Source organism: Phalacrocorax aristotelis, chromosome Z (assembly GCF_949628215.1).
Source record: "Phalacrocorax aristotelis chromosome Z, bGulAri2.1, whole genome shotgun sequence".
Classification (NCBI taxonomy): domain Eukaryota; kingdom Metazoa; phylum Chordata; class Aves; order Suliformes; family Phalacrocoracidae; genus Phalacrocorax; species Phalacrocorax aristotelis.
In genome coordinates this window covers 34,065,304-34,209,482 of record NC_134311.1, presented here as the reverse complement: position 1 = coordinate 34,209,482, position 144,179 = coordinate 34,065,304, and the positions used below count along the sequence as shown (strand labels likewise).

Below are 144,179 nucleotides of genomic sequence, written 5' to 3'. Positions count from 1 at the left end.
CCGGACACATAAGTGTCATCTTCCAAACTGGAGTAATAGAATCATAGAATCATTGAATCACAAAGGTGGGAAAAGACCTCTAGGATCATCAAATCCAACCATCAACCCAACACTACCATGTCTCCTAAACCATGCCCTGAAGTGCCACATCTACATGTCTTTTAAATACCTCCAGAGATGGTGACTCCACCACCTCCTGGGCAGCCTGTTCCAATGCCTGACCACTCCTTCAGCAAAGAAATTGTTCCTAATATCCAATCTAAACCTCCCCTTGTGCAGCTTGAAGCCATTTCCTCTCATTCTATTGCTTGTAACTTGGGAGAGAGACCAACAACCACCTCAGTACAACCACCTTTAGGTAGTTGTAGAGAGTGATAAGGTCTCCCCTCAGCCTCCTCTTCTCCAAACTAAACAACCCCAATTCTCTCAACCTCTCCTCATAAGACTTGTTCTCTAGACCCTTCACCAGCTTTGTTGCCCTTCTTTGGACATGGTCCAGCCACTTGATGTCCTTCTTGTAGTGAGGGGCCCAAAACTGCACACAGTACTCAAGGTGCAGCCTCACCAGTGCTGAGTACAGGGGCACGATCACCTCCCTGCTCCTGCTGGTCACACTATTCCTGACACAAGGCAGGATGTTGTTGGCCTTCTTGGCCACCTGAGGACACTGCCATCTCATGTTCAGACAGCTGTCAACCAGCACCCCAGGTCCTTCTCCATTGGCAAGATTGCGAGTCACTTTTCCCCAAGCCTGTAGCGTTGCCTGGGGTTGTTGTGACCCAAGTGCAGGACCTGGCACTTGGCCTTGTTAAATCTCATGCAATTGGCCTCGGCCCATCGATCCAGCCTGTCCAGGTCCCTCTGCAGAGCTCTCCTACCCTTGAGCAGATCAACACTCCCACCCAATTTGGTGTCATCTGCAAACATAATAGAATCATAGAACCATTAAGGTTGGAAAAGACCTCTAGGATTAAAAGCTAGCATTAGTGCTATCTGCAAATCATGCCTGGGGTTTGTGTAGCTGCATCACCAGTATATGTATGTCCCAAGAAATCAATACTTGGAACTTTTCCTATGGTCATTTCTACTTGCTGATCATTTCTATTCCCTTCAGTGGGTGAAGATGTTTCTATAAAGCTAACAGTTTTGAAGTACAGTTGACAGAGAGGCATAAAGCTGCTTCTCATGCTGATCTCAGTTCCGGCTGCATTCCTGTGTTTTCAGATTATGTATAAAGAGCTGTGTGGAAATAGTCACTGTTGTAGTGCGGAACACATGAAGCGATTCAAAATTTAGTTCCTAAGGACCCACAGATTTACGGTCTCACATGGGTTAACCCTGTGCTTTATTTAATTTTAAGTTATTTAGAAATTCAGATGCCAAGCAGATGTGCTCGTAAAAAAAAAAAAAAAGAAAAAGAAAAAGAAAAGAGCCTCAGCAATTTCCTATGAGAGCTGAGAAACTCACACAACAAACATAATCTTTCTGAGGACTGACTGAAAGACCATTTTTGTACGATGTCCTACACTTCTCTCCCCATGACATGTACTGTGACCTATGTCATGAAAACAGAGGCAGACTGCTGTCAGATGTCCATGAGAACAACTGGAAGGAGATGAATGTGCTAAGACAAACCCAACCTCACTGAGAATTTTTGAGGTGAAGCTTACATTGATCTTTAGCTTAGTACACATAGCCTCTCTGTGGGAGCAAACTAGCTGTCCCCAGCCGCCTTCTTGCATTGTAAGTCTGTGAGACAGACCATCTGCCTAACCACCCCTCAGCTCCATGCACTCATCTGCCTCTGCAGTTCCCACCAGCTGCTGTGGGGAGCAGGGAAAGGAGCACCAATGCCAGCTCGTCCCGCCCCTCCACCCACAATGCCCTTGGGGAGAGATGAGGAAATAGCCACATGTTTTTGAAGTGAGGCTCTTCCCCAAAAGTGCTTGCCCACAGCCACCTCTGAGGAGATATTTGATCACCTCATGTCAATCTGGGTCTGCTCACCATGTAAAGTACCTGTTCAAGTGCACATCCCAAGCAAACACTGATAAATACATGGTGTGTACTTTGGGATTTGAGTAGCTTGGTCTCCAGTTCTGTAATAAAGACATTGATCTCCCATCTTCGCACCGAGTTCTTCACTCTCAAAGTACCTAAGTTTATCCACATGTAAACTGGCAAAGTGAACACCAGAACGAGGCAATAGAAAGCAATATACTGCACAATGTGGAAAATATTATATTTATGCCATGTAGAAATCCAGTCCTTGTCACTTAATCAGACTCCAAAATTATCATTCTAAGTGTTCCCAAGAGCACGAGATTGCAAGATTAAACCACTACTTTTGAAATATCATAGCCCTAAGCACAAGGAGGCCAAGCTGAGGAAAATGCTGCTGGCATCAGTTTACCTTAATCATAGTTTCACATTGTAATCTTCATAACATATGATTGGACTAAAAGTCAAAATCAGTTCTCAGACATACAAAGAAGATTTGTGGCTAACTAAGCATTTCGATACATCCACTTTTATATTAAATATCCTGGTTTAGTAGTTGGAAAACTACAGTATTTCCAAATTATTTGTTGTGTCATTATGAGCAATAAGCCTATGGAATCATGTCCATCAGATATACGAGTTGATCACATTTAGATGTGTGATACACTGGGAGAAGCTGATCTGGTTCATGCATTCCATCATCCCAGAACTTTTTTTGATCCAAGACTGATTTTTGACAGCACTTTTTGGCCCAGAGCAGCTGCAACCACATGTGGCTTGCATTGGATAACAGAATTATTAATAAATAAAATGCCACTGATTTCTCTGATTTGCATAACCATAGATGTGTTATCTGAAGAAGCCAACGTCTGTCTACAATAGAATGTGCCAGCACGGAGTGTGAGGGCGGCTGAAGAAGAGAGTGAAGTGCTCTTCTCTGAACACAGTGACCTTCAGATAACCTTCCCTTGACAAAAGAAGTTTTGCAGTTTGTGCTGCTGCGGCTGCTGACAATCAGTTAAGCCCCCAAATAGATCTTGTCTAAACTTCTACATACTTTGCCTGGTAAGATTATTTTCTATGGCCACTTTACACACCAAAGGACTCTCTGAAGTGGCACGGCATCGGTATTTTCAAGAAAGAGTAAGAGTGAACCCTAGACATGCTCAGAGCTTTAAAAATGGTTCTCCTTAACAGAGCAGAAAACAAGTTTCCAAAGATAGAAAAACCATTGCATTTCCTTGGATGATTACTCAGTGTAGTTATATTCCCAAACTAAACAAATTACATTTACAGCATGATAGAAAAAAACTGTGTCAAATATCACATAGTTCTGAATTCAGAGGGTTTCCCAGTGGGGGCTCTGAACCATGCTGAATTAATGCTGAATCGTTGCACTACTCCTCTGCCTCTATCTGACAGAGAGACCTCAGGCTTCCTGTCCTAACCCTCAGCTTCCTGCAGCCACCCTCTACTTCTCCAGTCCCTGTCTTCTCTCAGCACATTGTGAGACAGCCCAACAAATTCTTGTGATGTTTGTAGACCAGCATCCAAAAGGCACAGGTTACAGCAGGCTGTTGATGGCATTTGAGAGGAAGGTTTTCAGAAATCTGTGGGAAAAAACTGGAGGAGCAGCAAACTGCCTTCTTTTTTCAACAAACATATAAACACTTTGGAAAATCTTGGAGACTGGTGTTTGGTTCAGCTCGTTTCTACAGTGAGTTCATCTCATCTTGTTCTCCAAATCTACTCCAAAGACCAAATCCACAGAAGGCAATGACAAAACCCTCACTTATTTCAACAGTAACCAACTGTTCCACAAAAGTAAACAGAAATTTTTTATTAGAACAGCTTAAACATTTTAAATGGAAGACAGAAAAGTTACTGTCCCATGGAGTACACACAGAGTGGCTCTCAGGGCAGGGAGACAGGCCAGGAACTTTTGCCTTTTAAAAACTGTTGGAAAAGAAACCTGTCTGTTGCTTAACTCTTGCTTCCAGTCTTGAACAGTAACATTTCTACTGATGGTAGACTTCATGGAAAATGTTTCAGAGATCTACTGGCAAGGTCATACTGTAATACCACACAATGAAAACCACAAGCATTTACAACTTCACATGTGGAGGTGCAACTTTGTTTAACGATAAATTTCAGGAAGGCCGAAGAAAAAGGTTTTTTTTTTAACTGAAGATGGCTAAAGTAGACAGTGAAATGTATGACTGAGACAGTAAACCTTTTATTTGTGGTCCTAGCTGAATTTTCTCATTTACACGTACATTTGTGAACTAAAGAAGTAGCAGAATACTTTGTTGTTAAATACTTGCTGTCCATCTCATATGTCATACGAATGAGTTTCTTCTCTTTGCATTTGTTCTTCTAATACATTTTCTACATTCATTGGGTTTTTTTTCTCCCTCCTACTTTACCTTTTTCCTTAGTTTTTTCTCTCTAATCAGCCTTCCACCCCTCTCTTGCAGCTGTAGATTTCTGTCAACACTTTTCTCTGTATTTTGTAGCAATTGCTTCTTTAATTTACTTTTTTTCTCTTTTTTGTCCTTTTATTCTGGTGTTAACTGTTGTTTTCTGCCTCCATTATCCACAGTCTCCTTCATCTTCTTTTTCTTCTCTTACCATACCCCCATTTTATCCCATCCCAACTTTCCTGTATTCAGGAGGTGAAAAGTAAATATTACAGGCCCACGTTTAGGGCCAGAGGTCCTGGGACTTTACATCAAAATTCTGCTTCACATTCTTAAACTCCTGTCACTATCATTGCCAAAAGTCTTGAAAGTACTGCTGTAATTAGTGCAACAGTTTTAATGGATGCAACTAGTCTAATTGATGTAACAGCATTTGTCTGAACTTGTGGAAAGTCTGAAATACTAGTCCAGAAGATTTTCTTTTGCTCCACGTCTTGCAGCCCATTGCCCTGCAGGAAGGGAAGGAGAAATAATGGTGTTTTTTCTCATAGGTGTATGGAAAACTTTTGCTTTTTCATTAGTCTGGCTGGGTGAGAGGTGAGTGCCACTGTCTTTGTGTATGTGGGGCCTTACCTACTGTGTCTGATGCCAGCGTTGCCTTACTTCAGTCCCGCCCATCTTTGTACCCTGCAGATCACACACACACAGACTCTTCTGTACCTTGCTTTCTTTGAGTCCTCTGTCACAGACACACACATACACACAGAGGCCAGCTCTCAGAAGATGGCTGTACATTACACCAGAGACAAGACCCAGGAGGCAGGCAGAAAATTCAGACCAGAGGAGGGTAGTCAGAGATAGTTTTTGGTGTGAGTGCAAGAGAGGTGCTTGAATACACATGTGTTTAAGTAGGTATTTTGTAGACAGTAGATGGTGCTCCAGTATAACAGGCACTGTTACTGAGTTTTGTAGGGGCCGCTTTTCTAGACCACTATCTTTTCTTAGTTCTCACCAGATGTAGCAGTTCAGGCCCTGCATGAGTTTGTAAAAAATAAAAGACAAAATAAAAGGAGCAGCAAGACCATCTCCTTGGAGGCCACAAATTGTGAAAGGATGGAAGATTAGGCTTGGCTCGGTGACTGGCACATAGCCACAGCTGCCAGAGGCAGGATCATTGGAGACCTTTTTCAGTAGGTCACTGCCTTAGCACATGGGAGAGACAATGGCTGCCCTGTATCATTTTTCCCAGCAATAGGTTCTTGGGTCTGCTTAGTCCTAGCTGCCCCAGTTCATCAGCTGATTATAAGGCTGGAGCTCAGGCACATCTCTGTATTGTGACAGTGATCTGTGCGTCTGTAATTTACTTTATTCTGAAGTATTAGGGAGTTAGCAGACTGGTTTTTCCTATATATAGACTTGGCTAGTTGTGCTCTGTGTACTGAAAGCAGTGTGATGACATGTCAGCGAGAATGCTTCATCATGATGTAATTAGTGCACTTACCAGCTCTTCAGACCAGCAGCCAGCTGTGGCTCATTAGGATCTTGGCTGCAGGCTGCTTTTCATTTATAAGCAATGTTCTCCCCTTCATATCTGATCAGCACTTCCTCATGAAAATAAACCTCAGTGGCACGTTGAGGCATCACACATGGGGTTCTTGGACCAGCCAGCAACACCAGCCAAATGTCCTGGTATGGGTGCACAGATCCTGTCATGTCAATGGTGTGAGGCTCAGAGACACTCCCTGAAAAAAAAGTTTTCCACTGATGCTCCTGTCAGAGTCACTGGGCTGTACGTCTCACAGTTATTCTCTTGTGTGGGAACAGAGTATTGATCCTTTTGTCCTAATGCCTTTTCTAAACCAATGCCTGCCCCAGGACAGCTAGAAAAGCCTGTGCTCTGCTCTTTGCCTACACCTGCTAAGTGTGACCTCTGTGCAGGCAGCCACGGAGAGACGAAGCACAATTTGCAATGACCCCCTCAGCCACCACCTTACAGAAGACCCCAGCGAAAGGCAGGGAAAGGGAAAGCCTCTGGTTTCTGACTTTCTAACCCGCCTGCTTGCTCTGTGAGTGGTTGTATGGGAACTGGAGGCTACATTGTCTTAAACCCTGTCCTAAACTCTCTGGCAATCGCTCAGACACAGGCACAACTGCCGGTGAACACAACCCACATAGCTGGGATGATGGCTTCCATAGGCAAGAGTGCACAAAATGGCGCACCTTTCTGAAACTGCTCCAGCTGCAGGACTGCCAGGTGCTTTCTGTGGGATCTGTGTGCGAGGGGATTTCCTGCATGACTGTGGCTCTATAACTGCTCTGAAGGTTCAAACAGAATTTGATTTTTGCTGGAATTTATCCAGCTGAGCTCAGTAATTGAGATGTTCCTTTGGCTGCAGTGGAACACACTATAGAGAATCATTAGGTTTATTCTTGTGTTGGAAATATAGGAAATTGAGATGTTTAGGCAAACAGCCAGTGTAAACAAATATCAGCATATGCTGCAGATAAAGCCAGGCAATCAAGTTCCTTCCTTCTAGGGAAATAACAGAAATATGTATGCAGCTACCCCTATCCCTTTAATGGACTTTTAAAAATTATTCCCCCAAGCTACATATGGGTGACTTTAAATCCATTGTTAACATCTTTAGACTGTGTTTGGCTTCCTGGTACAGGAAGCAATAACAGTAAAGCAAACAAACGCCTTAATTAAACCACCACGTGAGAAGAGGCAAGGGTAACGACATAAAATTACTTTCAATGGCACCAGTAACATTAATGAAGCAATAGTCACTAATAAGTACTTTTAAGATGTGGCAACAACACTAATGTAATCAGTCAGGTTTTCTACTAGAAAAAAACCACATTAAAAGGTAACACTGCATAGCTCCCCAGAGCGTACAGGACACAGACTGCCAGATGTCTTAATTGAATAGCATCTTGGTAAAGAGACAAGGACATAAAAGAAATTTCAGCTCCATGTGAGAAAGTGTAAAAGAAAAGGCATGAGGGGTTTCCTGAGAAGTGAATTCCTGGCTACTGCACATAGGTGTGCTGTGCTACTCCCTGTCCATAGAGGCATGAACAAGGGACCAAAGGATCACATACTAATGTGGGTGTGTTATACTGTATATTATACCTTAATATATACTGTATGTATGCTGTCATACATATAGGTTCTCTGACCTTGGCCCAAGGTAAGTGAGACTCAGGAATTTATCAATCATAAGCCATCCTTCAGTTTATGACCACTAAGCTAAGAAAATGGCTGCAAAAAACCCAAGCAAAATGAGATAAAAATCAGACTTACGGAAGGAAGAGACTGCGGTGTCCTACATGACATTTGCTCGGGCTATGACCTTTGGCAGAGCACCCAGAGTCCTGTGCTGGGCTTGTTTCACAGGCTGGCTCTGCTGTTGCCACACATGTTCATTCCTACGCAAACAAATGCAATAACATAAAAACACATTTCTATTCATGATACTGTGTAGAAATGTGCCACTTACTGTGTTTTCTTCATAGCTGGTTGTCAGAAGGTTAGGAAAACAGTGATTTGTGGGAACATAACCTAAAAATGTAGCAGCAGCATCAAGAATGAGGTCTCGATGGGAGGTTGCATGGTGGCTGGCACTTCCGCTCCCTTCCTGCATGCATGGGAGGATGTGGAGCATAACCTCCGTAGGCAGGGGTAGCCACTGTTCCTTTACTGCCACCCTCCACCTTCCTCTGCAGGGTTACAAGGTTACAAGTGTACTTTAGGCTGAGAACATCACAGACAACGCACTAAGTTTTTACTGGCTGTGGTTCTTGCTTCACAATGAAGCAGAAGGGTTTCAGTGAATTAAAATACTTTCTCTGCTATGAAGGACAGTAGAAAGAAATGTAAAAAAAGTGAATCTTTCTAACGGTATGGTGAATCTCTGTATGGTTTTTGAATCAATAATAAACATGTTGGAGGAAAGCTAGAGCTCGCTCTATTTCCACATCTTTTGGATACTGTTCTCTATTGCAGTTAAGCTTATGTGTCAAGCTGAAAGAATATTTGTTCTTATTGGTTTTATCTCTAATGAAAACTACAGCACATTATATTTACACACATAGTGTGTATTTCTCCCATAGCAGTCTAAAAAGTTCAGCAAATCTTTTTCGGGTTTTTTTTTGGCCCAGCATGGTAGATGATCAAAAAGATCTGATAAAACACAGATGCAGGCAATTTTGTTTTAATCTAGACCACATGAGCCACTAGCAGACAGCACATAACTATTTGGAAAGGTATGATTTGTAAGCAGCTTTAGAGATGATGTATACCAGATTGCGCTGTATGGCTGGCCATTTTCCTCTCGCTAAATGATACAGTTCTGAACTCGTCCTCTCTACTTAAACAGGGAATTATAGTGTGTACTTGTACTGTCTCAGTGGCTGGTGCAGCATTGGAGGAAAAAGGCCAGATCACATGAGTTGCTAATTTCATTTGTTTCCTTCAATAGAAGTTTGCTCTGCCTTTTTATCTCTTGAAATACTTTAAAAGAGTTGTTTTTACATAAAGTATTCCTCTTTAGAAAAACAACGGACAATTACTAAAGACAAAAAAAAAACCTCAGATGAAGCAGGGAATCTTATTTCAAAATATGAAATAAAAGCCTCGGGGTTTTTTGATACATTCAGTTGAAGATGTTGTTAATGAAGAAGTAGTGTCAGCAAGAATATTACAATTCTGGGAAAAACCATGATGGTTACCACTTTCATTTTTTTTCCCCCTAGTACAAAACCAGTTTTGCTGCTGTTCTTTTTTTACCTTAAATGAAAGTTTAGGTCAAATTTTCAGAACCAGCCCTTGCACGTGGAGTTTTTCAACCCCAGATATAGGTCAGAAATACTGTAATAAGAATTAACTCCTTGCACATATGTGTCCTTGTGCATGTGGGAGCTGCATTATACTGCTACCCATTGGCTTCAGGGTTGCCATGTATGGCTCTAATTACTTCTGTGCTGAATAAAATGGCTAGTAGCAGTACTCGCAGCCTCTTTCAGGCTAAATAAGAGGAAGACACTCCTCCAAAGCAGTGCTAGATCATTTCAAGAAGAGCAAACACTACAATTTATCTTTTCTGTTCCTTCACACTGATGACACAGAAATGCAAGAAGAATAGTAACTGTTAGAATACAATTAAGAAAAGAAAAACTCAAAAAAAAACCCCGGTTGTTGTGTCCATATGAGCAAGTGCTAGGAGCTTTATTTTGGCCAATAGGCAAAGAGATTCCCAGAGCTGACACACAGGTATGAAAGAAAAGGAAATAGAAAGGGGAAAGTCCTGATCGCATTTACACCATTCATCTTCACTGGACTTGTTTTGATGTACATTGCTAGAAACAAAAGCTGTGTGTCTACCTGTGTAGATATGTCTTATATGACAAAATATGCCTGTTAGAGCCTTTGCTAGGCTGTAAGGTGTTTTAGTAAAGGAGTAAATCCATGCCCTTAGATGTGAAGGTCCCCTGGCAGTACAAAACAAGACACCCATAGCTGCAAAATACAGAATGTGTTTTTCAGTGGTTCCACACTCCCACCTCAAAATATACTGAAAGAGAGTTTAAAGTAATCATCAGAACAGAAGGAGCTGCCAAAATGAGCAAAGCTGGTCATGCTGTGATGTGATAAAGCAGGCACTTGTTTAGGTCACTGAAGATTGGGGTTGTTCACCGGTTTATTGCTCAGTGCATCTATCCCACACCATGCAGAAACTTTGAGCTCATGTGGTATGTCAGGATGACATGGTACAAGGTCTTGTAGAAATGCTCACTCACAATTACAGAAAACATGGAAGGGTGCTGGTTATCTGCTAGTACACTGCAACCGTTTGGATTGGCGTCACCACTGTGAGGAATCAGGTAAAAAGCTCTTGGGGAGAGCACAGCGAAACTGAGCTGGCTGGACTGACTGGTACATAGAGGATGGAGACCCCCTCTGCACCACTTCTGCCCTCCCACTGAGACTGTCAGTGTCATTCTCATGAATACCTCCACTACTAGCCATTCCTTATCTATGCACCTGATACCTGCCAAAACCATTGCACTTGAATCTCTGTACTGCTGAGGTCTGGCAGAGCCTTCTACACTGAGGGCAGGTGTGAAAGGGGTACTCAGGATACACCATCAGCCTGGCACATTTTCATTCTTTCACCAGAAGCTCTGCTTTAATTTTGACTGACAATGGGAGTAGTTAATTTCTTCCCACAGAACAAATGAGTGTTTCTTCAGAAAGCAAGCCCAGCAGTGCTGCGTGTGTTGGCTGGCGGGAAGTGTCAAGCAGCAAGGGCAAGTTCAGCTCTCTCGCAGGGCAGGAGTGCGTCATGCCCCATGACGCACACTTCCTCTGGAGCCCACTCCACCTCGGAGCATCCTTTCAGAAAGGCTGTGTGAACTCCACCAACACAGGCAGAGGGCTGCCAAAAAAAGCCATGAACTTCTCACTTTGGGACAGAAACAGCATCTGCTGAGCATTTTCTTGATTCTGAACACTGCAACGTCTGCAGTTTTTCAACATCTCTTTTATTAGAGGAGGGGAAAAGTCTTCAAATCTTTTGGGAAATGTCCGGACAACGATTTCCATTAATATTTTTTGAGGAAGGCTTGAATCCCTCATTGACTATGATAACATTCCCATAGTTTGTTCCAACTTCTGCAAAAGCCATTAACACAGACTTCTTTGAGCAACACAGCTCTGTTGGCTAGAATACAACATTTGCCATGCAGAGTATCTAATTGGCTCCATATAACTTGAATGTGTCACAGAAGAGTTGGAAGGGGACCAAAATCTTTTGCCATGCCCTGCTTTACCTTTACACGTGAGATCAATCTGAGATTTGTTTAAATATAAAAGGCTGCTTTCTTGTAAATTTCTGCAAGTACCTCAAATGTTTAGAGAAAGCAAAATTAAAACTCAAAAGAATATGTTGTGTGTCCTGTATTCCACAAGCAAACCAGCAAATGGACAATATACAACAGGAGCTTAGTGACACACTTTCGGCTACAAAGGGTGGTATGCAGGCAGTAGGTAAGCTTTCAAGTAGTACGGCCAGACTTTCCAGAATGAGCTGTAATTTAATGGTAAAGATTCTCAGGGTATCACAGATACCTAAGAAAAATCATCCAGACACTGAGGTATCCAAAATGAGGGGCTACTTTTGAAAAATCTGAATGTTCTTGGTCTATTTTTCAAGTTATAAGGGTATTAGAAGTGAAAAGGGAAAGGGATGATGACGTCTCTCTGATCACCTCCACACCCTCATATAATAGCAAGACAGGAAAGGCAGTAGAATAACACACAAGGGAGCTCTGGGAGATATGAGCAACTGCTATTCTCAATGGGCCCTGTCAGAGGGAAGTGAACAAAAATATACATGTTTCTATTTATAGACATACTATGAATGCTGCAATTGTTAAGAACTTTCCCTTACAACAACAAATCATTGCCTTTGAAAATATTTTGTGTTACCTTAGACATATCAGTTCATTCCGAAATTCAGATTTATTGGATTCCCAAGACCCTCCACAAGAAGTAAGCCTGATATAGACTTAATAAGGGATACTACAAAGAGCTTTGATCTGTAGCTCCTTCATAGCAGTGCCCCTCACCTGTGATTACCGTGACTGCAGTGAATCTAATACTGCAACACACAGTTTAACAGGAGCAGCTGACAAAAAGGCATTCACTGATCTCACTAGAACCTACTCATTGTATCTTTTAATATACCTTGGCTATTGAATGTATTACAGAGAGGAAGCACACCCTTCAGTTTCCAGATGATGGAATTTGCCTACTCTCTACATACGGAGGTATAGTATCGTAAAAGTAATTTTTGGTGCTCCTAACACTATTCTCATATTTGTTCTTGAACTCTGCACACTGGTGCTGAATATGCTGTGGAATACACACAGCCTGCCTATGTAACTTCACTAATTCCACTTGTATATACCTATAATCATGTATGTTTTTCTTAAACCAATTTGTTTGATGAAACTCATTAAAAAGAAATTAAACTGTTGTCTACTATCTTGCTTGCTTTTCTATTCCAAACACGTTAATAAGAAAGAGACAAAATCAGATCAGATACAGTTTTCAAAGAGGTTCCCAGGCCAGATTTAAGAGCAACAGAAAATAAAAATATAAAAAATAATGGCATAAATTGTATTCATTTTGCTTGTTTGTTAATGATAAGATCCAATTCAGTCTGAGTTTCACATATGTAAATCCAGAGAAGTTTTATTGAAATGAAAATACCAGAAGAATTTTATTGTTCTTTCATCAGTTATGCTTTAGAGTTGAACTTTTTCCTTTATGTACAAAACAGAATGCATGTTATCAGTAAGTGCTTGCACTGCACAAGCAATTAGGAGGTGCTCTTAAAAGCCACATTCGGCTCCTGGAGAAATTAATTTAGCTCATTAACATCAATGTGTTGAAATCTGTAAAAAAAATGTCCTGGATATCCTGTATTCTCTAGCAGTCTGCAAATAGATTGCATTTCTATAAAGGAATTATATGTGTGATTAAGCCTTCCACAAGTTATGCTTTCAGAAGCAGTAATTTCTCAATCTCAGAATAATGTAATATGTGATCAGCACTGCACTCACTTCACACAGCCCTGCTTCTTTCTGTTGCCCATCTCTGGTTAGTTTCTGGCCAGGACTGCTGACAGTGTATGACACGTGCACCATGGAGCTACTGTGGAGTTTAAGCTTGTGAAATCTCTTCTACTGACTTGGGGCAGAGAGGTGCAAGCAGTGAATCACAAAATCTTCCAGGTCTATTTCATGGAGCGTTCCTCTGAAAGGCTGTAATTCCAGAAAACTGCCAGTCTGTGTGAAAAACTGGGGTCTGTTCAAATATAACCTGATGAGTCAGTCCCAGTTTTAATTAAATCCTCCTGCCTCTTCTCTGAAATGTTTCTCTAATAGGAAGTCTTGGTTTTTTTGCTTTTCTAAACTTCTGTGAACTAGCTTGGTAGGATGAATGGACACAAGACCAGTGGACACAAGTGGACATGAGACCACCTGAGTATAAGAGCAACTTGTCAATAAAGGAACAGCCAGAAGGTGAAGCTGTGGCTCAGTTACCCCCAGGAATATAACCAAGGGCAGGAATTTGCCCTGTGAGCTGTCACTGATGAGCTCTAAGGGATTTTGGGAACTGGTCACACTGGTACTTTCCCTGCCCTTTCTCCACAGCCACTGGAAGGAGAGGCAGAGCACCGAACTTCAGTGCCTAAGTCCTCCTTGCCTTCTGGGATGACCTTTTTCCATGTATTAGGCTCTGAATTAAATGGAGGCATGGCCAAAAAAATGTAACATTTGTGTCACGTTATTACACAGAAGGAGGAAGCAAATTAGAAAGAAGAGATGACAAAACTGGGTATGACAGGGCTCTGGTTGGAACTTCCAGGTGTGCTGTCTAAAAGGCAAGATCAGTTATTTAAAAGTTTTTAAATATTTAAATTAATGTTTTTAATTAATTAATGTTTTCAATTATTAAAGTTTTTAATATTTAAGTATGGACAATAACAGTTTAGATAACAGTGATCAAGGAGATAAAATGGCCTACAGGCCAGCAAAATGAATATTATATTAACATCAACAGCCAGAATGAGTGGGAGGAAGCAAGGCATTAGAAAAACATCAGGAGTTTTATCCAATTCATGCTAAATACAATCTAATAGCTGGGTATTGAGGAAAACGTGTTAGACAGAGATACCAAAATGGAGGATGATGTCAAAGGCTATGGATGAGGGAAGGGAAGGGGAAGACTTGGGAGTCACTGATAGACACTCGCTAGTTATCATATAAGCAGATTAATGAGTTCAAAGAAGGAAGGGGAAAGTCATGGATATTAATGGGGAAAAATATTAAAGGATGGTCCAGAACACTGGTGAGTTGGAACTAAATGATCTTTAGGGTCCCTTCCAACCCAAACTATTCTATGATTCTATGAACATAGAAGTAGAGATACTTTATCATAGAATAGAATCATAGAATAATTAAGGTTGGAAAAGACCCTTAAGATCATCGAGTCCAACCACTAACCTATCACTGCCAAGTCCACCACTAAACCATATCCTCAAGCACCACATCTACCCTTCTTTTAAATACCTCCAGGGATGGAGACTCCACCACCTCCTGGGCAGCCTGTTCCAATGCCTGACAACACTTTCGGTGAAGAAGTTTTTCCTAACATCCAACCTAAACTTCCCCTGGCGCAGCTTGAGGCCATTTCCTCTTGTCCTATTGTTTGTTACTTGGGAGAAGAGACTGAACCCCACCTCACTACAACCACCTTTAGGTAGTTGTAGAGAGTGATAAGGTCTCCCCTCAGCCTCCTCTTCTCCAAACTAAACAACCCCAATTCTCTCAACCTCTCCTCATAAGACTTGTTCTCTAGACCCTTCACCAGCTTTGTTGCCCTTCTTTGGACACGGTCCAGCCACTTGATGTCCTTCTTGTAGTGAGGGGCCCAAAACTGCACACAGTACTCAAGGTGCGGCCTCACCAGTGCTGAGTACAGGGGCACGATCACCTCCCTGCTCCTGCTGGTCACACTATTCCTGACACAAGGCAGGATGCCATTGGCCTTCTTGGCCACCTGAGGACACTGCCAGCTCATGTTCAGACAGCTGTCAACCAGCACCCCAGGTCCTTTTCCTCCAGGCAGCTCTCCAGCCACTCCTCCCCAAGCCTGTAGCGTTGCCTGGGGTTGTTGTGACCCAAGTGCAGGACCTGGCACCTGGACTTGTTGAATCTCATACCGTTGGCTCCAGCCCAATGATCCAGCCTGTCCAGGTCCCTCTGTAGGGCCTTCCTGCCCTCCAGCAGATCGACACTTCCACCCAGCTTGGTGTCATCTGCAAACTTACTGAGGGGCACTCAATCCCCTCATCCAGATCATCAGTGAAGATATTGAACAGGACTGGCCCCAACACTGAGCCCTGGGGAACACCACTTGTGACTGACCGCCAACTGGATTTGACTCCATTCACCACCACTCTCTGGGCTCGGCCATCCAGCCAGTTTTTAACCCAGCACAGAGTGCTCTTGTCCAAGCTGTGAGCAGCCAGCTTCTCCAGGAGGATGCTGTGGGAGACAGTGTCAAAGGCCTTACTGAAGCCCAAGTAGACAACGTCCACAGCCTTCCCCTCATCCACTGAGCAAGTCACCTTATCACAGAAGGAGACCAGGTTAGTGAGGCAGGACCTCCCTTTCATAAGCCCATGCTGGCTGAGCCTGATCCCCAGGGTGTCCCGCATGTGCTGCTTAATGGTATTCAAGATGATCTGCTCCATGACCTTTCCTGGCACCAAGATCAGGCTGACAGGCCTGTCGTTCCCCAGATCCTCCTTCCGACCCTTCTTGTAGAGGGGCGTCACATTTGCTAGTTTCCAGTCTCCCAAGGGACTCTGTTAACCAGACTCCTTAACAATCCAAAGTCTGCTCTTCTGAAGTCCAGGGTAGTGGTTTTGCTGACCCTCTTCCTTACTTCTCCAAGAATAAAAAACTCTATCATGTCATGGTCACTGAGCCCAAGACAGGCTCTGAACACCACATCACCTGCCAGACCTTCTCTGTTCGTAAAGAGCAGGTCCAGCGGGGCACCTCCCCTGGTTGGCTCGCTTACCAGCTGCATCAGGAAGTTATCTCCCACACACTCCAGGAACCTCCGAGACTGCTTTCTCTCTGCTGTGTTGTATTTCCAGCAGATATCTGGTAAGTTGAAGTCTCCCACGAGAACTAGGGCTAGAGATTGTGAGACTTCAGCCAACTGCTTGTGGAGTACTTCACCTGACTCCTCATCCTGGTTGGGCAGTCTATAACAGACACCCAACAGGATGTCTCCCTTATTGGCCTTCCCCCTGATCCTTACCCATAAGCACTCAGCCTTATCATTACAGTCGTTGAGTTCTAGACCGTCAAAACACTCTCTAACATACAAGGCTACCCCTCCACCTCTCCTTCCTTGCCTGTCCCTTCTAAAGAGCTTGTAGCCATCCATTGCAGTGCTCCAGTTGTGTGAGTCATCCCACCATGTTTCTGTGATGGCGACCACATCATCGTTTCCCTGATGTGCGATGGCTTCCAGCTCCTCCTGTTTACTGCCCATGCTGCGCACATTGCTATAAATGCACTTTTCCAACACAGGTATGCCACCCCCAGGCTCATTCCTAGCAAGCCTGGTTTTATCCCCTTCCCCCTTCATATCTAGTTTAAAGCCCTCTCAATGAGACCTGCTAACTTCTAGGCCAGAATCCTTTTCCCCCTTTGCGACAGGTGAACACCACCTGCCTCCAGCAGGCCTGGGGCCATGTAAACTGCCCTATAATAAAAAAAAAAACAACAAAATTCCACCGCTGGCAGCAGCCTCTGAGCCACACGTTAATGAGATGGGACTTCCTGTTCCTTTCCTTATGTCTCCTGGCTACTGATGAGATGGAGGAAAACACTACCTGTACTCCTGATCCTTCAATAATTGCCCCAGTTGTCCAAAGTCCCTTTTGATTGTCTTTGCGCCTCTCTCAGCTATCTCATCACTACCGACCAGAACAACCACTAGTGGATAATAATCAGATCCTTTTACTAGCCTGGGGAGCTTCCTGGTAATGTCTCTTACCCTTGCCCCAAGGAGGCAGCAGACTTCTCTATGGGATGGGTCTGGCCGGCATATCGGGCCCTCTGTTCCCCTCAGAAGGGAGTCCCCTACAACAATTACCCTTCTTTTTCTTTTACCAGTGGCCATTGTAATGCGTGGGGCTGACTGGTTCCCTCTAGTCAACCCCTTGGGTGGATCACCGTCTGTATCTTCGTCCTCCTGGCCCTCGGGTTCCAGAGTCCCATACCTATTGTGTAGTTAGTGTACAGCAGAATTAAGAGCCAAGAGAAGATGTGTGCTCAGAATGAAAACTGTTTTAGAAGTTCCTAGTGCTCCCCATCACACCCACTGGGGCAGATCATATTCTAAAGTCCACAAAAAGCCCACACATCTTCTTTGTACTGTTTCCCCAAAACACTACATGTTTTGTTTTTTGGCAGACCTACAGTGTTTGGTAGAAGGGGATTTTTTTTCAACGTACTTGTTGGTGGCTGAAAATGCTTTTTTTTTTTTTTTTAATCAATGGCAAAACACTTATCAATGGAGTGGGGATAGTTCTGTCAACATGGAGGAGTGTTACAAGTCCCAGCTCATACATGTCTACCTCATTATCACAAAAACATAAAACTGAATTATATTACTGGATTTTTCAAGTTGATCTGGCATGAAGAATATAAAGTAACAAAACCCTAGTGTCCTATTTAGACTAGTAGAACCATAGAGATCTTGGTATGAGCTTTTCAGGGACAGATGATAAATTCTGGAGGGATTTATTATCCCTGCTTAGGAGGTGGGTCCTGTCCCCTCCTAATATAGACCCATGGTCTCTAAGAGAACAACTCAAAGCCTATGGAAATCAAGATGAGTCTTTCTGCTGGCTTCAACTCAGGCCTTGGTTTTACTGATATAAATGCAGCAGCTGGATAGCATATGGAAACTCCTGTAAATTTTCAAGATTTGCAAGCTAGCTCACAAGAAATCCAGGTGATTTATGTTGTACACTGAATACTCCGTGCTGATTTGTAAATATGAAACAGTCAAGGCTGCATATCTGTGATTGCTTACTAGGGAAATAATTAAAAATCAGCTGCAGCATTTGCTCAACTCTGTTACCAAAGAGCTTGTGCTTTCATCTCTCAGCATTCTTGCCTTTATGGGAAGAAATTATTCTAAAGAGGAAAGTATTCTTTCTCACTTAATTATGGTGACAGTGAAGTATGTTTGTTTAGTTTTGTTTACTTCTGAAAGCTCTAATATTAATGTTCTAAATATTGTCACTTCTTCTGGTCTTTCCTAAGGTGTAAGTAAAACATTCATTCTGAAGTCACAAATCGTGTGTATTAGCCAGTACTTAAGGTTTGACAAATTAGCTTCCAGCTCACACCATACAAGAAACTCTGTGTTCCAGTTCCCACCAATTAGAAATAATCTGTGCACTTATTAAATGACAAAAAGCCCTCTACTTCTTAGGAGATTCTTCTCTTCACCATAATGATGAACACTCAGATCTATTGCCTGCTGGGAAAATTGGTATTCCTCACAGAGTATATATCTTGCAGTGCTTACAGTGACACCTTGACTAAAAAATGAAATACTGTCTTATTGAATCTACAGTTTAAACATTGTACCTTTGTTATGTTGATCTCTGTTTCATTGTGATGATGCATTTCCCACAGAAAATTTCAGTATTGGCCTTTAATTGGCCTTAATGGCCCTTTATACAGACAGATTCTGGAAAGACATGGTGGTGAGAAGTAGGCAGCCTTCATAACCTCCATGCACAATGCCAACCAAAACCAGGTAGACTGGAATCATTTAGACTGCATGGTTTTGTGCTGAGATGTCCCTGGAATACTTGCAACATCTTACTGTCTTACAAGCACTTACCAGGCAGAGTCATTGTAACAGACTGATATTAAAGTATGGAGTCTTTATTGAGCTCAGCTGAAATTTGTCCAGAACACCCATGAACTGATTGGTCCTTTCCCAGCTCATCCTGCACTGACCTTCTCTGACAAACTCCCAGCTGCTTTCTCTAACTCTGCCTTAATCCACCATATCAGCTCCATCACTCATTCTTAGTGCTCATTCCTTTTCCTTAATGTTTATACTGCAAACCTTTCCACATAGCCCTTCTCTGCCAAGCCCCTTCCTTCCTTTCATTATCCGAAGGACTTCAAAACACCTTCAGACTGGTGCTGTAGGGATAATTTTGCAGAAAACAGAATAATTGTTTAACTTTCAGCTCATTGCTCCAGAAGATTTAATAATGAACAAAATTAAGTATAGATTAAATGTTGATTTTTGGTTAATAGAGTCACAGTGGTGAGATACTGAATGAACAGCACTGTAACAGTGAAAATGGATCTAAAATTGAAGGATATTAAACATTTCCAAAATATTTAGGCAAGATGCTTCCAGTCCATTTGAGAACTGACAACAGATGACTGAAAAATGTAGATTTTTATTAGATAATAAAACACACAGTGTTTTTTCCCCAAATGTCAAATAATATTTCAGGTGAAATTATATTTCACCTGAAATAGAACTATATCTTCTGACAAGTGTGCTTAAATTAAATAATCACCCTTTCATGAAACAGAAGATTGAAACTCAGGCCCATTTTGCCCTGTGACTTTCAGACTCTTGCACTTATGCTGATAATGTAGCACCTGGAATTTACCTGTTCAAAAGTTTTGGAGAAGATGCCTGGACAATACATACATTACAGAAAATCTGGTTCAACCGTCAGATTTCAAGGAGGATATATAGTATTCCCAATGAATAAGACAGTTAGCACTCGTTTAAACATTTAAAAATTTGTTTCCAATGATGGCACAAATCTTCCAGCAATAAGTCATATCATGGACTTCTGGGACCAGTATAAATTTATGCTTAAATTCATGATAGGTATAAATTTATATATATATGAACATATATAAATATATAAACATATATTAAGGCAGGGATTCTGGTAGATTATTTACAGCAGTTCTTTAATTTTATATTAGATTTACATGTTTGAATCTAACATACTTTAGTGATAACCAGCATTACAGAATCTACGTTCTTAATTACTGTTGAAAAAGCAACCTCCTTGTCATGGGGTGTTAAGCATTCCTTCTCCCAGGTTACAATGTCTTTTAAGTTCTGCTTAGTACCAGAGACATACTCATTAGCTTCAGCTGTAGATCTTGCAAAAATCTACAAAAGCTTCTGACTCAGTTCTCAATGAAATAAGCAAGCAACCCAGAAGAAAGAGAAGTGACAGCTGACCTTGGTTTAAAAGGCTGTTTAGCTAGAAGGGATGCCATCTTGCATCTAAGTCTTTGAGGCACAGAGATATGATTCATTTAGAAAAAAACTGAATCAGAAAAAATAGGCAGGTCAGTCCTATGATAGATTGCCATGTCCGTCTCCTTTATTGCCAAGTTCCAAAACCCTTCAGTAGCTCCACATTCAGCTGCCTCCATTGTTTGTGAAAATACAGAAGTTATATCAGCAAATTATTGCTTTTCCTTAGACTTCAGAAAAATGTGAAAGTCCACCCAGTCACTCCTACCAGCAGGTGATGTGCAGGACTTGTGATGTAAGTGTGCTTTTCCACAAACACCCAAGGTATGCCGTGAACATGAGGCAGAGGCAAATATTTAGAAGGATAAAAATCCTCTTCGCTTGCAAAAAGTGTGCTGAAAGACTGTGGAGTCACTTTTCTTGTTGATGAGCTATGGGGAACACTCCCTGACACTGCACCTCAATATCTGTTGACGGTGGCTTGCAAAGCAGAGACACGCTGGCTGCCTTGGCCACCTCTTTGTCCCCCTGGCTCTCTGAAGGGAGTTGTGAATGGCAGCTTTGGTGGTGCCGAGGCTGCTCCTCTTCTGTACCCATCCTTCAGGGCAAATAGCCTTAGTTAATACAGTCACCTTTGTAAAGCTGCTAACACCACTAGATAGGGAGATGTTGCACAGTACATCTTTCATTGTCAGTGAAGTTCAGAAGCTCCTACTGACTCCTTCTAGTCAACAGAGGAAGATAAGCTCTACTATAAGGAAAATGAGACTCTGTTGCTTGAGTGCTTTGAGCTGTATCTCTCTTCCCACAGGGGACTTAGCAGGCATGGTCTTGCAGTTCTTCTCACACACACCCCTCAAGTGTTTTTCTCATAAACCTACAGCAGTTGTACAAACCAGTTCTCAGTGCTTCAGATTTCGTTGTGCCAGTTCTTCAGCCCAGGACCCCTCTCCTTGGAGGCTGTGCTGTTTCTCTGCTTGTGCTTGGCTCTTTGACTTGCTGGAGATTTCTCTCCATAATCCTGGGAAACTACAGGAACTATTTTTATATCTACCAAATACCTCACAGACAGTGTCCAGGCACCCAAGCTTCTGTCTTGTTTTAGAAATTTGTAAATCTCTACTTTCTCAGGAAAAAATATAGGGTGATACTTGCTGCAAACAAAAGCTGTAACTTTTCCAAAGTCAGATTAAACACCATGTCTGAATTTCAATGACATCTTTTGTATAAAAAAAAAACTAGGACCCTAGCCAACTAGGCTCCTCAAAACAACATTTCATTTTGGATAATGCAATTGGATGTCTTCTTTTAAAGTTAGGTTGTGATTAGAAGTTATGTATGGGCAAGTAGAGTAAGGATCCTGGCTGCCCAGAGCAGCATGGACTACTCAGATTTTGGATCTACGTGCATGTAAGCAACCAGGTCTAATCATTGGCTGCTTCTTGCATAGGTGAATAGAGAGCAAAGATGGAACAAGAAGTGCCCTTTTCTAAAGGTTTAAAGTTGAAAAAGGCATATGAACTACAATCAGAAAGAGCTGCAAAATGTTTTTTTCAGACACTATTCCTGCAAACAAAGCATATCTTCAATGCACTTAGAAAGAGGCAATGGCAAGCAAACATATACCATAGCAAATGATGCTCTGACAAAAGGATATCAAAATACAGAGAGAACTGGGAGATTCCCTTCCCTTACCTACCTTTTCTGTAGCCTCTCTTCAAACAATCATATTTCTTTAGGAGGATGGTAAAGAAGGAGCTTACATCACCCCTTTTACAGAAGGAAGATTTCCAGGTCTTAAGAGAAATCAAAGACAAGATACAGGTGGAAACATGAAAAAGGACATGGAAGGACAGACTTTTAAAAAGGGTTATGGGGTTTAAAGTTGTGTCAGAATCAGTTCTGTTGCTTAATTCTTACAAAACTCATGGAAATCAGTTAGTATTTTCCTGAAGACTTCATGACGGTCATTGGCAAATTATATTTTTAAAGTTCAAATTGTTGCAGCAGATAATTAGACTGGCCACTATCAACAGCAACTGTTAGACTGGTTAAATCCTGTGCATATATGGGTATTTCTCAAGATGATACTGTGCATCTGTGCATCCCTATAAATTTTTGCCCAGAAATTATGCTTACATGGTGCACTTCACCATAGATGCCTAGACCTGAGATCTTCCAATTCATTTGGGAATGTTACAGATTCAAATTCAAGAGTGAATCTCTACAAAGTGGAAAAAAGTCCTGGGAAGTTGGGCTCTTTCATGTAGAATTTAGTAGCTCATCTTACCATTGCCCTATCACTCAGCATTTATTGATAGCCATTATGATGGTAACCATATGTCCCTTGGCTTTAAAGCAGCATTCAAGAAATCTTCAGGCATCTTTATTGAAGAAGCCCTCTCTCTAGGCAGATGAAATACATTTTTCTAAAGAATGTGATAAATCTGATAAAAACTTCACCATAAGAAGTTTTGGAGGTTTTAAATAGCAGATGGCCCAACATGATTTGTTATTGACTAAGTGCATCTATGTATTCTAGGATATGTATAAAAACACATGGCTCTTTGGTTAAAGTACAAATATAACTGATGAACTTATCTCACTGCCCAAGCAGCATGCAATGTCTACTAAACAACAGATGTTGAAAAATATGGAGACATAGCTAAAGGCAGTAAAAATATAAATAATCCTCAAGCTTTTCTGTTATCATTTAACTATTTTGGTTCCATCTGACATCCTGAAACTGTCTGCTTGGCCATCGTAGGGAAGCCTGCCTCCCAGGTAAATGTTAACTGTGGGAACAGATCACAGTACAAATTGTCAACACTGGGAAGAAGTAAAGCAAGGACTTATGAAGGAAAAAAGAGCAGGAATCAAGGGCTTGAGAAGAAAAGACATGTCTTGAGCCTTGAGAAGGATAAACAAGAAACAGGCTGAGCAGGGAAAGCGCTGTAACAAAAGATGATGAGAACAGAGGTTTAAAGACCAGGCAGTGCCCTCTGTAGCACGACATTTCTAGCAAGGAGAAATCCAGGGCAAAGAATCTTTTCTGTTTGCCTCTGCTTCCATCCCATCTTGTTTCTTTGCTCTGTTGCTGGGGAGGGGAAAAGGAAACAGGGTTTTGTTGCTGTAAGTATTTCTGTTTGATTTGGTTTGATCTTACTTTTTTTTTCTTTGGCTTGGGTTCTTTTCTGCACTCTTGTTTTCTAGCTGCCCTTTCTCTTTTCCCTGGTCAGCAGCAGAGTGCTTGTTTCTCAGGGATCAAATGTCTCCTTATTCACTTTTGCTGGCTGTGCTGTGTTTCTTACAAAGACAGAAAAGACGGTTTAGCCTACAGGCCTGCACATGTGAGTGACTATCTTGAAAGTGTTGTACCGAGATAGTTAGTCGTTGCCTTCAGGTTCCTCAAAATATTTGGCTGGTTTTGACTCCATGAAGGAAGACTAAGATGTGAGGTAGGATCATACCACTATCTCCATACATGTAATGACCTCTTTTTTGCATTGAATAGCGGGAGCTGAGACAAGCCCAGGAAGGTCTGGGCACCATCTGACAGCTTGTTTTGATGTTTCAGCCTTGCCTGCACAAGTTCTTGCTGGTTAATGTTTCTCATATCGCATGTGATGTGGTATGGGCCACAAACATAAACATTAAAAGAAGCTCACTTTTTTTTCTTCACACTGCATTTAGGTGCCATATGCTACATTTGTCCCCAGGCTGAGCTTATTCAGGGCAGTGGCAGTTAAAAAAGACTGGGTTTGGGCTGCTGAACAGCACCTATGAGAAAACACTAAAATCAAACCACAAAACCCCATCCATGATCATTTCAAAGGAATACAGCTTCAATTTGAAATAAAGCAAAGAACTTCTTGTGATCCAGGGTATTTTTACAGAAGTGAATAAAGGCTTTTGTCCCCTTTGTAGCCCTACACAGGAGGTAAGTAAGGTGAGCAAGTAATGCCCAGCACATGAGTCGCCCCTCCATCCATATGTCTAATGCTCTTTCAGAGTCTTGATCCCATTGAAATCACACCGTGGCTATGCAGAACAGAAGAGCAACGTAACCTTGACCCATGCCTGGATTTTTTGGAGGGATTTTATGGCTACTGTTTGTCCTCAGAATGAGTTTTTTTAGGAGGGATAATCCAGCAACATATATTTCTACTGAGTTCCATGGTTTTCTGCTCCAGTTGAGAAATATGAACGCCCACGTACATTTTCGTTCACCAAAATTGTGTGAAACTGCTTCCTGCTTCTCATTACCCTACAGCTCCCTGTGTCTTCATTTGTTACCACTACTATTACATCTGTGTGTATTCAATAACAACGAGCTAGAAAAATCAGAGATGCACAGGGGATAGGAGAGAAGTTTCTCACAGAGATCTAACGGTTGAAATGTAAATCTACCTCCTGCTGACATGTAAATTCAAACCCAAGTGCAGCCAATATCCTGGAAGGCATTTGGAGTTGAAGCTACTGCTGCTAATCTTATTTTGCCTTCTCTTTGTTGGACTGGCAGTGTCAGCACCACAACTGTGTAAGTGCCAAGCACAGGAAGGTATAATTGAGTTTTTCAGTTTGGCTTCATTTTTGAAGTCTTGCATTAATATAGATTCATAAGGAAAGACCAGAGATTTACATATCTCAAAATATATTTGAAGACTCGATATTTATAAAGACTTCATGTTTATAGTATGATAGTAAAGAAAGATAACTGAAGTGGAGGCTGAGGAGTGAACAACAAGAATTATTATTTAGCCTGAATTATTAAAACAGTATAAAAGGTATTAAACGTTGAAGGCAAGCTGGAGAAAGTCCGGAGAAAACAGTGGGAGTGATAAGAAGTTAAGACACATGCCCTGTTCTTAACAGGAAAGGTTGAGGGGAAAACAGTGTTTTGTCTAGAAGACGCAAGGACCTGATAAGAGTTGTACGATACTTGAAGGTTTGTTGTTAAAAGTCTGGTGACCTACTGTTCTCTTGTGACCATGAGGGAAGGCAAGAAGTAGATTTTAATTGTACAGTAAAGATTTATAATAGATATTACAATTTTTTTTTTTGTGGTGTCAGGTTGCTAGAACATGGGAATGAGCTAACTAGTTCAGCAGAGAAACATGGGCATACTGGGGACACAATTAATGTAATCTGGTTTTAGACAACTACTTTAGAGTAAGATGAATCATGCCCTGGAAATACCCTTTTCTCCCCATGGGGTCTGAAGAAAGTCTGGAGTGACTAACTCCATGTAGTCAACCTCATTCCGTCAGATGAATCCCCATCTCAGATGTCCAGCTTGGCTTGATAGTCCCAGAGCACAGGGGCCATCTTGGCACTCTGACAAAATATAAGGATGTTATTTTTTTCCTGAAGTTTTGTCAGGACACCAGATTTTCCCTGTCTCTTCCTGTCAAGCTGCAGCCCTGAGAACAAAATAATTCCCAGCACCATAGCAAGGGAGATGTCAGGACCTCTCACGTCCCTGTTCTTGACCCAGCCACACAGCCTACTGCAGGATGGGGGTGCTTCCACCTAGCTTACACCCCTTAAAAAAAACCACCATTGAGTATTTTTAAGAGGCGATCACAGAATTGTTACTTGTGGTCAGTCTAGGTATGATTCATCCTTCTTCTGTGCTGGGACTTCAACTAAGCTCATCAACCAAGATCCCATTTTTTCTGTAGTCATAGAGTTACTAAGAGGAATTTGATTGAAAAGACAACAGAACGCTGAGTTGCTAAAACACAAAAAGGTTACGAATAGCAAGATCTGTTAGGCTGGGGTAGAAAATTATCTTGGGTAGGGGAGGAACATCAATGGATTTCTTAAAAATGGATTGGGACCATGTTGGAATATAGACTATAAGTAAAGCTCCCAAGAGGACCTTGAGGGCCTGGATCAGAAGTAATCTAACAGGTCTTTTTGATCATTGGCATCTACATGCTTCAGACTACCCTGACACAAATTATATGTCTCTCACAGATCAGAAAAAGAAAAAAGGCTGCCTTTAAAACAATGGTATTCAGCTAAGTAAAATTCCTGGAGTTAGCTATCCATATCTGTTCACAGGAGGGTGTTACTACCTATTCAGTAATTAAAATGGCAAACTCTCACTGTCTGGGTTGCTGCCATATTACAGGTTGAATAATCTGAGGCACCTGCAGAAAAGGTCCTCCCATCTACAAGATTTCGTTTAAGGCAGTTTCTCTCTAAATATCAAAAGCTGTTTTCCAAACATAGTTTCAAGATACACCTCTATTTTTTCAGTTTTTCTGAGCTCCTGGTGGAAACTGAATGGCTTTTGTCATACAGTCTTCCAGGATACAGCCAAGCACTTGAAGACCTGCCATCTAAGTCAGTGCAAGTCAAGGCAGGGTCTGACCTGAGTGCAAGAAACCCAGGTTAAAATGTCCTCCTCTCCTTCTTCCCTCTCATTCACTGCCCGTTCTCCAGAGACTACTCCTTATGAGGCTAAGAGTAGGTGCAGTTCCTTCCCAAACTGATTTTGACAAATGATCCCTGTCAATATAGAGTGCTCTAAGAGGAAGATAGGGCAATGAGTGTTTACAGGGGCTACTGGAAGTGGTAGCCTTTTAATGGTGCTCAAAAGCAGAAAAACACAGCTAATCCAGTATAACCAAGTGCACTTTTATAGCCTGAGCATGGAGGAAATGGGACTGAACAGAAACATGGAAAGTTTTCCAGTGTCCTTTTTCTCCTTACAAGAATGCATGTGCTTCACCTGTATGCAGCCAGGATCTGCCTCCTGAACCTCCAAGTCACTCTGGGGGAAGCCGTCTCCAGATGTAGGGAAGTTTAGCTTGAACAAGGGTGTTGGGATGAGGTCTGCCAGAGATGGTGCTGCTAGTTGGCATGGCCTTTCCTCAGAGACAGCACCTAACAGAGCTGGCCCAAAGATCGATGGTGAGCCTTTCTGGAAGCTGTGGGTTTGTGTGTAGGGGGTATTTCTGACCATTCATACTGACACCAACAACTTTTACTCAGTAATGTACTTTTAATTCCTCTCAATTCCTAACTAGTGTGCTGGGCAGATCTAGAGCAGGTCACCAAACTCCTGCCAGCCTTGGGACATACTGAGATACATTCTTCAGTACCGAACAGTTGGAGCAACAAGATGTAATATTACTTTGATTGTTTTTTCCAGAAATGCTCCCATGTTCTCCTCATGAGAGTTCCTGGACTGGTGGCTCAAAAAAGCAATGCTCCCTTGTTATTCAGAGATCTCATTGGAGAGATTCACGTGTACCAAGATGAGTATGAGCTTAAGTAGTTTGGTGGATGAAAGCCAGTTTGCTCAGCAGCATCCCTGTTGGATAAGGCGCCCACAAAGTAGACTGAGGAGGTAGATGAAAAATCCATCAACCATACATAGCACATTTCACCTATCCAGGATCCTGCTCAAAAGCATTAAGGATATATTTTAATTTCTCAGATGCAAAGTCATTCTGCTTTTAGCCATTTCAAAATCACAAAGGGTCATATGCTTTCAGAGAAACTCTTAGTGAGCATAAGATGCTATCAGTGCACATAAAGGTATACAATCAGGCAGAGTTACAGAAATATTAAGCATATTAGGTCTGAATCAGAACTCAGAAAAGGGTTTCATAGAGTCATAAAGCTTTAGTCCTGACTCACACAAATGAATGCCAGATGAGAACTGCAATGTTTGCATTTGGAGTACAAACACTTCAGTAAAGTGGCAGCTAATGCAGTCATGACAACAACTAGAAAAGGTCACAAAGGAAAGAGTAGCAGCACTTTGTACTAAGATTCACTCCTACTCATCACTGAAGTCCTGAGTTAAACTTTGCATTTCCTTTCATGTTGACCTTGGATTTTTAACGACTTTCCTGTGGCCTTTCTCAGATGTCCTGATTGTTATATTCATATATGGTTTTGCAAAGCAGCACTCATTATTAGGATTTTCATAGCAATTCTGTGCAAAGGGAGAAGTGTAGGTCTTATTAAAAAATTATTCCATTAGAGTACTGTTTCCGTAGTCTCACTCTTATTTCAATTACCCTGAATAGTCACTGAGTGACTTAATTCAAAAGCTAAACTTTCAAAATGTGATGCTTCTACCACCTTTGACATCCAGAGTGTTTTGGAAATATTTCACAAATGTTCATGAATTCATGCGAGTTACAATTAGAAAAACATTACTGTAATGCTTTTGCAACAGGAGAAATGGAAGTAGAAATAGGTATAGCAACACAGAAACAGAGCAATTTGGGGGTAAATGGAACAATGCACTAGTATTTCACCAAGGTGAATTTCTTTCATTCCAAGCACAACTGAACTGAAAACCTGGGAAACTCCATCCTTTTCTTTACCAACTAAATGAAACTTTCCACATGATCTTTAAATGGGATATTTTAATAGAAGCTATGGAAGACTTTGCATGGAAATGGGAGATGCTAGTCCCTGAAAATTTGTCACAGTCAGACTGGAAGCACAGACCTGCAATCGCAGCAACAAATGTTGAAAACCCAGGAAACACCCACAGCAAGCAGATATTAATTAGATTTCTAATTGCAGCTGCAGTTGGGCAACAAGAAAGATAAAGTGGGCAGGAAGCTAGATGAAGCGTACCATTCCTTGTGCACATAATGGTGGAACCTGATAAAAAGGCAGAGCAGGGAGTGAAGTGACTTCCTGATGTATGTGGGTAACCTTGATGTTAATTTCGTAAGGCTAAAGCCAGGTGATATCCCCAGTTCAAAACCGACTTCTGTGGTGTGTCTTCCTGACCTACATGTCTAACAGGAGTAATAATTTGATGCAGCATTGGGTATCAGTGTGCAGCAATGGCAGTATGTTATTCCCTTACCCTATTTCCTATTCCTCATACATCACTTGAGCAGGAGGAGGTCCTGGGGTGGGTAGAGTGACTGAGAAAAAAAAGCATAAAATAGAGTGCTTCCACAGAGAGGTAGGAATCTTCAGGTTTTTTACTGCTTTTCAGGAGATGGATTTAACATTTTAGTCATATTTTCTTTTCCTTTATAAATGAAGCAATATATCGTCAATCCATGAAAACTGTGTCTCAGACTCTCCCAGCAGCTGTGTGTAACAAGCCAACTGCACTACCAGAGACCAGGCAAAAAAATCAGCCCTAGGATAAGGACTGCATAGCTGTAACAGTTTACAGCCTCCTTACACTCAGTGATCATCCCTGACGTCGTTTAAGGAATGGATTTTCTTCAAGCAATCTGAACTGTAGCAGTTCTAGATGCCTAGAAATCTTTTCTGAAATTTCTTAGGACTGCCAGATATGAACTATAAACTGGCATCAAATAAAAGCCCTCAAGCTAGTCCCACACCACGTGGGGTTGTTTGTCTAGCATGTCTATCAAATTTGAGGGGAAGGATGGGCTTAGGACATATGTGCATATAGAGAATTTTGCCCCAGATTTCCAAAGGAAAAAAATTGAAAACCATTCTCCTCACTGCTTTGGAAGCAATATGAAGAGTGCAGGGGCTGGTATAAATCAACCACCTACACTGATAACCATCAACCTTCACTACATGCATATTTTACAGCCACTAAGTAGGGCCTTATTAAGGAATTAATGCTGCTATACATCTCTTCTCCCTTTTCTGCCTTGCAGTGACGAAGTGACACATATGGGAAACTTAAACTGACAGAGATTACAAACAGCTAAGTGTCTGCACACTGAAATGCTAACTTTTATAGGCTGTAAAAACAGTTACTGTTCTTTTATGGAATGATAAGATATGAGACCTCCTGAGTCCAAGAAAGAATAGCCTCATAAAGATAAATACTGAAAACAGCACAAAGAAAGCATAAGTCTTCTCATTAACAGAGAGTTTTTATAAGCTATAAGAAGACAGAAGTCCTGGAAAAAGCAGCTGCCATCAATTACAGCCAGATAAACCACTCAGGACCTGGGGTGACTCTGGCCATCCAATGCCCACTGCAGGCAGGGAATACCCCTTCCAGCTGGACCTGCATCTGATGGGCTGCAAGCCTCAGTCCCATGGTTATTCTTTGCAAAGCAGGAAGCCACAAAGCAGTCTTTTGAACCAGCCACTTATTTTGCATCATGTTAAGGTTTTAAAGCATGCAGAGTGCTAGTATTCAGTGTTGGGCAGAAAACAAAGAGATGCTGGTGGTGCTGGGAGAAAGAAGGTATCAGACAGAAGCATGCCAGGTGATAAGAATGTGGGGTCAATTTTGTTTGGAAGGCAATGGTAGAACACAAGTATACAGAATTAATATCATCAACATCTAGCCAAAAAGGGGCCCCAAGAATACATTTGTGAATGAGACCAGCACAAAGTTAATCTTGCCAACAGCCAAAGTTGTGTTCTATTTATTGACTGAGACAAAGGCAGGGTATATTCAGCTACTGAGGATCTGAGTCAAGACATTGTGTGCAAAGCTTCAGCTGTCTCCAAAGGGACCGGATCAGAAGAAGCAAAGAACTGCATCCCCACTACTTATAATAAAAGGTGTAACACAGAGGAAGCAATGCAGATGTGGAATTAGCTATCTTTCTTCATGTTTTAAGCAAGAATGATAGAAATGCTTTTACCTGCTTAGAAAAGGTGCCAGTTACAAGTATGCCAGCCCCACAGAAGGAGTTAGGTGCCTTTGAGTAGATAACATCTTTGAAGAAAAGGTTAGTAGGGAAATAAGACAGAAAGGAAGCGGGGAATCTGCCAAACCTGTGTTCAGAGGAAAATCCTCTATTAAGCCTAAATTTCGTGAAATATTGATAAAGTCATCATCACTCATTAGCCACAAAGAGAGCTATGAATATTCAACTGACTATGCAGCACATTTAACACATTTCAAAATAATGTTCCCACTCCATGTTTTCTAGCCTGTGGATGTTTGCATCTCTAGTGCTAGCTAATTATTTGACAAAATACTGAAGAATGCCCTTCCACATTTAATCTTGATGAGTTTGTTTATGCTTACAAGTTGAGAAATTAATTTTGCACAGAATTTACTTATGGGTTTTATAGAAATTTTCCAAGGAGTAGCTGGTAAAAAAAATTGCAATCATTAGTTTAGACCAAGTACTTCTCAGTGATGTTTGCTTCTTTAAATGGGAAATTACAAGAAGGGCATGGACCTGTTGGAGCAGGTGGAGGGGAGGGCCACAAAAATGATCCGACAGCGGGAGCACCTCTCCTATGAGGACAGGCTGAGAGAGTTGGGGTTGTTCAGCCTGGAGAAGAGAAGGCTCCCAGGAGACCTTATTACAGCCTTTCAGTACTTAAAGGGGGACTATAGGAAGGATAGGGGCAACCTCTTTAGCAAGACGTGTTGTGACAGGACAGGGATAATGGTTTTAAACTAAAGGAGGGTAGATTTAGACTAATTTTTCAGGAAAAAAAATTTAGGAAAAATTTTTTACTATGAGAGTGGTGAAACCCTGGAGCAGGTTGCTCAGAGAGGTGGTAGGTGCCCCATGCCTAGAGACATTCAGAGTTAGGTTGGACAGGGCTCTGAGCAACCTGATCTAGTTGAAAATGTCCCAGTTCACTGCAGGGGGGGTTGGACTAGATGACCTCAAAAGGTCCCTTCCAACCTAAACCATTTTATGATCCTATGATTCTATGAAATTGAAAATTTATCATAGTGGACTAGCTGCAATTTCTTCCTTTAAATGTTTGATATTTCCAAAAGATTACATCACTACTTTTTGTGTCTGAACCTTCAAGTCTTTTGTAAAATTGACTTGTCCCATTTTGAAGTGTAAGTTTATTTCATATATCCTTGTCAGTGTTAAAAACATGGGCTTTTATTGCGTTCAGAGAGTAAACGTAAGTCAAAGCACAGCTTCTCCACTGAGCCCCTTTTCTGTTTCAGATCACTGTGTATACAAAGCAAAGGAAAAGAATGAAGCTCAGAGAACTTCCTTGTGAAGATTGTCTCTGCCTTTTTGACTGAGGAAAGATGTTTATTTATCCTTCAGGAGATTTCACAATCTGGTGATACTTTTGGATGCAAAAAATGCTCTAAGATATTCATGTAGCAACAAAGATCAGGATGAATGTTTTTTAATCTATGTCAGACTGGGAGACTGTGACCGTTTCACATGACCCATGTCTCAGTTTGAGATTGGATTACTGTTCTGCACCCTGAATTAACCTAGACATTAAATCAGATAGTTAACTGTAGTTTGTATACAATGGAAAGACTCTTTTTTTTCATGGAATGCATTGATCTATTACGGGTTGGCTCTCTGGACTCTTTCACCCTATAAGAGCAACAAAACACTTACAGATTTGGCCTGATGTTTATTTGAAGAGCAGCAAATCCATTCTGGACACTTTTGGAATCCCCAAATGGGTATCATAGTTTGGATCTGAAATTTGTTGCAGACTCAGTGCAATCAAGGTCCTTTAACTGTGATGTTAAAACATTGATTTACATTACTGACTGCAGTTACTTCAGAAACCATACTCCCCAGGACCAATTAGAGCGACTGACCAAGATATTAGCAATAAACCAGACCTTTATTATTTGGAAAACCCAGTTTTCTCTTATTTTTTTGTTCCTCTATCTGCTTTTAAAAAGCAGTCTTATATATAGCACCACAGTTCTCTGAGTTTTCCACAGAGCTGCTGGTAGGATGAAGTTTCCTGCAAGGAGACACTCTCAGTCCATGGTTTAAGAACAATCATTTTCCCAAACCCTGGAAAAATTTCTTGGGCCACCAGTAATCTGTCAGAGATGAGATATAGCTAGCTGAAGTTTTTGCTATAATTCCACCAAACACTCATCAAACAGCTGCAATGTGGCAGGAACACAGAGACAAAACCTGCAATGTGGCAGGTACAGCTCTTTGCCCTGGAGCACATCCAAAGCACCAGCCTTGGGGCAGTTCTGGGATAGCAACACTCTTCCTCATATAAGATTTATTAACAAGGTCTGAAAAAGAGGGAGAGAGAAAAAAAGCATTCTGTAGCTTAGTGTATAGGATGTTTTTCCTGAGTAAAGAGGCCCTGGCTGTTTGTGAATGATCATGATTACTGTACATAAAATAGTTTGGTTCTAAACACATTCAGGTCTTCTGCCTCTCATACATGACAGAAATGTTACTTGCTAGGGCCAACAATATTAAGGTGTTAAAGCAGCTCCTGGAAGCACAAGGTCCTGGCTTAGGGGAGAGAAATGCAAAGACAGGTGTCAGTGTGAAGGAAAAACCCAGGTTTCTAAGCCTCTTGGCCACCCCCCTTCCACCACTGTGATGCCACAGAGCTGTATGTCACACAGCTGACAGGCTTTGTGACTAAGGCTGGTTTAATCTTGTAACTACCTGATATGGTTGGTAGCAACTCTATTGCAAACAGTTATTATAAGAAAGTATGTGAGCCACTAGCAGCAATGTCCATGGGGGTGTGTAGACACATACACAACCATTGAAAGCAAACGGGGAAGGAAAAAAACCAATCCAAACAAAAAGTTTCTTTTTCACATTTTTCCTCTCTCTTTGCATGAGGAGTAGGCAACAGCATTTTCCACAACTGTTTAGCAGTGGCTTTCCACTCGATCAGTCACACACACAGTTGTTCTCAAATAGCAGGGAAGCTGCAATAGCAATAGTAGAGAGTCCTGTTTAATTGCACTGTTTCTGACACAGAGCATACTGCAACTGGTTCCCGCCTCCCTTCTACCCTGAGACAGAGCAGGCGTGCAGTTAGCACCTACCTGGTTGCATGATGACATGGCAAAGGCTGCCTTCTACCAGGGCAAGCCCAGTAAAGGCAGATTCTAAGTACCTAACAGAGGCATGAATTTATGCCTTGGAGTACGTTTTGTGAAGCTCCAACCTACTGAACTGGGTCTAAACTAGAAGTGGCATTTATTCACATGCCAGGAAACCAGCTTAGGACTTCTTTTGACATTAAGAGGTTTACTATTAATCCATCACTTTTATTTGCCAGGCTGGCTCCTGAGCAAGGGAATGAGCACCGCAAAAACTCTAAACCAGAACATCAGAGCAAAGCAGGCTCTCAATATATGGAAATCCAAGGCAGGGCTCTATTTTATGGAGTATCAATGTTGAAGTAAAACTCTTTGATCCCTTACTTCCACAGCACGTGAGCTGCCATGGGCTCAGCAGACAGCAGATGCACTTACTAATTACTACTAATTGCTGCTGTCTAGACACCATGTGAAGACTAAACTACCAGCCTTGTTTACAAACCATCAAATACCTGCTTACTCTTCTGGCATTATTCTGGATTACTGTGTGATAAATCACCAGTGCTGAGTTTGCATACAATAATGCCAGCAAGAATAACGGTTTGCATAACTTTTGCAGTAATCTGGACAACTGCATAAAGTGAACAGAAGTGGAGAGTCAAGCCCCCTGTTGCTGACAACATTAATTTTCCTTCAACAAATCTTTATCATGTTTCTATTAATTTGTACCACAGAAGCAAGTAGTTTTCTGCAATAAACTCTCAGTTAAATGTCTATGAATGAGAAATGCTGACAAAGAAGGCTTCCAGCATGTGAAAACCTCACAGAGATTTTATGGCACAGAGATTTTATGGCACAAAGCATTTTATTCAAACTTTTTGAAAAGTGGACCATTCAGTTTTGTTTGTTTGTTTTTTTTTCAAACTGATACCATTTTAAATAGAAAATATTAGTATCTGTCACCGTATTGTGAAAAATCTTGGAATTGCTTTCACAAAGAAGAAAATACAACACTGACTTTCACAAAGCTGAAATTTTTTTTGCCATGCCTTTCTGGAAATAGTTTGAAATTGTTTTGAAGTTGTGACATTGTAGCCATTCAGCCTCTACTCATCTTTCCTACAGAGACTAATATACAGATACATGCATTAAGAAGCAGCAATAGCAAACAGTTTAGACATGGCATATATATAGTGTCCACCATTTTACTTTCACTGTGAGTTAGTGCATCTACCATTGTTCTGCCTCGTGGTGCTTTCTCCCTTTTTAGTTGTCATGAAAACTAAATGCAATATTTCATGCATCAGATGGACAACATTTAAAAACATCTATTAATGGCACGTGCACAGGAATTTCCTACCTGCATCACATTGATCTTGCAAATGAAAACCTTCCAAATGAGGCTGCACAACAGAGAAGGGTTAAACTGAGTAATGGGAGTAGCAAATGAAAACAAAATAATGTGGTTGTACATGGAAATGAAAGAAGTAGAAAAGAGTTTTTGGAACAGTAAGAAAGTTTATCAGGAGGGGCCAAGGTAATGTGTTGTTCTTTACATGGAAGTAGAGATTTTTTACATAATTTTTCTTCCCCAAATGTAAGAAAAGCTGTCACCAAGAAATGGTACCAGAAGCCAAAATGGGCCTGAAATTAAACTGGAATTACTGAAACCAAGGTCTTTCTTACAGTGTTAGACTGCCAATGTTTCCACTTCCATAGACTGCACACAAGCCTTAGATAAGGGCTAACAAGGGGATACTAAGGCCTGGAGAATGGTACATAATATTATTGTTTGGACACAGTTGTGAACTGAATTGTCTGACCCAAGGCTGAAATGATCTGAGTCAGCACAGGTTGAGTTAAACCATATCCAGCCACCAGCCAGGCAAGCAAAGATAAACCCTGCTTTGGGAAATGGTGCCAGCTAATCTGTAAGGGTTCAGGTAGCTTCTTTTCAAATCCGCCAGGAGAACCAGGAGAAGTAGCAAACTGGTATAACCAGTGAGAGCCTCCTTTGTCAGTACCCCTCAGCCAAAATATCCTCATTGAATGGCGTGCCTGTGTTAGTCTTGCCTTTTCACAGCGTATTTGGCAGCCCTAGGCTTGGGCCATGTTGCGAGGCAAGACCTGTGCCCCAGACTGGGACACGGCATCTGCATGCAAACATACACCACATGGAGAGGGGGAGAGGAGGTATCCAAGGCATCAGTTCCCTACACATGCTTTCCCTCCCTACTATCATACATTCAGTACTCTTCCCCCTGCCCCTTAGCTGCAGTACAATTACTATGAAACATTAATGTTACTTCTTTTGACCCCCCTGACTAGCTCAGCATTTGGAGGTTTGGAACTTGAGTTAGAAAGAAAAATTGGTGAAAGGACATGGGATTTTTGGACACAAAACCCCCCCTCTATTTACAAGAATAAACAAATTCATGCTTTCCAGGGCACACAGGGGACCCAAAGTCCAGGAACTACTTTCCAGCTGATGGCTTCCTGCCTCCTTAAGAGAAATCTGACCCAATGTCCTTTGTCAAGCCTTTATTTAGCGCCAAACTGGTGTTTTTCCAGAAGTTTTGAAAAATTTTTCTCTGTCTTTGAAACTTTGTGCCCCTCTGACTTCTATCCTTCTCTCTTCTTCAGAATGCCTTGTCCAATCTCTTCTGCCCAGACCATCCAAATCTGTGAACAGCTTCCTATTCACCATTTGTTTTGGTTGCAATTACATGTTTTATTCTCTCTTACAGCTCTCTGAAGTGCAGGACATCAAAGGAAACCTATCACTTCCAAATAAATTCAGCCTACTCCATCATTCTGGAGACCCTTCTACTTCAGACCAAAGTGCTTTTTCTCCTGTATTTCCAAACGTTAGCCCGCATTCCCTTAAAAACTACAAAAAATGAAACAAACCAAAAAAAAAAAAGAAAAACAACCCTGGATTGATGTTCAAGTTCACACAGGCCTCTGTCCACAGCTGGCATCTCTCCAGCTCTCACAAGTCCCAAGACACATCTTACTTACTGTTGTTCTTAATGTTTCCACTGACGCCAGGTGGCTGTTCTCTTCTCCTACATGTCTCCTTGGGAGAACTGTGCTTTCCAATACACAGTTTTGTCCCTCCAAAGCATAAACATTCCTCAGCAGGAATCATAAGGAACAATAAATCAGAGAAAAAAACAGGTCACAAGCTGTACTCAGGGTCTGAAAAGGTGGAGAATGACTCTTTTCAAAGGACAGAAAAATGGCATCGGACCAACTGTGTTTGGTCAGTTATATAATACTTGGTAATTATCTTACAAATTAATGTTTTATTATGTTTCAGTAAAACTCAGTATTTCAGTATTTCATCAAGGACATTAATTGCTCTATAAATCCTGAAGCACCCTGATAGTCCTGGAGCTGGAGAACCCCTGAGTGTTTGGTAACACAAACACAGGAGGCAGATGAGGTTGCAAGGTATTTGAGAGCACAAAATAAAACATGCTGGAAGACTGGGAAGAAACTTCATAAAGTACACAAGACCAGTGGACAAGTTATATGGATTTTCTGCCTCTGTGTTAGCACTATGAAAAAACTTCCCTTGACTGCAGATATTGTCCCTTGCTTGCTGTAGAAAGGAGAGTGTATTGAGCTTTCAGAAGGGCTTTATATGGGAGACTTAATAGGAAAACCAAATTAGCTCTGTAGAAGAGAGAAAAGAGCAGTGCTGATGGGAAGTCCTAAAGACTGGCAAGTGAGCACTTGTCTTGAACTCAGAGACAACCACAAGAAGACTTGCTGAAGCTGAATTTCCAGCCAAGCTTGCAGAGATGTTTTCTTGTGACCTTCCTGGCTGTAACTGTCCCCAGTAACAACTCAGTGCTGTAGGATCCACAAACCTGAGGTTGCAGTAGCCACCATAACTCAAGGCAGCCACTGGCAGAGGACTGAGGGTGGTTGTGTCTGCCACAGCACCCCCTTGCTGCACCCCGCTATGCCCAAACAGCTGCCATAATTCACAAGTGTATCAGGGCAGAGATGATTTACATTACAAACATGTCATTTGAAATTCAGTTTTGTAAGCAGTTCAAGCAGCATGAGCAGTGACACTGAGGATAGTCAGCTCAGCTCAGATCCTTTCACTGAGAAATTCCCCAGCACCTTTCCTCAAATCCCATGGAAAGCAAGGTCCATTGTGCTAACCCTTTGATTTCTAATTTTCTGCAAAAGAGAATGCCAATAGCCTTGTAGGAGGTAGCTGAAACATATCTTGTTAGTGACTATGTTAGACTGATTCAGCCAATAACCTGCACAAAGAAGATACTGGGTGCTGAGGAAGTTGGGGCTCCGCCACCAACGTTTTTGTTGGACATACCCAGGGCCTGCTACTGTAGGTACCAGAAGACCCACTCTCTCCTCACATGGACTACATCCCAAGGGATACCAGATCTTCAGGTCTCTTCTTGGTCTCAACATACAGTAGAGGTCTGCAGAGGTATCTGCCTCTCTCCATTGCCTGTCTTGGGAAATTACATTCTCACTTTACAAATCCCTCGCAAGGACCTCCCAAGCGTATGACTATCTGTTAAGGTACTTGATCATCAACAGAAACTTTTTGGTCTAATTAATCAGTGAGAGCTGAACCTAGTCTCTCAACACTGTATTGACACTTCTACGTTAGAACTTGGTTCCTGCTGGAAAAACACGTTTTGCAGCCCTACGCCATTTTCTTCTACAGTCCAAAAAACTAACAGGCATTTTGCCCTGCTGCAGCTTCTAAACACGATTCTGGTGTCACCCAAAGGACACAAGGTCAACTAGCTGTCATGCTTATTACATTGATATAGAGCCCCAGGCCATGCCCGCAGCACGTGCTCACAGCCAGTACAAGCAGCAGCAAGGCAGGCTGCTGCATGAAGCGTGGGACACAGCATGAAGCTTTACTTTTGGCTCACTTCATCTTGGGTGATCAAACATCGGGCATTTCAATGCAGGACCCCATCCCCAGGGCAGTGGGAGTGCAGCGTGGCATGCCTCTTGCACCCAGGCACTGCAGGATGCTTGCCCCTCTCCTCTGGGGACTGCGGGCAGTATCTGCTCTAAGGACAGACCTGACTCCTGGGACCAGCAGTTGTTAGTATTTATGGAGGAATATTTTTTTTGGCAGAAAAAGCTTCCAAGGGATCTTAGCTAAAGTTTAAGTAGCGACTTTTTACGCAGGGAAAACTGAAGTACTTTACACTCTTAAATAAAAGAGCAGACTAGCACCACAACAGTGTGTAGGCAGAATGCAATTAGTGCCTGATTCCAGTCTCCAGCCACCCTCCTGGTACAGCTGTCCTGGGAGGAGGGATTGCGTTTTTACAGAATTGCCAGCTGCCCAGAGGTGGGCCAGGCTTGCCTGCCGCTCGAGCTGGTGTGGAGGAGAGAAGGGAGCCACCAAACAGACAGGCACATCTCTTGCCCCAGGGAAGCTGCTGGCCCTTGATCAACAGAGACGGGGGAGGAGTACTGTCAGGGTGAGGAAATTATGGTCTCCCTGCCACCATGGAGGTTTTGAACAAATGGATCCTGAGTTGCACAGGTACTACCAGGGATGCACAAATCTACTTTACCCCAGATGCTCACCGTGAGAGGGTGCATGAGTGGGAAATATCCTTCTTTCTTATTTTTATTTTGGCCCCTGTGAGCTGCTGTAGACACCCATGCAAAATGCAGAGCTTATACAGCCTAGTGAGCAGTGAGGAGCATAGCACATGCCCACAAAATTATATAGTCGTGGGTGCTGTTCTCACCATGATGTTAGCCAGCTGGCCTAGATGTAGCCTAGTGTAGGTACACAGATTCAGAGAAAGCAGTAAATCAGGCTGTGCTATAGCTCAGACATACAGAAATCATGAGTCATGCCCAGAATAACCCAGAGATTATCTTTAAAAATTTGTGGTTTTTTAAAAGAATAATGAATGTTGTGCTACTTTTTTTTCCCCTGCCATTCTTTAATATTTCACATGCACTTTGACTGGATACCAAGTAACCACATAGGTTAAAACTGTGATTGTTTAAAAGTTAGATCTGGAAAGACACTATAATAACCTGACTGACAGAGCTAAGACTTTCACCAAAATTCACCAAAATTCACCATTAATAGCAGGAGCTTCAGTACAATTGCAAAGGCTGGTAACACTGAAATGCCCCCAAGCTCGCCCTTAATGGAGACTGTGACAGGAACAGCCTCCCTGACAGTGTCAGGGTAAATATCAATGGAGAAGTCTCTACATTACAGTTATCTCTCTGCAGCACAGCAACGTCTAATATGTCAACAACTTGAAAACAAGCTTTCTCCTCCAGACAGCCTTTACCCCTTTATCTTAAAATAGGATTGGGTGTTCCTGTATTCCTGGCTTTTTAGGAAACACCAGCCTGGACTTTTTAACCTCCCTGTCCCAAGTTTCCTGATAGTTTAAGTGACATAAATAAACCACATGCTTTTAACTCATGGCTCCAACTGCTTGATTTTTGTCAGTACTACAGCTAACCCATGGCTGAGAAAGCTGAGACTTAAATAAATATCCATATATTTACTAATCTGATGCTCCACTGATGAAATCTGAATACAAGGAAAACTGGGACAACCTTTGAACTATTGTGGCACCACTACAGTGAAACAAGATAGAGCAGCTGATTTGCCTGGGGCAGCCATAAAATAACTGGCATCCCAGCCAATTGTGGTTCAGTGTAATGGGGCTTCGGGTTTAGCCACTCCAGCCAAACCAGTCCCTTTCTAAATTTCCCATGGTTTTGTATTTAAACAAAGTCCAACTCTCCCAGGCCCTATGAGAAGCAGCAAACCCGGTGGTCCACATTTTCTGTTTTCTTTTAAAAGCAGGGACATATTGTTACATTTCCCCCCTACCACCTATGCTTTCCCTGTACTTACTTTGCAGTCCCAGCTACCTCAGCTGTTGATCCCAGGGAAACTTCCTCTGCTAATACTCCCAGGAAGAGAAGACATTTGTAGCCAAACTGGTATCAATGCTCTGGTTGCATGCACGTTTCTAAAGTTTGTTTTGTATAGATTTAATCTGAGGCAAAGCGACCGGGTGGAATTTTCTGCTACTTCAGGCCATGCACAGATGCTTTGTCTGAGGTCTCCTTATCTTCACCTGTGAATCCTGGCTTATGTGACTCTCCATTCTGAACCAATGTGAAATTCACAAGCTGAATATTCAAAAGAGGAAATGTTTAATAATTTTTCAAACTCTTTAAACATTTCTGACTCTGTAAATCTTCAGGGGGAAAAAAAAAAAGCTTATGTGGGGCTAAAAGAGAAAAGAGCTCATTATCTCAGTCCATCCTCCTCTCCCCACCAGCTTGCCCCAGAGGAGATGACCTCTCTGTCCATATCTGGCAGAGATAGACATGGCTGAAAGTAACCACCAGCCAGATCCAAAGCTTGTTTATTTCACAGACACTGCTGAGCTGAATTTGGGAAGCGCTTCTAGCAAACAAAAAGCAGGGAGGTGCATCACAGCATGGTGGGAAGTTTACAGCAGCTACCTGGGCCACCAGCGAATGTGCAGGTGTGCCCCACATTAGTGGTTCCCCTCTCCAGGGAAGAGCTTCTTGCCTTCTGGTCAATAGTCTAAAAGAAAAAAAATGAAAAAAGGAAAATCCATTTAGGAGTCTTCAGCGGGCTGGAAAGGGAAAGATACTCAGTGCTACTGGGAGTTTTCTAGAAGACTGAAATAGATGGACATAAAAAGATGATGCTTAAGCACCTCAGCAGAGCAGCCGAGCAGGGAGACCGATGGCATGTGGGGCAATGCATGGGGCGGTGCATGGGGCAGAGTCTCGTGTACCGGCCACTGGCATTGTTGGGGTGCAGGAGTTGCTTCTCTGGACACAGCCAGGCCGATGCCTGAGCAAGAACTGGAGAAGAGAGCAGGACTAGGAACAGCTACAGCTGTACTTTGGTGAGGAATAATCCAGTGTTGCTGTAGTCACTCCTTTATCTTTCCACGGCTTTGGCCTCATAATTTTTATAGTTTTTAGTAAAATACTGTTTGGCAAGGGAATTTATTCTTTGTTGTAAATGGGGAAAATTAATTAACAAGTCAGCAAGTAGCTTAGTTTGATTTTCCTAAACATCTGAGAGAACTTGAACAAGTCTTTTACTAGTGATCCCTCAAATTTGATCCTGGCCCTTGGAAACCCAGCAGTCGAATCAGTACACAGGTTTATTATATCTATGAAATGTCCGTGAACTGCAAACAAACAGAGTTTCCAGCTGAGCACTGCTTGGTTAGCATGTTGTTCTCCACTTGTATACCTTGTGATATGTGGTTATGCAGCACTCTGGTACTTCAAGAAACTTTCCCCACAGCAGATAACACAGTAGCATTTTTTTTTTCCCCCTCATATCTTTTTCTTGCTGATTAAAGTAAAGCTTCCAGTTCTGTAAGTCTTCCCCTGCCAGCATATAATATCTATTTATGGGAGTTCTGCTGCTTTCCAATGTGCTGTGAGCAAAAGGAAGCTAGCAACTTCTCATTTCGGTCAGGGTCTGCTCAGAGGAAAATTTCCTCTCATTTTTGCTTTGATGCATTATAATGGTGCTTCCCATTGCTGCAGTTGCAAGGCTGTTTTAACCTCTCATGCAGCAGCCCTGCTTTTGTGTAAATGACCATCTGTATGTTCCCCTAAGAAATGAGAAAATTAGATGGCATGGCATGTCACTCATTAAAAAGAGAGTAAGGTCATGGTTAATTTCAGACATATAACCCATCCAACTTTTTTCATCTTTCTTATGTAATATTATCTGCATTTCCATAGATTTCTCCTTTTGCTCATGAACCACATCCTGCTCTTTTGCAAAAGCATAATTCCTTTGACCTCAGCCTTATTGTAAAATGGAGTCCAATTTCATGTTGCATAGTTTTCACTGGGGGGAAAAAAAAAACAATAACATGTGTTTAAATACCTCTCTCAGTTTATCTCTCCTCCTAGGTATGTGCTTATTACATACTCATTACAATATCTGGGCATTTATATGAGCTGTAGATCTATAGGAAATTCTAGCTATACATGTATTTAGGTCTTTCTGGACAGCTGAGGAGCAATGCATAATGTATTTCATTGTAACTGGCAGGCCTTCGCCTACAAGCCATCCAGTCTGCTTGCATTTATCAGCAACAATGAAGCTGAGCTCTCAAAGACCTATTTTTCTATAACATGGAAAAAGGCAAACAAAAATTGGCCCCATTTTTCCTAGCACAATGGCAACCTCAGTTTGCCTGAGTGTTTGGGCATTACTGCAATATAAACATTAAGCAATGATAAGAACACAACAGGAGAATAGAAGCCAACCACATAAAATAACTTCTTCCCTCCACAACAATGGCAGAAAATATCCGTGAAATGCTGTGAGAAAGATATTTTCCCACTGAAAGATTCCACAGGAAATAAGAAAAATCATCAACATTTTGACATGATTGTCTAATTGAACTGTGTCTCTTTGTATGGGAATTTAACAAGTATTAAAAGCATTTCAGTTTGTTAGTATGCAACAGATGAAACCAAAGACCTTGGTGACCAGCCCTCAGAGCAAATATTCACAAATGTTAAGGCAGCAAATGAGGTGTTACTTCAATGAAAGCACTCTAAAAAGTCTCCCCAAATATCCCAACTTTCCAAACCCACAGGCTGAGGATTAACTTGAAGTAATGATAAACTTCTCCCTTGTTTTGCTTTTCTTCCTTGTGATGGATTTCTGGGAAGACTAACGGGTCTCGCATCCATTCCCACTAACTCCAGACCCTGCTTGTCTCCGTGTACACTGGCGATCGGACACAATATTGCATATTTGTTCTCAGTCCATGAGAGCTCAGGAGAGTGGATGGGGAGAGCAAAGTCTAATTTGCAGAGCAGTAGGAGCCCTTGGACTTGGCCACTCTTCCCAGTGTCCTGCTGTAGGTCAGGGTACTCCTGGCTAATACTAGTCACCCAAAGACACTTGTAGCACACAGATCTCTGCATTGCCAACTCCTGTGCAGCTAAGTAGAGGAATGCTGTGTTTCCTTTTATGCTTAAAAACCATGTAGGACCACTGGGAATCAGGCAGATGGCCCCAGAGTCGAGATTTAAAACATGGGGATGGATCAATAATGGTATTTATTGCTTGGAAACCAGCATTAACACAAATCTCAGATGCGGTAAAAAAAAATTAAATTACTTACACAATCAAAATACAGACAACAGATACAAAAGCTTTAAAGGACAGTAAAAAAGAAAGACAAACATAATTATATCTATCTATATTTCAGATCAGCTCCAGGAGACTTCAACCCTCTGGTTCTCAAGGCATTTACCCAAACTTAGTGCTTTTTTAAATGCACACTTTTGTTCTCTGTGTCTGTAAAGAGACAAATCAGATACAGGGAGTATTTAACTATTATGCAAACTTCCCTGATATTGCATTCATCTCTAAATCCATCCTTCCTACCTCTGAATGGTCAATACAAACATAATTCAGTCAAGGTATTAATTTTAACCTTTTGCTTCTGGCTAGACACCCCTCACCTCTCTCTATCATGAGGTTTATTTAAATACCTCAGGCACAATTGGCCAAAGCCATCTCCTGCCCATATTATGACCTTCTGATTCATGGGGAAACTGATCCAAAGCACAATTCAGCTCTCAGGGTCCTGTCTCAGGAAAACGATTGCATTAAAAAGATTTTTTTTTTTTTTGCCAACTTCTTTTTTACCTAAATGATTTCCACAACAGAGTTAACCCCCCCAGGCCACCCAAATGCATGCACTGGCGTGGCTGCTGGGTCATGCTGTGGAGAGAGGGAGGAAGCAAGGACATGAAAAGAAAGGGCAGCAAGCAGGAGTTGCTTGATCCAGCCCCACAACCTAGAGAAAAGTCCATGGCCATGTGGCCTCTGAATGCAAACACTTAAAATGTCACTGCTCCCACAGGCCCCCATACGCCCTACAAGCGTAGCAAAAGGAGCAAGATCTGCAAATCATTGTTAGCTCTCGGCTGAAAGCCCACAGCAGTGCTCTGACACTCTAGGCTAGTTTCTGTGTCACCACTCTTCTGTGCTACAAGGGCACTTTTCCCCAGCAGAGACCCCAAAGCCATGGATGCTGTGCGTGAAGCTCAGTCCTGCAGTGAAAGTTGCGTGTGGCCTCTCCACTGATACAGTATGGTACGCTCACATTTATTCATAAAAAATATTAACAGTCATGGCAAGACATTGCTAGAAATAGTTTTGGTTAAAGGTAGGGGCTATCTTTAGCCAAGTCATTTATCAGTTTAGATTCCCAATGTTTCAGCAAAAGTTTTTATTAACAGAACAAACCTGCAGCCATTACTGAAGATAAAAACCAGCTCCCATCCAAGCACCAGAACCAAATATGCCAACAGGATTAGTCACAAGCTCCTGTGTATGTATCATAATGTGTACTGATGGCTATGTGCAAAATACCCATCAGAAAAACTGATAATGAAAGCAAAGAGACAGAGGCACGTAAGGATGGATGCAAGCCTGAGGACAGTAGAGTTAGGTGGGCTGTTCCCTGACCCTTCTCGTGCAGCAGGGTACTCACTCACACAGAAATGATATGAGGAGTATTGCATTGGCTTGGATGCACATGCATCTTCATGTCTGAATTACTTCACTGGCACCCAATTAAAACTTCAGTAAAGCAATGAACTGCATTTTGAAAATAAGCATAAGCAGTGTCGCAAACTAAAGCCTCAGAAAACATATCCAGAAAGGATGTGGTAAACATCTGTCAGACTGCATGCTTTTACAAATATACCCAGGGGAAGTACATTTTGTTACTGACTATGCATATTTACCGCAGGCTTAACCTTTTCATTGAATAATTGAGTGTCCTTCATATTCTAAACCAGATGAATGATTTCGGAGAGTTGTTAGGGAGATTAGACTGCTTGTAAATAATCCTGGCATCCATCCATTCTGTGCGCCTCTTTAGAAAGAAAAGTCCATCAGTGAAGGAAGATCACTCCACAGGGACTGGTTTCGGAGCAGTAGTTTATGTAGCCACAGTTGTTTGGGAGACGTTGAATCACTCAAGTTAAAAAACTAGTTGCTAATGTCTGAGAGGTATGCCATATATTTATTTTAGAAGATTTTGGAGCAACCTAGCAGTCTTTTCTCGCTTCCAATGTGACTCACACTGCATGTAAAAAAAAGAAAAGCCATTAAAATCAGTAAGTAAACATTACTGCATGACTGCTGTTAAGCATACCTACAAGAAAACATTAAGGTTGTTTGGATTTCTATTCATATTAGCTGAAAACTTCCTGTCTATACAGAGCATTATTGTTTGACAACTGCAACGTTCCTGTAATACACTTCACCTGAAATTATATGCATATGTACTTTCCAGCTTGACACCATTTCAACACCATTTGTCTTTGGAAACTGAATGAGGCTTACACCAAGAGGACAGAAGTACAGACCAATGGATGTTTGCAAATCTCAGGAGGGTAGTTGTGTCCCTCCAACCCTATTTGTTCTGCAAACAGCCTGGTTTTAAAAAACTTCTGCTCTACTACCAAATAAAGTGATCATTAGTGAGGGGCAGGAGAGAAAGCCATTGCCCAGCACTTAAATCATACTTTGCATTTTGTGTAATTTAGGCCAGGGTTTTCCATACCTTGGAGAAACACATTTTGCATTTTTTAGACCAAAGGAAAAAAGAAGTGGCATTATAACCTAGCTAATTTTTGGGCAGCTAACTGAAGTACCTAAGACACATGCATCATCCCCTGAGATTGTCCCACTATGGTTGGTAGAGATAGAAGCCCTGCAGGGAGGCTTGTTGACCAGCTTTTGGGGCATGTGTGTACATGCATGTGTATCTGTGTCTGTGTTCCTCTAACTAAATGGCTACCCCCACAAACCAATGTCGTAGTTTAGCTGGCAACTCAGCCCCACACAGTACCTCGCTTACTCCCCCATCAGTGGGATAGGGGAGAGAATCAGAAGGGTAATGGTTGAGATAAGGGGAAGGGTTGAGATAAGAACAGTTCAATAATTAAAATAAAAAACCGACAACAACAAAAATGCAATGGAAGGGAAAACAGTGAAAGGCACGAAACCCGGGGGGGAAGGGAAGGGGGAGGGGAATGAACCGCCGAAACAAACCACATGTGCCGCAGCCACCCACTGCCTGCTGACCCGACACCACCCCTCCCCCGGGCCGCAACTGCCTCCCTTCATATACTGGTCATGGGGTCACATGGTGTGGGATGAACCTGCCATTGGCCAGTCGGGGTCAGCCGCCCCCACCATGGCCCCGCCCCTCCCAGCCTCCCATCCACATGGCGGGAGAGCTGGAAAGAGAGCGCGGGAAGCTGGAAAGGTCCCCGACTCCCACAGTGACCACAGTGAAGAGACCGAACTCTATCCCAGCCAAAACCAGCACATTCTCCACCCCCTATTCCATACAATTTATGCCATGCCAGGTCCCATACCATCCCATACAACCTCACCAACCACCACCACCCCCCTTCCCATCCTTTAACATAATACACAGACATCATTCCCTTAGTTCATGGACCTTCCCTGTAAAATGTCCATAAAAATGTCCATTGAGGTCACCCAGCCCATGACTCTGGGCTCTATCTGTCGTATCAGTGTTTCAGGGTGGGAGAGATGGTGTGTGTGGCGTTGGGTTGCTGCTCACCGAGTCAGTCTTTGTTCCATCACTGCTGCACTTCGCTTGTTTCATCAAAGTTTATCCTCCATGGATTGGGAGGTTTGTACTATGGTATCATTGATACAACACAGAGATGACACACAATATTATATAGCACTTCGCATTGTGCCATTCAGTTCATTGGCTGTGTTTGCCCAAGATCAAATCCCTTTGAGGCACACATCAGTCTTCTCCATTCTCCCACATCACCCACCAAGTGCACCCAAGTCCTCGAGCAAAAGCAATCCCATGAATGGGTTTGCCTTTGCCTGAGGCAGGAGGAACCCAGACTGTTTTCCTCAGCATATTTTTACGTGCACTCCAGGGACTCTATCCCCTTCCACAGTATGTAGGATTTCTGACTGGGCAGGGCCAGCTCGATTGGCAGGTCCCCTCGTGTTGACTAACCAGGTGGCTTTTGCTAAATGTGTATCCCAGTGCTTGAATGCCCCACCCCCCATTGCTCTCAGTGTAGTTTTTAACAGTCCATTGTACCGTTGAATTTTCCCAGAGGCTGGTGCATGACAGGGGATGTGATACACCCACTCAATGCCGTGCTCTTTGGCCCAGGTGTCTATGAGGTTGTTTTGGAAATGAGTCCTGTTGTCTGACTCAGTTCTCTCTGGGGTGCCGTGTCGCCACAGGACTTGTTTTTCGAGACCCAGGATAGTGTTCCGGGCAGTGGCGTGGGGCACGGGATATGTTTCCATCCAGCCAGTTGTTGTTTCTACCATTGTAAGCACATGGCGCTTGCCTTGGCGGGTCTGTGGGAGTGTGATATAGTCAGTTTGCCAGGCCTCCCCATATTTATACTTCAGCCATCGTCCCCCATACCACAGAGGCTTTACCCGCTTCGCTTGCTTGATGGCAGCGCACGTTTCACATTCGTGGATAGCCTGTGCAATAACATCCATGGTCAAGTCCACCCCTCGATCATGAGCCCACCTGTATGTTGCATCTCTCCCTTGATGGCCTGAGGTGTCATGGGCCCACCGCACTAGAAATAGTTCACCCTTATGTTGCCAGTCCAGATCCACCTCAGCCACTTCAATCTTGGCAGCCTGATCCACCTGCTAGTTCCTTTGATGTTCTTCAGTGGCCCGACTCTTGGGGACGTGAGCATCCACATGCCGTACCTTTACAACCAGTTTCTCTACCCGGGCAGCAATATCTTGCCACAATGTGGCAGCCCAGATGGGTTTGCCTCTGCACTGCCAGTTGCTTTGCTTCCATTGCTGCAGCCAGCCCCACAAGGCATTTGCCACCATCCAGGAGTCAGTATAGAGATAGAGCACTGACCACTTTTCCCATTCAGCAATGCCTAAGGCCAGCTGGATGGCCGTTACCTCTGCAAACTGGCTCGATTCACCTTCTCCTTCAGCAGTTTCTGCTACTTGTCTTGTAGGACTCCATTCAGCAGCCTTCCATCTCCGGTGCTTTCCCACAAGGCGACAGGACCCATCAGTGAACAGGGCATATTGCTTCTCATCTTCTGGCAGTTTGTTATACAGTGGGGCTTCTTCAGCACGTGTCACCTCTTCCTCTGGTGATAATCCAAAATCTTTGCCTTCTGGCCAGTCCATAATCACTTCCAAGATTCCTGGGCGACTGGGGTTTCCTACTCGAGCCCACTGGGTGATCAGTGCAACCCATTTGCTCCATGTAACATCAGTTGCATGGTGTGTAGAGGGGACGTTTCCTTTGAACATCCAGCCCAGCACTGGCAGTCGGGGTGCCAGGAGCAGCTGTGCTTCCGTGCCAACCACTTCTGAAGCAGCTTGAACCCCTTCTTATGCTGCCAATTTCTCTTTCTCAGTTGGAGTATAGCAGGCTTCGGACCCTCTGTATCCATGACTCCAAAACTCTGGGGGTCGACGTCGGGTCTCCCCTGGTGCTTCCTGCCAGAGGCTCCAGGTAGGGCCATTCTCTCCGGCTGCGGTGTAGCACATTTTTTACACCTTGTCCTGCCCGGACTGGCCCAAGAGCTACTGCATGAACTATCTCCTGTTTAATCTGTTCAAAGGCTTGTCGTTGCTCAGGGCCCCATTTGAAACCATTCTTCTTCTGGGTTACTTGAGAGAAAGGGCTTACGAGCAGACTGTAATTTGGAATATGCATTCTCCAAAAACCCACAACACGCAAAAAAGCTGATCGGGTGGTCTCTATTTCATTTATGGCTTCTTCCTCCTCTCCCGATGACAGCCCTGCTTTTTCATCATCTCATTCTAAACGAGTTGACGTCCACTTCCAATATTTCATCTTGTGTATGGGGGCGACTGGTACTGGCATGGGTTGATTCTCTGAGTCAGCTCCTGTGCTTGTCCTGGGGGTTTGAGTGGCCACAGTGCCAGTCACTTTGCCTTTCAATCCAGAGACCTTCTCTTCCCCTTGGGAGCACTGAATACTGTTGAGCAGGGCTCGGTACGCATGGGCCAGGCCCCAGCACATTGCAGTGATCTGTGTCTCTCTGGAGTTCCCAGTGTAACAACATACTTTCTCGAAATATTCTACTAGTTTTTTAGGATTCTGCACTTGTTCGGGGGTGAAACTCCAAAACACTGGGGGTGCCCACTGCCCTAGGTATTTGCCCATGCTATCCCACATGCCCTGCCACTCGTAACTATCAAGCCTCGGGGCAGATTTCTGGGTGATATTCTTAAGCTGCTTAGCCAAAACCAAAACAATATGCCCAAAAACTAACAATAAGTGCACCTTAACCACCCAAGGATGTTCAAGATACAAAAAGGTTGTTGTAATAAAGGCACAGACATCATAGAAAAAAGTTGAAAAGATACCATTCTGTATTTCCTCCATATCAAATCTCTCCGAGGAGGAGGTATAATTGCTAATCGCCTCAACAAGGTGGCATCCAAAGTACACTAATGGTTTCAGCAAAAACCCCAAATACCAGATAAAGCTGAACATGAGTGTTTGTATAACAAATCTCGTACGCAAAACATTACTAATCACAGCAGACTCAACAAACCAACACCGATCTTTAACACCAACTGCAAAAAGGACAACATGGTGCTGTGACCAGCAGCTGTTATTATCTCCAACCCTCGAGCCCCACCTTGGGTGCCAAAAAAGACTGTCGTGGTTTAGCCGGCGACTCAGCCCCACACAGTCGCTCGCTCACTTCCCCACTGGTGGGATGGGGGAGAGAATCAGAAGGGTAACACTCGTGGGTTGAGTTAAGAACAGTTTAATAATTAAAATAAAAACAACAACAACAAAAATGCAATGGAAAGGAGAACAATGAGAGGCACGAAACGAGGGGAGAGGGGGAACGAACTGCCGAAACAAACCGCACGCGCCGCAGCCACCCGCCGACCCGACGCCGCCCCCGAGCCACAACGGCCCCCCCTCAATATACTGGTCATGGGGTCACATGGTGTGGGATGAACCTGCCATTGGCCAGTCGGGGTCAGCTGCCCCCACCATGGCCCCGCCCCCCCCGGCCTCCTGCCCACGCGGCAGAGCGCGGGAAGCTGGGAAGGTCCCTGACTCCCACAGTGACCACAGTGAAGAGAATTAACCCCTTCTCAGCCAAAACCAGCACAACTAACCACCTAAGCTAAGTGCCTACAGTGGTGGGGTACAAATTCAGCAGTGAGGTATCAGTGGCTTTCCTCCCGCAGTAAGGCTAAGAATTACATGTAGAGAAGTATTTGCTTTATTATTAATACTTGGTAACCACTAAGAATCTGTAGAAGGATGCAGGCATGGTTTGCAGCTCTGTATTTATTTCTCTACAATACAAAAATGCTAGGACCTCTTTTTATACCAAATGAACCTTCACAGCCCTGATGTATGTTCACAAATGGCATGTGGTCAATGTGCTGAAAGGAGAATTTTCCCAAATGACAGTAGGTGTATTATAAGTAACCAAAGCCCTTACTTAAATTTTGCTGTTAGCAGACTGGAACGTGATGAAAGGTGAGCCTTTTTTTCCCCAGTCAGGCAATGTGGCCCAACCTGTCAGCCATTTCTGTGCAATCATGAGCAGAAGTACAGGATTTGATTCTTTCTAAAATCAGCAGTCAAAATTTGATCATTAGGATCCATCTGTCTGTGTTATTCCCCATAACCATGTAAAGAAACTTACACAAGATTGCTCAAGGAGAAATGGAAGTGGCTGGATGCTGTGCCCAACCAATCAGCCAAAATACTGCAGGTAGAAGTAGTAGCTAGACTAGGTATGGTAGAAATCTTCTAAATCTTTTTGCTTTTGCCAGATACTGCTAGCATGAGCTAGATAACTCTGCTCCACGAAGGGATATATTACTTCTGTGTCAAGTGATAGTGGGCAGTTGTTATGCAGCAAGACAACTGCTATTTTATTACCTATTTGCTATAGTTAATAAGATACAACCCTCTTGTACTTTCTACAACATAAGTGGGAGGATAATAGATATCCTGTGTTACTCATTTCATTCTTGTAGGGTTGTTGTTTTTTTATTTATTTTTTTACAAGAGCAGTATGTCTTAAACCTTTCAAAATCTCAAAAGCAGCACCACCATGTAGGAGCAAGTGGTTTACTTATATTGTATAACGGAAATGCTTAAGCTCAGACAAACCTGAAACTGGAAGCAAAGTAACCATATCAGTGCTGCTGTTCAATGATCTTTAGCAAAACAGATTAGCTTAGCAAAACAGATGCAGTTCTTCAGAACAAGGTAGTATCCATCCAATGTAGATATTCTGACTTAGACTACTGTGAGAGCCAGTATTTGCATCATTCTTATATGTAAGTATGTCCTAAAGGCCAGAGTAATCACACCTTGCTTCAGGTACCTCAGACATATTTGTTAGGAGCATATTTGCCCTAGCATCACTGTATACTGGATGAAGAGAGACAGGCACTTTCCATCACCATTTGGATATTTGGTGAATTCTAAGACACAAGCTCCTGTTTTATTTAAGTGATTTGAAAATACTGTCCCTTCTTTCCAACTTCCCCAGTTTTGAACATAGACTCAAAATGAAAAGGTTATAATTTCTTCTGTCTGTTATATTGCTCTTCGTTTATTTATCAATTTATAATATATTATGTACATTAATACAAAATAGCATGTGAAAGCTTTGGAGCATCTATGTATGCCACATGGTTTGGCACAGGAATTCAAAGACTGTGTCTCAAAAACAGAAAGTGTATTACATACGCATTTACTCCGTGGGGCTGCCCAGGACCCAGCTTCTATTTGAAACATTTTGTTTGACCATTTTCATTTCAGGACCAACAAACAAGATGCCAACTGCAGACAGTTTCACATTTCTGAACCCCAAAGGCCGATGGAAAAAATAGTCATACACAGGAGAGAGGAACAGTGTGTTGGAATGGTTCGTACTGAATGTTTTATGCTAATTGATGTAACTCAGTTAGAAAGCAACTCCAGTGCCTGGCGTGTGCATGGTGTGTGAGGGACGATAGAAGAGGCAGTAGCAGGGTTAATTTCAGAGGGCATAGCTGCCGTGGGCTGCCTTGACTCTCACCCCAGCCCCAGCATCCTTGTGCTCACGAGCATCTCTTCAGGCTGCCACAAGTTCAGAAGTCTACACAGAACTCCAGCAAAACATAGATCTTCACCCTTAAAAGAGAAAATAAAGGAAAAAAGAAAATTTTGGGAGAAAAAAGCTGCCAATGGGGACTTCTGCACAGGATTGGTTAGTTGAAGCTCAGAGCCACGCTAACAGATTCGTGTGGCCCTTGGCCGGCATAGCACAAATATATGATGCAGGCATCCTGGCAGTGGGATCTGGACTCATTAGACAAGATAGGAGTGATTTGGGAACTGCATGGCCTCATGCTACTGCAAACATGTCCCAGAGCTAACAGTGCCCAGACACCACATCTCCACCACGCCCCCAGGGCTGGGAGGCTGAAGCCACATGCGTAGCTGCTTTAGATCACATTAATTGAAATTTTTCCCAGTGGAAGTCCCAAAAGAGAAGGAAGGAAGTCTCCTGGGGGCCTCACTTAAGTGTGAGCCAGGTCAGCTTACAAAAATACAAAAGGCAATTCTTCCTGCCAGGACACCATGGAAGGAGCCTTTGGAGTTTCCTGTTAAATATTTTCTTGCTAGCCATGAAGCACACTCCAGCCAGTATTTATGTAACGTCAGGGATTTGTATGCCTTTTCCCTACTTCTTCCGCAATCCTCTGTCACTTGAAGACATTTTGAGAGTGCTCCAACCTGCCTGTGTCCAGAGCTGGCTTTAGCACAAAGGCTCAGCCTGTAACATCTGTGGTTCACTCCAAAATCAAATTCCTTAAATATTTATTTCAGGCGCATTCCCAGGAAGCAAAAGACTCAGATGTAATTGCATTCTGCCTGAAATTTATTATTGGTTGGCACTTGACATTGCCTTTTTAATGCCTGAGACCAGAGCTCATTCAAATCATACTCTGCACGCTCATTGCAAGAGCAAAATTTATTTCTCAGAAAAGCAACAAAGGTACTTCACAACATGAAAACTTGTATATCGGAGAAACTTTAGCAAGCCTGTTGTGCCCACCCCTTGCAGCCCCATGGCTGCTGATTACCTCTTCTTATGCTTTAAGCTGTTTAAAAATGACAATCAAACTATTCCTGAAAACAAAAAAAATGAATATTTATTCTTCTTTAGGCAAGACTTCTTCCTGTGCCAAGGATCACAGCAATGAGCAAAGCAGTATCGTTGCATGCCCACACAGGCCTCCCTCCTGCTTTTGGTTGGTGCTAGCTGTAAGCAGAAGTAAAAGGAGATTACTACAAAGAAGAGACCTTGAAAGCAAGCCTTAACACAGATTTGCTTGCTTGATTGCTTTTTGCCTATCACACCCTTTATGTACGGTTATGTTGTCAGATTTGATACCTGTTGGACTGTGTCTGAAGATGCCTCTGGCTCTCCCTGCACAAGGAGGTGCAGAGGGCTGGGCTGGCAGCCCTTTCGAGCCAGCCCTGGGTATCTCCTCTGAGGGTGGCTAAGGAAGGTGCCGTGGTTATGCTGCCACTGCTATTCCACCCAAGAACCTCAGGGTTACCGTTTAGCGCTTCCCCTCCACAATCTCAGCAGGATGCAAGGGACCTGAGAAGTTAAAATCTTCCCTCTCACGCAGCAGCATGCAGTGCTCCCTGCACAGGCACTGCGCCAGGCCAGTGATTGTGCTACACTTAATTCCATCTATTTTTACAGCACTTCTTGTAATTGTCAAAGACGCATTAGATGTTTACTCTTGGTTGCGGTGGTTTGATTGTTTGTTCAAAAGCTGCACTATGAGACCTAAGGTAAAGAATTTTTTTTGCATCACATCGTAATGAAAACTTCTGTCATACCACCTCAGCCAACTTGCATGTTAATACCCTGGTCATTTTTAAAAATAAAACTGATAAGTGGAACTGCCTGTGCTTTTATTTTAGACACAATAGGGACCTAGCAGTCACATAGGAAATCACAAAGAGAAAATAAAATATTCCACCAATAGAAACACCTTGGCACCTTTCAGCTGTTCAACACAATTTACAAAATATTTTGAGTGAATAAGACGTCAGTTTGTAAAATATTCTCAGCTAATTTAGACCTCAGATTAACACTTAAACAGAAACCACCCCTGATTCACTGTAGACAAGCAGTAACTTAAACTTTAGAGTTAAGGCTTATTTACACTTTGTTGCCTGATCGGTGTGAGATGTGCTGCATAAAAATGTGTTGATACACAACCTTTTTTTTTTTTTTTCATTTCAAATCAGCTGGTGTTTTAAAGCGTGTTATTAAACCACTTCAGAACTGGATTTATGTGGAGGTAAAATGCTGTGGAAACCTGCCTGGTCCTACCACTAGGTTTTCTGCTTCATCCTTTTCCTGGCTTACTGGTTTATCCCACCTGCCTTCCTCTCACCGCCCCTCTCACCCTCCTCTCCAAACACCCACTCGCCGCTTGAGCTCCAGCAGGCACTAAGACTTGCTCTGTCCCTTGCATGCCAAAATGTCAGCAAGTTTGGGTACCCAAAGTGATGCCACTGTGGCAGCCCTGGTTTGTCCACCTTTTGCCTTTCTGAGCCTGGGGGGCCCAGGCACCAGGCACCTCTGAGGAGTTTTGCAAGGCTGTCACGCTGGCCCTCCTTCTCAAACTACTCTGAGACTGGGCCATAATAAAACTAATAGTTAAGAATAAGAACACTTCATTTTCTGTTTCTAGAAAGCGAGCTAGGAAATTAAGTGAAAATTGCACATTGATTTAAATGTGTAAAAGTGACAGGACTAATTTCTTAAACAAGTGAGTCCAAAGTCTGCAAATAAAAAGGAATGCTGTAAATTATTTTCCACCACAGCCACTATCATGCGTTATTCCTTTGTTTTCCAGAACAAGGGCAACCATGTCTGCAGGCAGCATGAGACAATGACCTATAAGAAAAGGAATGGACATAAACCAGCATTCACGGAGAAAGAGTGACTGGTATAGACACAGCTATATCTTTACACAAGGGTTAGCCACATGGCCCCCATCCCCTGCACCCAGCGTGAGAGCACATGTGCATGCACAGTTTCCAGAATAGTGGCAAGGTGCTTTAACTGAGAACAGAAATCGATTACTGATTTTACTGCTCTTTCTCTTTCTGTCTGGTACATGTAGTTTCTGACTTTGTAGCTTCACTACACAGATGTCCTGATTTGCTATTAGCAGCACAACATTTTTGGTATGTGCACAACCTCAGTGCCATCCTGCTGTGTTGACATCCACTCCTAGAGACACTGGTCTTTCACTGCTACCTTGTGCTGATCCAATTTTCACAGCTCTTGGGAGTACTATAACATCAAACCCCTCCACATTTTTGTGATGGAAGCTTATCTATTAGCTAATGAAAATAAATATGAAAATATAAAGATACACAGAAAAGTGATATAATAGTAAATTTTTTTCCAATTTTTATTTTTGTCAATGAAACAGAACAACGACAGATGCTTGTAAAAGTAGGTCTGGACTTCCCAAAAAATAAATACTATAAAAATCAAACAGGTCTCAGAATGAGATGAAAACAGCTCATTACATCTTTATCACATCATATAAAATTCTCCTACGTATAACCTGGTTGATTTTCTTTAGGAGACTTTTCTCTGGAGGAAATGCTAGCATCAGCAAGATTTACCAGCCTTTACATAACTCCAGGGAAAGTTGAAAGAGCATCAAAGACAATACAAAGAAATATGACAGATTTTAAACTGATCTCATGCAGAGCTATGGATTCTGCTTTCTGGACTTCCCTGATGGCTAGCTTCAACTCCTGAGGCTTTCATCCACTTGGGGCTGAGGTATAAATATGAGAGACACCCTCAGCAAGGGGTCCTCTGTCTTGGGGCTCATTCCCTTTCCTATGCTAGTGGGCTGGGCGGAGGGGGTGTCTAAAGTCAGCAGAGATCTGAAATTGCATGGAGGAGAAATTCATAGATGATCAGGTATATACTTGTATCTTTTACTAATGTATTACAGCAACATACATCATAATAGCAATTACAGCCCTGGTGCCAGCGAGGGTGTTTACTTCCCTTTTCACAACCCTCCCCAGTGCATGTACAGTTATCCAGTGAAGACTGGAAGGATGCCACTGGTAATGATTCTGTACCCACATGCTCTACATGACCATCAGCAGAGACACAAATGAAGGATTTGCTGTTCCAGAACCACAGAGCTCTGTATTTAAGCTAAATAAGGCTTTGATTATGCCTTTTATTCCTAGGATTGCCAACGGGTGGGGCATAAATAACACTATTCCAAAAGCATCCCAGAAAATAATGTGCCCTGGAGAAATACATTCCTATTTTCCTCAGGGGGTGGGAGCAATTATTATTATTATTAATCATTCTCCCCAGGTGATACGTATCCAACATCTCATACGTCAGCTGACCCATGAGCTACATCTAGTTCTGCATCCATATACCTTCAGTGCCACCAGAGACCCAGGAGACAAGGTTTGATAGGCAGCACCACAATTAGGTGTCCTGCTCCAGCAGACACCTGGGAGCTTATGAGATGTAGCACTAAAACTGGCAGATGTTAACTTTTAATAACACGTTTTATAAATTGCTGTCCTCATTATTCTTAGAAGACTTTTAAAAGAGTAGCAATGAACAGCTAAGAGAAACAAAAGGAGTAGGCAGAAGGTGTAGAGAGATTGAATATTGGCAAAAGAATATCCATGTCAGTGGTTTCAAGTCTAAGAGAAGGAAGTAGATTTATAGGAATATGTAGGAATATAGGAATAATTAATGTAGAAAATTGAATAGGAAAAGACAATTCAGTAGCTGGAGAACCTGAGTTTCTGAGAAAGGTAACCCATATCAAAAGTTGAAGTGTAAGACAGAAAAGAATTGAGAAACTGTGGATAAAAAGGAGCCTTAAGAAATAGGAATAATACAAGGGCCATTAATATCAATGGAGGTCTTTCTGTTGGCTAAAACAAAGACCAGTATTTCACTCTTAATTGATAGGTGATATATGAAGGAAAATCAGGTGGCCAGCAGACCTAACCACAGATTAATGACAAAGTTCTCTGCTAATAGATCCCAGCAGTGAATTTACTAAGGCCCTCCTAGTAAAAAGGATGGAAAATTCTTCCGGCATGTGGCGATTGTTAGTGTGGATCAGCTGGTACAGTAGACCCAGAAAATAGCTTCACACAAAGAAAACAAAAAATAACTTAAATGTATAGCATGCGGTAAGGATGTGACCCTGAGTTATGACCCTGAGAATGTGACACACAGGACAGAAAAGGTGGTAGGATGTCACTAAAAATACACATTGCTTAACAGAGCTAGTCACTTAGGACTGTCCCACGCCAGAGCAGCAATAAGGCGGCCAGTATCTGACTGAGCCAGTGTGGGTGCTGCCACATGGCACTGCCTCACACCACACAGACAAACCCAAAAGGCACAGTGAAAAATATATTCAAAACTTTAAAACAACTTACCACTGCTTTATGTGCAGGTATGGCATCACATGAATATGTATGTGTGAAAGCGTTGGGCAGCCTCACTCACCTTCAGGTCTTCTTCCACCAGCGATCCCACTCCATCTGGGACAAGTGACCTTCAGTCTGGCCTGCATGCCATATTGTAAGCTGGGCACTATTTACACAGACCCTTACTGTGACACTTCAACTGTCATGTTCTATGAAAAAGCAACAAACATGCCACCCACTAGCTCCTAAGAAGCTCTTAAAGTCTGATTCACAGAAGGAGCACATAATGTATCTGGGCAACTTCTTGTTTCAGTGAGTAATAACAGTTCTTAAGAATGCTATGTGGTATGGGAGGAATTTATCTCCTGTATAAAGGGAAACAGATGTTGAAGGGAGCAGGACATAAGATAATTAAGGGGTTGCTGTGAAGGGTCAAGGGTTCTTTTCTGAACGGCGCTTGGTTTATAATTTTCTAAATTATAATGGTGGGTCATTATTATAAAGTCAATACATATGCCTGCTTTTTAACATTTCTGAGCACTCTCAACTGCTATTAGCCCTGGTAAGAGACAGAATTTCTCAATGGCTTTGAAACCAAGGTCCGTTACCTCTTTTAAAATACGTTATTTCTTCTCCTCCCCTCTTCCACTTCTCTTTTCCTTCCTTATAATCATTCTCAGCATATAAATTACTCATAGAAGAGACAGCTAGCATTTCAGTGCCTAGACTGTCCTTACAGCCAGCCTGTTTAGATGTAAGCCTAGGTGCAGATTTCAGCCTAGCATGATACTAATACAAATAGTGGCCTCTGTGTGAAGTGCTTTCCCCCTGTGGCTGTGTCCCACGGCCACTGTAAAATAAGCAAACTGGCTTATGAGGGAATGAGTGTTTCCTAGGAAGTCCTGATCTTCCCAAGCAGGTCTTGGGGTGAGGTGTAGGTAGCCTGAATCCAGGCTGCCTGCTCTTGCAGGTATGATACAATGTTCTGCAGACATCGAGAACCTTAACAGCCTCTTTCTTTCCAACCCACTATTACCTGGAGAGCTTTGGTCTAGCCAAGGTGTCTATTTATTCCTGCTGTTAAGGGAAAAGGCACTAGGTTTCCACAGCTGAGTTCTAGATGTCCTGCTACGAATTTTCTTCTTAGCTCCTGCATGCATCATCAGCAGTGACTTGTCCCAGCTGGTGGTAGCTGAGGTGTAACTGGCCATACAGACCCTGAACATTGCTGGTGAGCCTCAAAACACAACTTGGATTGCATTTTCCATAACAAGCTTTGAGAGAATTTGGAGCCAGTTAGAGGGAACTGAATTAGTGGGAAGGCCACTTGTTAACTGAATAAACTCGACATGGGACACAACCATGTTGTTCAAAGCATGGCATACTACAGAGCTCTGACTCATGACCCCTCATGGGCTCAGCAGAAGTGATTCAAAGTCAGGGACCTGGGGGCACTAATCGTTGCAGAGGTTCATCTCCAGCCCATCTCCTGCTGTCCCCCAGCCATGCCCAGGGTGGCCGTGGCCCCATGACCAGCCCCTGCTCTGCGTCCTGCTCAGACCCATGCGTGAGGGCCTGGCCATGTGGGGTGGCCCCCGCAGGGCAGTCCCTCTCCAGGCTCCCAGACATTAAAGATGTTGTCATTGCAGCTTCACCATGCCTGCTTGGACAGTTCTTGCAGGCCTTTGCAAAGGAGACAGCAGGGTTGATGCTAAACCCACCCTAATGCAGGGCACCTCCCAGCCCAGGGTACACCATGCTCACTGATGGTTTAAAGCAACAGACCAAGCTGTGGGCTGCCTTTATGGAGGAGGTAACTACTTCCAGGAAAATGATTGGTAAGAAAATTGTGGGCAGTGGTAGCTTCAGCTTATTCAGCAGGTCTAGAAAGTCAGTGCGCCCAGTATTATGACAGTTAAATACCGCACATCAAGCATCACAGTGAAACAAAGTCCACTCTCCCAGCACTGCAAAAATATTATTAACATCGTATCAGTACGAACTCAGGGAAAAACTTTAGCTTCTTGCCTTGTGCTTCTTTGCTGTCCCAAAAGAGGTCCATTTTCAGTAAGACATCCCAAGAACCCAACCGTTGCCAGATTCATTTTTCTCTGGTTCTTTTTGTTTGCCCCAGACCTTCAAGACTCCTAATCTAAACAGTTGCATCCTTCCCTGATGCAAAGCAGCAATGCTTCAGTGAATAAAGCTTGCCACAGTACATGATGGCAGATGGCAGCCAGGGAACTAGTTCTGCATTTTGCTTCAGTGGAAGGAAACTTTCTTGAATTCTGCTTCATATGCACTGAATCACGGGGGGATCCAAATGTCTAAATTAAAACTGTCCCATTTACTCTGAAGACTTTTTACCACCAGTATCATGGTCTTGGCAGACACTTTGTTAGCATTTTCTGAAAAAATTCAATCTGAATTTCAGAGATTCTCGTTTGCTGCTTTGGCTCAGTTCTTGACCAGATCTCAGATGGAAAGAACTTCTTTTACACTGGCTAAAATTCTTGCAAAAATAATAAGCAAAACCCACCTCCTGCTGCTTCAAAATGGCCCTTTGCTACTCGCTGGTCTGAATACTGAAGTTACTAAAAAAGTTTGAATGTATTAATTCAGTATTCTGAATTAATTAATTCTTTATTCTGAAAATGGATATGCCAGTTTAATTTGCAAATGTGACTGCCACTTGAACCAAGCCCCTTGCCCAGCAATGAAGCTATCCATATATGCTTCTCCATCTTAACTGGATAACATCTGCTTAGTCCCTGCTTGCTTACATTTGCTATTAACTAAAATCTGGGGTTTTTTTACTGTGCAATCTATTAAAAAACCTCAAATGTATTTTAATTTTTAATCATACAGGAGTACTCGGCTAGCTTAGAATTTCAATCAGATCACCTACAGGCTTAGTTATTTTTCTCTTTAAACAAAATAATCCCTACTTTTTGCCACATTTGCTGAGAACTGAGTTTTTCCATTCTTTCAGACGTCTCTATTCATTTCCACAGAAAAAATATGCTCCTCTGTAATCATGCATACATACTAAAAGACAGACAAAATGGGGCAGTCTGCTTCTGTCACACAGTGCTGCATTAGGGAGGTGTAGCACTCTTCCAGGGATGGTGTGCATGGTGCTATGCCAACGGATTTGGTGGTGGGCACTGTGCCTCAGCCGTGCTCTGCCCTCATTTGTGGGGGGGAGGCTGAGGTGCTCGTGGCCAGGCCAGGGTCCCATGGAGGCAGCCTGTGGAGCAGGAGCTGTGGGTGATGGGTGACGCTGCAGTAGTGACATTTATGTGAGCTGCCTGGGCCACCCCAGGGGTCTCCCCCCGGTGCCGAGGCTCAGTGCACAGGAGGGGACCACAGCTACTGGGGAATGGTTGGAGCAATGTGCACAAAAGAAGGAGGGACGAGCCTTCAGACAGTGATGTAGGCATATGGTCTTCATGTCCGGAGTGCTGAGCCACAGAATGCAGATGGGGAAACCCAAGGAGCTGTTTCACTGAACTCATTTCCCCTTCTCCTTTCTCTGCATATTTCTTTTTACATCATGTCTGGCTGGAAGTGCTGTGATAAAACTAGCTTCCTTTTAACATGTGCAGTCTGCACAGTGCTGTATATTGAGCTGAGTCTGTCTTAATGTAACGTTAACAATAAATATCTGGCCATGCTCTGAGCATCTGCCCCATTATCCCTAGAGGAAGGTGTCACTTGCCAAAGCAGACAGAGTTCAGCTTAGCTAAACGCATGATCCCAGTAGTTAATATACAACATGCAGCTGAAATATGTCCCATGGGCACATATTGTATTTATGTGTGATTCATACAAAACTGTAACTCTCAAAAACACCATTACAGTTATAGAAAAGAAGATGAAGAACATCCAAGGCTACAGCCTTCATATGAGCTTGTATTCAGCTTGTAAAAAAGTCAAATCCTTTCCATTTTCATCATCCCAAATAATGATCTACGGGAGCAGAAAGTAGATGTGAATGTAAGAGGTGTATGTGTTTGGTTACTGGAGTTGTTGATAATTCCTAAAACAAAGACCAAAGTGGTATATTAAAACAGTGTCAATATTTTAAGGTGCTTTGAATCTAAATATTTTCAAAATACACCAAATTTAAATATATTAATTCAAATACATTATGAGATGCTGCGATGCAAACAACACTGACAAAATGTTAGAAAAGTTGAGGTAACAGGATCTGTAAGATTTGGGCCTCAGTCATTCCTGTGGTGGATTTATAGAGTTCATATGTCAGCTCTACTGCCCCTGAAGAAAGGAGAACACGTATCTTTAAAATAGAGGAAGTCAAAAGAATTCAGCAAATACATAGCTATGACATACAAGTGCATGAAGATGTGCAAAAAAGTAATAATTTCTGAAGTTTCAAAAATCCTCTCTGCTTATACTTAACAGTGATTGACAGATGACTTCTTTGATGTAGTAACCAATTTTTTCTTGATCACTGCAGATTATGGTTCAACAGCATGCCAAAGAAATGTTTCTTTTTCTGTTGCTTTTATTTTCATTTACTCTGAATCAAAATATTAATTAAATATTTTTCTCTTTAAATAATGTCTAAATTAAACAGTATTGCCTTCAGTCTTGGCTTAAAACCAGTTTGGAGGCACAAAAATAAGCACAGAAATGGTGTTACAAACAAAAACATTTTGCAGCACTTCGTCACCTAGACATAATGCACAGGACACCTCATTAATATAAAAAAGATAGCTCAGCAGCAGTAGAAAAATAGAGTGCTAAAATATGTTACAATATAATCAGATAAATGTCATACTGTTTTGAATTGTAATTTTAAAATTGCCCTGCTTCTGTTTCGTTTACATACCAAGACAGTCAAAAAATAAATTACCTATTTTCCAAATGATGGAGCATTCCTTCAGGAACTCCAGGAAAGTAAATCAGTGACAGACCTGTAAAGCACTGGATGAATGTCAAAATGAGGAAATTGTAACTAAGGCATTAATAAAACATTTAATGAATGATTTTTTAATCTTGATAGACAGAAATTACCAAAATTTTATCATGCCCATTAACAGAAGAAGGAGATTCTTCAAGGACATAATTGTAATTACTACATGAGAAGGGTAATATTAATCTTGAAATATGATCTGTTTTGTCTGTACAGAAACCATAATATCTTTCATCTGAGGATAACTTCAGCTTTTATTGCCTATTTATATATTTCATCTATCTGTAAACAGAAGTAACTTTAACCACTTTTTAAACTGCTAAGCAGGTGCTGAAAACCCATGTATATCAATGGTATCCATCTTTCACTGCATTCATTGGATCAAATGCCACACATAGAAATGAAAAAAAAAATCTTTCTGATCAGTTATTCTTCATGTAATACACATGACATAAAATCAAAGTCATGGGCTATCGCAGTGTGCTGTGATGCCCAGGACCATTTGGATAACTCCACTAGGTCGTTTTCTGAGTCTGTGGCTTTAGCTGAGCTACCTCTCTCCAAGTCACTCTGCTGACTCTTCCTCTGCCATACCCAGCGTAAATCCCCTACAGAAAACTCCCCTTTTTTCAATACCTGCATAAGTCAACAATAATCATGCTGTTACCTGTGCCACGGCTTGTCCTCTTAGCCAAGACTATGCCTTCTTGCAGCACAGGAGGACGGGATTCGGCCCGTGCTAACTTTGGAGCTGGAAGCATGCAGGGCACCTCTTGCCCCCGCTTGCGTCCCCCAGCCTTCAAGATGTGCCCTGCCCCCTTGCTGTGTTCAACAGCCATTGATGGGCCTTTACTCTGTGTGGTTACTTTAACCACTTCTCCCTTTCTCTCCTGCAGCAACATGTTCCACAATTCAATTGTACACTGACAGAAATTTGTTTCCTTTTGTTTTAAACTATTCTGTCTTGGTTTGTTGTGGTTTTCGTCTTTCCTCAGACCATTGATTAGACCTAGCCAACTTGCATTTTCCCTGCAGGGACAACTTTTATAACCATTCTGCCGCCTTTTGTGCCCTTTTGTGTTTTACTGCACTCATGAGGAGGTGAAGCAACCAGCAGCACCCATGGTACTCAAGGTGCAGTGCTGAAGAGCTTAACCATGTTTTCCATTCTTAATCATTCCTAGCATTCGGTTTCTCTTTGACAGTTAATGAATGTGGGATATTTTTGAAGAACTACCCACAAAGACCTCTATTCTGAGTGTTAACACTCCACATATATTTGTGCATGCATCATTAGCATTGTTTTTCCTGTGTTTCACTTAGCAGCATGGAAATGAATGCACCATTATCAGCAGGTCACTGAGGACCTTCAGGTCTCAGCAACTCCTTATCCTCAGTTTTAGTTTCACTGTCAAGTACCCCCTATACATCAGCAAATGCTGCTCTCCCGTTGTTCATACTGTTTGCCCACTCACTCATGAATTTCCAGGGCAGAACACACTCCTCATCCCCAAGAAATTAATCTTTTAACTTCCTGTTGCTATGAAAATTGATCATTGTTCCTGTCATTTACATTCTATCTTGGTTATTAATCTTTGTACCCTACAAAAATATAATTTATTTTAAGAGTACTACAACAAGGTCGAGAGCTTCGTGGAACACAGAGTAGGGTATGTGTGTCTCACAGGCTGTTGCAAAATGTTCAGCAATGTGTTTTATCAGCTATTGCCGAACAGGCTGAGCTCCCCGAAGTTTATTACCAATGGCTGCTTTGGCCTGAGATGCCACCCCAAGCAAATCCTTGGCAGCCTCTGTGCAGGAACTCTCTACCGCACTTTGCTCCTGGGTGCCTCCTCCAGCTTGCACTGCTTTGTCCTGCCGCCTGCCTCCACCAGTGGCATCAGCAGCCACTGCAACCACAGGGGCTGAGGCAGCTGCGAGAAACCAGACAGACACCTCTCTGGCACAGACACCCCTCTGGCACAGACACCCCTCTGGCACAGTCATAGCTGAGGTCTGTTTGCCATGATGGTGAGGAGAGCTGGGGCATGGGATCCCACGCTCACTGGTGGGACTGCATTGCTCAAGGTGCTTTGCAGCAGAAGAAGGGCTTTCAGACACCACCGCTGTATCAGACACCACCATCAAAGGTCTCAGTCAAAAATAACATCTGGCCTGCACCATCATTTCCCATGCATAGTCCTCTGCAGAGGAGGGCAATTTCTTTGCACTATAGTGGGGCCTTGCTGCAGGCTGCTTCTATGGTGTGGTGGCAAGCCCAGCTGAGGAAGGTAAATCAAATGCAGCACAGGCAGCAGGGCACAGTTTGCCGCCTCCTGGCACCATTGTCAAAAAAATCTTTCTGATGGCCCTGTCTTTCCGCTCATCTACTATAATCTGATCAGAATGACTATTTCTTCTTGCTTCCCTCTCCAAGTAGTTAAAAGGTAGTAAAGAAAAAAGAAGGATATAGGGAAAAGGACAAGGAATAACAGCAGACCACAGAGCAAGGCCAGAAGCTGCTTACTAAAAAGAAGTCTGCTCTGCAAGAACCTTGCCAACAAGTGGCAAGCAGCTGCCAGGAGGGCTACAGAGCTTCCTGGGGTGGTTTGCTGTGGAACTGTTGTACAAGGCTTTCCCGTGTCATGGGAGAGCACCAACTTACAGACCCAGGCTCCCCTTTGCTAAAAAGCAGTATGAGCTTTTACGTGGCGTGGAAGTTTTCCACTCCTGTTCCCTTCCACAGAAGAGAGCAGCTTTCACACAGCACACGTGATGGCAGGACAAGGAGACAAGGCCAGGACCACCACATGTTGCAGTAGAGCCCTAACCATAGCTAAGTGGGCCCGTAACCCTTCAGTCCATCAGCTTCACAGGGATTTTACCAGCATTTTGCCCTGTGTAGTCCTAATTTCCTATCAAGGTCTTAAACCAGAAGACTTCTATTACTCATCTTCAGCAGATAAAAAGCAATCACAGAAACACACTGTTTGTTCTGCTACATCAGCTTGAACTTCTGGCTATAAGCCTAGTTCTGCTTTCTTTCAGGACTTTTCTTCCCTACCAAGTGGCAGCACAGGCAACCCAACAGCCGAGCCCATGGCATGAGTCCCAGTGTGACGATGCTCAGCTCCAGACAGGAGGCTCCCAAGAAAAACACTGGTTGCAGTGAGACAACTAGGCAACCCTACATGCCTGCCTGAGCTTAGCAAGGCTGTTGGAGTGTTCCTGTTTGCCAGCTCATTATACCCCTTTCTGACAGAAAGCATTGCTGCACCCACAGGCATCTTACAAGTAAGTTTCAATCAGATGGTTGTAGGATCCAGGCTTCAACTTCTTTTCCAAAGGGCTGCTCCTGTCACTGAGGCAATCTGCGTGCCTATCGCTATCCTTGAGTTGCTATTATCCGGTCAATAACTCTGACAAGAGGTATCTTACTGAGAACATGCTGTAATTGGCAGCTCAGGTCAAACCAGCCGTATTTTGCTCAGAGTTTCTGAACGCTTCACCCTGTGTCACCTCTCTCAAGCTCTCTGAAGATCGCATTGATAGACGCAGTAAAACAGAGGGGCTGATGCCGGAGAGGTGAACCTCGCTCAAGTGTCCTAATAGCCCGAGCTGAGTAAGGACTACCCAGAATTTCCTCCCCCTCCTCCTACCCTCCTCCCCACCCCCACCCCCACCCCCACCCCCACCCCCCGCATTTTTATGGACGTTACAAATACTCGGCGGCGGGCTCTGCCGTCTCACATTTCACCCCCGGCTGCCCGTAACTCCTGGCGCTTCCCCCCGCGGCCGTGCCCCGACGGCAGCAGCCAGACCCGCAGGGGTACCCACCCCCGGGGCACGGAGCACGAGTGGGTGGTGAGGGGCGAAGGGGCGGGGGGTGAAGCGGGGCGGGCCGGGGACATTGAAGGACCGGCGGAGCGGGGAGGCGAAGCCGGACCGGGGAGGACGACGGCGGCGTGGGAGCGTCGTGCCGGAGGCAGGAGCCGGGGCGGGGGGACGGACGCGGGGCGGAGGTGGGGGCAGAGAAAGGGCTGGAGGGGAGGTCAGGCGGTGGGGCGGGGGTGCCCGGTGGGGGGCGGCTGCAGGCAGCGGCGGCGGCGGCGGCGGGGCAGGTCCGGGGCCATCCCAGCCCCGCCCGGCCCGGCCCAGCGCAGCCCCGGGGGCCGAGCGGCGCCGCGCAGCCGGCGAGGTCGGATGCGGCGGGCGCAGAGCATCGTGGGGAGGCGGCGGGGTCGCAGCAGGTACAGTTCGCCTCTCCTCCCTCCGGCACAGCGCTGCCACCCCCCCGCAGCCCGCCCGTCCGGGCCGCCGGTTCGGCCGGCGGAGGGCGAGGTGCGCCGGCCCGCCGTGCCGGGAGGGGACGGCGCCGCTCCGCCTTCCGTCGTCGGGGCGAGGAAGCCACCGTGCAGGCGGTTCCTTCAGGATGTCACGTAGAGGCGTAGCGACAGGCAGGGAGCGGCGGCGGGTCGAGTAGAGCCCGGTCCTGTGAGTACAGTAATGGTTTCCCGTCTGGGACGGTCACACCGCGGACACGTCGGGGATGTTCTTGGGTGGCTCAGGCATAGGTGTTTGTTCACCCGAAAAAAACTTAGGATCGCTGCAGTAGTGCAAATTTGCGAACGGAATACTGGGGTTTGGAGCGGGGGGAATCGTCGGGAGCGCTGGGAGCCGGCGAGGGGAAGAAGTCAGTGTGCCTGCCTTTACGTGCAAGAATTAAAGCAGCCGGGAGCTCCTGTGTGAGATATGCATGTGTGCTACTCGGAATTACAAAACACGAACGGATGCCTAAAATCCAGAAGCCAAGAAAAATAACCGTTTATTAAAGTTTTTTTCTGAGGCTGTAAGCTACCAGCACATTCACTTCAAAAAAACCAAAATCTCTTAAAAGTTTATTTGAGTTACCCAAGACATTGTTCTGCAGCAGATGTTTGTCGTCTAAACTTCTTTCGCAGCTAGCACAGCTTAAATTTCAGAGTGGAAATGTGTATTGAAATATGCTGCTGTTCTCAAAAGCCTTTTCTTAAGTTTAACACTGCCAGGGTGTGCCTGCTAAATTCCACGTGTTCACTTTTCATCTGGAAAGGCTTTAAAAATAAATAAAATGTAGAAAAATTTGGCTTCAGAGATGCATTCTTGACTTTCCCTTTAGCTTTCTTATAATTGGGAATGGTGGCCAAAGCATATGGCTGTGTGTGGAAGAGAGAGGAGAACCGAAAAGTGTGTGGTGGTGGTGAATGGGGTTCCGGTCTTTGTGGGCAAATCTGTTCATGGATGTTTGGAAGGCAGGGAAATACGATTCCAGCTGAATTACAGTGAGTGTACTGAATGCATAGCATCATATGTTCTTGTGTAGGCAAAAGTCAGTGGTAGAATGTTAACTCCTATTCTCACTTGTTGCTTTCACGATATCATGAAAATTGAGAGCTGTTTGGCTCATGGTTTTGAAAAGAGAAATTTCTTATTCTTCCAGCTGTAAAGTACCCAGTGACTCATGAGATGGTAAAAGCCCTCAGGTCCCTGTGGGACTCCTACCACAGTGCCTGCTGGGAGCCGAGAGTGGAGATGTACTGGGGATGGTTGCTGAAGGGCTTTGGCATCCCATTACCACCACCTCCCTGTTGCCTTCTGGCACTGGGAATTGTACGTTCCCAGAGGAAAATTGCAAGTTAACTCCAACTGCTTACCCAGGGCATTATCTTTGGAGAGCTGGTTGGAGGTACAGCTCTGAGTCTCTGTCTGTACCACTGCGCGGTGGGGCTGAGGAGGGCACTGGAGCTGTGCCTTGCCAGATGGCAGATTGAGGGGTCATGGCCTGCCACAATTGCCCTTTTCATGGCACAGGGACCGTATAGACGCTGGTGGACCGTAGAGACGTGAGCCACAGTGGAGAGCCCCTGCACCAATCTGGAAGGGTGCTCGACCCTGCTAGGATCCTTGACCTCTGCAGGAGAGCACACTAACAGCTGTGGAGACCCCAAAGCATGGTGGTAGGCAGGGAGATTTCCCAGGAGGGGCAAGTGGTGGTGTTGCTGCTGACCCCCAACTGCTCCCTCTGTCCTTAGAGCAGAGGGGACAAAGGTCAGCCAAATAGCTGAAGGAAGCGACTGAATTGTCCTCCACGTGACTGTGGTTCTTGACATTGTACCACTGCCTATATCTGAGTAATTTAGCAAACGCTGTGCTGGCCACCACATCTGTGAGAAAGTATATCCAGATTGCCCCTGCACTGTCGATAGGTTTATCTTTCTAGTGGTACATGGTGGTGCAGCCATAGGGATCTTCCAGTTTGCTGTAGAGGAAATAAAACTGATTTCCATCCAGAGCTTGGGGTATTGAGGTACCTAACCAAGGCAATACTCAACATACAACATGCCACAGACAGGCTCTTCAGGTCCTTTTTTTTTAATATTTCTAGCTGAGTTCTGTACTTTGCAGCTAGTGGCTAGTCCTCTGTATGCCACTGGGAAAAAGATGTTTTGAGGAGTGAGTTGCAGAGCTGTCAGGACGCAGTGACACGGATATCCTGGGTCCGGCTGCTGCTGCCTTGGTGTTATAATATACCACCAACTTTGATTCTTCTAACTGTTAAAAAATGATTGTGCTTTCTGAGTTACTGGCTACAAAGCAGGAGGAAAACAAAAAAGTAGTGTGGCAGAAAGATTCTACCAGGAGATGTTGCTGCCAGAAGAGAATAAATTTTTATTTATTACATTATATTAGCTTTCAAGTGGCTTGTGAGTGATATTCGTTATGTGAGAGTCCTGGCAAGTAACAGTGTTACAGCCTCCGTTGCCTTGCCACTAGCCTGTCAAAGGCAAAGATTTACTTTTTTTGATACTAAGTGTGCTGTAATAACTTTAAGAGAAGCAATTACGAACAATGGAAAAGACCCTGTATGATTTCTGCTGATTCAGTGTATTGTCCATGCCTTCAGCCAGGGGAACTGGTATAGCACCATTGCCTTCAGCAGAGTCATGACAGTTTACAGCTGCTGAGTTGTGGCTGATAAAGTCCTGAGTCTGGCATATAATTTTCTTCACAGAGAGAGATATATTTGTCATTTGATAGACCAGTATGGTAACTCTGTTTGGAAAAGACTTACAGAAACATTTATTTTGTTGTACATGGTGCTCTTAAATGTTATGAATATTATTCTCTCAGGCAGCCATCAGCCAGTCTGGTGAGTATTGCTAGTTGAGCTACCATTAACAAATACTTTTTTAGTCAAATGTAATTGTTTATTTTATAGTGGAGAGCACTTACAATTCAGATGGACACAGTGGCATTTTGTTATAAGCCAATACAATGAAAGACTGTGGTAGTTTCTGTGATAACATTGTGCCGATTGTAACTGAATTACAATTAGATTGAACCTTAGCTGAGGTGAAGTTGTTCTGTTGAAGAGCTTCACTGTTATTATGCTTCAGAAAAGAGGTCAACAGCTCAAGGGCCTGGTTCTGCTCCTGGGAAATGAATGAGATGGTTGCCATCATCTTCAGGTTAAAAAAGACTGAGGACACCAAGCAACAACTGTGTTTCTTGGATAATATGTCTCTCCCAGCGGGTATCTTCACCAAAGTACTTTGGACCTAAGAACTAGAATGGGGAAATAATAATAATAATGGGGTAAATAGTAAATTATTTTCTTAGAAAATAACTTTAAATTTTAAAACTTCCTGAATGCACTGAAGAATTCAAGTCAATTCACTGTAGGCTTTTGTCAGATTACTTTTCTGAAGGAGGGAACCCAGGAACAGGGAGGGTGGGTCATCCTTTAAATTCCTTTACATTCATCTGGGATGTGGTTTGCTCCTCCCCTCTTCCAGAAGTCATTTGAAAATGCATCTCCCATTTTTCAAGTGCCTAAAAAAGAGTGCTGGAACAGCAGTGGCTGACATGTTTTTGTGATCTTAAGAAACCCATATATAGAATCATAGAATCATAGCATGTTTTGGGTTGGAAGAGACCTTAAAGATCATCTAGTTCCAACCCCCCTGCCATGGGCAGGGACATATTCCACTAGACCAGGTTGCTCAAAGCCTCATCCAGCCCAGCCTTGAACACTTCCAGGGAGGGGGTACCCAAAGCTTCCCTGGGCAACCTATTCCAATGTCTCACTACCCTCACAGTAAAGTAATTCTTCGTAACATCTAATCTAAATCTACTCTCCTTCAGATTAAAACCATTACCCCTCATTCCCATCACTACACTCCCTTTAAGTACTGGAAGGCTGCTATTTTCCAACAGGAGTACAGACACTTCTATATTATACCTAGGCCTGTTGACGGTAAGCCTACTCTATTACTCAGAGTAAATCAGATATTCCTTTGGATGTACAGGCTGCAGGTTGAAAACTGTTGGTGTGCTGGTCTCTAGCAGAGGTTCAGATCTCAGTGTCCTCCCTTGATACCCACCCTTTGAAAATGCCTTTCATGTATTTGGGAAAATGCTCGTGACCCTTGAGTAAATAAATGGTAAGGTCAGGCATTCTAGCTCTTAACGAGTTCCCTAAACTAAGCTATTTCATTTTGGGCCAATGGAAAGTGTCCTCCCATCCAGCACAACTTTTTATTTTATTACCTTTCCCAGAAAAAAATAAAAAATTTAATTCAGATGGAACCAGTTCTCTCCTCATCCCCACCCTGGTTTGGTTACCAAGCTGAAATACTGGCTATCTGTTCATCCTCAATATATGTATTTGGGGCATGAGCACTGATTCTCATTGGAGTATGCAGCAACTAAACTATAACATTTCTGGTAAAACAGTAAGTGCTTCTGACGTCTTCTGATATTTTTACAAAGCTGTACAGATCGCTTCCAATATTTATGTATGGCAATTGAAAAAAGACAGCCAGGAGGATCTGCTGCAAAAAAGCAACCTATCGAAGTCCATGGGAAGACGTTGCAGTTAATCTAAGTCATAACTTAAACAAAAACAGAAGTAAATTGAGAATTAAAGTTGGTATAACTGTTTTTTATTAAAAAAAAAACAACAAAACCAACATTAAATGTATGTCTTGTATGTACATGCCAAGGAAAATAAAGTGAACCATAAAGAAAAGTGATACTTACAAAGGCGTGCCTTGCTATGTTTATTTTTAAAAGGGTAGCGGAAATACAACTAATTTGAATGGGAACTATGATTGGTTTTATGATGACTGGTTTCAGAGCATCTCCTTAATTGTAAATAGCATAATTTTGTACCATTAAGGGTGGGAAGTTATGCTAGGCAACATGCACGCTGACATCAAGACTTGATACCAACTTGCTCACCCCAGTCACCAACTTTGCTACCTTAGGTCTGCATGGGGAACAGAGGCAAGTTTAGAAAGGGGTGAGTTTGCCCTGCTGCTGCTCAGGCAACGGTAGTTGGGTAGTGTTTTGGTAGTGCCATGTACACTTAGGTCTTTTTGAGAAGGAGTAAGCTGGTTACTGTGCACACTGGGGCTTGTGGCACCATTTGCTAATCCTCTCACCACTCCTCTGCATTCTTTTCAGCATGAAAATTTTGTAGGGGGAAACGCCTATGAGCAGTTCTCCACATTGCCCTCATATTTCTGGAGCAGAGCTGTGCAGAGCATGACTGACGGCTTATCCACAGCTACCTTGATAAGCGTGCAGCAATACTAGACCTTGGTCCCCCATCATAGTCAGCATCCCTCTGGGCTCTTGGGTGTATGTTGCAGCTTGAGCACCCACATGGGCCGTGGGTGATGTGGGAAGACAGTGAGATTTATGTTGCATTTGTTGTTTTTATTTTCAGAGATTGGTTTGTGAGCCACTCTCCCGAATTGGTATGCAAGGCTTGCTGGAGCTGGGGATACCCACCGCCTGCCCAGAGGAGTGCTTGGAGGAACGTGGCTTGATCTCCCTCTTGTGGAAAATTGTCAGAACTAAATTCTCGTGATACTAAAGAAGAAAAGTCCAGCATCAGCAAACAAATGATGGCAGCAGTTACTGAGCCACCTGATGCTCTTGCCAGTGCTCAAGGAAATGAAGAGATGGACTCTCTGATCGTCTTGCATTATAATTACACAGGAAAGCTTCTTTTAAGGGAAAAGGCAACTGATAGCATAGACTGGCCCACTATTTCATTTCTGATCCTGTGTAGTTTCATAGTCCTGGAAAACTTGATGGTATTGATTGCCATATGGAAAAACAACAAATTTCACAACCGCATGTACTTTTTTATTGGCAATCTAGCTCTGTGTGATCTTTTAGCTGGGATTGTTTACAAAGTAAACATTCTTATGTCTGGGAAGAAAACTCTGAGCTTGTCTTCCACAATCTGGTTCATTAGGGAAGGCAGTATGTTTGTTGCCCTGGGAGCCTCCACTTTCAGCTTACTAGCAATAGCTATTGAGCGGCATTTGACCATGATTAAAATGAGACCCTATGATGCAAATAAAAAATACAGAGTGTTCCTTCTCATTGGTACATGCTGGCTTATTTCGATTTCCTTGGGTGCCTTACCCATCCTTGGCTGGAACTGTAGAAACAACTTACCAGATTGCTCAACTATTTTGCCTCTGTACTCCAAGAAGTATGTTGTGTTCTGCATTAGTATCTTCATCGCCATTTTGGTTGCCATTGTCATCCTTTATGCCCGTATCTACATACTTGTGAAGTCCAGCAGTCGTAATGTCACTAACCACAATAACTCGGAGCGGTCCATGGCGCTCCTTAGGACTGTCGTGATCGTTGTTAGTGTCTTCATTGCCTGTTGGTCTCCGCTGTTCATCCTGTTCCTCATCGACGTGGCCTGCAGAGTCAAGGAGTGCTCTATCTTGTACAAAGCCAACTGGTTTATTGCTCTGGCGGTCATCAATTCTGCAGTGAACCCCATCATCTACACTCTTGCCAGTAAGGAAATGCGTCGGGCTTTCTTTCGCCTTGTTTGTGGCTGCCTGGTGAAATCCAGGGTGGCCAGATCTTTGCCTATTCAGCCCACGCCAGATCACAGTCGAAGTAAATCCAGCAGCAGCAATACCCAGAAGCCAAAGGAAGATTTCCCACCGATGAATGTTCCCTCATGTATTGTTGAGAAAAACGAATCTTCGTTTCACAATGGAAACTTCTGTAAGTAAAGGACTCCTCGAGACAAGTACCCTTCTGTGGCTTCTACATTTAAACTGCAAGTGTAGTTTGAGCATTCGTGCACTTAAGTCACAGGGAAAACACTAACCACTTATTTAACTTTGAGGAATTATTTATCAACAATCATTTCTTTGGGTGTTTGTTCAGTAACACACCTGATTCAGAAAAAAAACCTTTCATGCTATCCAACAGCCAGGACAGAGTCCATGCACATCTAATAACATTGTGCACCCTGATGGCACTGCATGATGAGGCTGCATTTGGCACTGCCTGATCTTGCAAGACATCAAGAGAACCTGTTAGAAAATTCAGCATTCACTAAACACTGCTGACAATCAGAAAATGAGCCCAATCGTCGCTGCCTGGCAGAAAAGCTCATTACGTATGCTGGTGATTATAGTTCTCTATACGTATCTTGCTATTATGTTAATGGCCTTATATGTATGTGGTATAAATAGCTGTATATTTGTACAATTCCTTATTAAAAAGTCATTGTTTGGTAAAAGTTTACAATATGGTAAACATTGTATTGCAGTATACAGTGTAAGGTGACAAATTATACAAATAGATAGGTGTGTTTCAATGGGGATATTTGAAAATATATGAAGTAGTAGCTTTTAACTGACAGGAACTTTAAAATGTCATAGCAATGAAGTGTTTTTGGTTTTTCCACTGTTATTGAAACTTTTCATGTTTAGACAAAGACAACATAACAGTTGTCACTGTGACATTTCACAACTTATTTTAAACAAGCAGTAGTAAATAACCATGGAGAGAGGCTATATACGTTTCCTATTTAAAGTAGTTAAAATGTGACCCAACAATACACGTGTATCAAGTGTATATACTGTTTCAATGCCTATATTTTTACTTACTATTTCCAGTGTATTTAAAAATGTATGTCAAACTATGTAAACCTGTGTATATTGTGAATGCACTACCTAAGCTGAGATTCTTCAGTTCTGAAACAGAGACGTATCATTTCAGAAAGCAATGAACCACAAACGGGTCCCTGTGGAGCTTCTTCTTTTCTCTCCAGGCACTACCACAGCATGGGATTATGTTAGACATTCTCTCTGGGAAGAAGTCTAGCCAGTGGAACAAGATCCCATTTTCTGGCAATGGGACCCTACACTCCTACTGTCTTCGGGCACTTTTGCAGATACAAGAGGGAAGATGCGGTACAACAGGATCATGCTGAAGGGCATATCTCTATTTATACCTGACCCTGTCTTGGATCTGGAATGAAAGCCTGTTTATTTTGGAAGACCTTCCAACTTTCCTGGAGCCCCAGACTTAATCTTTTGAGAGGCTGTTCCAGAGAAACCTGTATGAAAGCAACTTTATGGTTCATTACTGCCTTGTCAGCCTCAGTACCGGATGGCGTTCAGCATCAGGGGGATTCCCTGAGACCTAGAGCAGTTAAGACTTCATAATCATCTGTTTTCAAGTCCTCATGGAAGTGGCCTGTGGTACTTCCGTCAGTAGTACTTCATGGCTCAAGGCTTCAGTGGAGGTTGATGGGAAATTCTGAGATTAGTTCCCATTGTCCTTTAGTAAGAATGTAAGCATCTAACTTTATTGGCTCTCTCAGAGTTTTGTGTTTAATGTGTCAAACCACACCTTGCCGTATGCACAATCAGATATAATCGAGGCTTTTTTAATACACAGCCTGAAAGAGCTGATCCTTAGTTTTACTCCGGTCTTAATCATTTAAAGCAGCAGCATTAGACTCTTCCCAAGTTATGTACAAGTGCGTAAGTTGTGTAATGTGTGTAGCAAGAGCCTTTAAAATGTAGAGGTTTGCATTGTGATTATCTTTTACAAGTTAACAGTCTGCTTGTAAATGTTTTATGCTGTTAGAGTAGTATAAGAACAAAGAAAACCTGTATTTGAACGAAAAAACTGTGAAAGAGAGTAGTAAACACAAAATAATTTCTACCAAAAATGTTAAGAAGCAGTGCACTTAGAGAAGAAGAAAAAGCTAAGCTAAACTAAGCATGATATAACTACATGAACTGTAAATACAGGCTGGGTCAGCAGCTCTGTGGCTTTGTGAGAAGTAGAACTGGTGACATTGCATTGCCATGGCTTGCTTAGGTTTTTACATCTTACAGTGCTATTTGGCTGTATTTTCATTGTGGAAGTTCTCCCTTGAAGTTGTGTCTTTGGAAACTGACAGCTAAACTATTTGTATACTTCTAAATGTTAGTTCATGAGGTGGTGGCACGTGGCAGCATTCCTTGCTATTGTAGAGCAGAAAGGCCTTAGTAACACAACGGTTTGAGAAAACATTGTGGCTGACCAACTCTCATGTCAAGAATGTTACGTGATTATCATTGTTTAGGTGAAAAAAAAATTAGTATTTTTAATAGCCAAAGTCCGAGAACATGCACATAAAAGTTAGTTTTAATACCTGGATTCTAGCCTTAGCTATTGGCAGAGTTGATGGGAGGTACAAATAATGCAAGCAACTCCTCTGTTGGAGACCATGTGATTGTGTGTCAGTACAAAAACCTTTCACTCTATTTTGATTTTCTTCTCTTATTTTGGAGCTGTGGGGATATTTTGTCAGTTCACTACCCTGCTGTGCTTGAAGCAGGCTCCTAAGATTCATTGGTTCACATGTAACACTGATAATATAATTTACAAAGTACTTATAATTGAAGAGAAAAAAACTGTTGTGGATACAGTTACCAGTGGGTACATCCCACTGGTAAAGCACAGATTCTGGAAGATTCCAGAGCAAAATTTTAAAGTAGAAGAGGTTAAGGGGTTAACAGCAGTGGACTGTAAACAACCAGGAAGATGTCCTATCCCTGAAGCTGGAAAAGATGGAGAATAGCTTTTTTCACCCTAAAATATTAGAAAATTCCTTAAAATGCATCACAGAATCCAAACTTTTTGTCATCTAGGCTGATTAGAGCATACAAGAAACTGAATCAAGTCTCCCTTTCCCAACTGGTTTTATATGGAGCAAAAGTTACAAAGGAGAGTAACATTTCCTTCATATTATTTCAGGAATTGTAATATTTATTTTGGTTCTGGACTACAAAAGAAATGCAAATCAAACTACCTAAGGAGAAGAAAATCTTTCACAAGATGCTTTCCAAGAATCTTTTATTGCCAACAGTTTTACAGAGTATTTTCAACTCATTAGGTACCACAAACATTTTTAAAACTTTTAATTAAATCTCAAACCTTTGAACCAAAGTTTGTTGTGTAGCAGTCATTTTTCAAAGAGTTGTAGAAAAGGTTTTGGCTTTCTACGGAAGACAAGCATTTAAGTTCTGGGTGCTGTGCCTGAAAGCAGTACCTGTGGGAACTCTGTGCAGCCAAAGGCGGTCGGCTCTGCCTTTGCCGCCCCCGGAGTCAGAGGAAGGCTTTGCCCCTGCTTTCCTGGGAGCAGATTCAGTCCCTTGGCTCCCCTGCTCAGAAGACAGTCTGCTCCAGCAGCATTAGAGCCTTGGAAAGGCACAATTTGCAATGAGCAATTGTAGTTAAGGTGTTGAGCTGCCTACAAGGTTTGTCATTTCCAACTGGTCTACTGAGGAAATGGAAAACACACCTGTGCATAGAGTGGCAGGTGCCAAAAAGCTGGGATAGTGAGAGCAGCCAGTCCACCCCTGCTGAGCAGAGCTGTGCTGGCATCTGCCCTGGGTACTGCTATTTAGCCCATCAACACAACCAAGGGCACAGCTCAGCCCTTCAGCTTTGCTGGGAGCTGTGGACCCCACAGCTGCTCCAGGCCTGGGGACGCCCCCTTCTCATGGCAAAACTTATAGGGGCAGGCACAACAGCATTGATCAGGGGTTTCTGCTTGGCCACCATTGAGGGCTCCTGGCACCTGAAGTGGTCTGGAGGCACTGTGCAGAGGCACGCAAAGGCATGCTGGTGCCCATGCTGCCTTCAGTGGGCTGGAGGCACAGTGCAGACGCATGCAGAGGCATGCCGGTGCCCAAGCTGCCTTCAGAGCTGCATTTCTTCTCCCCAAGAGCAATGTAACTTCCCAGGGTATCTCTGGGCTCAGCTTTTGTCCAAGTGGATAAGAGGGAAGGGCCTTTGCAAGGAGGCATTCAGGCAGTGGAAGAAAAGGATTTGGGGAACATCAGCCCAGTTAAGCATCTCTCTGACATGGAGCCTTTCTCCTCTCCGTGGTACGCTAAAGAGCTGCTTTTGCATGGACCTTGTCCTTGCAGTCACACTCCACAGAAAGGCCATGGATTTAGCTACCCTTGGCTACCCTCACCTATTCAGTGTGCCAAGCAGGAAAGCTTCCTTTGCAGAAGAAGACATCATCTGGCCCAGAAAGAGGGCCTGTATGAGCAATTACTTGCATCGTGAAAAAGGTATCTGTCAAAAATGAACCCGTGGAAATCAGTGTTGCCTCTGTCAAAAGAAGTGGAGCCCCTCTGGTGTAAAGTCAGTGTGACTGAGGTTGAACTCCTCATGTGCAGTTTAGTCCTCGGACATTTTTCGTCTCTCTTTCTACTGAGATGAGTAGTTCATTGACTTATTAATATTCAATTTATTATGCTACAAAACAGGTATCGCTTCAGATAAATAAATAAAAAAAAACCCGAAACCCAAACTAGGCCATTAGGGAACCTGGGCATAGAAGAACAGACTCAAGCCCACTTCACATGCATTTCAATTTGATAGTAGTGCTCATTATTTTATTACTTTGGTTAATCATATACAAACTGAATAATCAGAAAACAGTTGCATGACACTTATATTCCAAATTCCATTGCTCAAGGACTTCCTCAGAGACATAATTTGCCTCTGTAACCAGAATACCACAATCAGCAGACAGGCAAAAACTTGAGATTCACAAAAGTCATTGGGAATATAAATGATCACAATATTTCCACATACATCATTTTTCCTGCAATTCTCAGTTAAAAATGTTTCCAAAAGTAATAAATATTAATAACAAATGTACAGTCAAACTCCCTTTTACAGCAAAATAGTAACTTTTTTGTTTCATTGTTGCTGCCCACACAATGCAAAGAAAAACATCTACCTAAAAAGAAGAAACTTGGCTTCTTTTGCGGTTTAATTCTGCAGGACTTTACTGAGAAGCAGTTATCACACCAATCCAGCCACAAAGGACACAAATATATACCAATTATAATCTTTACATTCTTCATTTAATAAAAAATTTCCCTTATTTTGAGTGAATATTTGCCTGGGTGTGTTTGGTGGTTTTTGCCTCATAGAAGAAAAAGGAGGACTGCTGGAAAAAGCTGTTATTTGACCTGTATGTTGTTTGACCTTCATGATAGCTACATAACATGTATATCTGCATCTTAATCTCTAAATCTGAGGCTACCTTCCTTTTCTGAGTCATCAGTGCTGCCTCCCACAAAGTGGGGTAGCAGAACGAGTCACACAGCTTTAGCTTCTTTCTTCCTTTCATTTCTACAGCCCGTTCTGTTGTCAAACACCTTTTCTTTAGTTTTTCCCCTATATGGTGCTTTCCCTAGAAATGTGTAGCTGTGAAACCTTATCCCCCTTTACTGAGACAAAAAAACACAAAAACCCTGCTTTTTCTCAATGGAAGCCATACAAGATGCTTATGTTGGAGGATGCAGAGGAACAGATCAGGGCTTACGAACATAAATGTCTCAAAAAGAGATGAGACGTAGGCATTGCCTGAATATTTTGCAGTTTCCCTCCCCAGAGGTTCTGCTTTAACCCTACTGACCAATTAGCATGATTATAGTTTGGCAACAGCTCTCATTAGTGGCTTGTATGCCTATTGGCTTGTGTTTCCAGGCTTCACACGTCTTATCCCTGGAGTTTTCTCTCCCGAGTCAGCTTTCCACTCCCTATCCAAGCCTTTGTTTAATGCAGGCAAATTTTATGTCCACAGGCCTACCCTCCTTCCATCTGCATCCAATGCAGATGTGAGCAAGGCCCATGGACACTTGGGCGTGCGAGTGAGTAGAGTAAGTACATCTGGGCACACAACTTTTACTAGGAATTTGACCATATCCTGACAGCTTTGAGCAAGTATTGGTTTCTGGAGAGTGCAACCCTAGTTTTGGCCAAAAAGGCCACGCAAATCAACGTATTTTTGATAGTACACTAAGGTAAATCTGGATTTGGATTTTATGCAGGCATATTTTGAAAATGTCTGGAGGATAAAAAGGGAAGTGTGTCTGTTACTTCAGCTTAGACTCTGTTTGTCCAAATATGGTTTACTTAATATAAATTCTTGGTTCTACCACTTACTTCAGCTAGACTTTGGATGCTAAGAACAAAGGCTTGAAAGCAGGATTTTTAATCTGTTGTCAGAACATTCTTGAGTTCCAAATTTCTCCTTTGGAGCTATAAATTTCCCGGAGGCTGCAAAACTCTGCTACTTTTCAAATGGAGGATTTTCTACTTACAAATATCTAAATATGCATCAGTTCTATTGTAGCTGGCATCTGGCACTTGATGTGCCGACAGCAGTCACACTGTGGTATAAATGTTATAAATTCTCCTCATCTTACTGCACAGCATGATGCCTGGGGATCATGATGATATGAAATGTGAGCATATTTTTCCACAGAGGAGAAAAAGAATGAACCCAGATATAGAAAATTTAGTGCTGGCAGGTGACATTTACCAGACTGTTAGTAAATGTTCTCCTCCCATGACAGTGCACATCTTGCACCCAAATCCTGGTCCCAGAACTATGTCCTTTGTTCAAGCTTGTGTTGAACATGTGTGGCAGAGAGGATTCTGGCAGAACTGGTGTTCTCTCCCATTACGAACCCTGTAAGATGAGAATTGGAGGGAAGCTACTGTATAACCTTCTCTCCTCACCATGTGTGCAAAGCCCTGGGTAGGGAGGCAGGCAGTAAGCCATGGAAATTGCATCTCCTCCTATGGTCTCCATCCTGGCATGGCCAATTTGAACATCCTCTTCCTGAATAAGGGAAGGGAACCTAGGAGTCCTCACAGTGAGCAAACTCCCACTGAAGTCAGAAGGCAATTCAGTTTTCAAATCACATTTTCTATCTTTGAGGTTCCATTGCTTCCGAAGCATCTGAAATAACTAAAAGTTTGGGAATATGACGGTACCTCGATGTCCAATCTATCACTGCCAGCCTCACTGGAAAATTTTATTATCCCAATAATTACTCTAGATATACAATAAAATTAATTAGAAGCCTTTGGTTCACTTTTTAAAGGTCTTTTTTTAAAGGAATCATATGCATTTTCATTGCCCGTAGTCCACACAGTTGCAACACAACCAGAATCAAAACTGGTAATGAGGTAGGACCCAAAATCAACATAGACAGTCTTGCAGGACATTTAGAGTTTCAGTTCTGACTTCTCAGCTACCCCCTTGGAAAATATCAAAGGATACCATAATATTGTCTTATCTCAGTGATTTCGATTGAGTCTAGTAAATTTGTTCTTTCAGTAAAATCCAAGTTCTTGAAGTCATGGTACTGACTTATCACCATAAAGTGTCGAGCACTTGAGATAGCATAAATGAGAATAAAACTAAAGGTGAGTGGACTCAAAATCAAAAGCAACCATTAAAAGGCTCAGATTATTATGCTGTCAGCTGTCTGGTTTTCAGCCAATCACACAGCATTTGAGCCTATCTCATAATTTCTACATGTCTTAAATTGATGGCAGCGGTGGCTCCTCACAGAAACAAGCCCTGCCTCGCTAGCAGGTTCAATTCACTCTTGTTGGGCTCAGTGTGAAATGGTCTTTGACTCTAACAACAGGTTTGGAACTGCTGTTCAAATGGCTATATAGTTTTTATACCATTTTCATACAGGGGAAAGCCAAATCTACCAGAGTGACGGTGACAAAAGGCAGTGGCAGAATCCACAAAAGGAGCATTGATTGCCCCCCCTTGCCCTTCCTTCTGGACACCTTTGAGATCATTTTGTTCCCAATGACTTAGAAAATCCTCTGGATCTCCTGGCCCATTGTGGCAGTAGGGCATGTTGCAGCCCAAAGGTGCTAACACTGCCTAGGACCAAAGAGCATCTGTTATCAAGCTAGGTGTAACCTTTGCATCATCAATGGGCATGTTGAGCTGGGCAAATTGGCGGTGCTGACAAGGCAGCTTAAAATAGCCACATTTTCCTGGATGCAGAGTTTGTGACGTGCAGTCTGGGGAATTTAATATTTCTGTCAAGTTGTTTCATTTTGTGTCTCCTTGCCACCCTTCAATTTGCAAAACATGCAGCTAAGTGGCTGCTAAGTTTTTAAAGCTACAGCTAGGACAATGGTGAAAAAATTTTAGATTCTTATTTTAGTGTATGTTTAGTGACTTCATTCATACTCCCATATCTTGTCACATTTTTCCAGGCATACACTGACAGGATATTTAGGAATCCAAAACAGACATAAGCAGCAGGTGGGATTTTTGAAGGCACCTAAGGGAGTTAGGCACCTGGCTCTTACTGAAGTGATATACAACATTTGAAGTACAAAAGAAGCCTTCTTTTAGTGATATCACACTAAAAACTTTTCAGGACATGGCTGTAGGAAGGTGGGAGCATGGAACGGCAAGTGTTATATATGACAAAAAGGTGGCAGCTGAGGCCCACCAAACTGGAATATGGTGAGACATGGATGCTCTTATATACAATAATTTTGATGGATACTGCTTTGAGATATAAGATTCTCCTCACCTTCCCCTGCAATTTCCAACCTGGTAAAAGGACGACCCCTTAAGAACTCCACCAACCTCAATAACATATTAATTTGGGCTGCAATGCAGCATTTAATTCCTTTTCTTTGCTCTCACGTCCCACCCAGACCTAGAAATATCAACTAATAACTATCTGAAATAAAATTAATCAGAAGCATTTGATTCACTAATGTCTTAGTTTGGCTTCTGAATGTCTTGATTACAGAATCAAGTGTATTTTTATTGCATGAATCACATGATTAGTCTTAGGTGCCTCAATCACTTTCATTCTTGAGACCAACCAATACCAAACTTCCCAAGCTGCAACTTAAACATATTTCCAAGCAGAAGGTATAAGAAAGTTATTTCAGAATCTTAATATAATAATCCAATCTGAATGGATTCTAAGTGAATCCTTCAGTCAGTTTGGTTGTAATTTGACAAATTTCTAAACTCAGTAAATTCTTAGAACCAAATCTAATTTTAAGTAGATTTAAGTATTGACTACTTCAGAGTAGGCAGGTGCTTAACTTAGACTTATCCTGCTGAGTCTTGGCCGTTATGAATCAAGTCTGAAGATTTGATTTGAAAGATTGGTGCTACAGAAGACCTTGGAATGCTGAAGGCTAAATCCTGACTCTGGCACAAACCTTGCCTTTACAGGAACTGTGTCTATTGAATTTGGCTCTTGATAAGCCTTATAAAAGAGGAAGCTAACTTCATGTAGTGCATGCATTTGAATAGTACAAATTTTCCTTAGAACATTTCTCAGTATGAAAAGCCAAGGACATTTCTGCTAGAACTGCATCTTTAGTCTATTTTTCAACTTGATATTGAGAGAAAAGCAGTATATTTGCAATACCTGTCACATGTTGAAGGCCAGAGTCAAGTTATGCTTTGGTAGGTAAATGCAAATTATGTCATTTGCAAAACTGACCACAGAGTTATGATAGTTTTCACTGTTTATAAGAAGAAAAGATTTTTCAAATGTGTCTTTGACCAACCATGTACATCTTGCATGAAACATAATAAAAACAAGTTATTTGAACTTGCCTAATAGGTATGTAACATCTCATTGGAGACTGGTAGTCAAGGACACCTAGAGCTTCACCATAAGCAGAGAACTACTGATAAATAACCTTAGCACTCAAATTAATAAATTAAAGTTACAGAATATCATTGTGTTATTGTTAGAAAAATCAAATGTGCACACCTCATACACGGAAAGATCACACCAAATCATTGTTAAAGCAAGATACAAATGTTTTGAGTAGCATCATATAAGAATTCAAACTTGACATCAGAAAGATAAAATGCTTTTGATATCAGTGACATCAAATAAAGCTTTTAAAAATCACTGTACGCTAAATTTCCGAGTTGGAATACTAGTTGCTGAATTCTGACTCCTTCCATGGTTAACCAGCATAATCCACCTGTAATCCCCATAGTTGTGCTTCTTAGGTAAAATCAGAAATAAGATTCCCAATATTCATTTTCTCAAGGAATTGAGACTGCTGAATTCTGTTTTCATCTGAACAATCACAATTGGCATTTTTCTTCTGGTAAAAACACATGGCACAGAAGATGATTCTATACTGTCAACAGACTGAGTTGAAAAATATAAATATATACTGTATTTATATATATAATGTGTATATATACACTATCAATATTCACATTAGAGAATCTGAACAATCTTATTGAAATTACTTTTTAAGAAAGCCTTCTGCTGTGTCTTCATTCTACATAAAGCGTTGAGAATTTTCAAGTGTACTGTGTGAAATGGGGCTTCTTAAACCTAAAGAAAACATACTAGTGAAATTTATGTGAATATGCTTTTTTTTTTTTTATGTACACATTTTCTCAGATCTGCAATTTCCACCAGTTATAGCTTGCAAATTACAAAAACTAAACCAGTTATCTGGAGTCAGTGTTTCCTCTCAGCAGGCTGCTGCAGGCAGAGTTCACTCCCAGAAGAAACTATTGGCAAATTATTCTCGAGATGATGATTGATGAGATGACTTATGCTGTCAAAGACACGATCTTTTGTACGAACCTTCAAAAAAAGGATGCAAGAAGATAGATTAAAGAGCAAAATACTTTTTTCCTTAGCTTTGCACTAATATTCTATAAGAATAAAATGAAATAATTAAGTTTTAGAGACTGATCCCTCTCCCGTCAAAATCAGTGGAAATCTGGTATTTCTGGAGTTTTGCTTCTGTTTTGTCTCTTACTCCATCTATTTTCTCCAAACAGATATTTTGCATGCTAACTATGGGCCAGTCTACTACCATTATTCCTTCTGAATAGGTCAGCTTGAAATCTTCATGTACGTTTTGTTTCACTGTAAATCAGATTTTTAGATCAAAGTTTCTTCTTCAAGAAACCAGCTGCTTTTTTTTTTTTAAGTGCTTTCACCTTTTCTGTTAGGAAGGGCTGTCACTCCAGAGATGCCAGAAACCAACTCTTCTCCATGTGCCTCAGCATCTTTGTGCTTCCCTTAACAATGAACTACTTCTTCAGTTGCTTCAAAATTCCCTTTCCCGAAAGGAATGCAGCCACCATGTGCACTTGACTCAGTTTTGTCTCATGCTGCATGGTACACACCTGTGCCTTTGAAATGGAAACACTTCTGGGCAGGGAATGTGATTTTTCTAGCCCATTTACCAGCCCTCTGCACCAGCATCCTGCTAAGGCTGGTTGTGAAGCTAAACCATCATAAGAGGAAACTGATATTGCAAGGTAAAAAAGTAAAAAATCAAGACAGGCCAAAACCTAATCTATATTACAAAACAATTTTAAATTATTTAACCACAGCTTCACAAAAAAATTTCCTTCTGATGTTTAAAATGAGTTAAGCATACAGCTTCCATAGGCAGAGCAGAGGTCTGCTCATGCGAATGTCATGCTGCAGTAAAAATTTGTATTGGGATGGCTCTGCACTGCCTCCTGGAAAAGCCAGTGAACACTGCTCCAAAGTGAGGCATGTCATCTATTTTCTGTGAACTTTCCTTCACAGAAAGAGGGAACAACTTTTTTTAAAACTTTCCAAAGCCAACTTATGCTGTGGTGGGCACACAGTTCTGGCAAAACTGCTAGAAACTTAGCAGAGGATGTCACAGTGTGAAAAAAGAAACAAACAACTTTGATGGCAAATGATGCTGTCTGTTTCATCCGCCTGTAGCTGTGCCACTGAAGAAAACCAACAGGTTCTCCCAATTTCTGAAACATATTGCTTTGAAACATCACTTTCTGTATTTATTCAAAGCTATATTTTCAAAATTAAATTATATCTTTAAAACAGGAGTAACTTCCTTATCTATATTCAGATTAACACATTTTTCAGTCCATTCAACTCAGCTGGGAGTTCTTCTCACCATAAGTGGTGTGCTCTGCCATCATCAGAGTTCAAGCCCTAATTCTACATCCAGCAAAAATTCTTGCAGTCCTCCATTTTAAGCATACTTTACCTCAACTAGAGATTTTTTTTTTTTGTCAGCTGGATGAGAGAAGAATCAGAGAATCTCAGGTTGGAAGGGACCTCAGGGATCATCTAGTCCAACCTTTCTAGAAGGAGCACAGTCTAGGTAAGATGGCCCAGCACCCTGTCCAGCCGAATCTTGAAGGCTGAGTCAACCACTTCCCCGGGGAGATTATTCCAATGGTTGACCATCCTCACTGTGAAAAATTTCCCTCTGGTGTCCAATCAGAATCTCCCCAAGAGCAACTTGTGTCCATTCCCCCTCGTCCTCTCCATGTGACTCCTTGTAAAAAGGGAGTCTCCCTCTTCTTTGTAGCTACCCCTTAAGTACTGGTACAAGGTGATGAGATCCCCTCTGAGCCTTCTTTTCTCAAGGCTGAACAAACCCAGTTCTCCCAGCCTATCCCCGTATGGCAGGCTTCCAGTCCATTGATCTTCTTGGTGGCCCTTCTCTGGACCCCTTCCAGCCTGTCCACATCTTTTTTGTATAGTGGGGACCAGAACAGTTAACTCTGCTCTGAAAACACACCCTTAAGAGCTGTAATGTGTCACTGGGTAATTTTTGTGTGAAATTAATTTTCAGGCAGCCTTTGTGTGAATCGGTTTTTACAAATAATCATGCCAAGGTCACGCGGAAGAAAGGCAAGCCACCAGCGTGCTGCTGTGGCCGGCCACACACTGGCATTTTATTGACAATTCTCTGCTCTGACGAGTCGCAAATAGGGCTGCTCAGCAACTGTGTCAGGATCCCACAAATCATATAGACAGCACAGCTAATGTAAATACAGCCACAGAAAAGCTGTTGTTATCAAGTGGTGCCTCGTGAGCGAGGAGCTTCAGAGTCATTTGGGCCGTGACAGCACACCACAGGTAGGCTGAGGGAGGGGAGAGGTGCAGAGAATAAGCAGAGTTCCTTTTGCACAGAGGTCAGCAAATTACGGCTACTCTTAGAGGAAGTGCAGAAATCAAGGGCCTCTGTCCCTTGTCTACAGAAGGAAAATGACCTGGGAGTCATCACAGAGCCTGAGTACTCCATGCCATTCATCGGAGCGGCAGAGCTCCAGGTAGGACAGAGCATGCCTGCACTTGCCACACCACGCAACAGTATTTTCCTTGCAGTAGCCCGTAGCAGCTATTTGTAGGTTTATGTTGAAGGGAGAATTAGGAGGCCCCCGCTGCAGGGTCTACAAAACTGCTGGCAAAAGTATAGCGAAGGAAGCCGCCCGCCAAGAGGCGTAGGGCCAGCTCCCCAGGCTGGTGTCCTGGTCAAGCCCAGGACTAGGGAGTTGGCGCCTGGAGAGTGCAAAACCATTCTTTGAGTGCCCTCATGTGGCCAATGTCATTACAACAAGTACCACGGCCATTCCTCATCGCAGCGTAACGGACCCTGCAGGACCGGCACGCTTCGGCTGGTCCGCTGCAGGTTTCTCAGCTGAAACAGATGCCCAACAGGCCAACCAACTCCTTGGTAGGGGTTTCTCATTTACTTTGGGGGTTGTCAGCTACAGTTTCCCTTTACAGAGGAAGGGCAGTTGCCCGCTCTCAGCTACCGGGAGCCAAGAAAAAAGTGCGTGGCAAAGTTTTCATTCTCTCAGACGAGACTAAGCATCCCCAGGTGCAGGACAAGACAGCTGCAGAAAACTGGAGCTCCCTTGCCCTCTCCATCCGGCTGCTGGGAGGGTCCCTTTGTCGGCTAAGAGAGACCCTGTGCAGCAAAGAGGTGGAGTAGGTTTAGCCCAGTTTTCTCTTGGGTTTACATGCAGGAAAACACAGAGGGCCTGGTCCGTACCCTGGCTGGCAGAGATGTCACATAGAAATTGCTAGCACACAGGCTGACCGAACTTGCACAGCCACCAGCAGCTTCTCAGCAGGAAGGCTAAAGAAGTGGCTTAGCTGCGCTTGTGACTAAGACTGTACTGCAGTGGCCAAAGCGTGACTTTGCAGGGGAATTGGGTCCCTACGGCTCCCTGCAATGTGCAGAAATCATGCAGATATGATGCATATTAGAGACATGAGGCTATAGTGATGATCAGGTGTGAATAAGCTGTAAACAAGATTAAACACGTTTAGAGTAAATGTGTGGAGTCAGAAACCTCCTGTATTACTGAGGAGTCAGCACTTACTGTTCCTTCTGGGTCCACCAAAAGAAGATGCTTGGCTTGTCCATTGTGCATGCCTGTCAGCACGTAGGACCCAGGATTCGTGGTACTCTTCCTCACGAGGAAGTCTCCACATTTTTTTAACAGCTGTTCTGCTTCTTTCCTGCTCATCTCTCCTTGATACCACGGCTCTGTACTCAGCTCTTCGGATACAGTCCAGTCAGCTGCTCTGGATGAAAGAGGACTGCTGCATCCAGTGGAGGTGGATTTGTTTAATGCAGCTGCAGATGTTTGGTTCTTGAGGGCGTCTTCAAATGGTTCTGGTTATGGAAACAGAAACAAGGGCAAGATCATTCAGAGGTAAATCATGTTACAAAATGGTGATATTCTAGTAATTTTTAACTGGATTTATTTTGTGTTACAGCCACTTCCCTTTATCTTTATGAAAAACTGAGGAAAGATATACTGCTGGGCCTACTGATTTATGGATTATATTAAGACCAGGGAGTATAATATGTTAAAAATATATGTTATACACATTAAAATGCTGATAAAAACCAGAGCAAACCTTGGGAGGAGCTTTTGTAAGGTAGTGATTTTATTTCAGTAATGGCAATTGTCAACAGTTACATTTTTATGCCCTGGTACAGGGCAGATCTCTCCTTTTCTCTTGCCAGGTGCACCAGACAGTTTCATCTCAAATAAATTGCACAATATGGGTACCCAATGTCATTATGCTCATATCTGGTCCCTCTTCAAGCAACATATTCATTTAAAAATTACCCATTACTGAGTCTCCAGCCCAAGGGTATGTCTAGAAGGGATCAGTCACCCTTACCACTCAGACTACCACTAGTCTCCAGCCAGCAAGAGGATTTTGCAACATAGACACAGGCTAACACCTTTACTATGATTTACCTAGCTGAAATGAGCCTCGGGGAAGCATCTTTTAAACCACCGCTAAATCCTCACCTCAGTGTTACTTTCTGTAGAGTAGAATGGAAAGATGTGTCATTACAGATCCCAACAGTCTTACAGAAATAGTAAATAGGCCAGTGAATGCTTCATTATATGCTGTACTGACCTATCAGAAGCTACTTTCCCTTGCAAGGCATTCATCTGGCCAACTAGTACATATTAAAAAAAGATATTGTTCTATAACCACGAGAAGTACTAAAGGACATTGGCAGAACAGTACCATGAAGAAATACACCAGTTCTAAATAGACTGCTCAGATGCAAAGAGTACATAGCCATGTTTGCATGGGGCCACAGAGAGGTTAACTGAGCGCAGAAAAACAGAGTAAATACTGTGCCGTCGCAGCTTGTTGATACCTCAGCTAATTCTTATAACCAGCTTATATATGCCTTCACTACATTGCAGTCTGCACAAAGCCCAGCATGTTTAGCTGGACAAACCACTAACTTAGGGCTAGTTGACACATTTTCTTATACTACTTTTCCCCAGTGATCCAATGGTTAAGATTAATGAAGGATGGAAGATGAGAAATTAGTTTTCCCTATTTTTAGGAAAAGAATGTGCAGAGAATAGAGGTAAGCATGTGCATGTTTTAAGGGTACAACATGTTAGAAATCAAGGTTAACATCCCTGATTTCAGATAGCAGAATTTTCTCATTGCAAATCTATATTCACAGGTAGCTACTCCCTCAACTTTCTTCCCTCACCCTTTCTTTCAATCTAAAATTTCCCCAAGCTGTGGAAATAGAGCCATATCTCAGCAAAAAACATGCCAGAAAGACAGTTTTAGGTATACTGAGATAACAAAAATGTAGATATGTTATTTTACAAATAACATACAGGCACCAACTTCTTTGTCTCACTGCCTCTTAATTATATAGACTGAATTAAATAAATCACATGTCACCAATTGACTGGAGGTAGGAAGAGTAGAAAAACAAAGAAAATTTTCTGTGCATCAAACTGCTTTCCCCATATATCGTGTTAAGTATCTCTTCAAGTCTGAAAACAATGTATACCGGTAGCACCACCATGAAGTTATGACCTAAGCTTAAACCATTGTTTTATGGCTATGGCTACGATTCTGATTTTGGAAACGCTGTCTTCAAAGTGGGAGAAGATAACTAGACAGGAGGGTAGGCTTATCCAGAGCAAGGGGTAACTCAGCCTTTTAATTTCCGTCCCAGCTTCCTTGTTGCACAAGGTTTTTGTAGTATACGTTGCCTTCCTAGGAGCATATTCACAGGACAGGCTGAAGTTAATTCTCCAGCCATTCACTCCTTCACTTTCCTGCATGGCAAGCCTCCTGATTTATTTTCCTCCTGACGCAGTTGCCTGTGATGCTGAGGATAACAGAGAGTGCAACTCAGCTTAACTGAGATAAAATACAAGCTAGCTTCGAACCTTCGGCCTCCCTTACTTTAATTCAGTCAGATATGAAACCACCATGAATTCTAAAATTCACTTTAACTCCACCAGGAACACTAAAATTGGAGAATTTTGGAGTTATTTTTATACAGAACTAATGCATAAACATACTGGGCCGCTTGTTAGAAAGGGAGTGAATAGGAAGGGAACTCACTCATGTCGAACAGATCCTTTCCTGGGCTGCTCTCTTTGGTATCATCTGCTGTTCCACTGAAGGTACTTTCAGCATTTGCCTGAAGTGCTGATAGAGCTTCTATATTTATGTGCTGGGTGTTTACGTACGTTGGCATCTCTGCTGTTGGGGTGACTTGTGATTTCCCTTCCAGCATACTACAAATATCCAGAGATCCTAGAAAATTCAAGACTTGTTTTCTTCTTTTTGTAATTGACAGAACAGTGTTCTTATAATGACCGAATAACATCACACCCCATCACCTCAGGTCTAAAATTCCCTGGAATGGGAGATGTAAAGTAAATTACTGCAGGATCTAGTACAATAAAAAGTTGATGAATGGATTAGGAAATGTGTTTCAGTGAGGGTTTTGGGGGGACTATTATTCAGGAGGAAAGGAAAATTTTGGAAATAAAGACTGTCAGTTTCAAACTTGACATTCAGTTCGGGAGTCTGAATAAAATGGAATAAAATCCTCAAATCTGCGATTAATAACAGAGAGCATATTCTGGCATTTGAAAAGAAAGTGTCCCCAGAAACACAGTAAAGCTGTCACATAAAGGTGGAAGGGGTGAAATTTCACATACATGTTTTGATGTGATTTGTTTAAAATTCATGGTCAACAACAATAAGAACAATATGCATTAATTGTTATTTGTAGAGCAGAGATCATGTGCAAACACATGCATTGCTGCACATTTTAAAAAAGCTTCTGACTTTAGGCTCTTCTTTTGGAAACTCTGTCTTGCATAGTCTAATGGGTCAGATTTTCAAAACAGACCATGCAGCCTGTCTTTAAATACCGTGAGGTTTTAAGACATCGCAAGCTAGATGGCTGAAGGTTTGGGGCAACTCCATTTATGAACCGCTCTGCAGAAGATAAGATTTTATGAAGGTGTGCATTCAATAATTTGTCCAGAGGTAATTACCAAATGCTTTTCATTGATATCAACACTAAAATTTGGACAAAGGGCATCTATCAACAAAGTGCAGTTCATTACCGTAAGACTTTGAGGCATCAGACTTTCACATGCTTTTCCCACCCAAGACCTCCTGCAGTATTACAGCTAAAACTCACCTTGCTTAACAGGCCCGTGATGCCAGTCTTCATTGAATTTGTCTCCTAAGTGACGACTCTGGTAATAGGTTTGCTCTCCTCCCACTCCTGCTGCAGCCTAGAATGGACACATGTGCAAAGAAATTTTCAATTACCTTTAAAATGCTCAGATATATTATGAGTGGCTCTGACAATTTCCTTGGCTGTATTCTGTGTACTCCCACTCTTCATTTCCAATTCATCATGGTGTCAGAATATATATCTCACAAATGCATTTGTGTAGGAGTAAGATATTACCAGTGACCTTCATGTAAACTTCCCTGCTTCCTGCTTTTATTAACCCCCGCAATCCCAAATGATGCATCATCTCCTCCAGCACATTTGTCTTCACAGCAAGCCCTGACAAACTGTGCCTGGGAAAAGCATTCCACAGAAACACACCCGGGACCAGAAGACACTCCCAGCACCCTGCAAACCGTGAGCTGAAAGACGCACATTGGTATGGTACCAGGGGACACACTCAGGCACTGAAGGGAGGATGTTGTCTACAGATAAAGGCCCTCTGGATTTAAGTAGAGTTGTGCTAGATCTGAAAACTCCTCTTAGGTGGCTACGTTGATCCTGCAGCCGAAATTCCAACAGCATGCTGGTAGAAATATCCAAGCGGACCTCAGTTCAGACACGAGGTGGAAAACCTACCTAGGAACCTGGCTGAATACTGACTGATCGCAGCTTGAGTTATTAACATAATGAACTGTTAGTAATGACTGGACTAGATTGTCATAACAGCTCTGCATCAAAACCTTCCCAGTTAGCGTGCACTGGTACTCTCTGAAGCGGACATGTTTTCTACAAATGTAGTATCCCTCAGTGGATTTCTCCTCCTTGAACCTGTGTAATCTTTTAACACCATGAGCTCACCTTCTTTTGTTTGTTCTGACCCTGCCTAATTTGTTGCCCCCCTGGATCTTCAATGCCCATTCAAAAGGCAACTGGCCACACATGAAGGGCCATGAGCTATAAATGATCCCAATGTATCTATCTTAAAATAGACATTTTTAAAATATTTTGGATCCATCAGCAGGAGGACAGAGGTGCAATTGCACTGACCTGAGCTATATCTGCAGCAGTGGGAAGTCTTGCTTTGAGCCTGGCATCAATGAAGCCACCGGGGGGGGGCATTTTGTTCGGGATGTTGTTGTAATACGGATGTTCTGTTGCCTCGGTGTCTTCCTCCATCCAAGGCTCATCGAAACTCTGCATCCTGTAAGAAAGTGAGTGCTTTATTTTGCCCCTCGTTTGCAAAGCAGTTACAGACACTTGCAGCATGTTAAGACTGCCTGTTAGGGGATCACTACTGCATATTATTTTGACAATTCAGCTACCAGGAAGCATGCAGCAGACCCCCTCTGTTTGGACAAAGTTGATCTAAACATCCTTTGCAATGGATGAATTTTTTTATGCTGAGTAAAGGATGCTTTTACTTAGCTTTAAAAAAGCACTATAAACAGCATTAACAAACAATTTTATTTAACCTTACAATAGCGTTTGTGATATTATTTCTTGATTGATTGACTAAGCCCTAAAACTTTGTCTTAAATTATGGCTGCTCTACCAAACCTGGAAGAACTTCATGAAGTTAAGAGATCAGATCTGTGGTTTCAGTCTACATTTAGCAGTCATTTACACAAGTCTAAAATGAGTATAGCATGCTTCCAGATTAGGATAGCAGTGTTTTATTTTCACCATACACTCCTTTTACTCTGATATAGGAGATTATACAGGGTACCAGGTCACTGGGATTTACACTAATGTTAGCAAGAATATAGAATCCATGCCAAAAACACAGCACTCCAGAGAAAACAGAATGCTACATCCCAGCCATTTAAACATACACAAGCAGGCAGATTTTGTATCTTCCAGAGAACAATGCTATCAAAACCTCTGTACAATACATCACACTCCTAAAAATGTCACCCTGGCTAATATCAGAAAAAGTGAAACTCCAATAGTATTTAAATCCTGTTTGTCTCCAGCAACTTTGTCCACAGCACATTTTATTAAGTAAATACAAAACTAAAAAATATCCTTTAGCAGTCTTCTGCAATCGTACTCACCTATCATGGAAGGTAGGTATCTTACTGGGGCATCGCAAGTATTGCTTGAATCGAAGCTCAAACGCTTGCCCTATGGTGCTGATGACATCCTGGGCCAGGCCATCACAGCATTCCAGTATATGACAAGCTAAATGAAAAAGATTTGCCACATGCATATGCAAATCATTGTTTATGTTATGGTGGGAGGCACAACCTAAGACAAAACACCTACATGTCAGGCATAGTTGCCCTATTCATAGTGTGCACATTTCAATAAAACCCAATTCTGGCACAGGGAATTTCAGGAAATGGGGTCTCTTTAAAGGTTAAATAAAATTGCTCTGGTGTGTAACTGCAATAGGCAAGACCATAAATCAGTTTAACAATTTTAACAAGTCCATAAAGACAGGAAATCTCATAAAATTTCATTTGTTATTACCTGAATGCAAGAGATTATATGAGAATTCTGAGCTTTAAGTTGAGAATATAAAAATATTAGTAGATGGTAACAACAAAAAAAGCTTTCTTTGCTTTCCTCAATTTTGTCCCCACTTCAGTTTTATGCCTAGTCACCCAAAGTTTGCAAGCTGTTCAATTCCTTTGAGTTTCCAGAATTTCGCAAATTACAGGCTGGGAGGAGCAGTAATGAGGATACTTCCTAGATCTCAGGCCCTGATCTGATTCCAGTAATACAGAGGGCTGGTACCTTTTCCTGCCTGTCTGTATGGAGACACTCTCAGCAAACCGCAGGATCACTGGGGAGCACAGAGCCAGGATGCTGGTTAACTCCAGCACTCCCCCATGTGCCACCTCTCTGAACCCACTGTAGCAGAGGCAGTAAGGAGGGAGGCTGGCAACACAAGCTCTGTTCCTATGGGACACTGAGAAACCTTTACCAGCTGTCCAAGCAGGAAAATCCATTCTGGTTTTAGATCAGCGTGGCTTGGAGGTATCATCTTATGTGACAACATAAACAGGTGAACTTGTGAAGATTTCACCTGACGCTGCAGGAAGGTAGATGGGTGTTAAGAGCTGTAAGCTAAAAAACTGAATGAACAACACCTTGGTGATATTCACAAAAGCCCAGGCAAGTTCATTTTCTATATTCAGTGTTGGACAAACACATGGTCTACTGGCTAGCGCCTGGACTGGACTTGAAACTCTGGTTCTTTTCCAAGCCCTGCCGCAGTACAGTGGGACCTTGTTCAAAGTTACTAATTCCAATCGCCCTGGATTGCTTTAATAACCCAAATATAAATTCTTCGGGTGAAAAAACCTGCATTTTAGTATATGCTTAGTGTCCAGTTCAGTGGAATAAAGTGCTTCGGATGGCAATGTCCTACAAATAAGGGCTGCTCATGACATTTGTGTGACATCATTTTAGTTAAAGCAATATAGGGAGACTAAGGAGGTTTAGTAGTGACTTCTCAGAGGCTAATCTGCTGGACGGACTTCTGAAGAGGCCAGAATAAAGGGTGAAGAAACCTGCAGTTTTGCACGTATGGAATGACCAGCGCACCAAGCTGTCTCTCCTTCAGCAGTAGCAGCACCTCACGCAGCATAAGACGGTACCAGCCACAGTGCTGCCCTGCTAAATATACCCAGTGATGTTCTCCTCTCATCTTACAGCATCTGCTGTGTCGACCAGCATGCTGAGGCAATACCTGATTTAGGGAAAATGTCCTTAGCTGCATGTTGATAGTAGATTCGGCAGCCAAAAACAGGACCGCCATGTGTTCAAAGACAGAGGTAGTCATCCCTGGCTAGAAGCAGGATATTTGCTGTTTACCCCTCTGCACTGCTGCTGGCAGCAACAAACAATCAGCCTGCAGAGAAGGTACAGACTTATCTCCATGAACGTGGACTGAAAGTAGTTAGGCCAAACAAAGCTATAATTTTTGCAATCTATAACTGGAGTGGGGATGTAAAGAGGCTACACTGCTCACTGCTAAACCTGTCTGGAGCTGAAATGAAGCATGAGTCATTAAGTAGTTTCAGTAGGTGACATAATGAGTAACCTGTTTCCTTGGATACGTGAATGGACTTTCAGCAGGTAGGAGATGTTCTTCTTGTAAAAGGATGAGAAGGTTTGGCTCACACAGAGATGATTTCTTTTGAATGTTACAGCAGAAGATGGACAGCCTTTAGCTTGCTGGATCCAGAATTTAAAGCATGAAGATAGGTTTTCCCTCCTTGGGAAGAAATGAGTCTAATATACAAGTGAAAGCTATACTACAGCATCAATGCTACTGTCAGTAACAGCAGCAGTAACATTTTCACCAGATACAGAAGTAAATTTGAACTCACTTCTAAAGTAATTTGCAGATAACACAAAGACTGACAGAATAGCCAGAGATGGTGAAGCAGCTCAATCCAGATCCCTTGACAAACTAGACTTTAAAAAAACATGTTTTAATACCGGTCACATACAAAGTAACTGGTCTGCAGACCACTGAAGTACACACACAACTGGGGAAAGCTCCCATGGAAAGCTGTAACACAGAGGCTTAAAGATCACAGCGTGAAATAATTGCAGCAAAAAGGGCTTATGACAAACAGGCTAATGACAAGGACAAAAGCAAGTAAGAATAAGAAGGTGCAGCCTCTGTTATAGATTGCTGGCACTAATACTAGATTACACCGAACAAAAACAGGCATCATCTACCTTTTAAAAACAACACAGAAAAATATAAGGAGGAACAGAAATTATCTGAAGGATGGAGGATGTGTACTGCAGCTGGAGACCTATGGAGTTCCCTCTGTCAAACTTTTCTTAAAGAAAACTGAGAAATTACTTGAACTAAATACACCACAGGAAGACAATGCCAGGTGCTTAGATGACTCCTTGATCTAGGATAGACTAGCTCAGCAAGGAACAGTGACAGGAAGCTAAGGCTAAACATGTTCAACTTAGGTATAAGGAACATAGTGCATGAAACAGTTTTTTATGTAAAATACACAGGAACAGAAAACAGAGCACAGGACTCCTCCAAGCCCTACAGTACAAACATCTGGTCTGTGATGTTGGTCCACTACATTGCCACCGAGATCTCTCAGTACGGCTAAATCAGCCTCCGGTTTAGCAGAAGGGTACTGTGAAAGCAGGTGGGGTGGAGAGCAGCTTTGCACCATACACCCTACAGTCTGATGCCGGAGCCTTTCTAATGAGGGAGACATCACACTGGAACATAACCAGCATGGCAAAGAACTGGACTATCTCCCTACCTCTCAATCCCCATAAGTTTTCTAGGTGTTTCACTAATATTCAGTGTATTAGTATGTTTAGTGCAGATCTTATTTATGAGGTAACACTTGCAAGTCTGGACATCTCTGCATATGGACACAACAGATGATTGCGGTATCTAAGACCACTAAAGGTGACAAAATACAGAAGCTATTCAATTAGTTGTGTCCATGGTAAGGTGGCAGCTCAGGGTTTGCAGGGTTGGCATCTTGGAGTTAAAGTGTCTGAATTCTGCAGAAATCCTTTTGGAAGTGCTTGAGTCTTTTTTTGGAGCTAGACTTTTTTTTTTTCTCTATGAATCTATGAATAATAAACACATTCTCAGGTACATTATACAATACTTTGTATCTAGCATTAAGACCTAGTGATGCTTTCTGCATTACAAGCAGGAATGCTTTCTGTACCTATTATTTCAGACTGCAATTTACACTTTTTATAATTTACTTTTATTTTTGAGATTCTGAACTGGTTCTTAACCTTTAAAGACAATCAACAAGAGGTTCCCTATTCCTGACTGATCGCTCATAAAGCAATACAACCTTGAATAAAACTTCACTGAGAAAGAGGATTACAGCCGCCATCAAGCTGGCTCGAAAGCTCACTATTTGGTAAAGAATCTGATTCTGCCAGGAAGAATTAGGCATGCACTGAGAAGACCTAACAGATTAAGCCACCTCATCGGAGGACTTAATCAGAGGACTGCTTAGTTCTTGCACAGTGATTGGTGTAGGTAAGAGTTAGCTATTGCATAGAAGCTCACGCAGCCAAGTGATTTAAGAGATGAAGAGATTTAAGAGATGAAGAGATTTAAGAGATGAAGAGAATCCAAGTGATATCTGGAGATGAACTACAGGCAAGACCCGTTCCAAGTTTGAGAACCAACTTACACAGAGCTGTTTCTTATTGCTACACAATCTTTCCATTACTCTGTCAAAGGCAATCTTTTTATTAGGCTGCATTTATTTTTTTTCTGAGGGAAAGAAAGGTCAACTGATTTAAACCATGAATAATTCATGTTTCTCAAAGGAAAAAGGTGCCAAATAGATATTTCTAACTTACCTCTCCGATTAACAGGATCCTTAGCTACATATGCAACATAGTCAGTTGTATCCTGTCAAAAAATTAAGATATCTACAATGAATGCAAAAATCTTTGCACTGATCATAGCAAAAGATCACAGTCCAGAGTGTGCCTATTCCTATGGGTAGCGCCTCAAATGACATGTTCTGCTCTACAGTTATACACTACTTAAACCCCATAAAAACGTTTATGGGTTTTGGTACTGATCCCACCACTTTGCTTTCTCCAGAGTGTGATCTATGCAAGCAGAACCTAAAAATGTCTTCCAAGGCCTTTGAAAATCAATTAAACAAATTTAGTAGGATTTGGATCAGGACTCATTTAGAAAGGAGTGGAATTACAAGTACTCATCTTCAAGCTACCCAGAGATTTTTTTGTTCAGAACATGAATAATCAACTGGTTCTGTGGCAGAAAGAGTGGGAGTGACAGCCCTGCTCCCCAGAAATACTGAGCGGTGGCGTTTATTCATGTGTGACAAGCAGGTGTGTTTACTTTGCTGACTACAATGCCATATGGCACAGAGGTGCTCAGCCACTGCTTGGCTGTGACAAGCAGTCTCCCAGGATGCTCTCCCCCAGCCCTCGGGCTGCTTCCAGCCATCCCCATTGCCACAAGCCAGGTGCATTTTCTGGCAAGAGCAGGCTGACATCTTTGGGGATTTTTTGCCTGCTGTCCTGCCACCCTCCCACTCCTATGCACAAGCGGTGCAGACTTTTATCATTGTGCAGATGAAACAGAAAGGTCAGTGCTTCTGGGAAACACGAGGCCTGCTGGCACATCTAGAAAATGCCATATATCCTTGCTGTGATCAGGAAGTCCTGGTTAGATCTGCTATTTCCTGACAAGCTGGCTAGTCAGGTATAGCTAAACCTAACTGAGGTATATACAGGATACAGTAGAACTGGCTGCATAAATCTACCCAAAGCCTTTTTAGGGGACTGATCAAGACCATCGACAATTATGTCGAGATCTAATGTCATAACAAACATCAACCTTCAGTGAAAAGGTAGACTACTTTAGCTTATCTTTATCTAGTGCAAGCACACACCACCACCTCCCACCAAAACAACTCACTGTGCTGCACATATACACATTTTCCTTCCTAAGGAGAGGGCAAGGGAAATGATGAAGCACATTCATGGCTCTGGTGACAGATGTGTAGCCATATCACTTAATGCACTATTGGAAGGCACTCAGAAACAGCAGTAATGAGGTCGTTTTGTAAAAAAAGCAGAGCAGAGAAGAATAGCCCTAGCATTTTGTCCAGTAATTTCTTAAGCACCCAGTGACATAGTGTCTGGGCAATGACTTGAGTGGAAGTAATGATGCATATCAACAAGTAAGCAGACAAGAAAACTGCTGATGTCTATAGTAGCAAATAAAACCAGAGACAAGATAAAGGCCTGAGAATTGTCCCACAGTTGTCCATACTGTTGAATTGCTGCTGATCTCCCTTGCCTGGCTCTGCAGGTTTGCCATGCCATGCCCTAAAGCTCTCCGAGGTCTGGCACGTTAATCCCAAGAGATCACTGTGAGGCAAGACAGTGAATGTGTGGACGCAAATTGCACTGTCTTGTTTAATTTTGGGGATAGAAAACAGGCCACAGATCATTTTATTTACTAGTGCAGACATACCTAATGGATACATTTACGCCTGGGTAAATCGTAGACCTATCTCATAGCTAGTGTGGATGTGAGAGACTGGAACCACCTACTCTTTATTTCATCTAAAGCTCTCAGATTCAGGCTGTCTATGACAAACAATTAAGGACTTAAGGTGGGCACATTTCACAATGGCTAAACTGGAAGACTCCCATCAAAAGGCTACATAGGGCTGGGCTGATGCAGCGAAGTGGTCCCTGACATTCAAGGACTGAAGACAAGTGTGAATGACCTATAATTTTCGCCTCAAAGAAACAGCATTGCGGTGTTAAAATTTGGTAGCAGGGCTGAAACTGAAAAACTACTGCCTTCAGGGACCTCTGAGAGACCTGCCTTAATAGACGTTATGAGATCCACCTCTCTGAAATTTCAGCAGGCATCTCCAAAAATAGATGTCTTGGCCTGGAAACAGCCACCTGAAATGACCAGGGAAGAAAAAATGTTTAGTGTATCATAAGGAGGGGCTGAAGAGAGCTAAAGCAGATCCAGAACACAGTCTTGGAAGTGAACAAAGAATTATTCGGAAATGGTGTGTAAAAGGATTTGGTGGAGACATTTTTAAACTCCCATGTACTGACACAGCCAGAAACTGTCTGACTCATTGCAAAGGGGAATATTGCAAGAATATATATGGTACTGAAACTGTTCTCCAAGACTGTGGAACACTTCTCCAGTGGATATATTTTGAATGATGAAGGTAATTAATGCTTAGGGAGAGGGAGGAAAGTTGCAAAGCTAATTGCTGGCACAAATGTGTGGCAGATATCCAGAGCAGAAAAGTGGATGGGGTGAGAAGTGGAGGCAGTCTTGCTTCTGAATAAACCAAACTTCAAAATTCAGAGTAAGGGAAGTATTTCTTGAAGAAACATGGGCACAGATCTGGGTTCCTATATCAGTATGGCTTTTCTCCATCTATTTTAAATCTCATATGAAGAGATGAGCTTATGGACTGGAGCCCAACTGCATTTGGGGGATACAGTTTGGTGGTGGCAGTCCTCCAAGTGGAAATCATTAAGGGCTGATGAAAGTTATGTCTGGATGACCCTCAGATGGCTTAATAAAGCTGTGACTTAAATCACGTCCTTGCATCTTGTGTTCTTCCATGCGCATGCAGGACAAAGGAATCACCGGCTTTATGAACAAGCTTTTGATTTAAAGTTGTGCCAGATACTAGTCCACAGAGACAAGCCTGTAGAGCGTCAGTAGATACTCATACATACCCTCTCCACCCCCAGAATGAGATCACCATGCAGTGGTCTTATTGGGAACACAACTTTACAATTTCACTGACTCTTGCAAGCTCCCTTACACCATGCAATTTGATTTCTCTGGTAGCTCACTGACTCAGTAGCATGATTTTTCTCTCTCTAAAACATTTGGAAAAGCTTGTTTACTCCAAATCCAATCTCTACTGCTGCTCCTCTTCTCTTTCCTGGTAAATCCCTCTATCAGTGGGCAGTGTGCAATGGTGTTTCCAGGACTTAGCATCTGGGATGGCAGATGGGGAGCAAAGAATCTTCTTACGGAGGCAGGAAACTGTGCTAATCACTCCTCTGCCCACTTCAGGAATTGTTCATTTACAGCATCCATTGCAATCTGTTGTATTTCAAAGCTTCTGCTGATCCATTTTTTGTTCCCCAAATTATTATGACATGGTGTCCTTTTCCCTTCTGGAACTGAACTGAGCTCAGCAGAGCTATACAAAGACTGGAGCTGCCCTTATGTTTTCTGAGGATTGGGAAATGAACAGAGAAAGTGCCAAGGATCTTCAACTTAACAAGAGTTGAAATGAGAGACTTAACTCACAAAGCAGGCTAGAAATTGCCTTACCTGTAGTACATGACTGATAAATGACAGATAATGATGGAGGAAAAGGCAGACTCATTCAACTAATCTAGGTTTAAAAGCTTTCAAACCTCTAAGGTAAGAGGTTAGCAATGTCCCTGTTTTATAATTCTCCCATTGCTTCCTGGGTGACAAATACTTTTAAAGCACATTTCATACATCTTCGGATGGACTGTTTATAAAAACAGAGAAAAGTGCAACAAGAAGGAGTCTGCCCTTTGATCTAACTGAACCAAATATGCATGTGTATCTGAAAGCTTTGCAAAACTGGAAAGAAGTATCCGGCTTTTCCTGAAAGGCTGTCTTCAAGCTGCATGAGTGTAGTGAACATACCTGAAGGCAGTATTTAGCACAGTCTTGTCAATGTACACTTAAAGATGAGGAAAAAAAAAACTAAATGCATGCCTTGCTATAAATATAACTGCAACATAGTCTATTACTGTAAAAAGTATAACATGAAACTCAGGACAAAAATTCACGATACCCGTATGACTATACTACATTACTCTGAAAAGCAGAGCCCTGCTTATCAGTTATTATATGAATGCCCACAGTCCTTCGATAATTTTTGTTTCAGTCATTCAAATAGAAGGATTTATGACTGCTTGTCAGTCATTTCCCTCAAAAAGAGTTTGATGGCAACAATCAAGAATGATTTATGAAACAAGAAACAGGAGCTATTGTGGTTATATTTTTCTTTCAGTAAGCTATGCAATAAATTTTGTCACACAGTCCTCATAAAGCAATATCTATGTGGGGGAAAGCTTTAAAGAAATGCTTACCGGATCACCTCCAGATGCAAAGGAAATAGATTGCATATGGTGATTTGCTATGATCTGTACGGGTCAGAAAGAACAAGCGTGAGTCAGTAGGTTTTCTTACAGTTTACCCTTTTGATTTCTGTTTTGGTTTGCACGGGGGTGAAAATCCAAAACCAAGATCAAAACGACCTCTGCATTTCACCTACAAGGAGTGCAAAGAGTAGCATGATAACATAAACAAACTTAAGGATGAACGTATCTATTCTGGTGTTCTTTAAAACCTAGGAGGACATGGCAAAATTGCTATATGTGCTCAGAACTCCAGTAAATCATATAGATCTGTCAAACAGTATCTTTGGAGAAATTTTAATCTGCTAAAGCTCACTTTCTTTATTACAGATAGTGATGAATGGCGCAAAGGGTCCTATTCATCACAATACTTTTCTGCTGATGCCACTCTGGTGAAATCAATGAAATCATGCCTATCCACACACCAGCTAAGGGTCCTAACATTGCTTCCAATGCCTACTGTGTCATTTTATGTTTCAAACACCACCATGTTTGCAACATGCAAACAGAATTTTGAATCTAGCTGCAATGTAGCATTGCGGACAAAATCTCAGGCATACCCCAGGCCATTTGAAATTCATTTTGCTTATGTACAATTTGAACTAATACGATATTTCTCTCATGAGAGACAACTTGTCACGGACCTCTAATACAAGAAGAACAACTATGCTCCATTGCTATTCTGAGATTTAACTTATAAAGTCTTTTAATAATGAAATAATGTAACAACCAAGAAAGAAAAGGTCATTTGAAACAAAATTTCACTTGATGATTTGAGTCCGTGCCAAGGAATTTGTCTGGTATAGGACAGGCACCTTATTTTGTGCCTCAGAGCATGTGATAATAGTCATTTGGATCTTAACTGGTTACTTTTGAGAGGGTACAACATACTTTAGAAAAACATTTTGGAAAAAAGTTATGCTAAAAAGATATTCTGTGGGCTTTCTTGCCATCCTGCAGCTTAAAGACCCGAACTGGCAACTATCTTCCCTGGGAGGAAAAAAGCCTGACATGAGTTTCTCTGGATCTTGCTGCTTCACCACATCAGAGAGAGTTGACAACTATCTGTAGTGCTTCTTGCAAGTAAAGAGTGCTTCATTTTCAATACTCCTGTTTGTCCCACAGCAGCTTCTGAAGATGTGGTTAATTTTTAAATGTTCAGTGGTGAACCACCGTTCCCCTACTCAGCAGTGAGGGTATCCTTCTCTTGTGATCCTAACAATAAACTAGTGAAGATTTGTTACACATGTAATATTGTCACTATCTTGAATTGTGCAAATAACCTGATATTTTAGTTCAGCATTATAAAAACCAAAAATTATTTCAGATTGCCTCACAACCTATTTTTCCAAGTTTTATGAATACTGAAAAGTGCTTGAAACCATCAGTTCAAGTCAGACTTTTTTTTTTTTTTAATTCCACAGCTAAACAGTTTAGTTTAGTTTGAGGCAGGGGTATTTCCACCCCAACCCCCACCTCCCAGATATGAAAATACTGAAACAAGGCATAGCGAGTTACCAGTGCCTTGTGTTGCTTAAAATAAAATGACTCACTAATATCAGTACACAGTTTAGAAACATTACAGTCTTCCCAGATCTGCATTTTAAACAAATAAACAAAACAAACCAACTTCCACTCATCCCTGCCTAACATGTTCACAAAACTGTTGTGCAGGGATACGTGCAATTGCTTTCCTGCTACCCCAAGGGCCAAAACCACTGTCTTGTCTTTTCTTTGCTTCCAGCTCCTCTAGGAAAAAGAGGCTATTACAGCCATCATCCTGGGTGGGGCCCCAAAAGCAAAGCTGCTGGGCCATGCTTATTTTGAAATCAAACACTTGGCACAAAAAAGAAACAAGGGAGACCACAGCCAGACTGAGGATCTCTGAGAAACCGGACATTTCCCAGGCCTGCAGCACCCAGACCAAGTCCATCTCAAAAAGAATGATGTGAGAGAAAGATAAAGTTTGGTCAACCCAGAAAAAAGGCAAAATATCTGGGGGAGGATTCTTCCCTGGGATAAATCAGTTTAACTCCATTTCTACCCTGACGTCAGCTGAACACAAAGCAACTTTCAGGGTTTGGCACTTTTTTAGTAGATCTAAATAACAACAAGTTCCTATGCTTCTGACTGGGCGCAACTGTCGTTATGAAAAGCACTGCTGTGTATATTCCATAATAAGGCTCCAAACTACTGCAACCAGCCATAACTCAGCTCCCACAGTCTCAGTGCTCACTGCAGAAGATGATGATGTTTTCTACATAAGGATAAGAATGAAGATAAATCAATGAAAACATAATAATAAACAGAAAGCTTTTTAATAGACAATGTATGTATTCTTTCTTATTCTTTAATCCTTAGGCTCCTAAGGACAGCAGGATTTTTTTTTCTCTCTAGCTGTATCTGGGCAGAAAGTTGCATGCCCTAACGCAGTATGTGGCTCACAGCAAATAGCACAGCAGTGACTACGCATGCCTGTCTCCATTCTCTTTATATATACCCTGAGAAAGGATTTTTTCTCATCTCATACATCATTCACAATCCACTGCAGTGATTCCCCAAAGTCTGTCTGTACCTTCAGCACAATGAAGAAGAAATGGGCTGTTTGAAAAAGGCTGCCTTGTCTCTCTAAAATACTGACATTTCACTGCACTGCAAAATCCCTGAGGCTGTATTTTTAGCAGCGCCTCAGGAATAGATTGCCCTTTAAGGCTCTAAATGGGAAGAATGACAACAAAATTGGGGATGCGCATTCAGTTCTTTAGTCACTTACTCCAAATGCATCCCTTTTAACACTCTGAAAGTTTGTAATTGTACCCAACAAAAACTCCCACAATCAGAAAATACCGTTTCATGTTGCAGGTCTTTTAAGAGCGAAACGGAGCTACCTGAAACATGGCAAGAAGAAAATAATTCATCAAAGCTGTGTTGAATACTGGAATAAACTACGACTCCTACTGTGCTTTGTATTGTTTTCATTCATTTTATTGACATTATTGAGGAATAATAATTTTTAGCAACTGAGTATTTTGGCAGACAGCAAATAATTGTGCAAGTAGGCTGTTCATCAAAAGCCTCCCAAATAAATATGGCAGTTACACTCACCTGTTTTGTATCAGGAGTCATTAAGTTTAAGCTGGTGGTGGAGATATTCAGCATTATGCTCATTCCTGCAAACTGAAGGTTGCTCTTTCCCAAGATGCTAGAAAGAACTTTGCTTGGTGGCTGTGAGGGGGGCGGGAAAAAAAAGGACATTTTTGTTCTCTGTTTATGTGGGATGACCTTCATTGTATGCAGGGTTAGCTGTAATCTTAAAGGTTTCTAAAACGTTGCTGACTTTTCCAAAATAATTTCATTGCAACAGCTGTTTTCCACTGGAGATAATTTCTCATTTCTACTACTACTACTACTACTACTACAACAACAACAAAAATCATCATCATCATCATCATCATCCACTCTTGACCTAACAAAATAAGGGGATTGTGAGATTGCAAAGTGTCATCTTCACCAAGGGACCGAGTGAGCAGGCTAAGATTAATGCCTTAAATCAGTATCTTAAAATGGTGTATTCTTATTCTGTAAAAACAATTCAGCTCCTGAAAAGAAATCTGGTTTTTGCTCTGCATCTACTGACTGCTCTACCTGTTTCCCACGTGGAAAATGGGACTACAGTGACACTGAAGGGATGCTCACAAAAAGGGATACATAGCATCATTATGCCTGTAGACTTCTTAGCAGTAGGTAAAAGCCCAGACATAGGCTAAAACTAAAACCTCTGTATGCTGGGGTACAGCACGCAGCTAAAGATTACTTATAACTCAGAGAATAAGTACAAAGTGTGGGAATGTAATAAAAGGGATGTAATAATATTGATAACTTTTGCAGGCCTTTCACTGTATCTTAGGAGGTTTTGTAGCAATACAAGTTATGCTGCCAAAGCAAAATTTACAAACTTCTCACCTTTGACAGCTACAGGGAACCACACAGCTGCATGAGAACAGCAGCCTCATTCAGGTAACCACAGCCTGTACAAAATAAGGCTCCCCAGCAACAGCAGACCAAGTTCTTTCACTTGCTGTACTTGCACTGGTGAATATTTATGCTGGTCATTAAGATGTAAAAGCAAAGCTATGACTGGAGGCAGTGTTCTTCTGCCACTGTATTTGCATTTGTCCTAAGCTGCCTGCAAGCTTGGAAAGTTTTGTCCCTAGCAGGATGCTTCTTTACTCCTGAAAGCTTACATATATTCATTTTTAGCTTCTTTTCCTTCTGTTTCATTGATTAAAGATACATTATCTACATACTGTTCGTATGTAACATTTGCACTGCGCTACTTCAACTTTGTCATGATACAGACCTAGTATTTCATTAACTTCTCTTTAAAACAAGCCCTTGTGAGTATTCATGTTTCTCTTCTTTCCTTAAACCCTCATGATTCCTAGCTCATGCCTAAGGATCACATGGCCACAGTGTGGGTAAAGTGTGAAAACTTGGTCTCAAGAAGCACATGTCACCTTAACCAAATTGATAAGCCACCTGTGGCAAAAACATGATGAAAGTACAGACTGGCAGAAGAAATTTGTCTTTAACAAATATCTGAAATTCTATTGCTGAGCAAATTTTCTTCTCAGCCGTTAGACTTACTTAAAAAACATTATTTCTTTTCAATAACTGATAAACAACATTGCTTGTAAAACCTGTAATACAGCAAGGTGTCTCACAAGGCACTTGGGACTTTGTTTAACATCCTTTTCCAATTATATTTTGTGTTATTTTGCTTTTCAAGGAAAAAGATATTTTCCTCTTTACTTTCAGGTTTGAAAACAAAAGACAGCTAACCAATCTCAATGCCAATGAGATAAGTCTGGGGGGGAGGTGAGGAACAACAACCTTAATTTCTGAGACAATTTCCAATTACACTGTGACATGTTTTGTCACATATGCCTATTTTACCAGGGGAAGATTCTCCAGTGCAAACAAGTGGCATTTCATCCCATTCCTTTCTGCTGAGATTCTGCCTAGATGGTGGAGAAGCTAAGGAAGCAGGCAGACCTTTTCTTTTACCTGCCCTTTCTCTTCCTGTGCCCAGCAACACACATAAGGGCTATAATTTATTGCTTTCTGTGCTCCTTCCCTTAGAATTAGGATTAAATCCCAGCTTTGCTAGCAGTCCCCAAGAAGAGCCAGGAGTGCAGGAGCCAAGCTGAGGATTCCTCCATGCCTTGCCTGCAGATCCTAACTCCTACCACACAAATAAGAATAAAAGCATGGTAATAACCATGTCAGGCCAATGCCCACTGGACCTGCTGCCAGTGCTGGCCATTAAGCACCAGCTACAGGTGTTTATGTAAAGAGCACAGGGACCAGAGGATCACCTGGTATGCCCTCTCCATTTCCAGAAATCAGTGATTTCCAAATTCATTGTCACCAGTAGAGCTATGCTCCAAGAACAGATCTAAGCCCCTTCAAAACTATGTATATTTTTGGCCTCTGCAATAGCTTCCAGCACCTATTTCCACAATTTACTCATGCATTTTATGAAAAGGCATCCCTTTTTGTTTGTTTAAGCCTTCCACTTGCAATCTACAAAAGAAAGAAAAGAAAGAACATAAAGAACATACGGAACATAAAGGCAAGGTACAATCTTTTTCCTAGATGTACTCATACTTCTAGATGTCTATAAAAGCTGATCCTGACCAAAAGGGCAAGACGCAACATACAGTGGGTGAAAGCAGCCAATACTTTAAATGATTAATGATCTGCAATTCTCAAAGCTGCTTTAAAGTCACCTACCTGCTGTGCCTCATCTCCTCTGTGTTGAACTAAGAAAATACAGTCAACTGCACTACAAGAAAAGAAAAATACCTTTCGTTTCTTGAAGGCTCCTTTGGCACCAGGCACAGCTTCACAAACACGACTGATTGCTTCCCTGAAGAGACAGAAAAAAGCCTTATGGCAAATGAATGTGTGGGTTTCTTCATTATACTTGAAAAAGCACTGGGAGAGCAATGCTTCAGACTGTATTTCTGTTCACAAGTGAGGATAGTTAGTTGGTCAGTTAGCCCTCTTCTCAAGGCTAAAACAGGTGCCATTCAAATTTAGACGACTTCAGTGTGAAAGAGAAGACAGTAAATAGTCAACGTTAGTGTAAAGAAGAGCATCTTCAGAATAACAAAGATTAAAAATGTTTTATTGCACTATTAAGAAGACCTTTTCTCACCTTAAATTAGAATATTTGTCTTAATACCTTCCTCCAGGTCTTATTTTTGTACCTCATTAAGCCAAGAGGAATCTGATCGTAAGATGTGTCTTTAATCAACATTGCTTTACACCTTTTTTTAAACCTTTCTTGTAATGTGAGGGGTAGTAACTATCATTTTTCTCACTACTATACTATGCACTTTTCCAGTCAGAACAAATCCACCTGGCTTCCGATAATATCAGTACCTTAAAATATTCCTGGTAACATGCATGTTGTATACAATACAGGTGATGAATGAAATTTTAATTTGTATTTGTTGAATATGACCTGAATAATTTATCTGTGGCCTGTACTTACATTGCAAGCAAAATCATTGCCATTAACATTTTGCTACGATTTCCTAATATTACTTTATTCTTCCCATCGCACTCAGGTTGAATGAAAGGAACCATGTTGAAAATGGATTTGAATTCATACTCTCTCATAGGAGAGTAACTACAAAAACTCTTGAAGTCATACTGCTACAAAAAAATCTTACAGATCCTCTCAGTATTTAACAACTTATTATCTGAATAGTCAATCTGGTTAGTATGTAGAATTTTCTCCCATGCACACAGGGACCTTCCTGTGACCATTAGTTACAATGCTGTGATAGACCTGTCCCGTTGATACTGTAAGACAGGACAGTTGCACAGGGATGAGTAAAGCTGACTCCAAGCCTTGTTTAATGGTTTTAAATATGGATTGAGGCTAACAGCACATTATATTGAGACCTAAAAGCATGTGCATAACACATATTTTATGCAAAAGAAGAAATACAGAATGGGAGACAATGAACTAAATGAGCTAAAGAACAGTCAAAATAATCAAAACCTTGAAACATCACCTTGATAAAAACATAAATTATTTAATTTTATGCTATGTGCAGGATGATATTTCAACCATGCATTAGGCGAATGCACAGGATCAACAACTGAGTCAGGAAAGAATGTCATATACATATCAGTATTCAATATATAATGGCTCAGCAAGTGTCACAGAAATATCTGGTTGCAATCAGTAATCACTACATAGCTGTGCCTTGGGTGCTTTCACCTAGGACCCCATCCAAAGTACAAATCACCTGAAAGAGTCGCGTGAATTTATTAGTTTTTGAGGGTGGGTGGTTCTAGGGGTGGAATAGGCCTTGCAGCAGGTTTAAACTCCTGTCATTCTGAAGAAATGTGAGGTTTATAGAAAGAAATAGTAAAACAGCTTTCAGGCACACAATCCTTTCTTTAGGTCTAGAGGAGATCTTGTTTGTTCCACAGCTTGTCTTTTGCTTTTTCTGACTATATGTACTAATCTAATAAAATTGCCCCTCACTACAAACCCTGCCTTGCATATGCCTTCAGACCATCACAGCTACAAACACACTCCATTTCATAGCTCAGCACTTGTATTTTGTTCCCACATTTACCACAGTGCTTCTTTGACTCCAAACAAGTGTTTTAGAGTAGCTACTAACTTTTCTTAGAGAGCAAGTAAAAATCTCTTGGCTTAAAAGAGCAGCCCTGATGCATTTTAGAAATGTAGCACAGCAAGCACTACACACACCGATCATCATGATACTCAGACATAGGTTACTCCTGAAAATGTAATCAGGAAAAAGAAATTTTCTTCTCCACCAAAAATGCTTTTCTTTGAATCAGGTAAAGCAAACAGACATTATGTTATACAGAGGCATTCCCTCAGCCTTGCTACTGAGTTAAAACTTGTGGTTTCCCATCTTTTTCTTGCTCTGAATCAAATCCTTTGGAAGCAATGGATGTGAAGTCTAAGTCCTGTGGTTGACCCCAACCCACTGCTGTCTTTCAGAGCCATGCCTCTTGCTTCCCAGGCATTTTGGCTGCAAGTCGCTGACACAGAGGCATCATCCTTTTTGTTTCCTCCAGTGGTCTGGTTAGCACATTGAGATCCCTCATACATTTTGCCTCTCACAAAAAGCATTTTTCTTTCAGAGATATGAACTGTGCTTCAAGGATAAATTTGCCTGTAACTTCCTTTCTCTTCCTAATTGTCTCCACCGTCTCTCTCTAGCAGCAACATGGAGCAGGTAGGAAGAAATGGGAATTTTCAGGCCACCGCACCTGACAGAAAATGTTTACAAGCTTGTTATTTTTCTGGTGCATGGCTGGGATTTGTAGTGGTTTTTGCTACTACCTCCTCTGCCTGCCAGCTCCTGATAATCAGACATAAAGCATGTTACTCAATAGACCGATCTAACTCAAGGACCTCGTTGATCAAAACTGCCACTTGAGTGTAGGAGAGGAAATACACCCGCTGAAGAGGCTGAAGCCCAGGGCTGAGGTTGACAAGGCAGCCTTGGCTACTGTTGGTACTCCCTGCCTCAGCAGAGCAGGGAAAGCACTAAGCAGCTAAAAAGTGAGGATATACATCCCCTCACTCAGTAACAAAGCACTATACATTTTCCAACCACCTGTCTTCCTTTCGGTAAAATATCTTGGTTTTACCAAACTCGGCGTTCCCAAAGTCTGCAGGAAGACTGGAAGCAGGAGAAAGGACCTGAGAAAAATGACATCTTGTTGAAATACACATCAGATGAGGCAGGATGTCTGAAGTTGAATTTGACAATTCTTTTAACCTCAGTTTTTGAAATGCTGTGAATACTAAAGGTACTCAGGCAACCGCAGCATTTAAGTTAACAATGCTTTTGGTGAAAATGCTGGGAACTTCAGAAAAGTTGTCCACAGAGGAAATCTGCTGAGGCAAGGTCGAGCAGCCTCGCAGCAACTCTGTGTACGTGTACCAAAAGACAGTACTTTTCCCACCTGGGACTTAAGGAGTCTTTAAAGAAGTATCTTATGACAACAGGAAGAAAAAGGCTGGCTGAATATCTGCCCCTGCACTGATACGCACTTTTTCCAGGGGAAGGTTCCTGGATCTCTCTGTTAGGAATGTTCTAGATCCTTTTTGGGGGGTCTTTATACAGATAGCCTGGTGATGTGGAAAAGACATCCTGAAGACGTCTTTCTACCTTGCATTGCCAGGCAGCACAGGGCAGACAGAAGCTCTTTTTTTTTTTTTTTTTTCAGCAAACCAAATTTGTAAATGACTCTACAGCACAAACACCTGAGCCACAAATGAAGCCCAGAAACAGATATTGCTGCTAGGCTGAGAGTGCTGTTACCTGACTTGTGCATGCAAACGCTTATCTAAGGAAGGCAAAAGCAGAAGTTCTGGACTATCTCCATGGCTAAACAGTTGCAGAGAGTTTGGAAAAGTTGGATGTGACTACATTTGCTTTCTTTCCAATAAGGAAGTTATTCAACACAGACACACATTACACCTTTCTAAGCCACATGCTGTTTCATTAGCTAGGCTTAGATAAATACCAGTGTAGAGTTATCTTGATCTCTTGTAAAATTAGCTACTGCGCTGTCTGCAGTAGGGACCACATGCTGAGTTCCAAATCTGTCCAAGAGTATTTTTTGCTTTGCAGATGGTCATACTGTGGAGTCATTTTCTTGGCACAAAACTTGTTGTGTATTTTGAACATAATTTCAGCACGCAAATGTATCCAGTGAAAAATTACCAAATGCATTTTCCAAGGCTGACCTATTCTGCTTTAAAGTGACTTGACATCTCTCTGAGACAGAAAAAAGGACATTTTACATTGCCATTTTGTTCCATTAAAAAGGCTAATGCCCTGATATTTTTCATAGCTTTAGTCATATTTTACTCTGTTATATAAAGTAGCCCACTCAGGAAGCTCAAATCTGTTCCTCTACGAAACACCATCACATGAAAAAAACCTCCCTTCTTGTGGTTTCAATGATTGTTTTTTGGCTGTGATGCTAGGTTTTGTTGTTGCTGTTTTTAATTAATACAGTTTAATTGATTAAAAAACAATTCTGGAACTCATATTTCAGGGAAATGACAAGCACATACAAACTGCAAAGATTTTCTCAACATATCTGGAAAAAATATAGCCATCTCAAATATTGAGACAAGAAACTGTACCTAGTTTTTAGTTTGAAGTGTTTTGTACGACAAGACATAAAACCTACCAATATCCTCATGTTAATATCTTCTAGTATCCTATAGTTCCCAAGTTTATCTTTGTCACCTCCAAAGCATAGGGCTTCATCAGTTGAAAAAACAGACGTCAGAAGATGGACTATTTAAAAGAAAGCATGACATGTCTAGGAGAATTGTACAGAGGGCTCTCAGTTATTTCTTAATAGCATTGTATTCCTGACAATTATTTTAATAATTTAAAAATAGTTACCAAGTGTTGTACCAGTATTTGCTGAGGAGAAACAGAGTCTATACCAAATACAAAAATAACTTGCTTCTGAAAAAGAAAAAAATGGAGACCAAAAATACATTTTAGAAAATCATTTAATAATTGAAATATTATTTGTTCATTTGCAAAACAGGCAGGATGAGAGCGTGCTGTCTGAAGTAGCACAGGGGACAGTCACAAGCTCTGAAGACTAAAGCAGTATATTTCTGTTTACAGAACTTTAAATGCCAACCGGCAAATTGACCATGTCTGGAAGATGTAAGGCTGGAGAAGCAGCTAAGAAAAACAGAACAGAGAGTATGGAGAGAAAGGGGAGGCTAACTGTGTGGCGTGGATGCGCCTACTGCCACGAATTCAGAGTACCGCACAGGGAGTACCCCTGTGGGGGAGCCCCCCTGAAAGCGGCGCAGAGACCAAGTGATGCCATTTGTCACATCAGCCTGACCAAAGCGAAGCCTATCCTGACCGCACAAGTGATGGAAAGCCTGGAAGAAAAGGTTTGTGGAATAAGGCGACATCGGCAGACGTGGCACTCAAGCTGTTGTCACTCGTAGAGCAAGGAGATGACGCCGCCTCCTTTTCTTCCCCTCAGCTCCTCGGTTTGTTTCTTGAAACAGATTTTTTTCACATGTAGAAAATCTACAAGCAGAAAATGAAAGGAAGCTGGCCGACTTCATTTTTGGTTTATTGAATAAACTTTATACAGTAACAGGGTAGGCTTTGGCAACTGTAAGACATAGAGTACCACATGCTATTAGGTATGCAGCACGCAATCTATCCAATGGCTGTTATTCTTAAGCTCCTGCATCTTCAGTGTGAGACATCAATCTGCTAACAGAAGTCAATGCACTTGAGAGGACTCTTTTGCTTTTACTGCTGAAGAAACCTTTTATCTATTGGTATGCTCAATGACAGCTCTGTTCTCAGTATTTATAGACGATCTAACTTTAAGGAATATTTGAGGCAATTTCAGTACAATCTGTACCTTCTTTTATAACATGCCAGTAAGTTTCAGAAACTCTGTTTCGTTCATCAGTAACAAAGAAATCTACCTGATCTTGGTTACTTCTTCTAATACAGTAGTTCAGAACAATGGCCTTATTTTTAGAAATATAGAGTGAAACTGTTTATCCAGTGGCATACCTTATTGAGATATATCTCTTCACTCTGCATGCACACACGGTCAGCTTTGTGCTTAGCAAAACTGGAGCAAACACATCCACTTCTTCCTTATAGCTACAGCAAATGTATGCCACAAACAGGCAATGCCAGAGAGGCATAAAACTGCTCGTCCACTGCTGAGAGCACAGTCATATATATCTGCAATTAACTTATTTAGACTCTGACAATCTTGGTCCAAAATCTGGGGTACTTTTCAAAGAGGAAGCCTCTTAAAATATTGGTTGCAACTTTTATGAACATGAACTGCAGGTATACAACACCTTGATGTTGAAAGCATGGCTACGAAAGCCTTCCTTCTGCACAACCGTCCCTCTGCCGAGAACAAGGTCAATGATAGCAAAAGGCTGAAGAAAAATGTACTTGGACATTTAGATCTGTTACGTAGCTCCAATCCTTTAATTTCTTTTGTGACTTTCAGGCTTTTTTCTACTCAGCCTGGTCTCTAGCTCTTTATTCTAGTAGTGGTCAGGGTGATGGAGAAAGTGAAACTAAAATGGTCTTCTGTTGCTAGATCAGGATCATAGTAACCTCCAAACTGGACCCAGCCTCAGGTCACTTACTATAGTATCTTCTCTCTCAAAAAGTAGCCCATAGCAAGTATTTCAAAGAAAGCCACAGGAAACCTTACAAAAGTAAAATGAAAAAATTTAGTCTAATGAATATTTCTCTCTAACCCCTAATTGACTTCATGTCCAAAGCAGGACTTTGGAGATAGATATATTCCAAAACCTCAGTTTTATTAGAGGGTTAAAGTTCTAACACTGCCCTCTTGAATAACCACATAAGATATACGACATTTTATAAATATACAAGCTGTATTTGCCAAAAAGGACCTTCCAGTGGTGATGAACTGTCTGGTGCAACTGGACATGTCATATGAAAGACACCCAAAATTCCTTATGCCTTTGTTTCTCTGTGTAATCAAGCTGCTAGCTGCTATTAGCAGAACTTGAGAGTGCCTCTGTTTCCAAGGTGCTAGGCATTTGTTAACTTTGCATTGCAATTTGCATTTAAAACTTGTTAAGACCACTCTGCCTCAGTCCTTCTGCTTCTGCAGAATGAGGTAGAGTCATCAGCCGTCTGAAAACTGAGGGTACAGCTATACCCATAACTGCTTCCCTGACCATTTAGCATTCAATTCTCCACCTTTGCCATCCCCTGAGAGGCTCTTTGCTTTCTCACAAAGGCAAGTGGAATGGGTGAGGCGCAATTAATTACTCTCACTCAGGCTTTGCATTACCATACATTAGAAAAATTAATCCGAATACTAGCTAACATTTTCCCCACTAATACTACATCAAAACCAAAAGATTTCAATGTTAAGCATACAAAACCTTATTTATTCTAACTAATTTCTGTGCTAATGACAGCTAAACTAGCAAAATATAAATTATTCTCTGACACTACCAGGCACTCTCGCTGTCATTGCCCCACTTAGAGGTGTGCTGTATGAATTATAAGGATGTCCCCATCCACTTTTGGGAATCCTGCTTCCTGGTGAGGCAGGTGAGCAGTAGTCAGCACCCTGTGCTTCCCAGAGCTTTCCCCTGAAGTAACCGTGCACAAGCAAAGAGGATTCTCCTTCACAATCCTTCCTGCATACAGCTGTGTATCCAGACTGCAGTGAGGGTATGCCTGTTCTGCCGTTCCCTAAGCACCATCCCCTAAGGACTACCCCACATCCAGAGTCCCTGTAGCAGAAAGCAGGGGTGAACCACACTCACCTTCCGAGAAAGAGAGCATGTTAAGGAGGAGATTGAATACAGAATTCACTGCAGACAACACGTTACCTATCCACCTTCAAAAATCACAGGGTAAACATTCTTCCTTTTCAATGTCTTCCATCCTTTTTTCAGTGATGTTTGCTACCAGTGAATTTCTGCAAAGAATACAAATATGGTTGAAAGAAACACTACATCAAGAGAACATTGTTCATATTGTTTAGCATTGGACTCAAACCCAGCTCTAAAATCTGGATTTCCGTCATCTCCCCTCCAGAAGCTTGGGATATCGGCATAAATAGGTTTGGTTTTCATGATTAATAAAGTTCAGGCCCCAAATCTGGAGTGGAATCGCTTTCAAATTGTTTAGCCCAACAGATTAATGGAGAGGACTGGGATCAGAGTTTGGATTCGGGTCCACTGCTGATACAAAGTATTTCCGTCCTCTGATCTACTTGCTATTAACACAACATGCAGTGTAACGTTTTACTGAGCATGGGGAGGTGTGACTTTCTGAAGCCGCATGCAGTAGACTGATTGCATTCAATTTGATACCAATGAACATGCAGCCTTGTAGTCCAGACACTGCTGTATGACAGTGCATGCATCATTACTTTAACTTAATCCAGTGCATAACCACACTCATGCATACAACACAGTAGTGAGGACTCATTACACTATAACAGTTTTAACAATAAGCATACAAACATATTATATGAACTGCAAACACTGCACATGTTGCAAAAGAATTTTACCTGATTTTTTTTTTTTTTTATAAACAGCCTGAGGGCACAAAGGGCCTGGCCACACAAGCTTAAGAGTGGCCCCTTTTTGTGACGATGATGGTAGGTTTCAGATGAACTTAGGACCACTCGCCACCTGCAGTTAGCTCAGTAGTAGCTCTTGCCTGCTAGTCCTCCTGTTCCTCTGCTATGTTGAAAATTATATGCTTCTGTTCATCTTGCTGCCCAAGAAAGTCATCTTGACTTTACATGTGTTACAAGAATTATCACTGAATAATTAATGATGCTGGCTTTTATTTATCATTATGCTGACCCTTGGCTTGCGCATCCATTTATTTGCTCAAGAATTCACATGACATTACATTCATTACACAAAAGAATAAATACAATACAACTGATTAAACCTACTCTAGTTCTCCTATTTCTCCCGTAGTGAAAGAATCTTGAGACTTCATATGCGTAATGATAATGGGAAAAATCTGTTATAAGTTGTACATAGCTGTTCATTTTTCCTCAAATCAGATCCAAAATTAGGATAACAATACCTTTTGTCAGGCACCAGCAAGGTTGTTAAGAGCTGATAGAGTATGACAAGTGAAAGTGCTTGCTCACTGCTTTAACATAAAGATAAATGTATTACTGCAAGTTTTAACATTTTATGAAAAAGCAAAACAAAAACAAGTCACAGGCCAGGTACAACAGCGTTAGATGGCACAGGTTGATTTTTCACATGACTGTGGCAAGGAAGGAAAGACCACTGGCCAAACTCTTTACAGTCAGATTTCAATCCAGTTCGTAGAGTTGAAGTCACAGTTCATTTGTCAGACTGGTGCATGCATATACACTGATGTATATGCTTTCCTAATTATTAATTGTAACAGCTGGGATTTTCAAAGCCATTCAGAACAACCTTCTCCCATTAACTTCTTATTCAAAACAGGTGTCTAATTCACTTGATAACTGGAAATCTTAGCCCACTTTTTAAGTAATTTCTAAATGTTCACCCAACAATTTCAGTGCCCTTCACAAGCACTAATTCATTTAATCACACAACTGTATATGACTGGGGCTAAAGTTTCTCCAAAATAACACCCAATATTTGCAGCAGAGCCAGAGACTACACTTCTCACCCTCCCATGACTGAGCCACAGAAGAATTTTTTCTTCTAGGGTTTGGTGCTGCTCGTCTTACTTTGGGGTCTTGTTCCTCCTCAAGGCTAGCAGAGACATAAAGTGATATACGCAATAACCAGAAGACAGAAAAAAGGCAAATGTAGCATCCTAATCACTGACTTCCTATGTTTGATCTCTGCAACATAGAGGAAAAGCAAGGGTAAGAGAACAGGCAGGGACAGGGATGTGAGGCAGTGCTAGAAAGGGAGTAAATGCTTTGTATGTGTCAAGCATGATGTGTGCTCGTTAGGAAGAGATGCATCCAGACTTCCACACTGAATCAGGTAACTTGGCTCATCTTTTCTAACTGTTTTTTTAATTGTATTTAGTAAATACTGCATATTATCGGAAGTCATAGTGGCCCACAGTGGAACACCTTCTTCCCTGTCTGGTTTTGCATGGTCTTGGAAAAAAATAACAGGTTAAACAGGTGTGACGTATGCAGTAGGATAAATTTATGAAGTTATGGGTCAGAAAGGGATCAGAGCTGCCTTGACATCTCTTTCTCCAGTTATCGGAAACAGCACAGAGAAGTTTACACAGTCCCACACACAGAAGAGCTTTTACTGCAGGTATGGATCTAGGTTCCTCAGCTGGAGGAATCACAGCTAACATTAGTAGATCTACAGACTCAAGCCTCAGTCACACTCCACCACAAGCCATCAGGTTACAAGGACAGTTTTCCTACTGGTGCCAGGCTGCAGAGTAATCAGCAATGGACATACCTAAATATAAATATATGACATAGTAGACATAAATGTAACTTTCAGCTACTTTTATTTTATTTGTGATCCAGGTGTCTTCTTAAGAGGAAATTGGTGCCTGTAATATCAGAACAGCCGCCTTATTAATTCAGTACATATCTTGAGGCCTACGTTATGTTTCTTAGGGCACATGAGTGAGTTAACCAACAAATGTGAATTTTAATAATTCCTTAATAATATTTTCTTAATAAAGACTAGGCTTGTACGTGAAATGCTACATGACAAAGCATGGCACAGTCTGCTTCCTCTGGGTATGTAAAACTTAAGACATGGCATGGGGATTTCTAGAGGCAGATGAATTAATGAAATGCAGACTAAGATGTTAGATCCCCATTCAAAAGTCATCTAAAAATTCCTTTCAAAAGGAGTTTTCAAAAAACTTTCAAAACTACTTTCAAAAAAGTTTTAGATCAGGAACTATATGATCAGAATGATGAGTTAGTAAGTCTTCATTGTTTTATGACAAACAGAAAACTGAAAATGCAAAATAACAAGCAAAACAGGAAGATATGGTCTCCTGCTTGAAAAAATATCCCGTGCTTTATAAGAGGTCAGAGGAAGATGAGCCACAAAAATGCCCACCATGTAGTCAGATATGCTATAACTTCCACAGAAAAAAATTATAATTCCAGGTCTGTTTCACAGTAAAAGCCAAAATCATTTTTGCATTGAAAGAGCTATAAGACAAAGATACTTTTTTTGTGCAGACCATATTGCTTTAGATCAGTAAATATGCTTAAGTATTAATGGCAGACTATGCTAGTGAAGATATAGAGTGAGACAGACTCTGCAGAAAAATACAGTCAAATTCCATTCACATTCAGGTATAGAATACAAAACCAATAACTATCACAACTGTTTCACAAGCCAGTATCATATAACTTCCAAGTGGTAAACACAGATGTGCCACCTGCATTGGAACTACAAGTCTGCTTAGACATGAAATCATTTTAAAAGGTCACTGCTGCAAATACCATAGAAATGTGCACAATGAGTTCAAAAAAATAGTAGCAAAATTCTCAAATGCCTCCACAGACTACATTGCCTGAAAATTAGAATTCCATCAGCTGAGTGTCCTTGTGTTTTTACACCCCTTATCAACACAGTATCTTGACAAATTAATGATCAACATTTTCACAGGGTCCAATTCAAAGCTGCTGTATGCAAGTGTAACTCAAAGTCAATGCATATAGAGCGTTCAATCAGCATCCAAGCCTAAAAAAAGTACTTTTTCTCATTTAATAGAAGAAATAATTAAGCTGCCTATGGTATGACAAATGGTCTATGGTAGACTATCAGCAACTGCAGGACACCTCAAAGAGGTGAAATTCAAGCACTGAATCCAGTCATATCACTTTATATGTGTTCATTTGGAAAGGATTACTTCATTATTTCAATGCCAGAATTTGAAAATGGGGTATCCAGTTGCTAGAAGATGTCAGTGTTACAGTCCTCTGAAATCAATGACCTCAGCTTTTCGAGTGAAAATGCCTGCAAAACACTACTTCCTATAGTTCTCAGAAAATAGTCTTCTAGAAAAAAAAATTATTTATGGACACTTCTTAAGACAGCGCTGTACTTATGTACCGCTCTTACAAAAACACTGTGACAGGTTTAGAAGAATTGTAATAAGACCTGATACAAGCTTATTGTTTCTTAGATACAGTCTGGAAAAGACAACATTCTTTCATTTGTCTCTGGTATCACTGTGGTGATATGTTTTCATTTATATCCTTTTTACAGCCAATTTGTAATCTGACATCTTTTCAGAAGAAATTACTATGAAAACTATAAACACAGAGCTCCAAATCAGCTCCCTAGACTAATTTGACAAATGCAATGTATATTTTAAGCATATTCTAATTCTCACTTGCTTAAATGTAATGAAATTAGTACCCAGGTAAGTGCTTTATTTGGCATAAGAAACAGGCAAAAATTTTCTAAAGCAGTTCTTGGCATATCAAAAGACCAGAAAGAAAATATCCTGTAAGCCTTGTTGGAGCTATACTAATACCAGGTGAGAGATTTACCTGTAAAAGGAAGATTAAAAAGTGGACTCAGAGTATCTAAAAATTATTTACTACATGTTTTGCCATCTTCCTGGCCTTTCCACCTTGGGGACACAATTTAGAAGCTACTTTAAAAACATACTTGTACAAAGTCTTACCTTGCAATCTGTGTTCTAGTATTGAAGTCAAGAGATCTCATTGAGCGTAAGACTTCTATACACCCCAAGTACTGTAAGGAAAAAGAACCAGTTGGAAAATGTATTATAATTATACTTGAGTTCTGCGAGAAAATGAAGCTAATCATTAAAAGGCATTGTACAATTCTTATTTTTACATTTGATTTATCCTATGTGTATGGTAGTTTTTTATGATTATGTTCTTGTATGTCACAGTTTTCTTCCATGAACATTTTATTTCATTTAAGTCTCAAGTTCAGTTCAACATGTCTTTTTACATTTAATCTAATCACTGTAATACACCTAGTTCATAATGTGTTGATGTGCTTTTTAATTTTCCTCTATCTTAACTGTTTCATTTTAGATACAAAGCTAGCCAAAGGAAAAATAATATTAATGGAAAAGGAAGTGTGGTAAAGCAAATTAATCTAGCACTGGTTAGTAGGAAAATCTTATTTAAGAGGGAAAGAACTAAGCCTCATTAGTACAAAAAAAGGTACAATGTAGCAGGGAAAGCAGAAAAGAGCACCAGCAATCCAAAGAGGATTCCTTAATAACCAGCTCAAGGATAGATGGGATTTAATATTTTCATTACTGACACTAGTATAAAAAATGCTAACAAAATATACTAATAACCTGTGCTGGGAGATGGCTTCAGCAGGGTCATTCAAGGGAGGAATGACATAAAGGCTAGCTAATATTAGGAAAAGACGAGACTCATTGAGTCAGATTTCTGCACTGCATCTCTATGAAAAAGAGGGATTACCATCAGAAAATATGTTTAAATATAACAGTATCTATCACAGGAGTGAGAAAAACTCAGGTGAATCTTCCAGACTTTCTTGCAAAAGTGGGCATAATTTGCACGTGCTGAAGTCTACATGCAGCTACAGCTCTATTCAGATATTTGTACAGTAGCTTTGCACAAATCAATTCACAACTGGCATATCCCATGGCAGTATTTTGCATGTAGGCTAGGTACTCAACCACACACCTGACTTTAGAAAGCCAAGGAAACAGGGATCAGTCTTTACATAATGAGCCTGATAATGTTGTTCCAGTACTGTTTTTATATCAGCTTTTATATCAGTTTTATATCCGTTCATATATCTATTTGCAGTATAATGCAATCTATTTGGGTATGAAACTGGTGCAAAAATATCAAGTGAGGCCACCATTTTGTATCTGTTTGGGATTTTTATTTATACTGAAAAAATGATCCGTTAATTAGAGAATTACTACATCATTAACTATACTATCTAGAACTTCAGCAATGCATTTTTTATAGAAATACATATGTCACAAACTGTTTACAAGCTGAGGGAGTCTCTCGTTCATTTTCACATGACCATTATTATTTAATTTATTGCTATCAAATGTTATGAATCCATTACAACACTGAATAAAATGAAGTGACTCATTTCATTAAATTGCTCAAACTTGGATTAAAATAGCCCACAGTTTCTGGGAAGGGTTGTTTCAAGATCCATTTCCTAAAATTTTTTATAAATCTCCTGCAATCTTACGTTTTTTGAAAAGCTTGTAAAATCCTCATGGAAAATGTCTTGTCTACAGAGATCCTGCCACATGGAGCTTTCAAGCTAAGGGCCATACTCTCAAGCTGTTTAGATTGTGAATGCTCCTCTGTCAGTGCAAATTAGGTAACCCTTGTATCTTATTACAAGTAGATTCCTTTCTTACATATACTTCTGCCTGAGTACTTAAAGCATCCAGAACAACATTTTCATGCTCTGATGCAGGAAGTTAAGCCATTAACTCTATTTTTAAGTATCTCAGAAGGTGAATTGATTTGCTTGGAGACGAAGTTCATTAAACATCAGTTGAGATAATCAGCTAAAGTCAGTTAACTTATGCCAATATACAGAATGAAAGGTCTCTTCTCCCAAGTAACAAGCTATAGGACAAGAAGAAATGGCCTCAAGTTGCACCAGGGGAAGTTTAGATTGGATATTAGGAAAAATTGCTTCACTAAAAGCATTATCGAGCATTGGAACAGGCTGCAGCGGGAAGTGGTTGAATTGCCATCCTTGGAGGTATTTAAAAGGCATGTAGATGTGGCACTGAGGGACATGATCTAGTGGTGGACTTGGCAGTGTTAGGTTAATGGTTGGATTCAATAATCTTAAAGGTCCTTGCAACCTAAATAATTCTATGATTCTATGTTTTCTGTACTCTTTTTGTGTCGTTTTGCTTTAGTTCAAGATGCTTTTATAGACAAATTTTCCCAAATATTAGTTTCATACGAGATACTTTTATAATTATATATGCTATAAATGCTATAATTATTCAAAGGGATCCTGGTGATTTTTTGTTACTGAGATACTTGGTTTTCATTATTTCATAAACCTGCTCATTTGGACTGCTTTTTACTAACACACTCTTGGATTGCACTTGTTCCTTCACTTATCTATATTTGCCACAAGTCTTTTAAAGTGAAGTAATTGTACAATTTTCAGAACCAACATTTTAGAATCAAACTCTAGAAGGCAGTTTGACAAGTACATGCAGGCGTGCAAATAAATACACAAACACATGTGCACACAAGTCACCATTAAAATAAACACACAAATAATTAGACAAATACCCATAAACATATTTCGAAGGCGTGCATTTAGACTCCTTTGAGTCATACCACCTGATCTGCATTAACAAAAGTAGAGACAAAACCAGACTGAAGGAAGGTCAGATGGAAAAATTACCCTGTGCTTGTTTTATGTATAGCATGGAGACAGCTGAACACGACATAGTAAGGCTTGCAGTATTCCTGACTGATCAAGGCAAAGATGGCAACTGATTTTCTGGGATAAAAGATGTGAACACTTAATCACCACGGCATGTTTTCAAGTAACAAAATTACTATAATAACTGACATTCAAAAGGTCCAAAGGCCAACTACAGGGACATATAACTCACCTACTGCTATGCTTCAATTATTCCCCAAGACCAACACTGCTCTCTAAAAATATCCATTTGAAGTACATCCTGACAAGGATCCACAGAAAGGAGACATACAACCAAGATAGCAAGTAAATAAATTATTCATTTATTTCAACAAATAAATAACCTGATTAAAAAGAAATGCTATCTTTTGCTTTAGGCATTCCATGAAACATTTAAAACATAGTTATAAAACAGTCTACTTCTAAAAAAAAACTCCTCTTCAGCCAGCACTTAATGTATATTCTAACCAATCAGCTACTGTGCACTGTGATATTTATGAGCTCCCACTAGCATCCTCCCTCTCATTGCTCAGGAAACAAATATACCGAGATGCAGCCCACCTTCAAGTATTAAGATTTGGGACTAGCAGTTGCAAGCTCTCTCAGATAACATTCTGCCTTCTGTTTACTCTCTGGTATCTGAATGAGTTCCCAGCTTGTGTACCTTCATTGAATGGCACTATGCCCCGAGGAAAGCGTCTTTCATATGAATGAATACCTTCCCATTCAGAGGCTTTATATTCATAACTAGTACTCTGCATGCTAAACAGCACCTTGCAGAAGCTGATGTAAATCTAAAAGCAGAGTGCCACATACTCCTGGGACCATACCCCTCTCATTGCATGAGGTTCCAGCATCCTTACTGGTTACATTTTTTCCAGGTAAATATAAGAGAAGGCCATACATCCCAGGTTTCTGGTTTGTCCCGTAGGTGAAGATTTCTTCCATATTCCCTAAAGTACCTCTGCCTTCTCTATGATGCAGTCAGAAAATTCCTAACAACTATAATTTTTTACTGTACCCTGTGTAAGAAAGGGTATTGAGTTCCCCCAACATTTGTCAGAAACACACAGTTCAACACAGGAGTGCTGAGTGCATTCATGAGCTTGGAGTGAAGAGAAAAGGCAAATGAGGAGATTCGTTTTGCTCCATGAACATGAACAACCTTGTTCAGTGTTTCCTAACAAGCTCATTCAAAACACCAAGTTACTGGAAGAAATTTTTCATTGTTTGACTCAGAAGCTAGTAGTAACAACAGCAAGAAATATTTTTGTAAAAACGTAACAGGATGTATCCCCATACAGCACTGCGGCAGGCCAACCTAAGAGTGACAAATGCTTGAATGGGATATGCACGTCTAACAGCAGCTAAGTGTCTGCCCAGAACATGGGTAGCGTGAAGATCTGCCTATCACCCACCCTCAAACAAAATAAGGACTCCTAATCTCTGAGTCTGAACTACTGGAGTATCATAAGCTCACCAAAACTGCATGGATATTCTTAGTAAAATAAGATAGACTGGTTTTAATCTGTGTAACCAGATGACTATCATCAAATCTGAGTGGTTCACAACATTGCAGATTGTACCTGCAACACACAGAGCCTCGTGCAAGCTATGTAAGAGATAACAAGGTTACATCAGCAAACAGCACTTGCATTGTTAGACAAAAATTAGCCAGTGCCTTCAAATACTGATGTTTCTGAAATCTGTGCTAACGTTATACAGCTGCAGCCTGGGGACTCAAAAAATAGATTCAGATTCCCAGGGTTCTTGGTGGTGTACGCAGATCTAATTTTTGAAAATAAAAATCTCTGAAACATATTATAAGGTACCCTGTAATAAGCTCATCAATTCACTGCAAGTGTCTCACCCACAGGCTTAGGCTGTGCTTTTATTTGGCAACTATGCAAAAGTGAGTATCTTTTACTTACCATATCTGTTCCTCATGTGTATCTCAAATCATATGTCTACATTTTCATGATTCCTTTTTTGGGGAGGGTTGGTTGCGTTTTTCTGCAGGCTTTTTTGTTTTGCATTTTATTTTTATTAGTCAAAGAATTAAAGTATGCCATGAAAGTAACTAAGTAGTTAGTATGAATTGACTAGTGCGTGTTAATTCCAGCTGAGGACTCCCGTATTTAAAAATAAGACCTTTTATTTCAAATTCACATTATGTTGCTTCTATTGCAACAGGCATTTATTTATGCATCAAAATGACAGTTCCTTCTAATTTCAGATATCATCATTAAGAGCCAAAGGGGCTTACAAAATGAGAATAAGAGCTCCACCATGTTCCACAATACTCTGACTTTCAAGTTTGCAATCTACCCTAAATCATACAAAGATTCAAGCCTAGACACACCCTAACAAGCAGGGCAAAATACAAAAGTAGTAACAGCCCAGAACCAGATTTCAAGATAAGTTTCTCCACATGTAACTGGGGGCCCAGTAAGGATTTTTAATATCCATATTGATGCATAAAAAGGAGAAGAAAAAAACACAAAAGCAACACAGGTCATAGCCAGAGAGTACAGGACTGATAATGAGAAGTAGCCTGCAAAATTATTTTTTCTCTTTAGCAAATTAATAAGGAACAGTAAACCTGAATCCTTTTGCTATCATTTAGACGAATTTCCCATCTTAACTGACTTTACAATACCCACTCTCTAAACAAATGAAGTGAAAATTAAAAAAAACCAAAACAAACCAAAACAAAACCAAGCAACTGTAATCAGAAGGTGCTCCCTCTAATAAAATAAACTAAGTAAAAAGAAAAATAATACATGCCACAATACTACTTAATTTTCCTAATTGTGCTTCAACTGAACATTTTCTACCTTGCATACCTTACTAATTTGATTGAGACGTGCATCACAAATTACTAATTCAGCTAATCATCAGGAAGAGATCACAAAAAGAGAATATAGCTTATCACAACATACATTTGTTTCTTTACTTCATAAGGAGATCATAGTGTAGTTATATGTATTTGATTAAATTACATAGTATCCTGAAGCAGTAAGTTTATTAATCTGTGTAGACAGTGGCATCTTAGGAGCATTATAAATTCATTAAAACACTAAATTTTTATGTTGAAAAAAAAGTTATAAAAATAAATTTTTCTTAAATACTTCAGGCACACCTGGCAATACAAAACCCTCGCCGGTCCATAAAACCAGCCTCTGACTGGCAGTTACCAGTCTGCTGGGTACTTCATAGTATCCATCCACTAACAGAGGCAGAAGTCATTGACAAAAGTCTGTCTGAAGAAATACAGGAACAATACAGTCCTTCCTATTTTTTAAGATAAAATGGGCACAGAGTTATACCTAGAATTCAAAAATGCATAATTATCCTTTCAGTTACCCATAGCAAAATGCCTTACTCTGTGGTAAAGCACTTCCACTGAAGGCTGTAAAGACATTGGCACATGGCAGAAGGACCTTTTCTTCCACATCTTCAGGAGGAAAGGTAACTGCTTGGCATTTTTGTAGACAAATCTTCCATCCTAACTCTCACAGCCTATATAAGGAGGACATAAAGCCTCCTCCCCAGCAGTTCTGCACCCTTTGAATTTGACATAGTGTGCACACCCCTGTACCAGGCTAGCTCATCGGATTTGTGAGGAGGGCAGAGAATGTCTGGAAGCATGGCTCTGCATCCAGGTAGGTGTGGGAATCCTCTTTTTAACATGAAACAGTGGCTCCTCATCCTGAGCACAACAAAAGTCCCAGGCACAGGAATTTGACCTTCACGAGTTCTTCTTCACCTAGATTCTCCCATTAGTAAAGCAAAACGAAAAGGAAAGAAGAAGAGGGTGCTAAATAACAGTGGGAATGCATTGCATGTTACCCACAAACCTAGCAAGCTTCTTCAGGGGCTATCCTCTTAAGCACAGTTACCTTTAACTGCAATAATTTGCTAATAATGCTTAGTCTTTAACAACAGGTAGCACTGACCAGTATTTACAGCACTAACATAAGTTTTTATAAAATTTTGTTTCTAATAGTAATATTTAAAATTTGATGTGCTTATACAGCAGCTTGAAAAGCATAAATCCTCTCATCAGTTACCAGAAACACTTTCAAACCATTTCAAAAAAGGCAAAAGGTTCATTTGGTCAGGCTAAATATGGAGGCACCCTATGGTTTTAATTCACATTGAATGAAAGGATTGCCTTAAAAGGAGGGGTACTCTGAAGACATCTCTACATAGCAAAGACTGAAGCCATTCTGCATATTCCATCAGTACAGCAGACAAGAGGCAGGATATGAGCCAATGCCATGAACAGTTACGAGGACTGAAGACTGTGGGAAGCTCCTAAGGCTGAATTTACACTTGAAATCTTTTCCATATAGAGTTACTGCATTCATACTGAAAAAGAGTGAATATATAAAGGGACTTCATACATATGATGCTAGCCATTGGCCTAAGGATGTGGCTTAGTGACCTGACTGGGACATAGATCTTGATGGGAGCTCAGAAGATCTTTCTGGACTCAACGGTCATCTAGCCCACTGGAGCACAGGAGCTACTTCTGGAGCCAAACTAGAACAAAAAGTAGCAGTAAAGGGAGGCACTTCCCTCTATTACAAAAAAAAAGTAGCATTTCCTGAAGACCTGCACTCTAATGTGCAATAAACTTTCTTCTTCTTTTTTTGTTGTTGTTTTGTTGGTTGGTTTTTTTTTTTTTACCTTAACAGCTGCCCAGTGTTAAGATGGTGTTTGCCAAACTTCAGGCAAACCTCTTCTTGGTAGGTGAAGAACCGCTGTATGCTGGCCTGCCATCACCGTGGCAAACATCCCAGCCAAACTCTGGCACCACAGAAGTCTGAGGGTCACCCTTTCACCATGGGTGTTGCTGATAATGCAACAGGCATTATCTCATCAGGCAGACAAGGAAGCCTTTGGTAAACACTGGCTACCATCGACTGAGCAGACGGCAGTGTGGTCGGAAGGTCTCACATGCACACAACCGTTCAGATTTATGTCAGTGTACATAGATATTTTAAGCAGAAGGATGGAATGGAAGATTAGTTCTGTGACATTTCTAATGTAGGGTGAGTTACAATATTAGAAAAAGCTGTGGGCAGAAGCAAGACTGGATATTCAGAGAGAAATAAATTTGTATGAGCAGTAGACACAGAGCTTTAAGTCAGCTGCTAGAGATTTCAGTTTCTCTGGTAGTTTGGGATATAAATATTTGCCTTTAAATGCCCTGCTTAGCTATCAAGTAACACGATACTGAGATCTTACCTAACATGAGTGTTATTCTCCCAGCCATGCCGTAGTCTCCTGCCTGTCCCTCCCTTTGGGGACATCTTGAGGACTACTTGAAGAGGCAGATCTCTGAGTGTACCTGATAACTGTGCTCTACCAGTAAATGCAGAGCTCTGTACCTCTGCCCTGCGTTTCCCCAGTATTTGCACAATGGCACTCCTGCTCAGGGGAGCTGCAATCCTGCATGAAAGAAACACTGGCAGCCTTGTTCTGAATGAGGAAAAGGTCCTATATTTAGACATTGTCAGAATCTAACACAAAAAATGTGTCATAAACATATGCTGTTGTGAAAAACAGAAAGGCACTCTTCTGTGCTTTCATACTTCTGCAGTTGGTAATTTTTATACCAGGAAGTTATCATGTATAGAGCTTTACAGTGAATCAATATTTCCTCCAAAGGGTTTTTTCTCATTAAAGAATGCATGTTCTAATCCAGACAGAAAACTCTAAGTCAGGATTGATTGAATGGAAATGGAACGGAAAATCTAAAAAGAAGTCATCTTCAGGGTTCAACTACAAATAAGCCTTGACCCTTTGGCTGTGAATTTATCATCACAAATTGCTCCACGAGACAAGTAAACCAACTGAGCTTCTGAACTGGTACAAACGATGATGGATATGACTGTCAATAGGTTTGCATTTCTCTTGGAAATAGGCGGTTCACTTCCTCAATGCGTGAGAAGGGATTACAGTTCTCCCAAGAATACCTCCAATTTTGGCCAACACCTAGCTCTTTCCTGTTTCCTGTTGTACAATAACTGCCTTCTGTAGTATAAAAATATTTCAAACATCCCTTTATATTCAGACTTTAACAATTCTGAACTGGTGAATGTTAGCCTACTCTTTCAACGAACTGCCTTATCTTGTTTGAACACAAGGCTCACATGTGTACAACTGTGATAATGAAGGGATTTAGGAGGCAAACACACATACTTTGTGCATGAGATCAGTACCTCCCAGGGTTACTTCTATGATGTATATACTTTGGTTCATTAATTAACACATTATTTTTAGTATACTTCAATGCTATTTTGGCAACTTACGATGTTCACGATGTATTGCTTGTCTATTTTGTTCTTTGAACCGAGTTCTTGGATTTTCAGCAATGCTGCTAAAATTACGCTATTAAACTATTTTAGTAAAAGCAGTAACCTTCATAAGCTCTTGATTTAATTATCACAGTACAGTTATAAAACATTTTCATAAGAGGCTGCAGGGAAATAATACTTTCTCTGTATGTCTGTGCCTTGATATATTTTGATTCACTGCACTAAACAGAAACAGTGTTTGTTTAGCATCCGGAGTACAAAATAATAAAAAGAAAGGTCACGTTTTAAAATTTTCACTGCATGACTGTGAGTCACTGCACATTTGCTAGACGTCTAGCTTTAATCATGTAAAGCCTTTTACAGTGAATTTCCTGAAGATTTTCATACAGGCTTTCAGTCATAAGTAAAGCGAGACTGACTTCCAGAGGGATTCTGGGATCAACTATAGAACAAAGTGCCTAGCATTGACTAATTAACACTGAAAGGCTGTGAAACTTCTTCAAAGAAAGGCAGCTACATTCTTGTATTTCATGTCCATCTTGCATTGAATTGCTTAAATGATAAAAAAGAATCAATCCACCTTAACACAACAAAAAATAGTTCTTATTTACATAAACCTACTCTTATTTCTATATATTATATACATGCATGTATTTTTTATTTATACACAGACCTTGAAATCCTATATATTGACTTCAAGCATGCACAAATATACAGTGCCGCTGTTATTAAGAATGCTTATCAAGAGTCCTTAAGTCTAAAAAACCACTGATTTTTTATTATTTCTGAAATGCAGTATATAAATATTTATAAGGTTTAAAGTTTCAGTGGGCAGCTGTGCATATCTATTAATAAACTGACAAATATGATTTTATATAAAAAGATATCATGATTTGCCAACTCTGAAAAAACTGGGACTAGGTTATTCTTTTTTTTCCCCACAGAGATCAGAAAGCCTACGAAGTCCGTCTTCAGTTGTTAGGGGCTCATATAAACAAAGACGCCTTGGAGAAGATATGGACATCTGCTGAATGCCTCAAAATCTTGTTAACAACGAGGCACAGAGAGAGCACAGCATTTGCAAAAAAAAAAAAATAATTTTGTGCCACCAATATCAGGACCGAAGGACAGAAGGTAGAACAATACTAAGCAATACTTTCCACGTCTGTTAACACAATTCTGAAGCATGATGAAGATTCTGCGTGACTTTTACCAGTTGCTGGGGAAAGGAGATACCTGAAGAAAAGCTGTGCAACAATGTGCAATATTTTCACCATATCTCAGAATAGAGTTTCCCTCTGTTGATAGAATGTATTTTCACTTGATTTTACTAGAATAAACCAGATTCTTTTCTACTTTTTTTTGTATCAGAGTTGCAGACAGGAGTAGTTGTAGAAATCTCAACACAACATGAGAATATGCAACATCTTAACAGCAAGAAAACAATTAAAAAGTTTATCCCATAAACCTCCCAAAGAAGAATCCATTCTATTTCAGATACGCCTCCAATTCTCAGTAGATATTAATAGTGGGTTTACATTTGTCCCCTGTGAAAGCATTCTGGCATCTCCTCACAATCCAATCATACGGTAATGATTCAGAACCCCTTAAAAAAATAAAAAAGGCCAAGGATTCAGCTAGGGGAAGAAGAATATATTTTATCTTATCTTGAAAAGCAATTTCTTAAGTCAACTCTAAGGTCTCATTTCTTGCTAGTAAGGGGAAAGATACCACTGGGAAGCAAATTTTGCTTCTGACTATCTTCTAATCTCCAACTCAGATGGGGTTGAAAACAACACATCTTCAAAGAAAATATCTTTTTCTTATTCCTTACTCGTATGTGGACGAAATAAGATTGCCAACATCATGCTCAATAATATTCACGCAGCACAGATGCTAAATGGGCTAGGCTTTCACAAGATTCCACAAAAATCCTGTATTGGTAGCTTTGTATGTACAGTATTTCTTACATTATTATTTTACAGGTATATGTTTTTGCATGCAAAAACTCAGAAATGCTCAAACCAGAAATGCACACATTGCGCAACAATTTATTCTATTACTTTAAATGTAAACACATTCCACATTATTCCTCAATTTTTTGTATGTGTCAAAAGTTTTCTTTAAAAAAGGCTACATTTGAGAAAAACTTTAGCTCGATAGTTTTCAGGTTTAATTTTAAAAATATATAATACAGGGCAAATGCAATTACTGCAGCGTGTTATTAATCAGTGTGAACCATTTAGAGTGTGCACTGCAGTATTGCAGGTGAATTGTTTCATTTTCACAGTTGCATACTTTAATTCAGTGAACAATTTCCAGACTGTTTTGCTTGCTACCTTGAATATCCACTAAGATATATTTCCCTTTAAAGCACCATGCAGATTAGTTCTAGCAGCTTGTGTTCTGCACCAGAATTCCTTTAACACAAACATGCAAAAGCTTCTGCAACCAAAACATTATGCTTCAATAGTTGAAAATCATTAGACGTTTGAAACTGTACATATGGACATGTAAATATATCTAGTTATTGAAGTATTTATACTACCTCAGTCATTAAGTAGAACTGCTTGATGAGCGAGTATTATTAAAGCACAGACCCAAAAGATGGAAGACCTAACAGGTGCTTTTCTACTATACTGAACATAAACCTATGCTAAGTATCTGTGATGCTATATGGCTATGCTTTCAAAATTGTACTTATGGAGGTGTGACTTCAGTTAAAACTGAAAATCCAAAACATAGAGGGAGGAAGAGGGATTCCTTTTTCTATATTTATATATATGCTGCCTGTACCTCTGATCTTCATCACAAAAGTCCAGCAATTAAAACACATTTTTTTCCTGAATCTTTATCAACCTTCAGCTTTCTTACGCTTAAGCTATAGTTACTTGTGTTCACAATAAGGGTGCCCAAAAGATGACCTCCAATGTGCAGAACAGAGGAATAATGCAAGAGATGTCCCAGGTTGAATTTAAAGCATGAAAAAAAATCTCTAAAAGGTCTTCTTGCAGCATAGAGGCCAGGAAGGATCCCAGCAGAGCAGCTCTGTGGGGCCGGGAGCACTATCAGGCCCTAATGGCCCTGACCAGCCTGGCTTGGGACACCTCCCCACACACTCTGCCCAAAAGCCCCAAGGCCAGTGTCAGCTCAGGATGGACACCTGCAGCTCCCAGTTTGTGCCCCCTGCACTGAGCAGCCCTGCTTTTCCACCTCCCTGAGGGTTCACGTAATGTTTCTATTTACTTAGTGCTTTCTGCTTACTTTATGACTACAAAATTAATTTACAAAAGGCTCAAAATGACAGAAGGATACATCTTCAACCATCAGTATTTTAAGTTTTCTCTTCGTGAGTGGGCCTGCTTTATGTGCAGGCTGTTTATCCAATGCGACTGTTGCTGTACCGAATGAATGGTAACGTGACACTCAAATCCAGGGTAAACTACACTACATAAATAACAGTGTTTTAAGTAGTCTCAATCTTGTTTCAACTTGAAAAGTCTGCTGCACCTAACTCTACAGGCTGCGCATCAATTCTACTTCTTCAGATGCCTCTCACAACTCACTACTCTTTCTGCCTATCATTGAGCTACTTGAATCGCAATTCATAACACTGATCTAAAAAATACATTCATAAATATTGCTCATTTCAAGCTCACAACATATACCAGACTAAGTCTCTACATGAACAAAACATATCTTGTATCCCACTGTATCCAGGGTATTCTCCACAACTCTGACCCTACAGAACACCCATACATCATATGAACTTTGAGCTTATAAACAATTTATTGTTTTTTACAAAACGTGTTTAGGTACGCGTTTCATAGGGAATCTCCCTGTCTGCTGTGGCATGCACTGTGTCCTGGGTGACCACCTCTGACAACTACTACAAGTGTATCACAGAAAACTGTGATTCAAAGGAAGCATCTGCTGACCTGGGAAAAGCTGTCTTTCTGTCTCTTCAAAATTTCTACTCTAATTTCTGTCATAAATGTGCTCAGTTTGCAAACTGAAAGGTATTTCCTGATTTGCCTATCCTGCGTAGCCAGCTAGAGACCTTTTCAGCAGATCTTCACTCTAGCAACTTTACAGAGCAGCTGGGTCTGGTGGAAGAGCACTGCAATTAGGTATTGTGTAAGTCTCACCTCTGTCAATAACTTCCTGGACGTCCTCAAGCAATTGACTTAAATCCTCTACATCTTTATTTTCTCTTCAGTAAAATCAAAAGCTTGGTACTTTGCATTAAATAGTGCTTTGTGTTAAAGCTTGTAAACAAACATCACTTTGTAGAGCATGAGGATCTATTAACAATGAGTGTTCCATAGGAGCTAGGTATTATTATCATCATCATTATTATTATTATTAATCCTACAGTGGAGTGAGCCAGACTTCATTGCCTTCTTAACGCTGCTGAAGTGCTGTAAGAGAAACAGGTTCAATGCATCTGCCAGCGCAGCTTGATTTCATATCAGGCCCTTGTAAAGCTCATTAATTCTGAAGATTTTTATCATGACTGAGTGTTGTTAAGGATAACAGTCACCTAGGAACAGGACCATACAGGCAACTGCTTTCATAGTTTCTGTCTCTGACCCAAGAAAAGGTTTTGGGTAGATTTGAAACACTTTGCTGATATGTTTTTAACAGTTTATTGTGGTCTTTGCAGTGCAGCTTCACACTTAATTATTTCCTTTCAGAAGCAGACTCTGCACAATTTATGCACCTGGCCTTTTCATTCCTGCTCAGACTTCAGGAAAAAAGTAAGTAAAAATGAATGACCCTGTAGCATCTGCACTCAACATGTGGTTACAAAACATGTCCCTACATTTGGTGGCAAAGGTGGTGTTCCTGAAACATTTTAATTTCTCAGTAAGTTAAGGGTACTTTTAAAATGTCTTGTGGTTAATTAAAGCAGCTTGTCTGTAAGAAAGAGACAATTCTGTTTCTGACAATTACTTCATCAGAGGTATGCAGTGTCAAGTGTCAGTCAGGATGCTGGCGTCCAATCAGACATGCACTGCCTCATATAATTCCTATGCTAATAAGACCCCAAAATTGAAATAAAGGTGTGTTAGTACAACAACATATCCAGAAGAATGGGAATGATGCTGAGTGAGTTAAGATAATATGTTAAGATAAAATACCTCTCTTTCAGTCTTGTCATTAGTTAAGGTATTTGGTCAACTTATGTCTCTAAATTCAGGATTTGTTGAGATAACAAAACCAGACAAAAATCAGCTAAAAATCAGCTAATATAATGTGATGGTCCTGTGGAAAAAAGGCCTAGACGGCTTTTTCTGTTTACCTCACATTATTATCTTTGTGTCTCCCTATACCCTGTTTGTTTTTACCTTTTATCTTTTTGCTTGCCATTCCTGTCTAATTTCAAAGGGCTTTTTTCAGTCTTTAAACTTTTAGCTGTGACTTGGATTGTCTGAGTCAACCTTTTGAGACTGAAATCTTTCTTGGTGCTATGAAAAACTTATTTGAAAAATCCAGAGGAATATCTACCACTTACTTATTAAACAAACATTCTAGATTACCCTTATTAAATTGTGCCCAGTCTCCCTCTGAAAACAAATGATGACTGGAAATGTGCTTGCCCCAAGTCCCATCATTATTCCCATCACAACTCAAACGGACAGGCTCCGCCTCAGACCTGCCTGGAGCAGCCAATGGTGGAGATGCACTGCATTTTATCATAAATGTATAGAAGCAAATGAAATATGAATATTGCATGACTATGTAGAACTGCAGAGAAGCAATACTGAACCCCTCTTCGTCTGTAACTATGGAATTTGTTTCATTGCTTAAGGGAGTAAATCACCCTGAGTGTCAGTAGCTGGGAAGGCTGGCTGTCTCTGGCACTATCCCAGGGCAGATAGCACTTTTCCCATTGCATAAAACAGGAAAATTTAATATTTATACTCTATGCTTTCACCTCAACTTTCTACTATAAAATGAAGCCAGGCTCCAGCACAAGTACATCTAGTGTGTTAACAGAGGCAAGGTTCCTCAATGGGTTATGTGGCTAGGGGACAAAGCAGTGCCCTGTCACTGGGACAAAGCAGTACCTTGTCTCCAGCCTTTCGAAAGAAAGGCATGGGTTTTCTCTGAAGATTTTGGTTCATCTACGTGTTTTCTTTACGTTTGTAGCAGCAGATATTTACATTGGGCACAGAGTATTCTTATTGTAACCATTATTTGAAGACAAGTAAAGAAACCAACAGCCTTATTTCCAAGGAAAAACATAGAAGGAATTCTGACAATGCAGTTTTACCTCCTAAACAGACCAGCTAAATTCATTTGTGGATTTTGAAACTGTAAATAACTAGCAAGACTGTGTAATTTTTGCTTTAAAAAAATACAGTTCTAAGTTTAACTCTTCAAATCAACATTAATAGTGCCTAAACTGTGTCACTCATTAAATAACCCTACCTATGGAAATTACACCAAAGATTCCAAGGCGTTTTGCAACACTCCAAATGTACTGCAGACCAGACATTCACGTTGAGTTGAATCCTTCAGCACCAAAATCATTACATGCTTTGCTTTCTAAGAACAGTGTACAAATGTACAGTAATAATACTTGATTCATGTAATTAGAATAATATAATAATTAAAGACTCTGCTGCATGATTTTTGCTCATAGGATCTGATTTAATTTCTGTAAGAAACTCTCTTTTCATATCAGTGGGCTGTACAACAGACCCACAGCGTTTCAGATCCATGGAGCTCAAAAAAGAGGTTTTTGACATAGCAACAGGCATCAATGTCGTTCTTTCGTAGCCCAAATAACAGTGAAAGAGAACATGAAGGATGCTAACTGATAGCAAAGGAATATGGCACACTAGGAGGGATTAATTGGTAAAACCAATGCTGTCTTTGTCCCTTACTTCTCTCTCCCCTAACCTGCATGCACACAGCTTTAAACTCCACCATGACAAGCTAGTTTTCTAAGTCTTTAAGCTCTGGCTAACACTCTTTGGGTAGCTGGCTTGAGGATAGCAGACTCTGAATTAGAGGATCAGTATTCAGTCCTATTATCACCATATGGTTGAAACACACAACCCACTTCTTAAATATGTAAACCTCATTACAAACAGGATGCCTTGGGACTGTGTTCCTTGTTATTAGAATCACATCCACAAAATCCTACTGAGTATGTTTTTATTCGGGCCATGGAAAACTATCAGTGATTAACCGTTAATACTACTGCAACTTGACTGAGAGAAGCAGAATTGAAATCTATCTTTTACAAAAAAAAAAAAAAACACACAAAACAAAACAAACAAGAAAACCTTGCAAAAATTTTTCTAAAAAGAAGGAAGATAAATTTATCATCAACCAGAAAGAGAAGCTAAAAAGTCTTGCTGTAATGATAATATTCTTTTTCTTTAACAAATAGGCTGTAACTTTGACTTTATGTCTATTTTAAGGAATAAGAAGGAAGCAGAAACCCTCTTCTGTTTTTTCTTACAGGCTACGCTAGATACCTTTTGAACAGGTGAGCAAAGAGTACCACCACAAAACCATGAAGCATAGGTATTCTTGCTCCTACTTCAAACCAGCAGCAAATCAATTCTGGTTAGAGCAGAAAGAAAAAAAAGAGACACATTCTTCCAAAGAGCCCTGAAGACTTCTATGGGAAGGCCACATATGTTGCAGTTTCCACCATGTTAGCTCCACTTAAGGCTGTGCTTCACAGTCTGGGTTAGCCACTAAAGAGAAAAGTAATTTTGTAAATTCTGTGTCTAGTTGCAGAGATCGGCTAAAATCACATATACGTATCTAAATCTGCATATCTGCATATACACTGGAGGGAAACTATAGCACAGAAAAAAAGGATGCAATAAGAGCATGCAACACAGCAATTCAGTTTGTCCTTAAGCACATATTTAACTTTCAGCATGTAGGAATAGCCTCAGTTGTTTCAGTGAGAATATGCAGAAATGTTTATAGAACTGAAGCTTTAACTTGGTGATGTGTTTGAAAAGCTTCTCAAAAGATGTCTATTTTCCTCATCAGATGTAAATGGCCATTATCGCCTCCCAGGACATGAAAGTGTTAAAATGTTAAAGAAATAACTTTAGTTAGGATTATACTCTTTAGACACTGTGCTGCAATAATAACAATTTAATATGCTTTTCGCTGAAATATTATTTGCCTCACTTGTGGTGCTTCTTTTAGATGGAGTCCTTTTTCATTCCTACCTCTCAGATACTATCTTTGTATCTGTGTTTTAACACTAGATTTACCCAGGTCTGTTCTATATATACCACTGTCTTGGTTTTACGGCTTCTCAGCTCTTCCAGATATTCTGTATATAGGGTTATAAAATTATGCTACAGTATTTTGGGTTTATTTAGTTTTCAACTGCTGAGAAACAGCATTTTAAGCTCATCAACACTTGTTACAAAACCCAATCATGAGTTACCTAAAGTCAGACATACATTTGCCTCTTGACTGTTGATCATGCTTTTAATTAAATGTAACAAAACCCAAAACATCTATGCCATTACTCAATTAAACTTATCAGTAGACATGTATCATTGGAAACAGATTTCATTTAAACATTTAACCAGTGTTTCATTACACAATTTTACACTTTTTATTATATGTATTTGTTTTTCTGACAACATGAACATTTATAATCACTCCCTGTAGTAATCAGTCCCTCTATGGGGAAAACAGTGAGCTCATCAATGACTTTCATCACAGCAAACCGGTTTTTTTTTGTTTGTTTTTTTTTTATTAAGCCATAATTTGTTAAACTGTTCAGCAGTAGTGTTAAGTAAAATATCAGTACCTCGCCACTTTATGTCTCCTAATAGGGCTATTATGGTCACTGTCTAATTCAATACAAAAATATTTTTTTCATTTTTGTGAAAACTTTCACATTCAAATGATATTTAAAAATGCAACATGAAATCCACAGGGAAAAAAAATTTTAAAAGTGCCAGTTTTTTATGGGTGAAAATAATTCAGTTGCAGCAGACCATGAAGATCAGAACACAGTTCTTGTTTACCATAATCCTACAGCCATTTTTAAGCATCAGAGTTTCACTGCCTGTTTGAAAAAACAGGTAATACGTGAAAGTGTGGGGACAGCAGCAAAGTTACAGATTTGTCATACATTGCACATAGGAACTTTGTGCCTCTTACTTCAGATGATTCCAATGTGAGTTATCAAACTGCCCAGTAGTTACAATTTACCCTGTCCCATAAGCAATTTTCAAGTTTTTAATCTGGATTAATGAGAAAATAGTAACCCAGTGCACATTTACACAAAAAAATCATAAAAGCTTAGCTGGTTAAAAACAAATCTAATTTTGTCTCATTTAACTAATGGCATATGGAATTTTCTGCAAGGCATATGGTACTAATTAAACATGGTACGAGTCCCCCAGATAGTCAATATAGCCATGAGGTATCCAAGGAATGTTTCCCTTCAGTGTACATTATCTATGTATTGATTTGATGGTCTGAATGCATAAAAGCCCTGAGAACTAACAATGTTTAATGATGTGGGAACTGCACTTCTATTCTTATCTGCAGTTGCTGAGGAAAATTCTGAGATACTTAATGAACAGGCAAATTATGAACTAACCAGGACTGGTTTATTTTCATTCATTCATTAACCACTGATTTTGATATTTATTTTTAACCTTTTTTTTTAACATTTAGAGCACTGTTCTGTGACTTTACATGCCAGAGAGCATGAAGTTAGAGACATCACCCTATTTTTTAATAGAAACAATAATCTAGATTTCATACATTTTAATGACATTAACAAACACCTAAAATGTAAGTTGTATGGTGCTAATGATTTATTTTGAAAATTCTAATGTACATAATGTGTATAAACACACTTTCATGTATTTGGTACCAGCTGTGCTAATTAAAGTATTTGTTCTACTATCAGTGTTAGATATGGGTTAATTATTAACTTTAAATGTAAGTCCACTTGTATGTAATTTTAATTCTCTTTTCAATTCAGGGATATCAGCTTCCTCTAGCATACAGAAGGTCAACCACTGAAAAAATTAAGAAAACGAATACTGTATTTGTTCTGCTTCGTAATGATCACTTCAGGTAAAACAAACAGCAGCAGTGAATTCTCACAGTCATTAACTGCCTACTTACAATATCCTAAGCAAAATAAAAAATAAAATAGCTGAGTTCCCTGAGCTAATGGGAAAATGGTAAATGACCTTCCATTAACCAGGATATTTCCATCCAAAAGAACGACAGGGTCTCAACACCACTATATCCAGCATCAGTGGGTTATTTTTATGAAGACACTTCTCGAACAGCAACAGAGCAGCAGTTTGTGTTCTGAAAGGTAGCACTGACTCTTTTGTAGTTCCAGTAAATTTCAGAGTAATAAAAAAGACAGTACAATTTCAATAGTGCTCTGAATTGGCCAACTTACTCAATCTACCATCACTTGCAAAATCTACCATCATCACTAACAGAAAGAAATGAAAATTGCTTCCTACTGCTCCAACTGTTAAACATGCACTCTGCTTTTGATAATGAGACTTGAGAAAAACTGGTGAGAGTTAAGCAACAAGGCTATCACTCAGTTTTAAAGCATCCAGATATAAAGCCACACTGTGACTTTTATACCCCAAATAAGATGAGATTGAAAATCGACCTGTAATCTTATTAATACTCTGCTACAAAACAGTTTAACACTCAAGATACAAAAGCCACTTGGCAAATAAAACATGGTGACTGAAGAACTACTTCTGGACAATAACATTATTTTTATACTTTCTGCACACAGTGCTGGAAGGTGTAACCAGAATCTTACCTGACAACAAAAACATTGCACTTATCCTTCTCTCAAAGGCTCTACTTTAACAGGTCATTTCCAAATAGTTTCAAAGATGGAAATATTACCCTGTAAACTTAGGATTCTCTGCTCTTGACATGCTGTATCAATGAACTGAAAAGAGCAATAACATTTAAGGTGGCTGAATTCTCATTATGTAAAACAAGCTGCATTTTCCTGCTCAACCCACAACAGTATTTCTATTTGTGGAACATGATAAGAATTGTGCTCTGTGCCTTGCTGTTCTAAAATTTCAAACATAATTTCACTTTAAAAACACACGCGTCCTTAGAGATATTTTCAAACTGAAATATCATGCAAGATTAACAGTTCTTCACACATCAAGGAGTCTTTCTTTCCTGATGTATATTGCACCAGACATACTGAAAGCCTATGTATCCAAGATATACACAGTATGCTAGATAACACTGAAAACCTAAATTCAGAAGAAGGGAAAAAAACCCAAAACAGAAAGTAAGAAAACCAGCTTTTAGCTTAGGAACAGTATTTTTACACAGCTGTAGAACATTAACTGACAAAGAACCTATTTGCAGGTTTGCTCTAATTTAACAAATTAACACAGCTTCCCAACCCTGCCTTCCTGCATTTACATACCATGCATTATGCACAAAAAAAAGGAATATAGAAATAGAGATCCTTTCAGCATGTCTAGCCTGTCATCAAAACCAGCAGCAAATTTTTCATTGATAAAAAACATAGAATGGAAGAAATCAGACCAACCTTCACAATGTATGTCACACCAGGTCCCAGGATCTTCTCACTCGAGTGCAGCCATCCTCGAGAGGGTTTATTGACAAAGCTGCTACTTTGATTCCAGTCTTCACCTCCCGGATGCATTTCCTCTGACCGTGTTTTTTTCCCCATACTCATCTTGCTCACGTCCTGCTGAGAACACGAAGTGGCAGAGACAAGGTTACATGTGTTGTCTGAAGCCCCTGCTGCTGAGCTAGAAGCACTCGAGCTTCCCTGCAACTTGGAGACAGCAAGCTCCTTTACTGCAGAGGAGAGGTTTTTGATACCCAAAAGACTGCCCGTGTGAGAGAGTTTCAAGTGGGACACTTTATGGATGAGGGTACACAGGGTGGTGGGTCCATCTTCTTGGTCCTTGCGGAGAACCTCTGGCGAGACCAGGTACGAAGGTGCTGTTGAAGTCGTAGCAACTGCTGAGACCTTGCTGTTCATGGACAAATTGTGAATAAGATCATCAACTGATGTCACCGAATCATTCCTGAAGCGGTTATACTTGGTACGTTGAAGCATGCCCTTCTATCTGGTTTCCTGCATATGTTCTGGCAAATCTGATGCCAACACAGGAGATGCCTGTGCTAACATAGCAGGCGATTCATAACAACATGGATGGATAACTAGATTTTGGGGTAAAAAAGAAAAGAGTAAAAGGAAGAACAAAAAAATATATTTTTTTAAGAAATTTCCTATGGTTCCCCGTTAAGGTTGGGTGAAGTAACAGTTTTCTATGACAGAGATCCCAGTCCTGCTTAGAGCTGCCAACTCGCTCACAGCAAAAGCATGACTCACACAAATGAGAAGGACCCTTTTCAACAAAAGGCTCAGTGAACACTGCAAATCACTTCCTGTAGCAAAAAAAAAAAAAAAAGAAGAAAAAAAAAACCATCCACCCACTTACAGCACACTAGCACCAATCAATTCTCAAATTTCCTTTTCCTATCTTCTCAAACAGATATTTCCTTCCAACCTTTAATTCCTCCCCCCCCCCCCCATCACCACCGTTTTGGTACCAAAGGCAATTACCTTTAAAATTGAATTAACAGCCTTTATGGAACACCACACTTTATTCTTCTGCTTAAATGTTCTTCCACCTCACATATTTGTGAATCTATAAAGAAGTCACAATTAGATAGCAAATACCTGTATAATATTTGCACATACATAGCCTCCTTCCCACCCCCCCCAGCAAAACAGACACCTTAAAGGTGTTCAGAATACCTTTAAGCACACAAATATTTTAAAAACAGACATCAGAACTAAAGAATATACACATTTTCTTCCACAAAAGCAGCCTAACAGACTTTACAAGTGCCTTTGTGTCAATGCTACCTCTCACAGAAACTGTTACATCCGATTTTTGACAGAGAAAGAAATCCTTCTCCCCTGTTACTCCACAACAACCTCCTATTTTAATGCAGGAATTACATAAAGTACCTATGTGTGAAGAAAAAGTATTTTTCTGATATCCAACAACAGGCTTAACAGATGTCTTTTCTTTCACCACTGATATTCATTCTGAAGAAAAACATGGAGACGATCTCTGATTCACTGGAATGTTTGGTTTAATTCTGAAAAATGAAAAAAACCTAAAAGAATATTCAAAAGTCCACATAGCAGCAAACTGACACCCTGCAGTGAAAAATAAAAAAATGCACCAGGTCTTATTAGACATAAATGTCAGCCACAAACACTTGATCTGAGAAGTAGCAAAACATGCAGAAAACAGATATTTCATTTCTCCTATGTTTTTTTGAAAAATACAAAATGTGTACAGCATTGTAATACACAATGCACATCACAAGCCATATGGCTCTTTTCTATAAATTGACC

General features: G+C 41.2%; 2 protein-coding genes across 6 annotated transcripts; one reads left to right on the top strand and one right to left on the bottom strand.

Moving 5' to 3' along the window:
* The first annotated feature begins 66,808 nt into the window (after nt 1-66,808).
* S1PR3 (sphingosine-1-phosphate receptor 3) lies at nt 66,809-77,974 on the top strand. Of its 5 annotated transcripts, none has more exons than XM_075079950.1 (2): nt 66,809-66,949; nt 73,428-77,974. In XM_075079950.1, exon 2 carries the CDS (start codon nt 73,606-73,608, stop codon nt 74,749-74,751), a length of 1,146 nt encoding a protein of 381 aa, XP_074936051.1. In that variant the 5' UTR covers nt 66,809-66,949; nt 73,428-73,605; the 3' UTR covers nt 74,752-77,974. The 5 variants fall into 5 exon arrangements, with proteins under 5 accessions (XP_074936051.1, XP_074936047.1, XP_074936048.1 ...); XM_075079946.1 differs by lacking the exon at nt 66,809-66,949 and adding an exon at nt 67,402-67,512; XM_075079947.1 differs by lacking the exon at nt 66,809-66,949 and adding an exon at nt 67,531-67,677.
* Nucleotides 77,975-79,405: 1,431 nt separating this feature from the next.
* SHC3 (SHC adaptor protein 3) lies at nt 79,406-143,336 on the bottom strand. The gene is made up of 12 exons (XM_075079945.1): nt 142,323-143,336; nt 121,654-121,724; nt 109,259-109,322; nt 106,496-106,615; nt 103,343-103,396; nt 99,032-99,083; nt 94,750-94,876; nt 93,743-93,896; nt 92,654-92,750; nt 91,558-91,752; nt 89,022-89,317; nt 79,406-85,473 (listed from the first exon to the last, which is right to left on the bottom strand). Exons 1-12 carry the CDS (start codon nt 142,860-142,862, stop codon nt 85,345-85,347), a joined length of 1,899 nt encoding a protein of 632 aa, XP_074936046.1. The 5' UTR covers nt 142,863-143,336; the 3' UTR covers nt 79,406-85,344.
* Between the last annotated feature and the right edge of the window lie 843 nt (nt 143,337-144,179).

What these genes read in the sequence shown, in the direction of transcription:
- SHC3 (XM_075079945.1), bottom strand. Translation starts at nt 142,862, where the DNA reads ATGCTTCAACGTACCAAGTATAACCGCTTCAGGAATGATTCGGTGACA. An exon ending in GAGCCTTCAAGAAACGAAAG is followed by an intron (nt 106,616 to 109,258) that starts GTATTTTTCTTT and finishes CCCCCCTCACAG; the next exon opens with CCACCAAGCAAAGTTCTTTC. An exon ending in GGATCCTGTTAATCGGAGAG is followed by an intron (nt 94,877 to 99,031) that starts GTAAGTTAGAAA and finishes TTTTTCATTTAG; the next exon opens with CTTGTCATATACTGGAATGC.
- S1PR3 (XM_075079950.1), top strand. Translation starts at nt 73,606, where the DNA reads ATGATGGCAGCAGTTACTGAGCCACCTGATGCTCTTGCCAGTGCTCAA.